Here is a 144,179-nt window from a genome sequence, read left to right as displayed (position 1 = left end):
AAAAAAAGAATAAAATTAAGTAACAGGCTAACCTGGAACAGCAATTCACTATGACAAAGGTTAATCATTCTAGTATTTAAAGAGTTTGTTAACTGAGGACAGTACTAAAAAAATCCTCACAAATAACCAAGTGAGCCACTAATATGTAATTAGGAAATAAAAAAGGGGAACAAACTTGTCAGCATGCAAATTAGAATGGAAGGTTTCATTTTTTACTTGTCAAATTAAGAGACTTTTTTTTTTTTTTTTTAAACAATACAAGAAGAATTACCATTGTATTACTAAATACTGATAAAAGGATCAAATAAAATAAGTTTTCATGCATTTCTGGAGGGAGCTAACATGAATCTAATCTTTGGGCATGTAATTATGTAAACTGAACTTGCAATTGCATATACTCAATGACTCAGAAATCCCTCATGTTTGAATGCAAGCTATGGAAATTATCTAAAATAAAGATCAAGGTAGACTTCCTAAGCAATTTTGTTGTTTAAGTGAAATAATTAACTTGAACCGGTATGTTTCCTGGAATATATAAACACAAAATAAATGTTATTATTTTTATTATTGTTATGGTACAAATATGGGACATAAAATATATTCAACTTTAGTAGCAATCATGTATAAACAAGTAGTAACTTTAGTAGCAATCATGTATAACTTTATGTTACAGAGAATGACAAGTTTAATTTAATTCATTATAGTATATTAAGAAACTTTGGGAAAATAGCTGGGCAATTCTAATGTTAAAATACACATCTTGGAATTTTTTTGTATAGAAGGATACTTTTATGATATCATGCTTAATATTGCACTTCACTACAAATGAGGAGTGAAAAAAGTTTGAAGAGAAATTTGAAATAAAAAAGTCAGTCTGGTATTTAACAAGAGAAAGGAGACTGGTATAGTAGACTCTTGAACAAATATGTGCTGTTATCTGAAATTATCTTAAAATGGAAGAATTAAGGTGGAACTTGAGGCAATTTTTCTCACGGTCAGAAGGTTGTAACCTAGCTGGAAGCAGGGGAGTAGAAACCAAAATTATAACTGAATGATGGATAATGGCTTAAATTGCACTTTTGTAACTGCATGTAGTTCAGAATTTGGGACAAGTCTTTCTTTTTTTTTCTTCTTTCTTTTTTTCTTTTCTTCTTCTTCTTTTTTTTTTTTTAGTTTGAAATAACTTTCTCAAGCTTAGAATTGCATAGTGAAACCAGACTAAAATTACCTAGCAAATGGCAATTGACATTTGGTAAAATATACACAATCCAAGTTTCAGTGTTCAAGACTAATTTTTTTTCAAAATGCATTTTTCCTAAAGAACTGTGATGTGCACAGCATGTTATATCCCATAAAGTGGAAGTGGGAAATTGAACTATTAGATTGGCTCCCACCTATGCACTTACCAGGAAAAAAAAAAAAAACACCTGCCTCATTTGTTAGAACATAATAGCTGCCACCTGGAGTTATTTTCAACTGGAAAAGCACCCATGGCGGAGTGTGGAGAAGAGAAGTGAAATGATTGACCTTTGGGTCCCCACCATCTCCTCCAGCTTTCTTTGTTCTGCTTTTCTTCCTTTTCCCCATCTCCACCTCCCTTTCTATAGAAGGATACACCTCCCCTTTCTGTATTTCTTTCATGGTTTTAATTTTGTTTCCTGTCTTAGTTGATATACTCTGAGTCTGCACAGAGAGATGGTTGAGAGGTTGACAGATGAGGAGGAATATGGGCATTCATCTGGATGGATGAAAGATAGCTTGATTGCTAGGTCACTGAGAGAGCTTTACTAAGACACCACTATCCTCTCTCTCTCTCTCTTTCCTTCCTTTCTTTCTTTTTCTTTCCTTTCCTTTCTTTTCTTTCCTTTCCTTTTCTTTTCTTTATTTTTCTTTCTTTCTTTCTTTCTTTCTCTTTCTTTCTTTCTTTCTTTCTTTCTTTCTTTCTTTCTTTCTTTCTTTCTTTCTTTCTTTCTTTCTTTCTTTCTTCCTTTCTTCCTTTCTTTCTTTCTTTCTTCCTATGAAGTGAAAAAAAAAATCCTTGTATTTTGTGATGCAGATTTAGGAACACAGCAATACTCCTATCCTACTCTCCCTCTGCCTGCATTTCTTACCAGCCCTCCTTCTCCCTTATTTCTCACCCCCTAACTTTTACAATGGCATATTTTCATGTAGAAATCACAAGTTTTACCACTTCATTAGGTAACTATATCAAAACATAGAAAGTAGAAAACATACATCTATATTCCTTAGGAGAATAGACAATGACTGCAAACAACAATCAAATCCCAGGATGTTAATCTCATGCATATAGCTTATACTTTTTCATATCTCTAGTTATCACAGATCAGAGAAAATATGTACTTGTCTGTTTGAGACTGACTTATTTCATTAAGCATGAGAGTTCTAATTGGATCCAATTAATTGCAAAATTAATGATTTCATCGTATTTTTTATGGCTGAGTAGTATTCTGTAGTGTATATAAACTACAGTATCTTCACATAGTCATCAGTTTACGAACATCTGCGTTGATTTAACATCTTAGCAATTGTAAATTCAGTGCTGTAAATAGGAGGGTATATGTAACTCTCTCTTATGCTGATTTCATTTCATTTGGATAAATTTTCCCATGACTACGATAGCTGGGTCATATGGTAGATATATTTTCAAATATATGAGGAATCTTTGTGCTGTCTCCCATACTTGTTGCACTACTTGCCCGTCATTTATTGCTTTCTGATTTCTTTGTGATAACTATTTAACCTGGATGAGGTGAAACCTCATTGTTGTTTTTATTTACACTTCCCTGATGGCTAGTGAACCTAAGAATAGATCCTTGATCCATTGTGAGTTGATTTTTGTACAAGGTGTAAGGTAGAGGTCCTGCTTCATATCATACTTTCCCATGCACAGATTTAGGTTTCTCAGCATCATTTGTTGAAAGGACTACCCTTCTCCTCCTCCCCCTCCTTCCTTTCTCCCTCCTTCTCTTTCTTCCTCCTTCCTCCCTCCTGCTTCTTTCCTCCCCCTCCTCTTTCTTCTTCTAAAACCAGTACCAGGCTGTTTTGAATGTAACTTCCCTGTAATGGTCTTAAAAAGTCTGGTATTGTGCTATCTCCTGCTTTGCATTGTTGCTTAAGATAGCTTTACCAATTTGGGATCTCTTAGGTTTCTATAAGGAATGTAGTATCATTTTTCTAGAGGGGAGAAGAATGTTGTAGGTATGCTGATTGAGAGTTCATTGAATCTGTAAATTTTGGTAGCATGGATATGTTGACTCTTCAACATATTAATTAGTTAATTAATTCCACAAATCTATACACATGGCATATTTTCCCATGTTTTGGTGTGTAGTCATTTTCATTATAGTGGTGCCTCATGTGCTTAGTTTAATGCATTTCAAGGTATTTAATTTTTGGCACCTATTATCAATAGGACATATTTCATAAGTTCTCTCTCAGTCATGGGAATTTTTATGTATACAAAGGTTATTGGTTTTTGTGTACTTCTTTGCTATCTTACAGCTTTCCCAGACTCTTTTGTGAGTTCGGTTGTCTTTTCATTCCCCGATATAGAGATTCCTATTATCTGACAACAGGGATAGCTCTACTTCCTCCTTTCCAATTCGTACATCTTTGATTTCTTTTTATTTCCTGATGACTCTGGCTAGAACTCCCAGGATGATATTAAGTAGCAATGGTGAAGATATATCCCTGTCTGGTTCTGGTTTTTCCATACATTGTCTTGATTGTGCTGACACATGTTTCTCCTATACCCAATTTATTTAAGGTTTTTGTCATGAAAGGATGTTGTATATTACCAAATGCTTTCTCTGCATACATAGGGATAATTATGTGGTTTTTATTCTTCAGCTTATTAATGTACTATATTACCTTTATTGATTTTGCATATGTATGTCATGTACAAATTGCACTTGATCCAGGTCAATGATCTTTAGGATGTGTCATTTTGCTGTGGATATTTGCTTCTAATTTGTCAGGGTTTTTGGTCTATAGTTCTCCTATCTTTTTATGATTTGGGGATTAATTGATGTTAGCCTTTTAGGAGGAATTTGGGAAGATTCCTTCTCTTTCAATTGTCTTGAGAAAAATTGGTTAGTTACAATTATACGATTGTCTTATCTGCAAGGTCCGTAGATATGTAATTTCTGACTGCTTCTGATTAGTTGTATTTAGCATCTGGTTTTCTTTAATATAGGTCCACAGTAGTTCACATTTCTCTCATGTTTGCTAACCAAGCAAGGCTGAGGTCCCTGAAGAGGCTTAACTGGGTGTGACTGCTTATGCATCCATTAGGCCTGTGTTTTATAAACAAAATTTTTGTAATTGATCTCTAAATATCAGCCATCCTTTTATCTTCCATTTCAGAACTGCTTGAAAGCTAGAAAATTATAGTTGTAGTGTATCACATATCATCTTGAATATGAACCAATTTATTTTTAAAATAATATCATTTTTTGTTTTTATAAAAATTGTTATGACACACCGCACAAATAAACACTAATCTGTTGAAACAAACATAGCAATTCAGAAGCTCTTGACTTGTAGACATCTCTACATTTCTGATCAAAATGGTTTTCCATAGGCGGTTATCCTGAGTACCTTAAGAGGAACACAAAATTTTTAAGAGGCAGATTTTTCTTGTTTTCTTCTTCCTTCCTTCCTTCCTTTCTTTCTTTCTTCCTTCCTTCCTTTCTTTCTTTCTTTCTTTCTTTCTTTCTTTCTTTCTTTCTTTCTTTCTTTCTTTCTTTCTTTCTTTCTTTCTGTTAGGAATTAATAGAATCAGGAAGGAGTTTTATAGTTTAAAACAATATATAAGGCATGAGTGGCAAAAGTGAGAGACTTGCAAAGTACTTCAAAATGGTGATTTTCCCAGAGTTTATCCCAAGGTTGTTAATATGATATAGAAAGGGATAGTGGGAATGAGTGGGAGTGAGATACAGAGAGCAGAAGACTTCATCTCGTTAAATAGAGTGTAATTAAAAAAGTCTTAAGAGTGAAGATCATTAAAACTGCCTTGCAATTTGTCATTTTTAAAACTGAATGTTTTTATTTTTGGTATAAATAAATCAATGGCATGTAATTAAAAGTTAGTCTCATCTTTAGCCCACACTAGGTATCTAACAGATAACTTCTTTGTAGCCTGCTTAATGTTGTCATGAATTGAAAAATTGGCCCAGAGTAAGTCCTGGTGTCTCCATTGTCCTATTTTCCTGTTGAAAAAATGAATCAGTAGTGGTGGTATCTTGGTTGCATTATCACGAGACATATAAACAAGTCTGTCGTCTCCTGTGAGGCAGTGGCTGGGTATGCTAGCCTGAAGTAGCAGTGGATTTGCTTTGTCATCTACTTATGGGAGTAAGTTACTTGCATGCTCAGTAATTACACTCTCTTTGTGTAGTTCACAGGCTGTTCCTGCTGAAAAAACTGGAGCTAAAAACACTTTCAAATCATACAATTGTATAATTGTGATCTAGTATCATTAGGTGAAATGGAGCAATGTGATAATTATGAATTCCAATAATTAATCAAATAAACAAGAATAGCATTACCAGTATTTTAACTGTCATCTAATTTTAACTTGCAGTAAGCTTATTGCTTCGTTATATAACTGGAAAGTTGATGCAAGCATTTGTATTGAGGATAGAAAAAATTCTGCCACTGAGGATTTTCCAATTATAATAGTCAGTTATGACAATAATAACGCTTACAAAGGTATTCATTTATTGGTTACACATGGGAGAGTTACATTGCTCCTTTGTTTAAAACATACTACTTATTCATACACTGTCTAGATGTTGTGCTGAGATAGACTGCTTGTGTTCTTCCTCTTACCCTCCTTTGGGGTCTCCTTTTCTCTCTCCTATATTCCCATCTTTCCCTCTGTCTTTCCTCCTTTCCCTGTCCACGTCCCTCCTTAGTTGCTGTGTTTCTCCAACTCACACATTACACAAAGCTTATTCATTGTCTTTTTTCTTGTCTCACCATAGCCTCTCTCTGGTCAAACAACCTTATTTAATATTATCACATCGCAACCAATGATGTGGAGATAATTCCCTCTTCTACCACTCTTCCAGGTTCCACTATCACATTTTCAGTTTCCTGCTGGATGTGCCTAACTGCACTGAGGACTGAATACTAGCTTTCACTGAATATGGGTGAATCATTTGCTTCCAGACTTGCCATTCTTTTCCTGGTCCTCATTTCAGTTAGTGATCACTAACCCTACACAGGCTCCAGATGTTTGTCATTTCTGAGGCTTGATCTCTTCATCTGATCAAACATTTTTTTTTCTCAAAATTTTCTCATTTATTTCCTCTTCCCATCCTTAGACATTTAGACTTTACCTCTTATCTAACATTGTTTGGAAGCATCCTCACTGGTTTCTGTATGTGCACAGTCTCTTGTAACTGATGTATCATTGTGAGACAAATTCAATAATCCTAGATCTTGTGTGTCATAGCAAGTTAAACTGCTGTGTCCCAATCAGAAGTGCCTGTTCACATCCTGGCAAGATGTTTCCAGTTTCACTTCCTGCTAATAAGGTTCAGAGGAGGAGGATGATGGTTCAAGTCCTAGGGCACCTGCGACCCATGTGGGAGATCCAGAGGGAATTCTAGCTTTCTGGTTTTGACCTGGCCCAGTCCTAGATATGGAAGCTTTGAACTAAGGAAGGAAGATCTCACTGTCTGTGTCCCTCTCTGTCTCCACCTTTCAGTTAACTAAACCAATCAACTAATTAAACAAATCAGAAACACAGCTTAAAACAGTTAGGCACAATACACTTGATGCTCTTTAATTCTGTCTATATCCCAAGCCAAGTCTAAGTTTACAGAACCCAGTTGCTGGATTTAGTCTTTAAAAATAACCTAGGCATTTTAAAATGTATTCTACTCCTTCTGTTTTTGAGTTGACATTCTTGCCTTTGTCCTAAGTCAATCTCCTGGGCCAGAGAAGAAGCCTAATCCCTCTTTCGTGAGTAAGATTCTAAGATTTACGGGTGGTTCCTTTGTGTCAAAGTATAGAAGCTCTTCTTTGAGTTAGGGTTTAGAAAATGTCAAGAGCAATGTTATTCTAATCATATTTGGTGCAGACGATAGTCAACTGTGACAATAATCTCTAAAGCCAAAGCTGTGCTGGCTGCTTAATACCTTTTTGTTGTTGTTTTGAAGAAAAGGGAGAACTTCCACTACATGTATTGTATGTGTCTAATGGGATTAAGAACCCAATATGAGAAATAGCTGATCATTTATTAGCTATATAAATATAACGATTGAAGTTATATAAAAATTACTCATACTATTATATTTCATAATTAGGACAATTTTCACTATTGTGGAAAAATACAGGTTTTGATCACATATATGCATATGCATGTACATACATAAGTGCACACAGAAATACAAATGTGTTAATTATAAGTCACCAAATGTATTTTGCACTGAAAGGTGAGAACCATAACAGAGAAATTTGTCTTTTAATATAGACAACAGATCATATCCATTTAATATTTTACAATTTAGTTTAACCTGACTGCTTAGCAAATACATCTTTGGTAGCTTCTTAGGTCATGAATATTCTAGCTCTCTTATTACCTTTCATTAGCTAACGGTAAAACAATTACAATATATAAGGTGATTAAGGAAAAGAACTCTCCCATCCAAGTGAGGCGCCTTTTAAGTCCCCTTCAGACAAGGTTAAGAGTTCTTAAGTGGAGACTGAATTTCTGATTTTCTTTTTTTTCCCCCTTCTTTCTAGGTGCCACATTGTTCATTCCTTAAACCTTTTTTTTTTCCCCAGGCTGTGTAATTTCAAGAGCCTTCAGTGGCTTGATCTTTTCTTCAGAAGAGGACTCATTGTCAGAGAACAACAGGTGCGAGACCTGTAGCAGGTACTGCTGGTGCCTACCACATGTCTGAGGAACAGCAAGTATCCTGTGGGAAACACAATTTCCAGCTAACATCTTTGATAACTTTGTAAGTCCTCTCCTGTGTCATCTACTTGCTCTCAGTCCTAGTCTCATGGCTTCCTTTTGGGGAAACCAAGCCTAAAATGTCCCTGTGTAATTTTCACCAGACATGTAAAATGTCCCTGTGTGATTTTCATCAGACATGGAATCTTGAATCCCAGGAAGTGTCAATATGAGTAAGCCATTAAAAATTGAAAAACTTGATTCTATTTAAAAAAATATTTATTTATATATTATTGGAAAGATGAATTTTATAGAGGGAAGAAGATACAAAGAGAAAGATTTTCTGTCTGCCGGTTTACTTCTCAAGTCACCTTAATGGCCAGAGCTGGGAGATCCGAAGCTAGCAGCCAGGAGCTTCTTCTGGGTCTCCCATATGGGTGCAGAGACTCAAGGTTTTGGACCTTCTTCTATTGCTTTCCCAGGCCAGAGAGCTGGGTGGGAAGTGGAGCAGCTAGGTTGTGAACTGGCTCCCATATGAAATCCCAGCGTGGGCAAGGTGAGGATTTAGCCACTGAACCATTGTACCAGGCCTGAAAAACTTGATTTTAAAAGAAAGAGTATATCTTTGAAGGAATTCCCTGCAGTGGAATGGCAAGGATTTTGATCATTGTGCTCTGTGCAGAAGGGATTTGAGAAGGGAGGATTGCAGGAGCGTAGCCACAGAGGACAACGTCCTGTGGCCCAGGCAAGACATCATGAAGATAAAAGGAATGCAGCTAAGTAATGGAAAATGAATTTATAAACAGGCTTATTTTTGGTGAAATGTTCATGAACTGCATACATTTGAAGGGTCTTCAGTGAGTTAATGCAAAATGTGTTTTGTGAAAAATTATGCACAGATTTAAAAGCTTGTTTCATAAAGTACAGTTACATCTTTGTTCCAGTTTTCTATGAAATTTTGAAGTACCCTTATAGGAAAACTTCCAAAAAAGGTATTGTTCATGGTATGTTTATGGAGTAGAACGTATCTACTGACTAATCAGATGTAGAAGATGACTAAATCTCAGGATAAATTTTGGTGTTTTTTTTTTTTTTTGTTAAAGAGAAATCTGGGGAATGAAAAGAGAATATTTTCCTCTGACATAACGTAGTGTTTAATATAAAAAAGCATTTGCTGATTTAGATGGGAGGTAAACCAAGCATATTTGTGAAGGCGATCTGTATATTTCAGATGTCTTCCACCTGCACTCTGTAACATCTGTCATTAATATTTTCACGCAAGCTATATTTTACCTTTTTTCCACCCAAAGAATTATTATGATGTAATGACTTGAACTTTGATTTTCATATCAAGTGGCGAGTTTTGGCATCAAGAAATATTCAGCTTGTAAATGTGAAAGATTTGAGAATGAATAAAGTAGTTACAATGTGTGTGAGTGTGTAAGAGCGGCATATACACAGAATCATGTAAAAATAACCCTAGAACTGAAGAACAACATCATTTTGGGAGATTTGAGAACTCTGATTGCCATTTTGTAAAACTCAGGTAATGTGGTACATCCTGGTGATGTAAATAAATACTGATTACTTTTTGAAACTCCTTCAGTTTTATCTGATAGAGTATGCATTCACCTGTATGCACAGTATTGCTTTATAAAGCCTATTACCTCGTGGAACTTACATTCTAGAGAAAATGTGGACAGAGGAGCAGCAGAAAAAAACAATGAAAACATTAAATACATAAGTTATTTGTTATGATTGGTACTGATGTATGTTATGGGGAAAAAAAACTCAAGAAACAGCAGAAGTGAAGTGTAGATGAGTTGGATGGACAATAGATAGCAGCATTAAAAAAGTAGGCCTCATGGGGCCTGGCGCGGTGGCGCAAGTGGTTAAAGGTCCTCGCCTTGCACGCCCGGGATCCCATATGGGCGCCGGTTCTATCCCAGCAGCCCCGCTTCCCTTCCAGCTCCCTGCCTGTGGCCCGGGAAAGCAGTCGAGGACGGCCCAAAGCTTTGGGACCCTGCACCCGCGTGGGAGACCCGGAAGAGGCTCCTGGCTTCGGATCGGCATAGTATCGGCCCGTTGCGCTCACTCGGGGAGTGAATCATCGGACGGAAGATCTTCCTCTCTGTCTCTCCTCTCTGTATATCCGCCTTTCCAATGAAGAAAAAAAAAAAGTAGGCCTCATGGAAAAAATGAGAATTGCATAAATAGTAATACACTCAAAACATATAGGGCTTGAATCCAGGACTCCACCAACACTACATCCTTGCATGCATAGCACCTTGTATTAAATTCTTGAATGCATAAGCACCTGGCATAGTAGCTGCATCAATTGGTACACATTTTCCATTATACTTTAAGCTGCTGATAGCTTACTTATAATAGCTAGTACATAATGCACTATGTACATCATTTGTTGCATTGTAATGTTTTTTTTATTATAGTTTTGACAATCCTTACATAGTTAATTAGGGTAAAAAGGTTCAAGGGCTACAGGAAAGTGAGTAAGACTGTTATTTCCATATTGTTTCCTTCATGTACCTGAGGTAAAGGGGGGATATAGAGGGAGAAGCCCCACCCAGTTTCCCACCCACCCCAAGTCCCGGATGTGGGCATGCTCTGAGATACTTGCTCAAGTGGTTTTGATAGGTCACCTTTTATGAATTGCTACCAATCTCGCTACTCCAAGCACGATGAGGTCATTGAAGAATCTACTGATTGACATATTCCCTCATGGAGTCTCCATTTGTCCAGTATTTCGCTTGTTGCATTGTAATGTTTAGGGAGTAAAAGAAAACAGTTTTACATGTTCACTGCAGATACAATTATTTTATTCATTGGAAAAATATTACTGAGCGTGTGGATGTAGAACTAATGGTTATGAAAGTTAAATGTAGAAGTATTTGTAAGTGGTGAAATAATTATCTCGAAGAATATTCTTTAAAAATGCATTTCAGGAAGTGGGGATCAACTAGGATAAAGGCTATAAGAGAAATCAAGAAACAGCAAGAATATCAGTGGGCAAAAACGAAGTGCGCAGGAAGGGGCCCAGGACATTGGATAATGTAGAATCTTGAAAAGTGTTCTAAAAACTTAAGCTTTTAGTATAAGATGGGAAGCAGTGAAAGCTTAAGGACAAGCAGAGACAGATTCTGATTTTTATTTTTAAAGGATTGTTAATGCTTCTGGATTGAAACAATCTATTGAGGGTCAAGTGTGGAAGCAGAGGGATCACTTAAGAAGCTTTAAAAACTACTCAGGAGTGTGGAACAGGCAAGAAGTGGTTGTGTTTTCAGTGTTTTGAGGTGCAGCCAAAAGCCTCTGGTGTTGGCTTGGATGTGACATGTGAGAAACTTGAAGGTTCTTGGCCTGAAAATCTTGTAAAGAGTTGAGGGATTTTTGTTGCTGTTTGTGTGTTTATTTTGTTTGTCTTTATTGCAGAAATTATTGCAGATCTCTTGAAGGTGAACTGAGCCAAAGGTGTTCATAGTTTACATTTAAAGAATTTAGTAAACACATTGAGCAAATATATATTTATGGAATACAGTATTTCATTTAATTAATGTATATGATTTGTAATGATAAGAGCAAGGAGGATGGTATCACTCTCAATCATTTACCATTTCTTTCTGTTAAAAAGACACAAATCCTTTATTGTAGTTATTAAAGACATATAATTTGATAAATAATCACTACCCTTCTGTTGTGTTTAGTAGGAGTTATTCCATCTATCACCTTCACTTGTGACCCAATAACCAATTTTTCCTCCATCCTCTCCTCGCCCCACCCTTCTCAGCCTCTGCAAGTCGCTGATTTTTGTCATATAAGATAGATATGGTGAATATCTAAATTCATTTTTCTCAACATTCTTTTTTTGATGGTGGTACAAAATAAATGACTGTTTATAGCAGGAGATTTAAGACAATTTATGTTTGAACATTCATTTATATTTTTATTAGAAAGACAGAAGGAAAGATAATTTTTTTAAAGATTTATTTGTATTTATTGCAAAGTCAGATCTACAGAGAGGAGGAGAGACAGAGATGGTAATTCATGTCCTAAGTGAGCACAATGGCTGGAGCTGAGCTGATCCGAAGCCAGGAGCCAGGAGCAAGGACGGTTTGGGCTGTCCTTGACTGCTTTTCCAGCCCACAAGCAGGGAGCTAGATGGGAAGTGCAGCAGGGCTGCTGGGATGAAAACTGGCTCCCATATGGGATCCTGGCACATTCGAGGCGAGAGCTTTGCTGCTAGGTTACTGCACCGGACCCAGGAAAGATCATGTAAGAGGCTTCCAACCACTATTTTTTCCCCAAATGGCTGCCAAACTCAGTTGATCTGAAGCCAAGAGCCAGGAGCCAGGAGCTTTTTCTGGATCTCCCACACAAATGCAGGGCTCCAAGGCTTTGGGCCATCTTCTAATGCTTTCCCAGACTAACAGCAGGGAGCAGGATGGGAAGTAGAATAGCAGGGAAATGAACCAGTGTCCTTTTTGGATCCTGGTGCTTGCAAGGTGACAATTTAACTATTAATCCATTGAGCTGGGCCCAAGGCAATTTCTTTTTAAAGTTGAACTGGTGTGGATATGAAAAGACAAATAATAATAATAAGCTTGACTCAATAACAGAAGTTCAACTTCCTTCTTTTAATAGTAATTAAAAATTATTTTAAAACAGAGGAGAGATCGGTAACAGATAGATAGTAAGATGATAGAGATTACAGGAGTTCATGCACTTTTCACTCTCCAAACACCTGCAATGACAGTGAGTTGGTACTCAATGGAGGTCTGCTAAGGGACAGCAGGAACCAAACTTACTGGGCCATCATCACAGTGTTCCCACGTGTACACGACCAGGAACCAGGAGCTGGAGCAAGAGTTTGAACGCAGGCACTTGCCTATGTCTTACGGTATTTTAGCTGGAATCCTTAACTAGTAGGCCACATACCTTCCCCTAAGACTTCAACTTTCAGACAAGGAGATCATTCCTAGTCTGAGTGGTGTCCATCTTTCAGGCTAGCTTCTTTTCTCCCAACATTCTCCCATGAGACTCATTTTTGAGTAGGATGAGAAATAGAAGTGCTGTGAGGGAAAAGTAAAACAAAACAAAGCAAAAAAACAAAGAAATCTTCTCTAAAGTATCTATGAGACATTAGGATATGATTACTTTGACTCATTCCTGGGAGTTTCTCACAGATGAAAGAATTCAGTAATTTTTTTTTTTCTGCACTGACATATACAGCAGTAAGCAGCATTGGTGCCTTAATAGTCAATGTTATCTGCAACATCCTAAAAATCATGATGCAGGAAAGTGAGCCGCATCTAGTGTGGGGGATCTGGGAATTGTGGTATGGCACTACTCAGTGGAATTGGTAACAGGGTCTAGAAAAATGGGTGATGGCCAGTCTTAGTGTAGGTGATACAGACAGAATGCTTTTGTTGCGTCTATCAATATGTTGTAATCCTAACCCAATATGATGATATGAGGTGGTAGTATTTGAGGTCTTTTTTCTTTTAAGATTTATTTGTTTTATTGGAAAGGTAGTTTACACACACACACACACACACACACACACACACACACACACACACACAGCGAGAGAGAGAAGAAGAGAAAAGCAAAAGTTCTTCTATCTACTGGTTCACTTCTCAAGTGGTTGTAACGGTTGGAAATGAGCCAGCAGCCAGGAACTTTTTCTAGGTCTCCCAGATCACTTCAGGGTCCCAAGGCTTTGGACCATCTTCCACTGCTTTTTCCAGGCCACAGGCAGAGAGCCGAATGGGAAGCAGAGCAGTAGGGGCATGAATCCACGTGCATATGGGATCTAGGTACTTAAAATATGGAGAATTAGCTAATAGAGCCATTGTGCCAGGCCTAGTATTTGGAATCCTAATGTAGTCATATGAGGACTATATCTGAAAGGGTAATGAGGTCATGGTATGAGTGAGATTATACTTAGAGACATAAAAGCAATGCTCATTCCCTGCTGTAAAACAAAAGAGAACATCCATCTTTAAGAAGCCCTTCACCCAGACCACATTGCCCATCTGATCTTGGAAATCTAACCTTTAAAGCTGTGAGAAAACAATAGTGTTTAAGTCAGTTAGTTTACAATATTCCATTATAGCAACCCCAAAATATTAGACTCCCATTGGATACTCAGAGTGGTACTTCATTTGCACCTTGTTTTATTTTTAAAATGATTCGATTGTTGCCTCACTATAAGGTGAAATAAAATAATAAGTTTAGGGGCCTGCTGCCTTTCTGTGCTTGTGTGGAGGGTGGCCCAGGGCCTGCCAACTTTTTGTGTTAATTCAGAAAGTGCAAGTGTGTTTGTGGCTTGGGGGATGGAGATGGTGGAGGCATGTGGATTCCTGGGGGTTCGTGTTTAGGCTGGCAGAGTGAGCCTGGGGAGTTCCCCAAGTGCTTCGTCACAGGTGAGTGGAGGGGAGGGGAGGGAAGAGAACTTGGTTAGCATGCTGGCCTTGTGTGCTGGTGGATTCAGGGCTTGGGGAACTTTCATGGAGCCTGGGTCTTGTGCGTGAGGAGGGGTAGGATCCTGGGCAAGCACATGTTCCAGGAGCTTGGGACCTAGGTGGGTGGGCAAGCTAGCACATTACTCCACTGGAAGATTGGGCTTTGAAAAGCTGGGCTGAGGAACTCAAGCACTCCTGGGTGCAGAGACGGTGGGTTGATCAGGGGAAGGGGTAAAGGGATATGTGGAAGGGAGGACCACTGTGGGAATGTGTTGCAAGTGAGGAGTGAATTCTGAGGATCTTCCATTGACAAGGCCACTGTAGTTGTAGGTAAGCAACGGGACTGACATCAAGTGGCTTGGAGGGGGTGAAGCTGGAAGATCTTTATGAGTCAAACCTGTGTACTAGCTCTTGCAGGAGACCTGAGCTGGGCTAATTAGTATCAGTCACTTTTGACCACCACTCACCATTGCATACTAAAGCTATGGCTGGGGGCTTACCTGGCAGGACTATATCACAGTACCCACTAGTGAGAGTTGGAACAAGGGACAGGTAATTTTAGGCTGGACTATGATACTGACCAACACATGAGAGAACCAGGTCTGAAGGCAGATTCTATGGAGGATATGTGGGCCCACACCTGTGAAACTGCGATTTCTGCTGGTTTGTTTAAGAACTAGGGGTAGTGATGGGGTGAGCTAGGCATGAACATGCACGTGGAACCCTCCATCACCCATAAGTACTGAAGTTGGGTACAGGCCGGGCTGGTCCAGGCTGTAGCACTCACAGGCATATCAAAGATTCAGGTGTGGGGTGGGTTTGGCTGCAACATCCACCAGCTCATATAAAGGCCAGTGCAGAGTGGGCAGACTATACTAGGTGGGGTTCTAGCACCTGCCAGTGCATGTCAGATCTGGTTCTGGTGGTGGGCCTGGTAGGAACTTGGGAAACTCCCCTGGTGGGCCATAACTCCTGCTGGTGAGCATGTGATTAGGCCTGGGGCAGGTCAGGCAAGGGAGTTACACTCATCAGCAAGTGTGTGTGCTGGATCTGGAGGGGGTGAGCCAGGCAGGGCCAGGCCAATGTTAGTTCACTAGCATATGCAGGAGCCAGACTGGAGTGCAGGTCATGCCAGGCTAGGCTATCACACCTAATGGTTTACACGAACCAGAAGTGGGAGCAGACTAGACAGGCCTAAGCTGCAGCACCTGCCAGCAAGAGTTGAAACTGGAAGCAGGCTGGGACAGGCCAGGCTGCAGCATCTCTGATGGCAAAAATCAAGATGGAGGATGGGTTATGCTGAGCTGGGTCAGAGCAACCACTAGTGTGCACAAGATCTGGGACTGGGGACAGGCCTGGTGAGGGAGCTAAGGGAATGCCCCAGCTGGATTGTCGTTCCCTCTGGTGAGCATGAGAGCCACAATGGGGGTGGCAATCTGGGCTGACTACAGTGTCCCCTTGGCATAGTTGTGGACAGGGTCTGCAGTGTGCCAGACTGGGCTTGACTCCAGAACCCATTGGTGCTTTTGAGAGCCAGGATGGGTATAGGCTGGGTTGGGCTGGGTCTTGGTTTCCATTGAACTATGTAAGAGCTATGTTTGGGCATGGACCAGGTGTGACTGGGCTTTAGCACCTATTGGTAAGAATAGGAATGATATGTGCCAGTTGAGTAAGGATTCTGTTCCTGCCAGGACAGCATATGGACCAAGTCAGTCTGGGCCAATACCCACCCATGTGCACAAGATCTGCCAGTGGGAGGAGATCTGATTATAAAAGCTCTGGGAACTCCTTTGTCAGGACAAAGTCCCTGCAGGTAAGCCAAGATCCAAGGCTGGAAGCAGCTCGTACCAGGCCAGGTTTTGCTACCTGCCGGCATATATGTGGGGCAGGATTGCAGGCACAGCAGGCTGGGCCAGTTCACAACACCCTCTGGCCAATGTGAGAACCAGGATGGGGTACAGGCCAGGCCAGGTTGGATTGCTGGAACTGGGGATTGGCTAGGCTATAGCACCCACTAGCATGAGCTGGAATGGGGAGCATACCGGGCTGGGTCAGGCTACACCACCTGCCTACAAATTCTAAGGTGAGGCAGGCCATGCCAGACTGGATTATTTTATGAAAAATCTTTTCTCCTCCTGAATTTCTGGAGGATAGTTTTGCTGAGGGTATCTTTCTAAGTTGACAGAAAGTCACCTTATGAATACTTGCTAAGAAAGCTATTACTTCAGTAATGCTAAATGCAAAAGTATCAGAGGCTTTTGATTATAAATATTTATTTTTCTCTCTTGATTCTGTGAGTGCTGGGGTGGTTCTATTTCAAGTCGTAAGTCAGTAGGGCTTTGGTTGGGTTTAGGTATGTTTTTATCTAATTTTTTATATGTCTCTTATGAAATGTTTTCTAGCCAAACAAAACCACATTAAAATATTTATTACTTATTTATTTGAAAGATAAAGGGATGGTTGGAAGAGAGAATTTGAAAGAGAGCGAGAAGGAGACAAAGGGATTTTTCCATGCATAGTTAACTCCCCAGATGGTTGTAATAACTGGCTTAAGTCAGGGTGAAGTCAGCAGCCAGCCAGTCAGCCTAGTTCTACCACATTCTTGGCAGAAACCCTGGTCTATAGGCTATCTTGCACTACTTTCCTAGGCAGATTAGCAGCAGCCTGGATTGGAAGTGGAGCAGCTCGAGCCTGAACTGGCCTTCTGATATTGAAATGTCCACCAAGCAGTGACTTAACGCACTGCACCACAGTACTGACCCTCCTCAAACACATCTTTTAAAATGTAAACATGTCAAAATAGCATCTATTTCAAAGAAATTAATGATGTCAAGGTAAAGACTAATGGAATGAAGAAGCATCCCCACAATCAGAAGAATCACAAATTTTCATGACTGAAGTGATAGATTTATGTTAAAATAGGAGAGGAATAAATCAGAACAAAAACTCAAATTACCACAATATTGTATCACATTACTTTCTTGGAAATCAATTTTATGATTGCTATGAAAGTGGTGTTCTAATTGTATTGTACATTATAGGTGTTTTGAAAGTGCTATGTTTCTAAATAAAGTTGGATGTGGACTTTTTTTAGATTTATTTATATTTATTGGAAAGTCAGACATACAGAGAGGAGAGACAGAAAGGAGGATTTTCTGTTGGCTGGTTCACTCCCCAAGTGGCTGCAATGGCTGGAGCTGAGCCGATCTGAAGCCAGGAGCCAGGAGCTTCTTCCATGTCTCCCATGCAGGTGCAGGGCCCCAAGACTTTGGGCTGTCTTCGACTGCTTTCCCGGGCCACAGGCAGGGAGCTGGATGATAAGTGGGGCCTCCGGGACATGAACAGGTACCTATATGGGCTCCCGACGCATGCAAGGCAGGGACTTCAGCCACAAGGCTACTGTGCCAAGTCTGGAGGTGGGCATTTTACCCAGCTGTTAGCATTCTGGTTAGAATGCCTATGTCTCCCATTGGAATATGAGGGTGTGTTATTGCTTTTAGCTTCTGACGCCATCTTTTGCAAATGCAGACTGCAAAGTGGATGTGATATTCAAGTAACTAGGTTCCTGCTGTTTCTGTGCTAGATTGAAGCCCCAGCTTCCACACCAGTGGGGCAATGCATGCATTTCATAAGTAAGCTACAAAATTAGAGTTTCTCTCTCTCATAAATATACAAACAAACAAATAAAATGCGGGGTGCATAAGTATTAGATTTCATTACACACTAAAGAAGGCTGCTAGTGACACTTTTCTAGTTAACTGGGAAGTTACATGCATTTCTCTTTAAATAAGATAAAATTAAATGGTACCAATTTTGCTTAAACTGTATCTCCCATAGTTTGTAGACTTTCCCTGTGCTCAAGCCTCATGCCTACTAATTCCTTGTACGTAAGGATTTTTTTATAATGCTGAGCTTTGCTTGTTTAACCTTTTATATATGATAAGCAATCGGTGGACTTACAAAACTTGGAAAATCTTCATGATGCAAGAACTTGTTTAGCCAAAAAATATCAACTTTATGTTTCACCTCAGTTTCACACAGACACCATGGCTCACCACACACACTTTTGTTGATAGTGATCCGCACAATCAGTGTTGTTTGCACATTATTTGGTCTCAAATTCTGTGATTTGACAGAATCAGAGTCAGACCCTGTCAGGTGGAGGGTACTTTGCCAGCATTTACCTGAGCTCTGCAAAGCCCCTCCACATAATCTTCCAGCTGAGTGTCTAAATGTGTGTAGAACTTTCAAAGTTAGCCTACATGCATGCAAAAGCACAGTTGTAAGATATATTGTAAGGTATATTTCTGTTCTTTATTATTTGTATTTTTAGCTTTCTAAGGAATCCTTTGTAGGAGTGTCCATGGTGAACCTGGGAGTAGCTACAAATAGAAGATAGTTTCTGCAGATAGAAAGCTGAGGTTAGATATTTCACTTCTTTAACATTTCTTTTCACCTCCCATCAAAAGCATCCATCAGGGATCTGTTAGAGCACATGGGGCATGTGCTGTGAAAAACTGCTCACCTTTGAGAGCCAAGAGCAAAAGTCAGTCAAAGGTGATCTTTTTTTCCATTATGTAGCTCAGCTAAAGCACTTGCTGTTTGAACTTTGGCAACTTAGCTTCTTTAGCCACACAGTTCTCTCCATAGCCAATATGTGACAGCCCAGCATGGACGTTAATTACTTTTCATTGTAAAAGGCCATAAAGTCCACTTTTCAAAACACTTCACAGTGACTGGTGTGGAAGATATCTTGTAGACCAGGTAACAGCAGCTTCCAATGATTCTTTCTGAGCCTGCTGACAACCCATTCTAATGGTGCATTTAGTGAGTGCTGGACCCTGAGCTAAAGGCACTGTTTAAGTGTTACAAAGTAGGTAGTAACTTACACCCACTTTATAAGTAAGGAATTTGAGACTTAAAATACAATTTGCTTAAGATCACATAGCTATTATGTGGAGTGAGCAGGCCTCTGTGTCTAAAATATGTTTGTAATCCTACCTCTCATTGTATCTTTCATTGGGATGCTTTACCTTTGGGAAGATAGGTCCACAACAGGCGATTATATGTAATTGTAACTCCTCCCTCTCTCTCCTTTCTCTCTATATGTCTTGTAAATTCTAGCAAAAATATTGTGATTTGGGGAAAAATTCTGCAGAAGAAACTCCCGGAAAAGCATGACTTAGATACAGTATATAAAAGAACAAATTTGCATTTGTAGCCTGAGTCTATCTTTCTACATGTATGACCCTGGAAAATCACTTCATATATCTGGAATTATTTTCCTTGTATGTACAATGGAGCTCATTTATTCCTTCTATGTGGCAATCCTGGTGAGGAGATATATATATCCATATATGTATGGACATACCCCAAATAATAATAGAACTGAGTTACTGATATATGACTTCTATTCCCCTAACAAAATGTGTACTTGTGTGCTTGTATGTTTATTTATGTGTATGCATATATGTAGAAGAAAGACAGTCGAGTATTTATATCCTTTTGGTTTAGTAACTATTTTATAACAAATAACCATAGTGAATTTGGCTAGTAGTTTGTATCAAAAGTAAGTAAAGGGTGGAGAAGAATGCTTAGCAACAATGGCTGTCATAATGTTGGTAAATTACACCAGATATACATTAATGCCTTAAGGATTCTAATGTGCACATGTAATTTTTAAAATTGTTTCAGTGATGGGGAGAAAGAGAGAAAGAGAAGGAAAGATTTTCTAACCGCTAGTTCTCTTCCCAAAGGCTCCAGCAGGAAAGTCTGGGCCAGCCCAAGCTGGGAGCCAGGAACACTCTGCCTGGACATCTTCCACAGCTGGCAGGGACTCAGGCAGTGGAAATGTCATCTGCATCCTTTCCATGCGTGTTAGCAGGAAGTACTGAAGCCAGGATTTAAACTGGTGCCCTGATATGAGATGCTGGTTTCACAAGAATTGGCTTAATCGATTGGGACACAGCACTCAGTGCCCAAACACAACTAAATTTAACTTTTTTGAAGTTTTGTCTTTAAAGGAATTATTGTTGCAAATGATTCTCCTCCCATTACCAACACAAAATAATCACTCTTTTCCTAGACATCTTTTTATTGAGAAAGAGTAAATATAATAGCAATAAAATAAATTAAAAAATGTGTATGGCCTTTCCTATGTATTTACCTCTTTTAAATTATGTAACTTTTATATTTAGCAAAAGAAAAGCATCTCTTTTTAAAGATTTATTTTACTTTTATGGGTAAGGCTCATCAGATTTTATGGAGAGAAGGAGATATAAAGATGTATCTACTGTTTACTCTCCAAATGGCTGCTGGAGTTGAGAGCTGCGCAGATCCAAAGTCAGGAGCCAGGAGCTTCTTTCAAGTATCCCACCAAGTTCAGAGCCCAAGGCTCTGGGTTATCCTCCACTCCTTTTCTAGGCCACAAGCAGGGAGGTCGATGGGAAGTGGAGCAGCCTGGAAACTAACAAGTCCCCATATGGAATCCTAGTGCTTACAATGCAGAGGGTTTAGCCATTGAGCCATTGCCCAGGGTGCCCCGCCTCCAGCATCTTAATTCTAGTTTAAATATGCAGATATTATGCATATGTAAATAGAGCTGGTTTAACATCCTGAAAACTAAATTTTGGTATTCTTAATTTGTTTGGACACGTGTTAAGTTGGCATTCCCTGCAAAGTATGCTTCTTGTGGCTATGTGACTATAGAGTTCAGGTTTAATGTTTCTGGAATACTGAACACCATGTTGAGTCACTGGAAATGCTAGAGGTGTCCTAGGACCAGTAACCTCATACTCTTGGACATCTAAATTTCTTACCAGCCAGTTTCAAATGACTTCAGATTTTAAAACAAAAAAATGTGAGATGTTTCTCGTTCTAAGCCCTTGGAACTGAAAGCCATAGTACTCTTTGATTGCTCTCATAGTACAACCATATCAGTATTCACATATTTTCTTCTTTATTTAATTAGGAAACTGATATTAGATATTCTCTCTGAATAAAAGTATGTATGTTGTTTATATTTTTAACTTCATCTTAATAATATCAAAGTCCAACTTCCTGATAAAATAATAGGAATTAACATCTAGCTGTGAGTTTGATTAATCTAAAAAAATCTTATTTGTGTCCCAAGACGTTTCTTTCTAGAAAAATTCACAAAGATAATTTGTATACTGGAGAGATAATTTAATTTGACATATTTCTCCAATTTTGACAAGACAGATCTTCAAATACAGCTAAAAATCCTCAACATGGGGCAATTCTGTAGTGATTCCGAATTTAGCCACTTATTCAATTTTTGGTAAGAGTTTTATTGTATCAGCTGAACAGATTTTTCATTCTGCTACTGATCCCATAAAATCAGATGCCTATCCTTCTATCTCTGGGCCCATAATTTCTTTACATATATAGTGGATCCCTGGCCAGGTTTGGGTAACTGTCTGCAGTTGATTCAAGATCACTCTGGCTGGTTTCAGAAAGGCTTCAGACATTTCAGAGAGCACTTTGACTTGTCTCTTATCACTGACTTTGGACATAAATTATTTGTTAGGAACAGAAAGTACAGAAAGAGGAGAGACTGTAAGAGAATGAATCAAGAAATGTTATTAGGTGTGGAAAACTGGTGAAAGATTTAGGATGCCACAGGATTTGTTGAGGTGATCTGATGGCAGAGCAAGGCCTTGAGTGTGGCTGTAGTACAGTGAAACTGTAGCTTAGAATGAGACCTTGAAGTTAACCTAAGGAAAAGCTAACATGGGGAAAAAGCAAGAGGAAATAACAAGCAATTAACAATATACATAAATAAGGTATAAACTGGTAAAAAGAGGCCACAGGGAATTGGAGTGCCTTCGGAAGCTGAGAACTCTGAGGTCACCCACTCCTGCTTGGATCCACCACATGAGATGAAAGAAATCCAAATGCTTCCTCGCAGGATCCAAGGTCATCAGAACAACAGCCAGGAGCCTTGAGCAGTCCGCAGAAACAGAACAGAAAAGTTCCTTTGGGACTAGGGAGGGGAGCTTTCTCTGGTCCTCGCTTGGTTCCAGCTTTGAGTCCCCACCCTCTCTCGCAATGACCATCAGGATTGCTCCAGAAACCCCTCAAAACAAAGAAACAAACAAACAAAACTCTAGAGTAGATAGAGAACAAGGAAAGCTTGGAATCAGACAGGAAACAGTCAGAGTGGATACACATATATCTTACTAGGTGGGACGCAAAGATTGGTTACTCCTCACTAGGATATTGAAGATTTCTCTGCACACCCCTCCTAAAAAATGTTCTGTACCTCAATTGTTGACATATGTCCTGTTAGAGTTATAAGCCAGTCAGACTACCTGAAAAAAAAAAAAACCAAGTCCAGCAAAATTATGCTTTACCGCTATAAAATGCTAAATACTATAATGTAAATAGACACGAGACAGCTGAATAGTAATCTACAGCCATTTTAAGGTGTATAGAACCCGGTCGTGTATAAACTAAAATTGAAATGTCAATGAAGGAGTCACAGGATGTGGTAAAGAACTTGCATTTTTTTTTCTTAACATGTTGGCTACTCAATACTATGTCAGTTAATTCCATAACATTATAAATTGTTGCTGATGCTATATCAGGGCTTTTAATTGATAGGGTGATACTCTGCTGGCTCTACCTTCAGACCAGAGATGGTCTCCCCAAGAAACCGTTGAACTTATCTGGACAGTTAGATGCTGGACTCTATTCTTGGTATATGCTCACAATGAAAGAATCTCAACTGATCTTGAACTGTGGTAATGCAACAAGGTGGATGAATCCACCATGGGGGGGGGCGGTTTGGAGAGGATGGGGGGAATCCCAGTGCCTATAACACTCTGTCACATAATGCAATGTAATCAATTAAATTTTAAAAAAGGGAGATTTTGATAATCTTTAAAACATTTTTAATTCATCTTATGAGAAAGAGAGAGAGAAAGAAACCTCATCTACCAATTTAGTCTGGACATGCATACAATAGCTGAGCAAAGCTGGGAGTCAACCCTGAGCACAGCCATAGGAGAATGTGGGAGTCCGAGGCAATATCTTCATTACTATGTCAAATGTCCACATCCAGGGATTCTTGTAAGACTTCCTACTGTGCAAAATTAATGTTTTTTTTTAACCTGCTACATGCAGAATATTTTATTTTGTAAAGAGGTAAACTTGTGATTATAAAATGAAAAATTACTGTAAAAAATGAAGAAAAAAATATAAGAGGTTAGAGGGAAAGTATGGGAGCTTGGCGTGGTAGCCTAGTGGTTAAAGTCCTCATCTTGAATGTGCTGGGATCTGATATGGGTGCCAGTTCATATCCCGGCTGCTCCATTTGCCTTCCAGCTCCCTGCTTGTGGTCTGGGAAAGCAGTAGAGGACGGCTCCCTGCACCCACAAGGGACAAGCTCCTGGCCACCTGGGGAGTGAACTAGCTGATGAAAGATCTTTCTCTCTTCTCCTTCTTTCTATAAATATCTTTCTCCTTCTTTCTAGAAATCTGATTTTCCAATTAAAATAAATAAATCTTTAAGAATTTTATGTATGAAGCACATGGATTTGGTTCGCCTTATAGAAACAGAAAATTAAAAAAATCAAACAGGAACATTAAGTAAAACCTGTTAAATGTAGAAAAAACATGTCTGACCTTTCATCAACTAGCTAAAGAAGAAGAGAAAGTGCTTACTATGAAATCTTGAAGAATCTAACTTTTATACAAATAAAATAAGTTCCTCATTAGTAATGTACAGAACAGTATTATTTCCATACTGGACAGCCATCAGAGAATAGCACATACACAGTATATGATAGAATTGAATTTGGTTCAGATCATCATAATATATTTATTGTCACTAACAGTTTCTACTTTAAAACCAAGTAAATTCTCCTATACTCTTTTTATTTTTTTTATTATTAGTTTTTGTGATACAGTTTTGTAGGTATAGGAATTCCTCCCTCCCTCCTTCTCCATATCATTACAGTAATATAGTCCACATTAGCACAAGAGAGGCTAATGTAAAAATTTCCCATTGAATACATATTGAAAAGCCATTTTCAACAATCAGCTAGATAAAATCTATTATTAATATTACGCGATTTTTAAAATTTTGAAATGAAACTACTAGGAAATCTAAAATTAAACGTGCATCTCCCATATTCTCATAGGACAGAGCAATTCTAGAGTCGACATTCTTGCAAATAGCTTCCTGCATGAGGAGGCTTATGAAAACGCCATTTGCCAGATTTTCTTCGGCTCTGAGCTCCTTAAAAGCCATATTTCACAGAGTCCACATCTGTCCTCCCACACTCTTAGCTACCCGTAACACCAAAGAGACTAAAGCAGGAAAAGAAACATGTTTTTACTGCTACAAAAGATGGATTTGTCTTTAATTGGCTTGGGCCGACTTGCTGGAACGGTCTCAGTTCAATGCATTTGAAGTCCGTGATAATCCCTGAGGACGATGCAGTAGGCTAAAGGTCTGAACATATTTCCGAACTCTGTCTTGAGCAGATTCCACTGATCTATATAAACTTTGCTATAAAATAAAAACAAAAACAAAACAACAACAGAACACATCATTTCGTTAAGCAGAAGCTCTTCCTGTTTTTTTTTTCTTGTTTTGGTTTTTTTTTTTTGGGGTGGCTAAAATTTTGCTTATGATTTTTAATGTTACTGTTTGCTTCAAATATGCATTCTGGGCAAAGGTCAAGACAGGTGAGGGGCTATGCCAAGCTGGGTCAGAGCAACCACTAGCATGCGCACGATCTGTGGCTGGGAACAGGCCCGACTGGGGAGCTAAGAAGACACCCTAACAGGGCTGGGGTTCCCACTGATGAGTGTGAGAGCTGGAATGGGGGCTGCATTCTAGTCTGGACAGGGCTCCCTTGGCACAAGTGTGGACTGGGACTGGACACACCAGGTCAGGCTAGACTTCAGCTGGGATTGGATGCCTGCTGGGCTGGGATAGGATATAACCCTCACCAATGTCAGCTGGAATTGGGGGTGAGCCAGGCTGGGCCAGGCTACAACACCCATGTGCAATTGCCAAGGTGAGGTGGGCCATACCAGACTTGGCCACAGTACTCAACCAGCACATGTGAGAACCAGGGAGGGAGGGGGCAAAGCCGGTGGGGGGAAAGTGGAGGACTCCCCTGATGGACAGCTACTCCCACTGGAGAGTGTGAGCTGGGATGGGGGCAGACTAGACCAGGGAGGGCTACAACACCTGTGGGTGTCATGTGAGCTAGTCAGGTGAAAGCCAGGCTGGGATGATTGTTCCTTTGGGTGCAAGCATAAATAAAAGGGGGTGAGGGTTGGTTGGGCTTTGCCTCAGCATCAGCTGGCAAAGGCTGGCACTGGGGGCTAATTCTGTCAAGTTAAACTCCAGAACCACCTGGAGAGTGCATAATCCAGGAGTGGGAGAGGCCTAGGAGAGAGGTAGTGGGCACATCCCTCTTGGGTTGCCACTCCCACTGGAAAGCATTAAAACTAGGATTGGGGGTAGGATCCGCCACTATGTGTGGGCTGGAGAATAGGGCAGGTTGGGTTGCATTAGGCTTCAATGCCCATTGACATGTACGAGAGCTAATTGGGATATGGGACAGACTGAACAGATCTGTGGTACATACTGGCAAGTATGGAAACCAGGGTAGGGGGCAGGCCTGGTGGGGGTTATGGGGAGTCACTCCAACTAGGCTGTAGCTCCTACTGGTTTGCTTGAGGGCTGATATTGAAGTGGGCAGGATCGGGCTGGACTGCAACACCCACTGGATCACGTAGAAGACAGGGCTGGAAACAACTGAATTAGCAATTGCAATGATCAGCATGTGCATAAACTGATTAGGCTGACAGACCCTGCACTGGCAAACACACACAAGAATCAGGTCTGGGATCATCTTAGACGAAGTTTCTCTGGCAATCCCTCCAACTGAACTGCTGATCTCAGAACCCTAACCATGAAGAGACTATGTCAGCTAGTGGATTCTGAAAAGATTTCATTGTGCTTGAAATGACAAGATTGGCAGCAATTCAGACCTGTTGTACTATCAAAATTGCATGAGCAGGACCCTTGAAGCACACCTCACATTGGGGATCTGGGATGGGTGGGAGGCTGGGTGGGGCTTTTCCCTTTTTTTTCTCCATTATGCCAGATATAGAAAAAAAAATATGAATGTGGAAACAATGATCTTATCCACTTTCCTGTAGCCCTTGACCCTTTGTGCCCTAATCAACTATGTAAAGATTACCAAAATATAATAATTAAAAAGAAAAAAATATGCCTTCTGTCTCTAATGGCTTACTATTTTTATTACTTTCCCAGTTACATTTAGAACAAAAAAATGACTAATTAAAGTCCTTTATCAGCTTAACATTTACCGATGTTTCCTAAAATTTAGGGGTTTTTTTTTTTGATGTTCCAGAATGCTTGCCAAAATTTCTTTTTTTTTTTTTTTAATATTTTGACAACCTTTACATAATTAATTAGGGTAAAAAAGTTCAAGGGCTACAGGTAAGTGGGTAAAACTATTATTTTTTCCATATTGTTTCCTTCATGTTCAAACGGGGGTATTAAGGGAGAAGGCACACCCAATTTCCCATCCTCCCCAGGTCCCGGATGTAGGGTATACTCTGAGGTTCTTGCTCAAGTGGTTTTGATATTCCAACAGTTATGAATTGCTGCCAATCTTGCCACTCCCAGCACTGTGAGGTCCTTGAAGAATTCAATGATTGACATAGTCCATCATAGAGTCTCTGTTTGCCCTGTATTACTCTGCCAACATATAACTGAGATGGTTGGTTGATTGACCTGTTCTGTCTTCTCCCTTTTCTTGGTTAGGGAACTGAGTCCAGCATTTTGATTGGGGAGATCTCCAAAGAAACTTTGTCTGAGGTGTGCGCAAACCAGATTCTTGTATGTGCTAGCAAGTACAGGGCCCGGCACAGTCCATGGCCCTGATGAGCTGGTGGTTGCAATTGCTGGGTTGGTTCTGTTTTCAGCCCCGACTTCCACTGGAACCAATGGGTGTTGCAGTCCAGCCTTGTTCTGCCCAGCACATACTTGGCCCTTGCATAAACCAGTGGGAGCTGCAGCCTAGTTGGAGCAACCCACACTAACCCCCACCAGGTCCGCCCCCTACCCTGGATGGCCAGTATGTGTAGCAGTAGTCCAGTCTGTCCCACACCCCATTCCCATGGAAGTGGTAACCCAAGAGGGAGGAGCCCACTATTTCCCTCCCAGGCCTCTCCCACTCCCAGATTATGCACACTCCAGATAGTTCTGTGGTTTGCCTATTTTGAATCCAGTTGAGTAACTCCCAGTCATTTGTAAAGTGTTTCATCTTTGACTAATGACTAATAGGTATACCTGTTATGTAATTGTCCACCAAAGTTGCACATAAGGATACAGTTGCTACATTTAATAAACAAAGATGTCCAGTGGGACGGCTCAGTAGCTACAAAAGTAAACAACAGAATCAAGCTCTAGTGACCTGCCTTCACAGTGCATATGCTAAACTTCTATACTGCCTGTACTCTTCCTAATTAATGGGTCATTCACTCTTCATTATTCTCTCATCAGGGATATATTGATTCAATACTGACTTCTATTTCTCAGACAAATAATGAAATCTATCATAGAAGCACTGTGAAAGAGTAAGTGAATTGAAGTATTGGGGTTTTGTAGCAGAAGCAAATCTTTATATTATCTTTAATGTTTGCTTCATTTGCATCTTTAGTTTCAGAAATACATACTATTTATTAATATATTGTTAATAAAGTATAAATATTCTAGCATAAGTGTTCACCAAAATACCAATTCAGTTCCAGTATGTCTAGTTTTGACAAAAATGTGTGGTAAAACTTAATTGTGGGATTCTTGGGCATTGGCAGTGGTTGGTATTCGCATCTTTCTTTGGGTCTTTGATCTTTTCAGACCAAAAGGCAGAGGAGAATACAGTAGTGAAAGGACAAAATCAACAAGCCCCATCCCTGCCAAGCTTGAACACATCAGTGGCAGTGAGGTGATAAGCATCTCCTCTAAACCTCCTAAAATCTTTGGTTTTTTTTAACCTGAAAAGACTCAAAGGGAAGAATGATGGCAGGATATTTTGAATGTAACCAGTATGTCGAGGCATCTCAAAGAGAATCACGTTGGCTGAATTTTCAACTCTTTTGAAGACTCCTTCTGGAACTGTTTTGAAAGCGATATTTCACATGTTGTTCATTCAAAAGACCAGGTCTTGGGAGGGTGTTTGGCTCAGGGCTTAAGATGCCAGTTAATATGCTCACATCTCATACCAGAGAGCCTGATTTTGATTTCTAGCTCTGTCTCCCAATGCCAGCTTTCTCAGGTGAACTTGGGTTGCAGCAGGCTTATGTAGTTGGGTCTCTGTCTTCCATGTGGGAGACTTGGATTGAGTTCCAGGCTTTTGACTTCAGCTCTTCAGCTGACAGCCCAGCCCTGGTTATTGTGAGCCTTTGGTGAGTAAAGCAGCGATGAGAGCTGTCTTTCGTCTCTGCATCCCAAATAATGATGATAATGATGATGGAATCAGTTCTGTTTATCATTCAGTCTAATTTCACACAGCCAAGTGTCAACTATATCTTCTGATTTAATTATGAAAATTTCATGTACATCTATCCCAGGTTTTTTTTTTTTTTTTAGAACAGCTGGAAAACAGTACAGTATTTAGCAGATGAAAGGCCTTAATGTGCAGGCTTCTTTGTAAATAATGTTTTTGGACTACCTTACATTATATCTCTTCCAATTTTGAAAGAATACTTTAAAATTTTAATTCAGATGAAACAGTTATGTTATTTGACTTGTTTTCTGTGGAATATAAATTTGAAGAAAAGTGAGGCAGTTTAAAATAGTTACATAGCTCTGAACTTTGGTTGTCATATTGACGCTGAAGATCAATAGAAATAGGCTTCTGTAATTGCCAGAGACAGGAAGGTCTAGCCACCAAATGAATTTCCCTTGTGCTTCAGTCCTTTACTTTTTGTAAAATTTGAATGCTGTACTGTTTCCAAGGAATAGGTGCTTAGTTCAGATATCCCTTTTATTCAGTATTAGTCCCTATGAAGCACATTTGCGAGCATATGTATTACCAAATACACATGTTCACTCCATTTTCAAAACAAGATTATACAGCAAATTGCTCATCAAAAAACACTTAGAAAACAATCTATAGAATGGATGATATGATTTCATTATGTTAAATTCTGAAACTTTAAAAATACAAACCCAAATACAAAGTTCAATAAAATTATTGAATTCTCTTTTTATCATTCCTGAATTCTTGCATGTCATCTCTTTATGTAAACTCTGCTGTCCACTCATTGCTCCTTGAAATGAGCTAATCTATGCTAACAACCTCCAATCCTCTGCCTGTTTTGGTTCTTTAGGTCTCAGCTCAGTCACTCTCTTTTGCTTCCTACAACCCAAACACAAAGAATCAGTTTCCATTTTCTTAACACATTGAGCTCTTTTCATGACATAGATTCTTGGCATTTGTTATTCCTTTTATCCCCCCGAAATTGTTCCTGGGTGTTTTCTTGCTTGAATCCTTCAAACCATCTAGTTTTAGCCCAAATATTACTTTCTATGAAACTTTATTATTCCACCACCTTTAACATTGCTGTCATTCTTATCCCATTTTACCCACTTAACATCATCTTTTGAAAAATTTCTCTCCATTCACTCTGCTTTCCTAATTATATTTTTAGTTCCAGGAGATAGAGATACCATAATTTATATTAATGTTTTTATTTCCAGCATCTTAAATACTTCTAGCATAAAGTAAATGCTGAATAAGCATTTGAGAGGACAATAGATAAAATAGTCACAGCAAAAATTTTATTTCACATATTGGCTACTTGAATCAGTTTTGTATCTGAGAACAATGTGTGCAACCATTATAAAATAGCTCCTATCAAAGGAGACAAATGAGCAAAAATGGCTTCTGAAAAGACTACATTCATTTTAGGAATGAGTAGCTGACAAGAGTATAGTTGAAAAAATAAAAAAAAAAACCCCACAAAACAATTCAGAGAACAGAAAAGAAATAGCATATTTTGTATAGTAGCACTTCTAAAATTAAAGATGAAATGAAATTGGACCAATTAAAAGAGGGAGCTCCTTTGTTTGACTTGAATACTATTTGTAATCAGCTGTGTCCTAAATCTATCTTATTAGATTGAGGAAGAGAAAGACAATTACGTGGACCCCAAAGCATTTTCTTCTCTAACTACAAAGCTCTAGTGCTTTTTGGTTTGATAAATTGCTTAAACAACCTGGCTGGCTTGAAGGGAAGGTTATGTTTTTACATTTATATTAAACAAAAATCTTGTGCTTTAAAAATAAATCATCACATCTGATGGTATTGCCTCTCTTTCATTTGTCTGCTATCAAGTATGAGTTAAAGGTTACCTGCAGAACAATCTCAGAGGTGCAATTTACACTCCCAGGTAGCAGTAAAGCCCTGTAACCAGTAACCAGCACAATTGGAGGAGCTGTCAGAGACCAAATTCATTGCTCCCATTCCTGGAGTCCTTTTGTTTTTAGAAGACACTGAAATATGTTTTCTTTTCTTAGCCCAGGAGAATTTTAAGATGTCCTCTGACCTACCTTTTGGCACTATACAATAAAAGAAAAACTCAACCTCTTTTAAGATCATGTTTTGGGAGAAAGGGGGTAGAAATGCAGGGATTACACTGATGATGAATATGACAATGACTTATTATCTTAGAGCCTATAGCATTTGATACAGGGCAAGGATTGAGGCCCATGGAGGACTCAGGATAATTTTTGTTGAGCAAGATTTTCTCACTCCAAGCATTCTCTAGTGTAGGAGTATAAGCTGTGATAGCTGTTAATTTTGTCTTTATTCTGCCTAACTCACACTAGGCTTGTTATTAATGTGTCCCAGGGACTTGATGTTCATGGTAAGCTTTTCATAGCCTATTCTGCATATTTTCCCCCTTGTTTTACAAGTAAGTAAGATTTGAGTAATGCTCATTTGTGCAACTTCCATTTTTGTGATTCATTCCAATAAAAAGCAGATTGTGTTTCATTAATTTTTGTAAATGATCTTTACTAAATGATGAAAGGTATTCAGGATAAGATGTTTGTAAAGTTAACAAGGATTCTGACATCATGAAGGTTAGCATGTCATTATGACAAACAGCAACTGAGGGAGGCATCAGATTATGTCAATCGAGAAAGTGAAGTGGTCCTGGAAAAGAACTAGCCACATGGAAATGTACTTTCCTAAGAACAAAACTGTGGCTATTAGAAGAGTGATCTTATTCTGAACCAACTGTGTGTTGTGTTAAGAATAAAATGCATATGTACACTAATGCATATGTAAATGCCCAAGACCGTACACTTTGTTCTTACTGACAAAGTACAACAAAAAGGTGGCATTACTCCCACAATTTTATTCTGTAGGAATATATTAGGAGGGATCCCTATTCTGGTTGTATTTTGTAGCAAGAAATGTCAGAACACAATTAACACCAAATGGCAAAGAATTTCCTTTTGAAAATGTGGAAAACAACCCAAAAAAAATTCTCAAGCGTTTGCATGTGATGAGGCCAGCTGTTCCATCTAGACAGGTCTTGGAACGAATAATTTATAGTTAATCAGACCTTACTAGAATATTGTGGCTGCTCAGACTGCTGATATATACAGATAGTCCACTTGGTCAGAAGTCTGGAGCTATAAACTTAATGCCATTGTTTATGTTTCTTCAAAGTTTAGCAATACACAGAAGTCTGAAGAAAAAAATTCAAATTGGGGTGATACTGGTCTAGTGCTGAAAACGCCTGCCTTGTTTGAAGTGCTTCGATGTGATGACCATTTTCAACACTTGACTGCAGTTTCCTTCTGATGCAGATTTGGGAGGCAGCAGCAAGGCCTAACATAATTAGTGGTGTCTCAGTGTAAGAAACTTGATTTGACTTCTGAACTCCTACCTCTGGACCTGGCCCGAAGATGATTTAAGGAAGGAATCAATGGATGGGAGCTTCTCAAATAAATTAATAAAAAAATTTACATTATTTAAATATTAAACATTCAGGCAGTGTTAACTGCTATTCTATCATTTCAACAGTAATTCCAGAAACAATTGCCTATGGTGGCATAAGATCTAAAATATTTGAAGATCACTTATAAAATGGACATTAGAGCAGATGGTTATGAGAGGAGCCAATTAAACGGAATAACAAACAATACAAATTAAGAAATTGGTTAATTAAAGAAGATTAAGGGTATTTAAAGGGGACATAAAGATCCAGGGACCTTCAAAAACAAAGGATTAGCATGTTGGTGTAATGCCATGCCCTTTTCTCCAATGTGTAGCTAATAAAAGGACAGTGATGAGCAAAACAGATGAAAAGACTTCATTAGAATGCTATCTCCAGTAACCCAAATCCCTTGATTCACACACAGGGACATAGTGTCATAAATTCTTGCGTAATTTCGTCTGGGTATTCCTTTCTTTCTATTCTGCTGTATGCATTCAGATCCCATTAACTTTTAAAAGGACTTTCATGCAAAGCCGATAATAGGCACATTTAGTGGGCACAGTGACTTGGTGTATTTTATAGTCTTCAACTCTGGGAAGCTCTGCTTTACAGAATGTTAATCCTCAAGGGCTTTGACATTAGCAGATACTTGTCCACCAATACTTGAAGAATGAATGGAGGATTTTTTAAAATAAGGAGAACAACCTCTTCCATCTTGGATTTGAAAATATTTTACACTTCTATTTCAAGGGTCATTTACTGAATTCTGCTGACTTTTTCAAAGTTCACCTCAAATTAGCATTTATATTTATAATCGACATGTTCATTCATTTATTTACATATTCAGTAGTCAGCATTTGTTGTGTATCTATGGGTTGCAAGCTGCTTTGTTAGATAATGATTAATAAAACATGTCACTATCCTCCATGGGTTGCCTGTAGAAGGAAAACCGTACATGTAAATAAATTTATACAATATGGTAAAAGAAATAGTGTAAGAGAAGTATGAACAAATTACAATAGTGTACCAAAGAATTAATTCTATTTACTTAGTGGATGTAAAAGAAAAAAAATTTCATGAATGCAGCCAAAGAAGATATGTTCTTAAGAATTTCAAAAACAGAGATTAGAAAATAAAGCTAGCACTTATGTTTCTATAATTATAGTATTTTTTCTTTCTATTTTATTTTTAAATTTTATGATACAATTCCATAGACTCTGGGATTTCCCTTACTTCCTCCCCTAATTCCCTCCATTATTGATTTCCACTATGTTTTTACAATAGTATAGTCCTGCATAAGCAGCCATAAGCCTGTCATTCTACTATTTAAGTATATCCTGACATTGTGGGGTACAGACACTGGCAAAGAGTCCAGCATCCTACTATCAAGATATATTTAACAGTTTCATTGGGAGTCTATCTTCGATTTGTAAATAGAGATGCATACTGCATTGTATCCTCACATCTGAATATGATACTCTCTATATGTAGTTACTATACATTGCCTTAAATGGAAAGCCATAAAGCAAAATCAACAAGAGTAAAGTTAAAAATTTTACAGCACCATGAAGTTAACATGCTACTGAATGACCATCGTGTCATTGAATGTAATCATAGCTTAATAAGAATTTAATCATGACCATTTTTAATAAAGCATTTAATGCTATATTCTTGTTATAAAAAAGCAGAATTAAAGTATTTGTGGTACTGACACTATGGCTGGAGAAAATATTCTCTTGTAGTTCATAGGAAAATTTAATACCTGTTCTTAAAGATGTTTTTTTCCGGTAGCAAAGTTAGGAAAACCATGTCCAGTCTTGGAGAAATGAATGTAAAATATGGGTGGTTAAAACAAAGAGTTTATGTTCAAGAGCACTTAAGCAGGTCACTTTTGTTAAAGTAAAGGGTTCACAAATGAATTAGAGGGATAAAGGTATAAACGGTATTTTAAATCAAAATTGTAAGTTACTTTAAACCATTTGATACTCTAAGTTCTCTGGAGGGAACTTAGCTCTGATTTCAGAGAAAGGCTTAAAGTTCTCAAAGGAGATGTCCCACGTGAGTGCAGCTTCAAGGGAAGCATTCCCCATTCAAGCAAATTGAGTAACTTCTATCATCTTTGTCATAATGCTTACCTCCAACATGTATGTAAAAGACAGGTCTGGGGTTAGCTGCCAACATGGCAGAAGTGGGAAGAGGAGCTTTCTGATTAAGGAGAATTTATGGCTAAGAAAGTCATCTATGGGATTCGCTCCCAAAAGCCCTATCTTCAGACCAGAGAAGGTCTCCCCAAGAGGCCACTGAACTTATCTGGACAATAAGACGCTGGACTTTATGCTAGGTATGTGTTTGCAAGGAAGGAATCTCAACTGAACTTAAACTGTGGTTATGCAACAAGGTGGAGGAATCCACCATGGGGGGAGGGGTATGGGTGGGGTGGGGAGAATCCCCAGTGCCTATAAAACTGTATCACATAATACAATGTTAACAACAATAAAAAAAAAAAAAGGAAGTCATCTATGACCAAGTCTAGCTCTTGGTAAAGGAGACATCATTTAAGTCACCTAGATTGGTATAGTCTGGGCAAAGTTCATGATTGTAATATGAAAGTGACCAGTTCGTGGCATAAAACCTTGAGGCTAAAGCTTTGAATACTAAACCAGGGAGAGTGGGCTGGGAGATGGGTGTTTCTAGCTTCCCAGACAAATGATGTCTGAATCTAGAAGAGGATTCAAAACCAAACAGTACAACAGCATCAACTGAAAGACATCTGAACAGTATACATTCTTGGGTTGTGCTCCAGTCTCTATTCCGGCACAAATCTCTTAAGCAGTTACATTGTTTAAAAATCGACATGCATTATTATTATTATCATTTGACACAATTTCAGGAACCATCATTCTTGGCAGTGACTGTTCAGAATCAGAAAGTGGCATTTGTCTTTCTCACGTAACACAAGACACACAACATGTCAAATATGTGATTACTCAGTGATACGACTCATGGGCAGTGAAAAGAAAAGGTAGTTTGACAAGTAAAAATCATTAAAAATTTTAATGGGGATATATGATCTAGACAGGGATTGTTTAAAGCTACTATTAATATGGTAAATTTTTTAGTTGCTATTGTGAGAACCAGTTATACCAAATTCAGTTCATAAAATTTGGAATTAACTTAGACATCACTGTAATTCAAGTTTTTAACTATGTAAGATTTCTTCACAAATTCTGTTTGAGGAAATACCACTTTCTTACTTAAGGAAAATTTGCATTACCTTAGAATCCAGATTTCTACTTGTGGAAGACAGAAATTCTGGGTCATAATGATAGGAAGAGCTTTTAATTACCAAAGCAAAGCATACTCTGTGTTTTCCACTTGGCGACCATAATTTATATAGCATTGAAGTAATATAGAAAAGCATCAATGTTTTTAATTTAAATTCACTGATCATGATCCCTCTGTTTTCGCTTTTTTAATCTAATATGCCTGTTTTTTCCCTAAAAATCTCAAGAGTATTTTTTATTTTATGTTTTTAAGATAACATTTTCAGTTCACATTTTTACTCAAAGGCTTACTACTTTAGATTTACCACATATTAAGTTTATATATCTGAAAATAGGGACAGTCTAAATTCTTATGTTGAAATTTGGCTGCCTTTTTTTTTATTTCTCTTGCCCAATTCCTCTGGCTAGGATTTCACATACTATGCTAGTTAGAAGCAGGGGAGATTCGGCATACCTGTTGTGTTTTTCATCTTAAAGAAAAAACTTTTAGATTGCTGTTCTGAATATATTGGATATAGGTTTGTCATGTTTGGTTTTCCTGTGTTGATGGGCAATACATCTCTAGTTTGTTTTCTGAGAAGTTTGACTTGAACATTATAGAATTCTGTTAAGTGCTCAAACAAGAGAAATTGTTGCCTGGAGAAAGATCAATCTTTTTCACAAATGATGTTGGAAAAATTGGGTCTTTGCCTGAAGAAGACCCTTGTACACTATATAAAAACCAACTCAGAATGGGTCATGGATCTAAAAATAAGAGCTGAAGCCATGAAGTTACTAAAGAGAAACATAGGAGAAACACTGCGAGACATTGGCATAGGCAAAAACTTCTTGGATGATAGACCCCAGAAGCAGAGGCAGTAAAATCATAAGTAGGCAATTGAAATTGCATCAAGCTAAGAAGCTTCTAGACAAAGAAACATTCAGCAAAGTGAAAAGGCAACAGACAGAATGGGAGAAAGTATTTATAAACTATTCAACTTATAGAGGATTAATACTTAGGTTCTAGATAAGAGGTCAAGTAACTGAACAACAACAAAACAATCTATTCAAGAAATGGCCAAAGGCTATGAACTAGCCAGGTTCTTCCTTTCTTTCTTCCTTTCTTCCTTCCTTCCTTCCTTCCTTCCTTCCTTCCTTCCTTCCTTCCTTCCTTCCTTCCTTCCTTCCTTTCTTTTATTTCTTTCTGTCTCTCTTTCTCTCTCCCTTCCTTCCTTTTTTTTTTTCAGATTTATTCATTTTTATTGGGAAGGTGAACATACAGAGAGGAGGAGAGACAGAGAGGAACATCTGCCATCCGATGGTTCACTCCCCAAGCGGCTGCAACAGTTGGAGCTGAGTCAATCCGAGGCCAGGAGTCTCTTTCTGGTCTCTGACAGGAGTGCAGGGTCCCAAAACTTTGGGCTGTTCTCAACTGCATTCCCAGGCCACAGGCAGGGAGCTGGATGGGAAGCAGGACAGCTGGGATTAGAACCGACGCTCATATAGGATCCCAGCATGTGCAAGGTAAGGACTTTAGTCACTAGGGTACTGCTCTGGGCCCAAGTAATGTAACTTTTATTTTAAAATATTATTATTTATAATTCTCTGGAAATTAATCCCTACAACTATAAATAGCAGTTTTTGCCCATATGGGATCCCAGTGATTTCAAAGTGAGGACTTTAACTGCTATGTTATTGCACCGGGTAAACTGGCCGTTTTCAGAGGATGAAGTTCAAATAGCCAAGAAACACTTGAAAAAATAATTAGGGTCACTAGCCACCAGGGAAATGTAAACAAAACCACAATGAGGTGATGCTCACTTCAGTTAGAATGATTGTCATCCAAGAAAAAAAATTAACAGATGTTGGCAAGGATGGGGGGGGGAGGTACACTAATACATTGTTTGTGGGAATGTGGCCTAACACAACTATTATGGAAAAGAGGAGATTCCTCAGCAATCTGAAGATAGATTCACCATATGATCTAGTCACTGCATTCCTGGGAATTTGCCCAAAGGAAATGAAATCAGCCTAGGAACGAGTTATCTGTTCCACTGTATTTATAGCAGCTCAACTTACAATAACTGAGGTATGGAGTCAGCTGATGACTATATAAAGACATTGTACTGTATTTAAATTACAAAAAGTTATTCAGCCACAAAAAGAATGAAATCCTGCCTTTTGCAATAAAATGGATGTAATTGGAGCCACTATGCTTAGTGAAATAAGCCAGTTGCAAAAAGATAAATATATTTTCTTTGATTTGTGGTAAATAATCCATAGGATTAAGAATCTGAGCCGGCCTGTGAGTTCTGGGGGCAGGGGTCCGGTGGTCTCGTGGGCCCAGGTTGTCTGACTTGGGTCCTTTGGTCCACCTACATGGAAGAAGCCAAGTGGATTTGCTTTGAAGGGTGCCTGGTGTGGCTCTAGTTGGGTGGCCCTGGGTACCATTGGCACTGGTGTTGCCTATTTGGCCAGCCAGTGGCATACTTGTGGGGCCTTGGAGATGTGGGCTTGCAGAAGGACTGGTGGATGGCGCAGGTTGGGGCATGTGGGGACCTAAGAGCTCATGTCCAGGATTGTAGGACTGATTGTAGAGTGTCAGAACTGGGCCTCAGTGGCTTATATGGAGCAGTGGACGGGATGCTCAGAAGCACATGGTGAATATATCAGTGCATTTGGGGCCTACAAAGGACATCTGGTACCATAGCAGAGAAAGGAGGCCAGAACAAATTGGTCAACTACCCCCAGCCAAGCACTGATTCAAATATCTGGGCCAATGGAAACTCTAAGGTGGACTAGTTCAGTCAATGAACCTTGGAAGGATTTCCTCATGTTGGAATCATTGGGATCAACAGCATTTCCAAACTATCAAAACTACTTAAGTAGAACCCTTGGAACAATACTGCACAAAGGGAATCTTGGGATAGCATTGGGTGGCCGTTTGCCATCCATGGGTACTGAGGCAGTTGGGAGGCTGGGTGCTGCTTCTCCTCCACTTGTCTGCTCCATTCCCCCAGATACGAGAGAAAGAAAAAGAAAATTTGCAAAGAATGGTCTCATTCACTTTCCCCTAATTCTTGACTCTTCCCACCCTGATCAGCTGTGTAGACATCAGCAAAAAAAAAAAAAAAAAAAAAAAAAAGCAAAATAAAGTAGCATTTTACTTACTAAATAAAATAACTATTGATATACCATAATAAGCATAAATGTTGTTCATTTGGTTGCCATTACTGAAAACACAATTGCATTTATCATCTCATTGTTAATGAACCCTCACTTGCTTCCTATGGAACTGTAAGACACAATGTGGATTCTGGTTTTGTTTGTGGTCTTGAACTTCACTGCTTGTTTCTTGTTTGCTGTTGCATACAAGCAAAATTATCACCAAGATTCTAGTCCTCATTCTGAAGAAGAACAAGGAGGTCCCAGAAAGCTTATATCTTGCTTCACAAAAATAAGCAACTTCTTCCTCAGCCAGCACCAGTGGCAGAAACCAGATCGCTGGCCTCACCCCCCACACTGTCCTCTATCCAGGACTATTCCACCATCTAGTTCTGATTCTGTCGCCACAGTCAGTGTCGCAGTCAGCGAAGCTCCAGTTGAGGTTCCCAGCACTGCTCAATCTGACACCACCCCAACTGCTGTGGCGGACACCACCGCTGCGGCTGTAGCAGACACCATCCCAGCTGTTCTGGTGGACATCACCCCAGCTGTTGTCCAGGACACCACCCGATGTTGTTGAGGACATCACCGCTTAGGCACAAGATGGTAAATTCGAAAACCAAGGTTACAAATAGGCCCAAAATGCTGAAGACAAAATTTGAAAAATTAAAAATTGTATATTTCTGCAACTCCTTTCTTTTCTTTTTTTATTTTTTAAGATTTAAAAATTTATTTTTATCGGAAAGATAGATGTAGAGAGAAGGAGAGACAGAGAGGAAGATCTTCCATCTGATGGTTCACTCCCCAAGCAGCTGCAACAGCTGGAGCTAAGCCAATTCGAAGCCAGGAGCCTCTTTTGGGTCTCCCATGTAGGTGCAGGGTCCCAAAACTTTGTGCTGTCCTTGACTGCATTTTCTAGCTGGATGGGAAGTGCAGCTGCTGGGATTAGAACCAGCGCTCATATGGGATTCCGGGGCGTTCAAGGCGAACTTTTAGCTGCTAGTCCACAGTACCGAGCCCATCTTTGCATAATTTTCTAAAAGGAGAAACTAGACACACTTTTTAACCTTTTTTTTTCCTGATAGAAGTCCTTAGGCTCACGGATTTTTCCCTTTACCCTCAATATTCCATCTTCCCCACCCCCATTGTCTTTCCCTAAATATGTACTTTTTAAAACTTCATTGATTCCATCTTAAAATTTCATTTTTAGAAAGCAATTTAAAATCTTGATTTGGTTCATTATTCTTTTCAGATGTATTTTGTTTGAAAATTTGATAAACATGATAGTGTTCAAAATATTCATGGAGAATATAAAAAGTTTATTTGGTAAAAAATTGCTAACATTCATACATAGTGATTTCAAAATATTTGTCATGACATTTTTTGGAAACTCCTTCAAAAATAATTTTGATAATCGAGATGGTGGAGTAGGGTAAGGACAAGTTTAAGCAGAGAAATAGTCAGTGTGAAGCAGAGAGGGCACATTCCAGGAAATAGGAGAGGACAGAACAACAGCAGAGGGGTACCTGGAGATGGACAGACCCAGGAAAGCAGTGAAAACAACAGTGTGGTGTTGCAATGACTGATATGCCAGTGGCATTCAGTGAACAGTGATCTGGACTGCACTGGCAGTTGGAACTGGTTTTACAGATACATTTAATGAAATGATAAGGAAAGATTTCCCGAATCTAGAGAAAGAATTGGGAAATAGCATCCAGGAGGGGAACAGAACCCCCAACAAGGTTGACCAAAAGTGGTCTTCACCAGGACACATGATAATCAATCCCTCTTCAATTGAACATAAAGAAAAGATCTTTAAATGTCCATGTGAAAAAAATCAACTGACAAGGAGAGGAATACCACTCAGACTAGCAGGAAACTGCAGGTCAGAAGAGAATGGAGCAATATATTTCAGACTCTAAAAGCAAAAATTGTAGGCCAAGCAAAACTTTCATCTGTCTTGGAAAACTAAATAAAATTCTTCCACAATAAAGAAAAGAAAATTAAAAGAATATGCCTCTTCCAAACCTGCCCTCCAAATGATAAAGATATTCTCTTCACAGAGTAGAGAAATAGCATCCACCAAAACCAAAGGCAAATGTGAGGAACATCGCAGTAAAATGACAACAGAAAAATAAATCAATGAACAACCCATTGCTAAAATGATAGGACCAAATTACCATCCATTCATATCAACTCTGAATGTAAATGTCTTAAACTCGTCAGTCAAACACAGAGTAGTAGGTTGGATTAAATAAAACAAAACCTGTCTATTTGTTGCCTGCAAGAGATATATTCTTGAGAAAGAACTTGTCCATTTATCAGCTTAAACTGCAAGCCATGTAAAAGATGGAAAGGCTCTTAAGGACTTTGAAAGTTGTCCTCTCAAATCAATCTTTTCATTAATTCTGTCCTACCATAATTAACAAATTTTCTCTTTGAAAGTGTAGAATTTTCTAAATTGAATATTACTTTGAGAATCCAATTGTATCCATGTGTTACTAAGTATTATATGCCAAATATATGAAGAATACAAATATCTACTGTTGGAAGAAACGAATGCCATTCTATTGAATATGGCAATTTTTTAAATAGAATTCTAGTGAGTTTGCAGCATTGGTTTAGTTTTAAATTATTTATTTTTATTTGAAGGGCAGGTTTTTATCTATTTAGATGGATATTTTTTATCCACCAGTTCACTTCACAACTGGCCACAATGTCCAGGACTGGACTTAGTTGAAGCTAGTAGCTGCTTATGGGTTTCTCACGTGGGTGGCAAGTTGAGTCATCTGCTGCTCTCTCAGGTGCATGAAAAAGGAAGGGAATCTGAAGGGGGTAGCCAGGCTTGGCAGGATAGGCTGCAGCTTTACCTGCTATCCTGCAATGCCAGCTCCTCAAGAGAGGTTTCTGGGGTGACTTGCCAACATGGGTAATTAGGTGCTAACAGGAGAACCTCTTTAAAGAGGTAGGGAGATAACGACTGTTGGTTCATGTTGTATATGTGGGAGTATGTCTTCACATGTAAGCAGTTACAAATGAAAATGCTGAACACGGCATTTTCCCCACAGTGGGTCTGACATATTTCATCTGGAGGATACGTAAATCTGTCTTGTTTATACCTAAACTCTCTCCATGAAGGACAAGGCACATAAATTAAGAATAGTTTCTGAGATTGTCACATAGCATTACTGAAACTCTATCAGAAGGCCAAATTCATCAGTTTTGATGAAAACAGATCCAGTGATTATCATCATTCCATCCAATTTCTACTTCAGAGGAGTATGTTTATGGTAACTGAGATGTTATAATAAGCACAGGCATTGCTTTGATCCTAAGATTTCGTTAGTGATTATCCTGACACTGACTCACAGATGACCCATGTCAAACAGTGAGGATGGCTTTTCATGAAGTTGAAATGTGAAGTAGGTCAAGCTAAAATGTAATCATAATTATCAGCAAGGAGGATCTAAATGTAATATGCTGGACAAATGTCAATTTGAATGATTAATCTTTTAGAGATTAAAGACAGATCACATTATTGGTTAGACACAAAATAAGAGCAAAAAGGAAGTTTGTCATAAATTGCAAAGGTGATAATATAAAATGGGGAAAGGGAGGATCTGTTCTGTGTCATTGAACTATGATCTTAAATTGGAGGTAGTTCTTAAATGACAGTTGGAAGGAATATTAAGGTCGATGTTCAATGAAATAAAGGGAATCTTAGAAGTGATAGAGGGCACTGTGTGAAGTTGCTTTAAAGCACTTTGCAGAAGACAAGGTTCTCTCTGCTTAGTTTTTGGAAACTTTTCCATTCTTCATTTAGATATATTCAAATTTAAGTTAATTTTATTTGTTACCATCTTTCACAAAAGAAAATTTTACCATATGCAATTGTGGCATTAAAAATGGCTTGGGAAGAAAATGTATGGATTTCAGAGAACAGTTATTGTCATTTAATTTTATAATGTATATTTGAATGAAATAAAGGAGACTATTAGTACAAATGAAAATAACTGAATACTTACTTTTCCAAAATAAACATTGCATTGTTAACCCTCAAATTATCAGAAGACGGCACCTGGGAGGTGATTTAGCTTATCAAATCATGGCCCTTAAGGATATGATTAGTGCTTTAATGGAAAACATCCATTGGACACATATTTGTTCCAGTGGTTAAACTATCACTTGGGATGCTTGCATCCTAACTGGAGTATCTGGGTTTGATTCTTGTTTATGATTCTAACTTCCTGCTGAGGAAGACCCTGTGGGGATAGCAAGTGATGACTAAAGGTATTGGGTACTTGCTACCCACGTGGGAGACCTGGCCTGAGTTCCAGGTTCCTTCTTCCATCTGGGCCCAATTGTGGACATTTGGGTAGTGAACCAGCAGATATGCAATCTGTGTTTGTCTACCTGTCCCTCTGTCTCTTCACGTCTCAAATAAATAAAAAAAAAAAAACACGTGTCAAAAGATCTGAAGCTTCGTCATCCTTGAGGAAGAAAGGAAAAATTTAGCTCTGTTAAATATGAAGATAAAAGACTTGATGGATTTTGGCTCTTGTGCCATGTGAGGGAAGACTGAATAAGCATGCTGTATTAAGCAGGTGTGAGCCCTTATTAGACAGTGGACTTGCCAGTGCCACACTCTTGGGTTTCTTATTCTCCAGAGCTTTGAAAACTAAATTTTTGCAGTTTACCCGCTACTTACATCATGATATTGTGCTAGGGCAAGCATGAACTGAAACTGTAAATAAATTAACTTTGATAGTATTGTTTTGATTCAGGGGTTGTCTCTAATAACTTTTCCATTCAACTAGGCATGTTAAGATCTGTGCTTTATAAAATAATTGTGTTTTTCAAAATTTGTAGCATAGATTCTAAGGACTACTTACAAGACAAAGGCTTAATATCCAGTAAACATTTTTTTATGGATTGATTAAAGATGAGTAGTAGAATGCCTCCTTAGCATTAGTATTATGTTAGTTTGTGTTTCTCTACTTGAAAGTGATGAATTGATGTTGTTATTATGCTTTAAAAGGTGCGATTTTCCCATCTTGAATTCACATTGGCTTTCTCCACATTTTTATTAGACTCAAGTTTGTTTTCTTATATGCTTGGAAGAGAAGCAATATGAGTACAAGTTAGAAATCTTAATAGTTACAATCTTTCTTTTAGTTCTTGCAGGATCCCTCCCCCTTTTTTTGACTTGAGCATAGTCTGTACAGATCTTATGTATCTGTGCAGTTTCCTATAATATATCTAAACTGGTCATTCACTTAGTTATCTACTAGTATTTATATGTACCAGAGATGCAGTCGTATGAGGCTCTTTAAGTAATGGGTGAATTTAGAGTTACTGAAGAAAAAATCTATGGTATCCAGAGCATTGATGAAAAAAAAGTGTTAAGAAAACCAAAATCACATAGATAAGTCCACAGTTTCAGCCAGGAGTGGGAGGTGAAGGAATTGTGTTAAGGTAATGAACTTGGCAGTTCCGTGTTTCTATTTTAGTCACTGCATCTCTTTACTTTTAGACCTTCACAGAAGTTTTTCACTTAGAGTTCTCACTTTTACTCTTTTCCTAATATTCCATATCGTTAGTTAAGGTCTCTTCTTGGTGGCCTCTTTAAGCTCCTATCCAAGCTAATGTTACATTATCTACTTTGATTCAAGAGGAGGATACCTCTTATTTCCCTTTATTTTCAATTTTCACAAAATAGACATTCCTAAATAATTGATGCCAATCTTCTTATCTTACTCTTTTGTACGAATAAGGATAGGCTAGCTTATGTTCTAGTAGCTATGGATTCTGAAAACACTGAAGGTTTGCTCATGCTTTGCTCTTAGTGCAGGTCAGCAGTGTGCACACTGCCATGGAGTCATGCAAGGACTGGGGAAACTGAGGAAGGCTTTGCCATATTGCAGATGCAGCTACAAGGACAGCTACGAGGGTTTTCAAATGTGCATTTTTTGGGTATGTGTATATAATTTATTTTATTATTTTAATTTTTTAGCTAGTTGGTAAGATGAATGATTTCTAGAGATTTGTGATTCTGTCTTTAGTTCTACTTGTCTAGAATGGCAAGAAGTAATTTTCTATGTTTATTGAAGGGAGAAGAATCAGTGTTTTAGTTTGTATTCTGTTGCTATAGTAGAATATTCATAACTGGCAATTTATGTAAAAGAGAGATTTAATTTATTATGCTTTTAGAAACTGGGAAATCTGACACCAATTATAAGCATTTGGTGAACTTTTCATTGCTGTATCATTCCAAGTGGCAAGGTAGAACAGCAAGAAAATTTTTTTCAATATTTATTTATTTGTATTGGAAAGTCAGATTTACAGAGAGAAGGAGAGACAGAGAGGAAGATCTTCCTTCTACTGGTTTACTACCAAAGTGGCTGCAACAGCCAGAACTGAGCTGATCTGAAGCTAGGAGCCAGGAGCTTCTTTCAGGTCTTCAATGCAGGTGCAGGGTCCCAAGGTTTGGGGATATCCTCTATTACTTTCCCAGGTTACAGGCAGGGAGCTGGATGGGAAGTGGAGTACCAGAATACGGACCGACCTCCATATGGGATCCCAGAGCATGCAAGGCGAGTTTAGCCACAAGGCATCTGTGCCAGACCCAGCAAGAGAATTTGATTTCTTTCTTTTTTTTTTTTTAAGATTTTATTTATTTATTGGAAAGTCAGATGTACAGAGAGGAGGAGAGACAGAGAGGAAGATCTTCCATTCAATGATTCACTCCCCAAGTGACCGCAACGGCCAATGCTTTGCCAATTCGAAGCCAAGATTCAGGAACTTCTTCCAGGTCTCCCATGCGGGTGCAGGGTCCCAAGGCTTTGGGCCATCCTAGACTGCATTCCCAACTAGGCCACAAGCAGGGAGCTGGAAGGGAAGTGGAGCTGTCAGGATTAGAACCGGCACCCATATGGGATCCTGGGGTGTTCAAGGCGAGGACTTTAGCCGCTAGGCCATGCCGCCGGGCCCAGCAAGAGAATTTGAGATAGCTAGGGAGAAAGAGAGAATCAAACTTACTTCCATAAAAACACATGCTCATAATTCAAATGGCTAACAAAGACATGAGAAAATGCTCAAGCTGTCTGGCAATAAGGGAAATTCAAATAAAAACAACACTGAGGTTCTACCTAACACCTGAAATAATCGCCCATATGCAGAAAATACCAACACCACCTGCCGGCGAGGTTGCGGAGAAAAGGGAACCCTACTCCACTGCTGGTGGGAATGCAGGCTGGTGCAGCCACTATGAAAGTCAGTATGGAGAGCACTTACTAATTAAAAATTCACCTGCCATATGACCCAGCAATACCACTTCTAGGAATATATCCAAAAGAGTTGTTACATGAAAAAGCAACATGCACCCCAATGTTTACTGCAGCACAATCAACAATCGCAAGAACTTGGAAGCAACCTAGATGCCCATCAACAGAGCACTGATAAAGAAACTGTGGTTCATCCACACTGTGGAATACTACTCAACGATTAAAAAAAAATTAAATGCATTACTTTGTGTCTAAATGGGCCAAACTAAAGACAATAATGCTGAGGGAAATGAGCCAGTCCCAAAGGTCAGATATCATGTTTGCTCTAATATAATATAATGTGATGTCAAATCTAGAGGTATCATATGTGAATCTTAATCTGTTAATGTTACTTCATATTTACTTGTACCTAATATAACAAGAACTTGTGATTTAACTCATTAATTAACAATCCACAAGAGGTGGAGTGTTTATAACCACCTGATTGTTAATAACCAGAAATAACTGTTATTGGTACGGCACATGAACAATGAAGGCTTAATCCTTACTGTACCTACATTAGGGTCCCAGGATACAAGAATTAACCCACAATGAAAAGTTATTCTCCTACGTGGCTGGGAGACACTCCAGTGCGAGCATGATGGACTTGGGAAGATTCACGATGGACACACATTATGAACTTAGAGGGGAGAATATAGGGGGGAGAGGGAGTTTGGGGCAGAGCCCACCACCAACTAAATTGTATCAAAAAACAATTTAAAAAAACATGCTCATGATAAGTAACTTACTCAGTCCCATGATATTATTTTGTTAATCACCTCTTCCTAGACCTTACTTTCCAGCAGCTTTGGATTGGAGATTAAATTTTCAACACAAAAACGTTGAGAGAACAATTCCAACCACAGCATCTTATGTGGGTGAAAAATGGTAATCATCTTCGAATGAAAACATTAGAAACAATGGTAAGGTAGAAAGAAAGCCCTCTTTTTTCTTTTTTTTTTTTTTGAGCAAATGCTTTTCACAGTTCTAATTAGCTTTGCTCTAATTATACCAAATAATTGGTAAAAGGATTTGCCACTGGGATTGCTAATCCATTTTCTGTGATTATTGAGTAATTGTGCGCAGTAGAAAAAGGTGAAGAGAAATTGAGAGAGGTAAGTGTAATCTATTTTCTAAAGATTTATAGGGAATGGAGTCTAAAAACTGTAATAAATCAGTGCAATACTGGAAAGATTATTTATGGAAAGATGCTGTAATTGTAGTCCACAGACAGGTGCTTCGAGCCAGACTGCTTATTGCTCTTGCATGTAAGTGCAGAGAGGAAGCACTAAGAATTCTTGTTTAGATGCCTGTTAGCAGGTTTCGTCTCTATTGCATCGAATGAAATTTGAAATTACACAAAATAATATTATTTAACTTGCACTTTATGCAGTTTGTATGTTTTTGGATTGCTTTTCTAGAAAATTATTTCCAATGTCCTCATGGCTGAGATTGGAGGTCAGACTCTGCAAGCTTGCAGGACTTCTCTGAGCATGGCTGGAGTCCTCACCTGTTGTCTGCTAACATCTACATCAGCAGGTAGGTGGCGTCGGGAGCCAGAGCTGGCGACTTCAGGCACTCTAGTGTGGGATATAGGCACACGGCATTAGACAACATATCCACTCCTCTGGCAAGTCATTGTTAATGTGTTTTATAAACATTCTCAGTCCTGGATAGAATGGAAATTAAAAAAAAAAGTTAGTTAATACAGATGGTTTGTGAAGTACTGGTTTAAGCTTTCACTGCTGGTAGCAAAGGAAAGTATTCACTAGACATTAACATGGGTTGATACAAAATCAACAAATAACATTGGAACACATTTAGTCTGCTTTTTAATGACCTATCTAGTTATATCATGGAAACATGCTGCGTCTATTGTATGAATCTTGGGACATGACAGCTTTACTTGTGACATGCTTTTGGAGAAAGCGCTAAGATATTGTCATTACCACATAGATTATTGATGAAATGATTGTATACCAACAACTGGCTTGTGAGTTCATGTTCTCTTCTCCACTTGCTCTTCCACTGTTTCCTGACAATCTTTTGCATCTTTCTTGTCTAACACTTTCTACATTGTCATCTCTGCTTCTAGAGTAGTGACTTTATGCCAGTTATGAAATGTGAGGAAAAGAAAAAAGTCAAGTTGAGTAATTTTTAGTAATGTACAGGAATGAATGGGGGAAGTGTACATGAAGCACAAGTAATAAAACATTTTTGGTACTAATGACTGAACTAATTTTGGGATTTGACAACCAAAATAATAAAACCTAGCTTTGACTGCATTACAAATTGAATCACCAATCTATCGATTTTTGTTGGATTTTTTTACAACACCATTGTCAGTGTTTGTTTTACACTGTTGCTTCAACATTTTGTTTTTCACATATCACAAAACTGTAAGAGGTAAGTTTATGATTTGCCTCTGATCTACCTAATTGCCAAAATAAAGCAAAAAAAAAAAAATAAGAATCATGATACAAGCAAAGCTGTTTTCTGGGAAAGCCACAAATCATTCCTGAAAGCCATAGAAAGCAAATTAAGTGGTCCATATTAACTAATAAATATATGATTTTCATGTCTTCTGCTTTGGATAATCTAGCTTGATCAGAATATAATATAAGAAAGTACATGTAAACCATTTTCTCTCTCTCTTTTTTTTTTTTCAAGTTATGCCAGAGATATCTGGGAGACTGTGATCTAGTGGAAGAAGGGTGCTGGCAAGGGACCGAAGTCTTGAGGAAGTACTGCTCTGATTTCTGATGTTCATGGCCTGGAAAAAACAGATCCCGATCTGAGAAACATAGGTCTGTCTGGAGCAGTGACTGGAAGCTGCCATTTGGATATTCACCATCCATGACCCTTATGTAAGAATGATGAACGTGTGTGATTCTGTGATGGGGCAACAATTTAAATTTCAGAAACAGTAATTTCTCTTACTAACTCAAGAGACATAGAATCTGAACCAAAATGTTCTCAATTAAATATGTTTTTTAAAATAAAAAAATTAGTTCTATATAACAATGTATTTATTGTTGGTTTTCTGCTAATAGGACAAATGTAAGAAATGGTTTATCCTTATAAAAAGGGGAGAGCTTATTTAGAAAAATTCCCATGGACAGCACTAAAAGAGATTTCCTAAGTATTTCACAGATAATGTAACAACTGTTTAAAGTGACAACAGCCTACTACTCAAAAAGTTAATATATTGATACTATACAAAGTTGGTGAATTGGGATATTCAATGTTCTTTCATTTGTTTGCTAACATGGTTATATTGTGCGAAAAGCAAATGGTTGGTGTCATTTTTAAACTGTGGTTCAAAGTAGTGTCTTTGATAATAGAAAAATAAGTACGGCCTTTTTGAAGATTTGAGGTCCCTTTGCTGACCTGGCAATTCAGGTGGGGGGTGACTGCTAAATTTCTTAGAATTTATGTTATTGATCCCTTGAGAGTATGTTTGAACCAATCTCAAAAGAAAATATCAGTCATCTTCTTACAACTCAGGCAGTATTAAGAATCAGAGAATAACATGAAAAGGGTATGCTTTGTGCAAAAGAAAATCTTTTGAAAGAGATTCTGAAAAGAATCATACAAAAAAAATTGAATAGATTTTCTAGACAGCATTTTCCAAGTTTTGTACATGAATATGAAATCAAATAATCCTGGATCCAAGTTAATTTAAGTTTTGAAGGTTTCTACATTTGGACCTATTAATTAAAACCTTAAAAAAGTTGCTATTTTATGAAACACATTGAGCTCAGCACATTTAGTGTGCTAAGCATAAAGAATTAATTCCTTACCCTTAGGATGATTCTGTCTTTAACACAAGTGTGCTATTCAAATTATGATGCTGATGCATTCCAAATTTTTGATGTAGAATCTAAAATAAAAACCTGATTTTATGAAAATGGAGACTGACAGATTTTGGACATTGCAATAAAAGTTATGGAAGCTGAGCCAATACTTTTACTTTCTTCTCTGCTCCCCATTGAACATCTCTTCACACACTGCCACTTTTATATCATCAGCAATAGCAACAGCCATACCTTAAGTGCAGAATGACGGAAATTCTTAAGATATTTATTCTAGATTTCTTCTACTTTTAACCAGTTGTTTCTCAAAATAAGTTTACCACATTGTGATTAAATCTCTTATGACTTATTTCTTAGAGTTGAAAAGTTTTTGGGTCAGAGTTTTCCATTCTGTAATTATGCTATCATAAGACAACTGAACACATGCAAATAGGCATCTAACGGATCCTTTAGACTGTTGTCAGACATTGATCATAGTCCTCTAGGTCTTGCCTCCAAGTAGAAGCATTCCAGTAACCTCAAATGTTTTTTACATTACTAAATGAGGTTATTCTGTTTTAAGTTGCCAGCTTTTTCCAAGCAGCCCTCGATTTAGGAGATATCACCATTTTTTTGGGAAATTAAATACTGCTGTTTGTGTAGTTGATAGCTCATGCATTTTTGTATTTTTAAAATGTGTTTTACTTCTATCATGACTCTTTTCAATTTGTAGATGAAAAGATGTGTCTACACATTTAGTACCAAATTATCTCCAAAAATAGCTTAAAACAATGAGCATTGTCTGAGACAGTTACTGGGAATCAATAATCTGAGGGCGTTTTAGCTAGGCAGTTCTGGATTAAGTTCTCTCAACAGGTTATAACAGCATGAAGTTTTGTTCAAAGTCAATGCAAGGCTCTGGGAATCTTGGTTCTTTATTGCGCATTAGAGTCTTTAATGAGACAGAAAGGGAAAGAGAAAGAGACTCTAAGGAAGAAATAGTATTTGCAAACTAATTTCAGAAGTCGCATGCCATTATTCCTGTAATATGCTATGGGGCTATATAACCCATCCCTGGTAGGAAGTAGAAGGGAATTTCCAAGAAGAGTGAAGGTGAAAAATCACTAGAGCCATGCTAAAGACTGCTACTGGGCTCTCGGCTTCATAGCCAAGCTTTCAGATGGCCACATTTTAGGCTTACTCCAATGGAATTGGCAACTGTCATGGAAACCAATTATGTAGTGAGAGTGGACTAGGACTCTGAGCCTTTTGTAGGCTCTCTGGCTAATTTCAGATACATTGCTACTAAATTAGCAAAATCTCTCTAGCCTTATCATGTTTCAGAAGATGATCTAAATTGCATCATAGTATGCAAATTAATTATTTTCAAACATTTCCGAATCAGAATTGAAAAAAATAATTGCTTTTGTTAAACATAGGGGATATCCACTTGAGTGATGATTCTTAGGTGCCGTGGAAATAAACAAAATTACATTTTGTTCTATTTCTGAATTTTAACTGTGAGCGAGCAAGTGCCCGGATGGGTCTCCGCCTACTTAGCCTATCTAAGGGGCAGAGGGATTGAGGCCTCAACAGATGTCTAGAGATTTGAGAGCTGTCCTTTGGGTTTGACCTATGCCTAGAGACCCTTATCTTGTCTAGACAGCACCTAGAAACCCCAGCCCACCCATGCAGTTGGCAGGAGGTCGGAACCCTCTGGATATTAACCTCCCCCTCAACTTCTGGTTTGTGTACTTTCCAGTATCTTGGTTGCCTCCTTCCTCTGCCTACCCCTATCCATCCCATACTGTGGTAAATGTGTGATAGTCTTACTTTTTTTTTTTAATTTTAGAATATTTTAATGCAATTATAAGTTGATTAAGCTTTTTTTTTCCCCCTGAGGATAGCTTTTGTTGTTGTTGTTGTTGTTGTTGTTGTTCAGATAAATTCAACAGTTTCTTTGGCTGTGTGATAGTCTTGTAATAAACAACTCCAGGATGCAGGCGAGTTACGTAAGTTGTGTGGGCTACACAGTGCCGCCTGGCAATGGACATGGCGTTTATACTAATTAGCTAGGCTTATAATATGTAATAGATGCTTATACTCAATAGAAATATTGTTACTACTCTGAGTCTTATTTTCCCTGGCCCTGCCTTGTGGTTGATTGTTAATAAATAGACAAAGTTCACTGTAACTTTGCTGATGCTTCTCTATTGAGAATGCCTTAGCCATACCATGTTACCTGGGTGGGTAGTCCACGGCCAAGATCCCTGCATTTAACTAGATGTAAATATGTAATAATGTGTTGTCTAACGGTGGAATTAGGTGTTACTGTGTGCTGAAAAATGGAGCATGGTGGCGCAAAGCCATGAATGAAATGAGGTTTCTAAATAATGCAAAGTAATGTCATCAGTGGGTGAGATTGTCAGATATTATGCTTACTTTCATGGAGCTTATAGTAAATATTAACCTTAGTAGAGACCTACCCTTTAGCCACCTTATCCCTTCTCCAAAGCAATTAGGTTTGGCTTGGCTATCCTGTCTATTAGAAATGAGGTGAAAGCTAGTAAGATGATTCTTTTAGAGCTGTTATCTGCTAAAATGCTATATGTGTATATGTATATGCTATATATGTGTAAAATTAAAATATAGAAAGCTGTGTATCACTAAAGAGTATTACTATTCTGGAAATATATAAAAAATTCAGATTTTGAGGTATGAGTTCCATTGTATTGATTTAGCTTTGCACTATTGTGAAGTCAAACAAATCAGTCAGTCAGCGATCACCCATTATTCAACACCCCTTCCCAAATAGCCTTTAAAATGCATATAAAGCTGTCACAGACTCCAGCAGCATCAGATGTCATAAAATGTACATTTTCATTCTTTACTGTGTCAATAGTTATAATACAATCACAATTTTATAAGTCTTTTGAATCTAAGTGGTAAACTGGACATGAGTTTCAATAACTGGAAAAAAAAAAAGCCAAATCCTCCTCCTCCCCCAGTTTTGATAGCATTTTAGGTAAAAGTAATTTTTAGTTTAGAGGCTCTTACATATATTACCTTTAAATATTGTGCATAATTTGGAGTAAAACACCATTGTTCTTTTGATAAATACACTAGAGAAGTTTTAATCTCTCCTAAAGTTTATACAGTAATAGTGTGAATTAATAATGAATCCAGGTTAGCATTGTTCTGCATTGTATTCCTATGCAAAATGTTTATTTTAAAACAAAAATTTGAAATTATTTGGAAAAATTCTATCTCCAAAATGGTCTTTCAATCAGAAGCTTCTGAATGAGGTCTTTATTCTGAGTGAGGGAATCTTTCAGATGATTTGTGGTTAGATGCCAAAGGCAAGGCACATAAATATATACATACATATATAATAATATACATATATAATACATATAAAATATAATATAAATTAATATAATATATTATTATAATATAGTATGTAATATTAAAAAATCCAAAATGACCACATTTTGCTTATTTGCAGAAGAAAATCAAATACATTGAGAGATTATAAAGCTTATCAATCTAGAAAGCATTGATACGCTATATCCTCTCAGTTTGGGTAGCAAGTTAAGTGTATTCTATAAGGTGAATCATTGAATTTTTAAAAATTTTTATTATTCTTTAAAAGATTTATTTTTAAATTTTTATTGGAAAGGTGGATATACAGAGAGGAGAGACAGAGAGGAACATCTTCTGTCCAATGATTCACTCCCCAAGTGAGCACAACGGCTGATGCTATGCCGATCCGAAGCCAGGAGCCTCTTCCGGGTCTCCCACGTGGGTGCAGGGTCCCAAAGCCTTGGGCCGTCCTCGACTGCTTTCCCGGGCCACAGGCAGGGAGCTGGATGGGAAGCAGGGCGGCTGGGATTAGAACCGGTGCCCATATGGGATCCCGGGCGTGCAAGGTGAGGACCTTAACCTTAACCACTGCACCACCGCGCCGGGCCCGAATCATTGAACTTTTTTAAAATTTATTTTGTTTTATGACACAGTTTAATAGGCACTGGGAATTCCTATCCCTCTCTTCAACTCCCTCCGCTTCCCACTGATTTCCCCTCTAGTTTTACAATGGGTGTCTTTCATGAGCATTCGTAAGTCCATCATGCTGCCATTGAAATGCTTCCCAACAATGTAGGCATGGAAAATGTTGGGGAGTCCAACATCCTACTGTGAGGACAGCATCAACCATTTCACTGGGAGTCCATCCTTGTTCTGTATGCATAGAGATATACTGCTCTCTGTCTCCACCTCTGAACATATTAGGTCTGTTACACTTCCATTAGGCATCCCCTTAAATACAGAGCCAGTGCCGCCATCCTGCGGTTACACTAAAATGACGAGGAATCTCGAGGGCCTGGAAAAACAGGAACTGCCACCGCAACTGGTACACACACACCGAACGAAAACACATGAACACACACAGAAACGAATGAGCCAATGAAAAGGGAGAGACGAACGAAAAGCAGGCAAACGAAAAAGGGAAGTAGAACGAATAAATTTATTGCTGAAAGCAGGCTGCTTATATAAAACTTCCTACTTGCAGTATTGTATCTTTGAATTTTGCACTCTTGAAGAGTAATTTTAAAAATAAGTCTCTTGGGATTTTGTTATTTATAAATTATGGCAATATTGCTTTAGGAAAATTGAATATCAGAGGGTCATTATTTACCAGACACACAGACGAGAAAATTGTTATTATTTGAAAAAAGCATCTGTTTTATGAATGATGCGCTGCATGATTCCTCTGAACAGGGAAATTCTCCAGTGAACTGAAGAATGAATTGAGTCACAGCAAGGTGATACTTGCAGAGCTTCTCAGTCCTGCATTCCGGCAGAACAAAAAAGAAGGCGATTTCAATATCGAGTAGTTTTTGTTACTGTGTGTTCAGGGAGAATGTAAACTACTTAACAAATATTGCAATCTATTTGAGGAATAACTTGATTATTTTCACCAGTAATCTTATTGTAGCATTCACCAATCAGTGTAATCAGATTTTTTTTTATCACTTCATCTGCAGTCTACTGAGTTTCTGTGAACTATATCAGTCAAGGTGCTAAATGACGATGTAGAACATTTACGATTTCCTAATGCATTGGTTGCCATGGAAGCTGCTCTTTTGGCCCAGTTTGATCATATTTTTTTTCTTAAAGCAAGTAATTTGATAATTCTTTTCAAAGAGAAAATGTCATAATGTTCTTGAAATCAAATCGAAAGAATCAAATTGTTTTTTTTTTTTTTGATCACCATGGGTTCCTCTTTATAATCATAATGTGTTGGGTTATTTTATTTAGTCCACAGACTGCATTTAAGACTTGAGGTTATTAATGTTGGGGTTACTAAATCAATGTTTAACTTCCTTTTTACATCGTTCTTGAAAAGCTTATTTTAAGAAGTCTGAATCCTTCAAAGTAGAAGCAATGCTAGTGGAGCATTTTTTGGGGAAAATGGTGTCTAATTGCATCACTGTTAATGAAACACGTGGCCAACCACTCTCATCATTAAAAGCATTCATTCACTGCTGCATGTGAACATTTGATTTATCACCGTTAGAAGAACTGGCATTCTTATTCGGAATCTTTTGGCCACCTAATCCTGATAATCTGCTTTCTGAAATGAAATGGAACAGGGGTGAAAATGTGCCATGCTTTGAAATGTCATGTGCACACAGGGACTTGCTCAGCTTCCCCAAACTCATTCCAAACTCTAGTCAGCATTCTTATTTTATGATTATAGACATAAGACCTAGCGTGAACTTGCATGCTTAACTTTAATGCTGCATGAAAAATAAGGGCATCAAGAAATTAATTAGGACATTTATTTTCAGCCATGAGAAAGAAAACAAGTTATCATCTAGCGCATTTTTACTACCCTTTAGGTGGCAGTATGTAGCAAGGAGAAGGCTGCCTGTAATTGCTGCGTGGGATTTAGCAACAAAAGGAAAAAAAAAAAAAAAAAGAAGAAGAAGAAAAAGAAAGTTTTCTGTTACAGATGTCTTCTCCCATCTTTTACATTTTATTTTTTTGTGTCTAATGTCAGTTTCTGGTTTAAAATGCTGAACCTGTGTCCCTTATATCATTGAAATCAGTATTATATGCTTGCTTTAGTTAAAGGATGCTATGCGTTCTTTATTATGCTCCTCCAAGCAACCACTTGTGTGTTAGAGGCCTTGTGGATGCTAAAGAATATTTTTTTGACTGTCAGTAATGATCTGGAAGTAAACATCTCAACTGCTCTGTCGTTTTGTTTTTCAAAATTGGAGTGCAGAAGTTATCTGGAGAGTGTTGGCCAAGTATGAAGAATAAATATATAGACAGGCTATCTAAAAAAACATACCGAAGTGCCATATTTCTTGTCAAATCCTGTGTTTCTCTGTGCGGTATGTCATTCTGCCTGGTTTTGTTGGGGATGTGACACTGCCAGACTTGTCCAAAATGCTTTGTCATAATTTCTATTATGAAACCATATGAATCACCTTTCATTGTAGCCCTGTATCCTATAGTCATGGTCGATCTGCTTTCTTCTATGTGAATATGATTTTCATATAAAGAATATTAACAGAGAAACATTTCTTTTTAAATTTTATTTATTTATTTTTTAATAATATTACTTAGTTGATTAGGGTACAAAGGGTCAAGGGTTACAGGATGAAAGTGAGTAAAACCATTGTTTCCACACTAATATCATTTTTTCCCCTGTATATAGGGTCAGGGGAGAAACAAAGGGAAAAGCCCCACCCAGCCTCCCACCCATCTCAGATCCCCAGTGTGAGGTGTGCTCCAAGGGTCCTGCTCATGCAATTTTGATAGTGCAACAGGTCTGAATTGCTGCCAATCTCGTCATTTCAAGCACAATGAAATCTCTTCAGAATCCACTAGCTGACATAGTCTCTTCATGGTTGGGGTTCTGAGATCAGCAGTTCAGTTGGAGGGATTGCCAAAGAAACTTCCTCTGAGGTGATCCCAGATCTGATTCTTGTGTGAGTTTGCCAGTGCAGGGTCTGTCAGCCTAATCGGTTTATGCACATGCTGGTCATTGCTATTGTGAGGTCAGTTCTGTTTCCAGCCCTGTCTTCCATGTGAACCAATGGGTGTTGTAGTCCAGCTCAATCCTATCCACCTCATACTCAGCCCTAACGCAAGCCAGTGGGAGCTGCAGCCCAGTTGGGGCGACTCCCCATAATCCCCACCAGGCCTACTCCCTACCCTGGTTCCCATGCATGCCAGTATGTTCTGCTGACTTGTTCAGTCTGTCCCACATACCATTTAGCTCTCGTACATGTCAATGGGCATTGAAGCCTAGTTCAACCCAACCAAACTACTGTTCAGCCTATGCACATACTGGCAGGTACCTTTCTGTGTAGTCACTCCTGCCCCTGTCCTGGTTTTCATGCTCTCCAGTGAGAGTGGTAACCCCAAGGGAGGTGCCCACTGTCTCCCTACTAGGAGATAGGCCACTCCCAGATTATGTACTCTCCAGGTGGTTCTTGCATTTGACTTGACAGAATTAGCTCCCAGTGCCAACCTCTGCCAGCTGATGCTGCAGCTAAGCCCAACCATCCCTCACCCACTCTAATTGTTGCTTGCACCAGTCGAAACAGTTAGCCCACCCTGGCCCTTCCCTTATCCAGCTCGTATGAGGCCCACAGGTGCTGCAACCCTGCCTAGTCTGTTCTGCCCCCATCCTGACTCACGCTTTCCAATGGGAGTGGTTGTCCAGCAGGGGAGCCCACATTCCCCTGTGGGCTTTGTCTCCTCCCCCCGATTTTCACATGTGCTGTTTGGGTGCTGCAACCACATCTGGTATGGCTCATCTCATCTTGGCATTCCTTAATGTGCATTGGTATGTGTCACAACCGAACCTGGCCTGATCCACACTCTATTCAGATGCTCGAATTTGTCAGTGGGTCATGGGAACGGATTCAGCCTCGTCTGCCCCCAACCCATGCCAAATGTATGTCAGTGGGAAACTTTCCATGGCCTGTTCTGGGCTGTCTCCTATTGTGTTTCTTGCATCTAATTGACGGGTCTGTGACCTGCCAAAGGGGTTGCCCAGGCTCCTCCATCAGAACCTCTCCCAATGCCAGCAGAGAAAAATTTTGTAAGAAATTTTTCTGATCTTTTCTCCAAGACTAAACAAGGAGTTTTGGAAATCAGTGTATCTGTAATTACCGATGTCTCGGAAAAGAGACAGTGAAGGAATGAGAGCAGTCCAAACATTACATCTCCAGATCCAGATCTTACACATTGTTCTTCTTCTTCTTTTCAAACACAATTCTGTTCTGTCTGTGTCTGATTCAATTAGAAGTCCGCAACATGATCTGCTTTAAGCTTGTGATGTAATAAGGCAGAATGGTCATTTCAAAACAGAGAGCACAAACCCTCGAAGCCTATCACCCCAATTTCAAGTGATACTTTTAACCTTCAATATTTCTGGCAGCTGTTACCCTAAGTCAACAGCTGGATTTAGCCGCAGGCTGCAACTCAAGTCTTGCAGAACCTATTAGGAATCTCTTAATGCTGTGTTTGTCAACAATGGCTTATTTCTTCTGTCTAAGTCTTCAAAGGACACTGGAATGTAGCTCATTAATTTAGCTTATTATGAAAACAAAGCAAAACAAAACTCTTGCTGAGGAATGACTTATAATGACCTTCCTGGCTTATCTGATGTTTATTGCTCTGCAACCTTGCAAGGGATTTTCTGTCTCAGTATTCCCAGTATTTTCAGATTCATAAAAACAAGTTTGTTTTCTTTGACCTTAATTTGCTTCTTTCCATGTTCAAGTTGTAACTCCTTTCTCTTGAGTCCCTTCTGTTTCATCAATGTCGTTTGTCTCCATGCTGTTGATGGGTTTTGTGGTTTTTGTGTCCTTTTCCGAATACTGTGAGTGATGGGTCTCAACTCCCTGATACAACTGCCCTACTCCCCTGTAAACTTCCTCTTGTGTGTGGAACATAGATCAGGTGTGGTTTTATAAGGCAGGAGTCTCATTTCACTCTTTTCACATCCATCAAAATGTCTTTTCCTTGCACTGGCATTCCTGCACTACCATTGGGTTAACTTGCCATAGAGTAGTGATTTTTCATTTCTTGATTGGAAAAGAGGCTCTCAACGGTAATGTTGTTCTTGTCCAAGCGGAGAAGGCCAGCTTCCCTCTCATTAACAAGGAGTTTGCAGCTCTGCATTTTTGATACTGACCTAGTCCCTTGCACCTGCGAGTGACTGCCTTTTATGAAAATTAGTGATATTTGGAGAAAAATGTCACATACTAAACCCATTATAAATTAAAGAACAAAAGAAAAATGAAATCACCTAAATTGATGAAATGTTAATTATGGTAGTCACAATTTTGAATGTATATATATTTCCTTCTCAGATTATGAAACTATAGCATCCATGTATAAACTCCTATTTATTCTCTTCCTCTTATGGTTGAGAAAAAGCAAGGGTTCTTTTTCTCATTTTGTGCATGGGTAAAATGAAGCGAGGCTAAGTGAGTGGAAATATAGTGACAGAGGAGGGAATAAATGTCGCCTGATTCCAAGCCCGCTGCCTCTAGCACTTTGAAGCTGCTAACTTCTATGAAAGCAAGTGATGTTTGTAGGAAAATGTCACCATTAGAGTATAGTACAGGTTCTACTGGTCCAAAGGAATTCCATTGTCTACCATCAGTACTTATTGTAGTCCTGTGCTTTTGAAAAACCATGTACATATGGAACTGCTAAAAGAAGGCAATTTTCTTTGATTATTCCAAGAGTCTGTTAACTGATTTAAAAAGGTTCTTAATAATATACGAGCCTCAAGACTTCCTGCAAGCTTCCCCCTAACTGTGCAGTCTCTTTAGGGGCTCAATAAAGTGCTATTAAATACTTATAACATGAATATTGAACACTTTTCTCAAAATATTTATTGTAAGGACTTGCAAATACTCAATTTTATTTTTTCTGATGAAATAAGCATTTTAATTAAAAGCATGCATGTGTGTGCATGTATTCATGTAATATAAACATATGTGTACTCAACTTTTTCCTAATAGTAATGCATAGCTGGAAAGTAAAACTTCAGAATATTGGTTATATATTTTCCAGTTTTTTTAAAAAAGCACGCATATATGCAGAGTTTTAAACAAATGGGTTCATGAGTAAGTATCTCAAAGAATATCAATAAGCAGCACCTCTTTTAGCATTTGGACCATCTAGAAATAGAATAACCAAAATCAAAGACACATGGAAGTAAAAAATATCAGCCTTACTACTATTGCCAGATGGGCAGAGGAAGTGGTTCTCAAGCTGTTGGACAATTGTGTTGCTGTGAGAAGATACAGAATCACACATGCTTTCTCACCTGTTTCTAGGCGGCTCTAAACTGGAGCTCGCTTTGCCAAGCTTGCTCAAGCAACAGCAGGAAAGGGAAGAGCATGAGTGTCCTCAGCAGGAACGTTTCCCGTGAAGAGGAAATGAAGCCGCTAAGCAGAGCGTGGCTGCCGTGCTTTCTGCATTTACCAAGGAGTAACACACAGGGAAGCATTTGGCTTAGGGGACTCAATTGGTGATTTTGAGAATTGTGAAGATGCCAAGAATCTTGCTGTTATACCTTTGTCTCATCCTTAGTAACCAATACAAATATTTTGTTTTTCTTCCTTGAGCTACGTATTTATTTAGTGATCTCATTATCATGAAATTGAGTTACATGTTCTCACCACGTCAACCATCTCTGATTGATGTTCACCAGTTGGGTAAGGAAGTTGTAGTGTGTTTAATTAATAAACATACTGTTTAGCAGACAAAATGCATGTTATTATCAAATAATAGTGTGTTATTGCTTACAAAGGAAGTAATGAACATATCAGAGAATACATAATTCTATGCTAAATTAGGTTAATAGATTATTCAAAGTTGAAATCCATATTAGGTATTATAAGTAGGAATATGTTAGTAGGCTTAAATAGCCAAAAAAGATCTTAATGGAGGAAATTAGGTGTTCCTTAACCCATGAAAGATGAATGCAGTTTGACGGACTGGTTTGAGATGACAATAACAGTGATGAATATATAACAGTACCTTGGATCATTGAACTTGACTTTGTGTGTTCTCAGAGACAGTGACACATTGCAGACAGGAACACCAGTCTGATCCTTGGGACTTATTCTTGAGATGTCTTTAGATGTCTTTAGAAAGTATATGTTGAACCTCAGAGCCGTAATGGAAAGATCCAGTTCATTACCTTTGCCAGTAAAACAATTCTGCCTTACTCTGTTTCTATTCTTTGCATCTTACTGGTTTTTATCTGCACTTTGCATCAAATTGGTGACAATTGTAAAAATTGGAAAGTTGAGTCTGGGTAATATTTGGAATTGCTACCTCTAAGGAAACCTACCTTGAAGTTTGATGCTGTAATTATGAATAACACACTTATTGGAACACAATAGCCTGTACAGAACATGAGTCTAAAGATTAGAACAAAGACCTATCTGCATTGGAAGACAAGAGGTGGAATGAGTTATGAAGATACTGAGGATCTGTAGCCAGGCTTTTTGGCTTAGGCTAAATACGTAAATAATGCTACCAATCTCATGCAGTGAGCAGTGAGTTGAAATGGTGGCTGAATTTATGTCTTCTTGAGATGTAGGATATATTGGCTTTTTTGGTATGGAGAAGAAAGGATGTGAGTCATACAGCCTTCAAGGTTGTGGTGGATTTCTCCAATATGATCCATAGAGTTGCTGCAAGGGAAGAAACTTGGGCTCTGGAAATGCCTGAGTCCCACCTTCTAGTGAATCAGAATCTTTGGAGTCCTCAGAATCTTCTAATGAGCTCTCCAGGTGGTTCTGGTGCCTACTGAGTGTGAGCATTACAGCGTGAAAAGCAAAACAAAAGCAAAACAAAATTCAAGTATATACTTCAAATCCATGGTCATTATGCAACTATCATTTTGTACACAATGAAATAATGTCTGGTCATCAACAATGAGATGGCAAATATCAGAGTATATGCTTCTTGTTTTCATGATTTTATTTCCCTTTCCCATTTTATTCTACTTTTCTTGCGGCTCCTGCTACAACAATAGTGATGAATGTTGATGAGGCAATAGTTAATCCAACCCCAGGCAGTCATTTCAGGTAATTATTTGAAACCAGAATAGCACTTAGCAGCAGTGACTTAACTGTTTGGTAGATGAACTAATTAAAAGCACAAATAAGTTGTTTTTTTTTTAATTTAATTTTTTTTTTTGTTTTTTACTTTTCCTAAGCTGGCAGTTGAAGAGAGGAAAAAGAAATTACATTTTTTTTCCCTCTCTGATGCTTTCTGCCATTATTTCTCATAATTGAAACATAGAACACAAACTAAATGATGCCTTTGTATAAAGCTGGAGTAGGCCCACTTAAAATGAATTGACTGTGTTCAGTCATAGTTTAAAAATTTTATTATTATTTATTTAATATTAATTACATTGCATTATGTGACGCAGTTTCATAGGCCCTGGGATTCCCCTCCCCTCTCCCCATACCCTCCCCCCCATGGTGGATTCTTCCAATTTGGTGCAATATTATAGTTCAAATTCAGTCAAGATTCTTTCATTGCAAGCATATACTAAGCATAGAGTCAAACATCTTATTGTCCAGATAAGTTCAATGGTTTCTTAGGGAGACCATCTCTGGTCTAAAGGCAAAGCTGGCAGAATATCATTGTGATCAATTAAAGCTACAACAAAACATCAGCAATAATTTACATTATGGAATTATTTGACATGGTATTGAGTAACCAATATGTTTTAAAAAATGCAGGTTCTTAACCACATCCTGTGATGACTTCATTGACATTTCAATTTTAGTTTATACACAGAACCGGCTTCTATACATCTTAAATGGCTATAGGGTACTATTCATCTGTCTCATGTCTATTTTCATTTTAGTATTTAGCAGTTTGTAGTGTTGAAGTTTAATTTTACTGAACCTGGCAAATTTTAGGATAGTCTAAACTGGCTTGTAACTCTAACAAAGCATATATCAACAGATGAAGTGTAGAACAGTTTTAGGAGGGGCATGCAGAGAAATCTTCAATACCTTAGTGAGGAGTAACTAACCTTTGTGTCCTACCTAGTAAGGTATGTGTGTGTTCACGCTGACCATTTCCTGTCTGGTTCTAGGCTTTCCTTATCGTTCTCTGTCTATCTATTCTTACGTGTGTGTGTTGGGGTGGCGGGCTCCGGAGCGATCCTGATGGTCATTGTAAGAGAGGGTGAGATCCAAAGTTGGAGCTAAGTAAAGACCAGAGAAAGCTCCTCTCCCTAGTCCCGAAGGAAGTTTACTGTTCTTCTGTTTGTGCAGACCACTCAGGGCTCCCGGCTGTTGTTCCAATGACCTTGGATCTTGTGAACAAGGGTTTGGGCTCCTTCTATCCCATGTGGTGGATCCAAGCAGGAGTGGGTGACCTCAGAGTACTTGGCCTCCAAAGGCACTCCAATTCCCCATGGTCTCCTTGGCCTTTGGGATGTAGTCCTTGGTGCCCATACTGACAGTCGTTGGTGAGGATCCTGGAGTCCCCAGGGTTGGGATACAAGCTTCCTCCTATCTACCTGCTCCACTCTGGGGTGCCCCCCTGCTCTGTGCACATGACCTCCTGTTAAGAGGTTGTCAGGATCGCTCTTGCTTCCCCCTACATGTCTTTGTAGTTTTTCAGTCATATTTATTTAAAAAGATATAGTTGAAAAGAACAACTATCCAAATGGTTAGTGAAAAGCAAATGAAAATTTTGACTTTTACTTACTAGATTTTTGCTGCTTTTTTTTTTTATTTTGTACTCTCTCAAATTGCTGTACTTTGTACTCTGTGTATTTTAGTCCAGATTGCCATTGGGCTAATTAAGGCAGATTTATGAAGATATGATGCTATATAAGTAATCATTCTATTGATCATGGAGAAACAAATGCTACTGTCTTGCTGATAGAATCAGTAAGGATTTATTTTTGTTTGTTTTCTGGAGACAACCTTCAAATCAAATCTCTGTGTGTTCCACAGCTTGCATTTGGCCAGGTCAGTACTGGAATGGATTGTCCTGAGAATCCTTGCTGCACTTGGTGCCCATTTGCTTTTGAAGCTGTGAACTGATAGATCAAAACAAAACTTTTTTTTTTTTAACCAGAATCCATTTCAGATGACACTATCCTGTCTTTAAAAGTTTCCGATCATCTTGACCAAGTTTGACACTAATCTTACAATGTCCACTCTTAAGTTCTGGGCAATTTGGTTGCATTTTCCCTTTTTATATGCAGTTTTAAACTGTGCACTGTTGCTCTGATTCCTCCTCGGAGGTGTGTGTGAAATGATTCTGTTTATGGTGTGAGGTCAGCTTGTTAAATCTGAGACTGAATGAGGAGGTTCTGTGGTTTGAGGAGCAAGCTAAGGCATTGTGACTTCAACCATTCATGAATTCACATGCTTCCACACAGGTTGCATCCTGTCCTCCCTCCCGTTTTCTTTCGATATGAAGAGATGCTGTGTGTTCATTTCAAATTTGAAATGTAGGTCTAATAAATATTCATCTCATCGGCGGGACTTGTGCACAGAGTTTATCACGACTTCAATTTCAAGCTTTATTATGCGCCTCTAGCAGTGTCACTCTGAACTGGCTCGTTTCCCACCCCTCAGCCCCTTTTGATAGTGACAACAAAAGATCTAGAGCTTTTTTGTATTTCATGGCTGAGTTTAGATTTAGTAAAAAAAAATCTTACAATATTCATTCACACGTGTTTGTCTCTTGGGATAAGGTAACCATATTATCTGCTTCAGTTCTTTTCTGTTAAAATTCCGAAGCTCCTCCTTTTTTTTTTCTTTTATTTCTGAATTCCTTTTCTTTAGTACATTCATTCTCCTCGCACTCCTCCGAACAGCTGTGGGTGGTGATGGGTGATGTATTGAGATAGGGTTTCAGCAAGCTGCCTGTCCCATCTGAGCAGCTTTAGAGAACACAGGAAAGTACGGAACAGCTCTGTGGCAGATGGACTTTGAAGCAGCTTCCACTGAGATCTTCCCCTTTCATATCAAGAAACACCAAGCTCTATACCCTGCTTAGTATGCTGACATTTCACAGTTGATATCCTCATATATTTTCCCTTTCACGTGGTGGGTAGGGATGGGAATTGAGGTGCCCTTTTCAAACAAAACAAGCTCTCTTTCTTAGCGTCTGTGAATGTGGACTACAACAAATTTATTTCGCTGAATTATGCTTGTTTTGGAAATTTTAATGCTGTGTATGAATACAGTGGCTACAGAGTTGGGAAAATGCTAAATAAATCTCTTAACAGTTCATGGCTTCTGTGGCTAAAGAATTGCTGTATTTGAATGTATAGTTAAGAATTGAAAATCAATCTTTATTCCAATTTTCATTTCTTTTTTCTGTCAGCAGCTAGAGTACTTGTTTTTTTTTTATATTGATTTAAAAATACCACAGAAATTTGTGCTAAAAGAACTCTTCTTGCATATTTTAATGAAATTGAATATAATGTTTACAAATAGTTGACAGTTAAAGGTTTAATTTAGATCCTGTGTTTTGAATATGTCTTCACTTTGGAACAATTAGATGCCCAAGCAGTTTTCACAAATGAAAAATGAGTTTTGCCAAAGTGACAGTGAATTGCACTTATGCTTTGAGCATCTTTTTAAGAGAGGTACTTTTAAATATCAAAAACTTTCTGCAGAAACATCTCATGCTTGTTCTCAGCCCTGCAGTAAATTTGGTTATGGAAAATTTAATACAGTCTGTGCGGAGAGTCTGGAGATAAGTAAGTGTGTTGTTTCCTCTTGGGTAACTTCAAATTGTTTTCCTTAAACTTGTGATTTAGCAGGTAATCCTCCAGGTGAACCTTGACAATCTGGCAATATTGCAGCGCCAGGACCTTTGAAAGCAGTAAGTGATTGGCTAGCTGCTTCACCACCTCAAGCCCAGGGCCTCTAGAAAGAGACAGGAGTGTTGATGTTGATTTTTTAATATGAGGTTTATTCAGAATCAAAAGTAAGTAGGAATGATGGTAAAGGAACTTTAGCAATAATTTAGGGTCCATTGGTTTTGAAAATGTTATTTGTGTAGATCTGCCTTTTGGTATCTCGTCTCCTGCTTTATTTTATGGGCATACAGACGCTCATGAAAAATGTAAGGTTAACCCACACAATCAGGAGAGGTCATCTTCTGAGAACTGTGGAGAGCAGTCTGGATGTTTTTAACCAATTAGCTGCTGTAGAACACAGACTTTCCTTGGAGTAAGTGCAGCAGGAACAGTTTATTTGTGACACTCACCAACGTTTTTTGGGCCACTGTCATGCCAGCTGCTAAGTTAACCACTTTGTATGTTACTTACGTATTATCCTCACTGCTCTATAAGGTAGGAGCTATTTGTTTATTAGTTATACTGATGGGAGAATTGCAGCGGGTATAATAGTGGCCTTCCCCAGAGGTGTTCATGTTTTAATTCTTGACACTTGTGAATGTGTTTGATAAGCCGGCAAAGGGATTTTGTATATGTAGTCAAGGTGAAGGACTGTAAGATGTGGAAGCCATTTGACTTATCTGGGTGGGTTCAAGAAGATCACATGGGTCATTAAAAGGAGGGGGAGCTTTGCTGTGGCCAACATCATGGATGTGTAGTGGTTATGGAGGAGTTAAGAAGGATGTGATGTTGTTGACTTTGACAATAGATACGTGAGACATGAACTAAGGAATGAAAACAACTGGAAATGCCTTGGGAAGGGAATATAGTGAGACCAGATCAGAATTCTAACCTGTAAAACTGTAAGGTAATGTATATTTGCTTTGAATTCATAGTAATTTGTTGTATATTACCACAACAACAGAAAATTAATATAGTAATGATCTTTCTTATTCAAGTTACCAATAAAAATTTATAAATTAAATGTAGATTAAATGTAGCTTGAATAAAAATGCAATTAAAGCTCAGAATCATCTTATCCAGAGCTCAAACCTATAATCTCTGTGAAATTGATTTCTTGTAAAAACTGAAATGACTATTCGTACTTCCAATCCTAGTTTAGAACCTCAATTGGCAGTGAAGGTCACAGGTTCCTCCAACCATCATCCATCATGTTCAAGACTTGCTCTGGAAAGTTATGCAAGTAATCTAAACAGGTGCTATTGACATGTCTATTCAGCAAGACTTAACAATAAAATAAACCAGGAAACCAACCATAAGAAATAATAAAACCAACAAGAAATAATTCCAAGCAACAAAGACACTGAAGTTTCTTTATAACTGAAAATAAAATAACTCACTGGACTTGGAAGATAGAGAATTTTGTGTACATCTTGTTTTTAGCTCTCACTGGCTATTTTATTTTGGATAAATCATTTACCCTATTTGAGTGTCTCCTGTACAGACGTGAAGTGAATGGTATAGATGTTACCTTTGAACTTTCTGTAATAAATATGATGTGACATGGGGGCGGCACATAACAACACATGTTTTTCCTTCACCAGTTTTCCAGTTTTTGATATATATAGATATCAAATATATATAGATGTCAAATATATATATTTGGAGAAAACAAGTAGATAATCAACTAAGTACTAAGATCACTCTTGTGATGAGAGTAATGGGATTCATGAATTGTGATAGAATTGTGGTAGAGACAGTGGGGAGTGAATTCCTACAGTTAGGGAAGGCTTCCTTATGAAGGTAATTTTTACCTTGCGACTACATTTAAATTGGGATGCATTGACAGATGTCCTCTGGGAAAGTGGATGGAATGTTAGATGCAGTATATGCCAAAATATCACATAAAAGGCAATGGCTTGTTGGTATGGCAACAAAACCCCAAACAGGCCTGGTATGTGATGGAGGGTGGGAGGAGGGGAAGGAGGAATTGAGGGAAAGAGAAGGAGGGAGAAAGAGGCAGGGAGGAAAGAGAGGGAGGGAGGGAAGGAAGAAGGGAGAGGGAGAGAGAACCAGTAAGCTGGGGAGAAGACCGAATTTGAAGTTGACATCAAGAGCCAGGTCAGGCAGGGCTTTGACAGATCATGCATAGGTTGTTGGGATTTTATTCTACAGAAAATTAGAAGTCATAAAGGTGTTTGTAAAGCAAAGGAAAGACATAAGGTGATTTATGACTTAGGAACACTTGTTCTTCAGAAGACAGATTGTAGAGGCAGAGAAACTATGAGTGTTCATCCAGAAATGTCCTTCCCCCCAAGACTGAACAATTGAGAGTTTTCCTATGAAACAGAATCTATCAGATCACCATCTCTAGAAAAATCAGCAAGGGCATCACATCTAAGTTATTGTTTAGTCAAGATTCCAAATGAAATAGGGGAACTCCTCAAATGGTCAGACATAATCAACAAAGCTTTCTGCAGCTTTGATGTCGTACTAATATTTATCCTCTCTGCGTAGACATTTTTGATATTTCATTAATTATTTATTGATTATTAATTCAGTCTGGGATTTGGTAAGCGAAAGTAAGAATAATTTCAGTATCACAGTTTATAGCTGAGTCCTTTCAAACATTTATCACTTGCAGTATAATTTATAAATCTCAGGAAAATTGGCCAGGTTTGTTAGAATGAAATTGTGCTATGGATCCAATTACTTTGCATATTCTTTATACCTTCGATGATAAGCTCACCTTCATGTGAGAACTTCTATTTGCTTTGGAAACATTGCACGGCATTTAAAAGATGCCAAACATATGCATATGAAGCTTGTAATTCCATTTTGAGTGAAGAACCATGAGTAGTAAAAATTTTGACAGTAATGACAAGTTAGTTCTTTACACATATGGAAAAATATTCTGCGGAGTTAAAAGCTAATCATCTTGCAACAATAAACACTACATTGTTTATATGTAGTGTGGTGCTTCTTCAAGAGGGTTTCAGAATCTGCAGTAGTTGCAGAGTTAGTGCCATGTTGGCAAGTTGAAGTGGCTAACTACTTGAACTGTCAACTGTGCATTTTGTAGATTTTTTGCCTTGAATGCTAATGTGGTGTTAAAGTATCATTTTGGTGGATTTTCTTGTTACATTAGATACAGTTTACTTTTTTCAATCAGTCATGTCCAGTTGATCACTGTCAATGTGCCACCACCAACATCAGATATGACCAGAGGTAAACATTGTTGAAAGTTGTGCCATTACTGCTGTTTTACAATAACGTAATTTTGTTTTTATTTCCTTTGATTTTATGCTGATATGGGTTTCAGCAGTATTTGCCTGCAGCTTCTCTCAACTTTCCTTTTTAATTAAAAAGCCTAATTGGGAGTAATAAAAACTTCCAATTAAGGCCTTTAAATAAAAACTGAAAGCTGAAAGTGGCTGTAGCTGCAGAGGCTGGCACTGAGACGTTCATCAGGGAAGATCCTGAGACTGTGGCAAGCTGTAGTTTGCAGGGTTAACCTGAGATCTGTGGCTTAGGAGAAGCAGAGACACCAAAACAGGTGACACAGCTACACAACTTTTTTTTTTTTTTTGAGGCAGGAGAGATTCTGAAGAACTTAAACCAACTCTCACCATCTTAGCCTAATGGCAGATTCACTAGATAAATTTCAGTAATGTCGCAACTTAACAAAATATAAGACTCCAGTATTTAGACAAAAGCAGATAACACTCCAGCTTGTTACACATCATCTAGGCACTAGGCAATAGATAATCTATTTTTCTTATTTGCTTTATGTTCTTCATTTCTTGTGCTAGGGAAATGGGCTAAATGTCTATGGAGTTTAGGACTACATAAAATACAGGTGCACAATGGTGCACAGTTTTTTGATCCTGCATTCTACATGAACAATTACTGATGAAAGAAAACTTTTCAGAACATTTGTAAATTTATGACCCCCTGGGGTGTTCTTGTAAATATAATTTTTATATCTGTCTTTCATCCTTATTACTCTGTTGTATGATCTGGCACAATGGGGGAAGATTATGAAGCTTTGTATTGGTAAAAGAGATTTTAGCTTTCTATAGTAATTGGTTCTTGGTTGATTTCATGCATTTTGGAAAGATTAAAGGTAGGAAAATTTCTATCTCAATAAAATAAAGAATCATTTTAAACAACTTTGTTTTCAAGATTTTTTTTTATGATTTATGTAAAGATAGTTACAAACAAAGAGGAGTTTGATCTTCCATCTGCTGGTTAATCCAAACAGCCGAGCTTTGTCCAGGCTGAGTCTTTAGTGGGTGATACTTGGGTCACCTCCTGTGGCTTAACCCACTGAGCCACAGCGCCAGTCCAGTAAGACTTCCTAAACTACCGGTCACTAATTTGATTCATGCTTATTTTAAAATCAGCTTTATTGTATTCCTAAGTGTAAATCTGTTGCTTGCAGAAAACTTAGAACGTATAAAGCTCAAAATCCTACCTAATCTTACCATAAATATGAAACCAAAATTAATATTTCCACAATATTTCGATACATTTAAATGAACTATGAACATACACATATGTGCTCATATAGATAGGAATAATAAAATTGGGCTTATGTTTTCTGCAATGCTTTATTCTCCTTTTAATTTAGCACTATATATCTAAGCGTTTTCAGAAACATAGCGAGTTCACTTGCTGAGTCGTAAAAGTTAGGATATTTGGATTGGGAGACTGCCTGGCACAGCTGCTGAGAACTGGCTGCTTTTTTTTTTTTTAAATCTTATTTTTGACATCTACTAGCTTCATAATCCTAGACAATTTACTTTTCTGAGCTTTTTTTTACTCCTACATAAAATGCAGGAATGTATAGTGTGTATCTTATGAGTGGGATATGAGGATTATATGGACGATAATTTATTATTTTTATTTTCAAAAATTAGTGGATATCATTTAAATTCTCAGCTAGTTAAATTTGACAAAGCTCCTATTCCCCATTGTTCTTCATTCCACCGGATGTCCCCAGGGTGATTTATTTATACTTTTGTTTTCATATTTAAAGTAACTCTATGTTTAAATGGAATTAATGAATACACTTGATTCTCAGGGTCACAGCAAATGCATAATAAGTATTACAATGCAATTCCTATCAGTTCCCATGTTAAGATAATTTCGATGTGCTTCTTAGACATAATTCTGAGAACGCAGGATTTCTCTTCCTCCTTGTATTTCTCTCTTCCTGCTCCCTCTTCCTTCTTTCTTTGATCAGGTTTCAGAACCATTTGGAAATTTACTTTCTCTAGGGTTACATATTTATTTCTTACTCTGAATTGTTTTATATTGCTTCTGGTAGTTATCATGAATGGTTTCTTCACTACATTTTCTGAGTGGTTATTAGTTATGTGTCAACTGTTTATTTTGGATATTCATGGTATCCAGAAATTTGCTAAAATTGTAATTCAAGTTAATTATTAATTTAAACATACAAAGGCATCTTGATAAAATTATCTGTTTTCAATTCTTTTTTTTAAAGATTTATTTATTTTTATTCAAAGGCAGATATACAGAGAGGAGGAGAGACAGAGAGGAAGATCTGTCTGATGATTCACTCCCCAAGTGAGTGCAACGGTTGATGCTATGCCGATCCGAAGCCAGGAGCCAGGAACTTCTTCCGGATCTCCCACATGGGTGCAGGGTCCCAAAGCTTTGAGCCATCCTTGACTGCTTTCCCATGTCACAAGCAGGGAGCTGGATGGAGGGGGGGATGCTGGGATTAGAACCGACGCCCATATGGGATCCTGGCATGTTTAAGGCTAGTTCTTTAGCCATTAGGCTGCGGCACCAGGCCCCATTTTTCAAACATCCTAATATCTGCTTAACTCACTCATAATTGAAACATTATCATGATTTTTAAATTTAACTCTCATATTTAAATTCACTTATTAAGCAATCAGCCTGTGTTATTTTTTCCCTGGTTTTCTAGAGGCTTACTAATGCTATTATTTTTAAAACACAAATTCTTAGATTTATCTTGGTTTTCCTTTAGCTTCAAATTAATTTTTATTATTGTTTCTAGAATTTAAGTATTTTCGGATTTCTCTGGATAATTTATTTAATGGTTTATTTATTTTTATTGGAAAGTCAAATATCCAGAGAGGAGGAGAGACAGAGAGGAAGATCTTCTGTCCGATGATTCACTCTCCAAGTGGCGGCAACAGCGGGAGCTGAGCTGATCCAAAGCTGAAGACAGGAACTTCCTCCCGGTCTCCCACGTGGGTGCAGGGTCCTAAGGCTTTGGACCGTCCTCGACTGCTTTCCCAGGCCACAAGCAGGGAGCTGGATGGGAATCAGGGCTGTCGGGATTAGCACTAGCGTTCTTATGTGATCCCACACAGCATATGCAAGGTGAGGATTTTAGCCACTAGGCTACCATGTCGGGCCCTGATCAGTTTATCTAAAATGGCAGTATTTGATGTTAACGTTGCCTCTGTAAATTGTCTCATTACATTAAGTACATTTTGTCACACAGTAAATTTTCTTTTTCTCACCCATTTTCTTGTATGATGAGAAAAGTATCTATTTTCCCATAAATTTTCACAAATTATTGCTTAGAAATTTGTCATTACGTTTTCAACAGTACCTATTATCTGAGAGAATAAAGAGAGAGCAAGCATTCTCCAAATGTCTGAATCCAGTGAGGCAGGACCAGGCTAATGCAGCAGCAGCAATATAATCAGAACTCTGATGAGCCTGGCAGGGCCCCAAGCCCCTGAGCCATCACTGCCACCCTGTACCTGCATCGGCTGGAAGCTCGAGTTGGGAGATACTGTGGGGCATCCTACACCTGCCCTTCTCTTCACTTCTTTTCTTGGCTGCTGGACATTGTGCCAGTTTCCTTTATCTACGACTACCCTTATCGCGTCATATGGAGAGTGCTTCTAAATGTGAGTTTTAAAAAAATTCTACAGGTGTTTTTTTAAAAGCAAAATAAATCTCAAATTAAGTCCATTTTCCTGACTAAATGGATTCCCCCGATTTTCTATTTAGATGGTGTAGAATCAGAGCCCTGAGAAGACATGTGTAACTCTGTAATTTAGCCGCAGTTTTTCCTTTTAAATGTTTTTTTTTTTTTATTGGAAAGTCAGATATAAAAAGAGGAGGAGAGAAAGAGAAGAAATTCTTCCATCATATGAGTCAAGTGGCTGCAATGGACGGAACTGAGCTGATCCAAAACCAGGAGCCAGGAGCTTCTTTGGGGTCTCCCACGTGGCTGTAGGGTCCTAAGGTTTTGGGCCATCCTTGACTGCTTTTCCAGGCCACAAGCAGGGAGCTGGATGGGAAGTGGGGCCTCCGGGATAAGAACTGGCGCTCATATAGGATCCTGGCATGTGGAAGATAAGGATTTTAACCACTAGGCTACCCAGCTGGGCCCAATCCTAATCTTTATCTGTAATCATATGGGTTATTTTGCCTTTAACAACTACTTACTATTCACATTGTGTGAGTTACTAACTTTGGTTTTTTTATCATTTATTTCTGCGCCTTTTACTTTGTTACGTGTGAATCTTTTTCCCCTCAGTAATAATTTGTCTGTCTTTCTTTGGTATCCATTTTTGATGATGGGGAACTTGAGATTCGAAGAATTAGTATTTCTTTTCTGTTTCTTGTTAAAATGTAGTATTTAGGGCCTAAGGTGCATGGAAGTATAAAAGTCACTGAAATAAAATATGTTATAAAAGCTTTCCTGGAAGAATTATGTAATTATCAAACAATGAAAATGTAGAAAATCAAATCAACATTAAGACATATAGTAACATTTCTAAACTGAGCACTTGGTTTACACAGGTAGCAGTGAGAGCCAGATCTGCTTTCAAAACCAAGCTGTTAACTAATACAAAGCTTTCCTGAAAAATCATATTTAAAGTTTCATTCCTTTAGCTTATTGATTCTTACTATCAATGAAATAGTACTGGTTTCAGGCACTGGTACCATGTGGCAACCAAGTGTTGTATGCGTGTGAGTATATGCATGTGTGTGAGTGCATGCATGTGTGTGAGTGTATGTACGTGTGAGCTATGCATGTGTGAACGTATGCATGTGTGTGAGCGTATGTATGTGTGAGCGTATGCATGTGTGTGAGTGTATGCATGTGTGAGTGTATGCATGTGTGAACGTATGCATGTGTGTGAGTGTATGTATGTGTGAGCGTATGCATGTGTGTGAGCGTATGCATGTTGGAGTGTATGCATGTATGTGAGTGTATGCATGTTGGAGTGTATGCATGTGTGTGAGTGTATGCATGTGTGTGAGTGTATGCATGTGTGAGTGTATGCATGTGTGAGTGTATGCATGTCGGAGTGTATGCATGTGTGATCGTATGCATGTGTGAGTGTATGCATGTCGGAGTGTATGCATGTGTGAGTGTATGCATGTCGGAGTGTATGCATGTGTGAGTGTATGCATGTGTGAGTGTATGCATGTCGGAGTGTATGCATGTGTGAGTGTATGCATGTCGGAGTGTATGCATGTGTGAGTGTATGCATGTCGGAGTGTATGCATGTGTGAGTTTATGCATGTGTGAGTGTATGCATGTCGGAGTGTATGCATGTGTGAGTGTATGCATGTGTGAGTGTATGCATGTGTGAGTGTATGCATGTGTGAGTGTATGCATGTCGGAGTGTATGCATGTCGGAGTGTATGCATGTCGGAGTGTATGCATGTGTGATCGTATGCATGTGTGAGTGTATGCATGTCGGAGTGTATGCATGTGTGAGTGTATGCATGTCGGAGTGTATGCATGCGTGTGAGTGTATGCATGTGTGAGTGTATGTATGTGTGAGTATATGCATGTGTGATCGTATGCATGTGTGAGTGTATGCATGTGTGAGTGTATGTATGTGTGAGTGTATGCATGTGTGAGGGTATGCATGTCGGAGTGTATGCATGCGTGTGAGTGTATGCATGCGTGTGAGTATATGCATGTGTGTGAGTGTACGTATGTGTGAGTGTATGTATGTGTGTGAGCATATGCATGAGTGAGTGTATGCATGTGTGGTCGTAAGCATGTGTGAGTGTATGCATGTGTGATTGCATGCATGTGTGATTGCATGCATGTGTGTGAGCGTATGCATGTATGTGAGTATATGCATGTATGATCATATGCATGGGTGTGAGTGTATGCATGCATGTGTGAGTATATGCATGTATGTGATTTTATGCATGTGTGATCATATGCATGTGTATGGGTGCACGCATGTGTGAGTGTATGCATGCGTGTGATTGTATGCATGTGTGTGAGTATATGCATGTGTGTGAGTGTATGCATGTGTGAGGGTATGCATGTGTGAGTGTATGCATGTGTGTGAGTGTATGCATGTGTGAGTGTATGCATGTGTGATCGTATGCATGGGTGTGAGGGTATGCATTTATGTGTGAGTGTATGCATGCGTGTGATTTTATGCATGTGTTGAGTGTATGCATGTTTGTGAGGGTATGCATGTGTGTGAGTGTATGCATGTGTGTGAGTGTATGCATGTGTGATCGTATGCATGTGTGAGTGTATGCATGTGTGAGTGTATGCATGTGTGATTGCATGCATGTGTGTGAGTGTATGCATGTATGTGAGTATATGCATGTGTGAGCATATGCATGGGTGTGAGTGTATGCATGCATGTGTGAGTATATGCATGTGTGAGTGTATGCATGTGTGTGAGTGTATGCATGTGTGAGTGTATGTATGTGTGAGCTATGCATGTGTGAGCATATGCATGTGTGTGAGTGTATGCATGTGTAAGCATATGCAAGTGAGTGTATGCATGTGTGAGTGTATGTATGTGTGTGAGCGTATGCATGTGTGAGTGTATGCTGTGTGTGAGCGTATGCGTATGGCTCTGAGCAATAGTTATCCAAGGGGGAACGGAATGAGACATTCCAGTAGAAAGATGAGAGGGATAAATCACAAATCACGAGTTCTGGGAATGGAAGGCAGTCTTGCCCTACTTTAATATGTCTCTTAAAGGCGAAGTTGTGCAGCCAGAGGAAAGGCTTGAATTTGGCAGTGGGAGAGGGCACTTCCTCCTCTTTCAGCTGACTCTCCACATGTTTTGTCCCTAGCCCCAATAAACTCAAATGGCTGGATGAGCTAGTGAGCAGAAATAAAAATGGTGATTCTTTTTTATTTCTTCTTTTTCTATGCAGCCTTAATAGGTAGATTTTCATTAAACATGTGAAGATAAAGAATGGGAAATGCACTTTGCCTGAACTCTCTCAGTAATCTATAAAATGTTCAATTAACTCTACTTGCCACTGTCCATATTTCTCTTTCCACACTCACTAGATTGTTTAAGATCTCTCCAGTGGCTTGGTTAACATTAAAAAAAAAGTCAATTAGTTATTTTTTATTGAACTCAGGCTACCTAGTGAATAAACACTGCTACTAATCATTTCATTTGCTTCATGACCAGTTGTTTAAACTTTGTAGAATTAATAACACAGTGGGAACTAAACCTATCTTAAAAGAAAATCCAGTAATAGATAGTGGGAATAAAAATGGATTTTATTCCATGATTTTGCATACCACATTCAGCCACTCTTGAGTGGGTCATCAAATCATGTAACAACTGAGCAAGTGATTCCATTTCATGTACCACACGCAGAATTAATAATAATAATAATAGCCATAATATAGGATGAAAATTTGCTTAAGAGTTCGAGGCATTAAACATGGAGAAATTTCAAGATGAATCATGGCTTTGTATCCTAATCACAGTGTGACATGGAACAAGTTATTTATTTGGTTTAAGCATTAGTTTCTTTATTTGGAAAATGAGGACAAAAATTTTTACTTACAGTTTACTAAGGATTAGGTAAGACCCTGAATAGAAAGATCAAAGATACTATATGCTACCTTGGTAATGGCTCAGCAGTCTGCTAATGCTGGTATCAGTGAAAACTAAACAAGGATTTGTTCAGCTGTCACTGTTATCAAGGGATTATGGCTTCTCAGGAGGGTGATATCTCCTGTTATTTCAGTAAATGTGGGCTCTTGCTTCGTCAGTTTATATTAAGGCCAGGTGCTGAGAGGGAGAATGAGAGAGAGAAGCAATTGATTGTTGTAATATATTATTTAGTGGTGATTGAGGAGAAGCAGCAATGGATTTGGAACAAGCCAACAACCTTATCTGTCAGCAATGCAATATCATATTAGTTGTGTGTTAAGTAGATATCTGAAAATGTTAGGTTTAAAGAGAAATGAGCTGTTAGCACATGAATAGTGGGATTGGACATAATTTGAGCTTGCAGTAATGTTTACTTCTTTTAAAGAACTTGGAAGAATCACGAGATCTTGAAAACAGACTTGAGCATCCATGAATAAGGAGCAGACTGCGTCCAGTAGAAATGTCACATCCTCTAAAATATGTTCCTCACTGACTTGGACCCACTCATAGGGACTTTGCAATTGCTAATGGACTTATCAAGTTCTAGAGCTTTTTAGTCTCAAAATCTTTCACTGTTGTTGTTTTTTTTTTTTTAAACTCTGGATCTCAAAAATTGCTTGTTTATTTGAGTTGTATCTAATGGTACTGCTGTTTTGAATTTTTAGACTGAGAAATTCAAGATGATAATTACTTAGTAAGATGAATAACTTTTTCTTGAAAAAGAACTGTATTTTAAAAAACTAAAAAAAGAAAAAGAAGAAGAAGAATAGCATTTCCTTCCCAACATTCTCAAGCCAGATTAATGCTTGGCTTCTAGGAGACAGCCAGATTCTTCCATCTGCTTCTGCATTCAGTGTGTTGAGATATTACCTGTCATGTAGCTTCTGAAAAACTCCACTACATACTTGGAACAGGCCACAAGTGAAAAATTCGACTCACGTCTTAAATTTCTTATGGAATAAATATTTACCTCAGTGGTCCTCTGAAAAGATCTGAGGGAAGCTTTCTCAAGCTCCTGAGCCCATACTTTGAGAATTGCTGACATAGACGAGTCATTCTTTAAAGCTGTATTCTTTAAATTCAAAGCTTCTTGGAAAAGAAACTACTTTGACTTGACATTTAGGGTGAATGTGCTAAATTCTTGAATTCTTCCAGTCGTGAATGAGGGAAAGATGGAGAGCAATGTAGACTTGATGGGACTTTCCCAAGGGAAAAAAAAGATAAATGGGGACAATGGATTAATATCAATTATGTTTTGCAGTTTATAAACTGTTTCTGTGGCTTCATGAGGGTTTACATATGAAAAAGCTACTCAATCTGTCTTGGCTGCCCCATTTGTGAAGAAGGAATGATATTTAATTCCTGATTTAATGCTGCCATGATTAATACTTAATAGTTGTGAAATCCTTAAGGTCTGACACATGTGACATATGTAGTCCATTATTCAACGTGACATGTTTAGAATCACATGTAAACTCTCTTCAGAATGATACTTTTCTGCAGCAATAAATATCTTTGTGTAAAATATTTTCATATTTAGAAAAATGTCCTTAGGTTGAAATCTCACTGGTATTACTGGCATAATGAACATTTGTAAAGCTTTGAATTTTTGTTATGAAAGTACTTTTCAAACGGATAGCTCTATAAACACTCTTATCAGGAATATATAAAAGAGTTTGATAAGCTTATGTAGATTCTGGGCCTTGGGATACACTGGCACTGCATCTGAGCTATATAAAGCCATATAATTTGTTTAACTTATCACAAATTTGATAAGAAATGGAATGTATACTGCATAAAAGTACCAACACGAGTGCTTTGTAAACATAGATGCGATATATATATATGAAAACTTTTCAGTGACTCATCTAGCATTTTAATAAAAGAGAATTTATTATATTTTCATGGGCAACTAGGACTCAATGTTTTGTGTTGGCTGGTGGACCTTTTAAAGCTTTCATAGCATACTTTATCATAGTATGTATTTTGTGGGCTCAAGGTTACCCTCACACAATGTATTCTGAGAGCTTTAACTTGTGTCCTGCTTTAAAATCTTGATAGAGTGAGGCAGAAAAGATGACATTGAGGACGACATGGTGGAGGTAGTACATTAGGGACTTTAATTTCAGGACTAAAGAAGCAGAGAGATTCAAATTTCATGGTATTAGGAGCTGAAATGTGTCCCTACTCCAATTCATTTATTAAAATAGAACTCCTAGTCAGAGTATTTGGAAACAAATTTTTTAAAGGGACAATAAAGGTTAAATGAGGACATGTAAATGGATCTTGATCCAGCATGCATGATATTTTATAAAAACACTTTAAGCAAGGACAACCCAGCTGTAGGCAACTGTCTAGATTGCCTTATACCTGGGCAAGTGTTACACACTGGGAGAAAAACAGCTTCTATCCGGTGGCTATTCTGGACTTGGCTAATGCCAAGTTTGTGCTAACTATACCAATATGCCATCATAGTTGCTTCTTTTTCCTCTTCATTTTTTTTAAAATATATGTGTGGAAGGCAGGGAACGCATGGTCAGGACATGCCACCCTGTGCCACAGGTGATGGGAGGCCATGAATTGTCTAGGGAAGGGGATGTGGAGATGTATTGGAGTGGGAGTGGCTGAGGGCATGTTTGACAAGGAGGGAAAGACCTCTGTGGGCTTCCACAGATCAAGCCACTGCAGTTGCAGGCTTTGAGATTGGGTGGTTTAGAGGGAGGAATTGGAGGGCATGTCTGGGTTAGGCTAAGGCATCTAACCACATGGGAGACCTGGGCTAAATTGCATCATCTGGTGCATACAAAAGTTGTAGCTGAGGGGTGTGTTGGCTGGACTAGACCACAGTACCTACCATGAGTGTCGGAGCACAGAGTGGGCCAGGTCAGGCTGGGCCAGGCTGCAGCACCCACCAGAACATAAGAGAGTTGGACCTGGGGCAGATTCTGTAGACTTGTGGGTTCACTTCTTGGGATTATAGTACCCATTAGTTTACATGGAGAGTTGGGAGTGTTGACAGGCCAAGCCAGGCTGGACCACAGAACTCACCAGATAGGAACCCACTTGACACTAGTAGGGGGCTCAGGCTGAGGTACCCACCAGCACATGCAAAGACTGTGACTGAGGACAGACCAAGCCAAACAGGGCTGCTGCACCTGCTGGCATGTGAGGGATCCAAGGCTGGGAGCAGGCCTGGTAGGAGAAGTTGGGGAACTCAACTACTATGCCACAGCTCCTGCTGTAGCACAAAAGAGCAGGTGCTGTATGCAGGCCAGGCTGGGCAAGTCTCCAGCATTCATCAACATTTGTGTGGACCGAAACTTGGGAGAACCTGGGCCAGGTCACAATACTTGCTGGAACACACGAGAGCCAGAACAGGGTGCATACTATGCCCTACTGAGCTAGGCTGCAACACCCACCATTGAGAGCTGTAACTGTGGGCAGACAGAGCCAGGCTGGGTCAATATATGTGCCAGTACATGCAAGACTCAGTGCTAGGAATGGGCCTGGTAGGGAACTCTGGAGACTCCCTTGGTGGGTTGGTATGGGCAAGAGCCAGGGTTGTGGGTGGGTCAGACTGGACTAGCCTCTAGCACTCACTTGCACTTGGGAGAACCAGAATGGGTGTGGGACAGACTAGGCCATGGCACCTGAAGGATCACATGGGTGTTTAGTCTAGAGGTGAACCAGGCTGGGCTAGGCTGTAACCTTCACTGATGTGAGCCAGAATTAGTGTGGGCAAGTCGACTAGGGCGTGGTACCTGCTGGTGAGAGTCAGGATTAGGAATTGACTATGTGAATCTGAGTCAAGCGCATGCACATGCAAGATGAAGGGCTGGGAGTGGGCCTTATAGGGAAACTTGGGGAATTCCCTTGCTAGGCCCCAGCTCTTGCTGGTGAGCTCAAGAGCTGGAGCTGAGATCGGTCCAGGTTGGGCTGCAGCCATTGGCATACAAGTGAACCAGGTTTGTTGGCAGGTGAAGCAGGGTCCAGGCACAGTACACATTGGCATGGCTTGGTAAGAGACAAGCTGGGGTGGAATTCAGGCAGGGTTGAACTGCAATACCTGCAAATTCACCTGAGGACTGGGGCTGGGAGTGGGCCAGGCTGGGCGAGACTGCTGCACCTGCTGGTAAGAGTTGGAGGAGCCCTGGAGGAGGGCAGGGCTGAGCCAAGTTGCAGCAGCTGCTTCCAAATGTTGAGACTGGGGGAGGGTCTTCTCAGACTAGACTAGACTATGGTACCTGCTGGCACATACAAGACCCAAAGCTGGGTGTGGGCTGGGTAGGGAAACATCGGGGGGTCCCGCTGATGAGTCACTACTTCCATGGGTGAGTGTGAGAGCTGGATCTTGGAACAGACCAGGCTGGACAAGGTGGAGACACCTGTCAGCATAAGTGTGGCCTATGTCTGAGGGCTGAGCTAAACTACAGCACCCATGGGTGTGCTTGAGAGCCAGCTGAGAATGCGGGCTGGGCCAGGCTAGGCTCATGCAGAGGCTGGGACATACAAAAACTGGAGTTGGAGGTGGGCCTGGAGAAGGTTATTGGAGATTGCTCCAACTATGATGCTCTACCCTTGGGTATGTATGAGGACTGAGACTGTGGTAGGCTGGCTAGGCTGGGCCACAGCACCCATCAGTTCACATGGGATATGGGGCAGGGTCATAACTGACCAGGCAGCTTGCATCCACCATTGTGCATAGTCTGGTGCAGGTGAAAGACTGAACCTGACCCAGATACACATGGGACACATGATGGCCAGCTCATCTAGACCAGCAGATGTCTAGTGCCTAATTAGAGGATGGAAAGCAGAGCAGGTCAGATAATTCTGGCCAAGCTTTGCATGTTCCTGGGTCTGTGGCCAAACTACGGTAGACTTTATCAACCAGCAGATCTTGGAAAGATTTTCTCAGTCCTGGAGCAATGAAGCTGATGAATACCTTAGAACTATCAAAACCACACAAGTAATACCTTTGGAACATTCTAAGGGTCCATAAGTGGTCTCTAAGGCATCATATCAAATGACGGTTCACCATTGCCAGGTGCTGATGTAGTTCGGCAGCAATGAGTGCCCCCTCCCCATTTATCCCTGCAGATGCGAAAGACCAAAAAAGAAAAGAGAGAAAAAACCCTGAAACATTTCTTTCTGGGTACCTAACTCTGCTCACCCTACTCAGAGGCTCACATGAGCTTGCATCCCTCTCAACTATGTAAAACAATATTAAAAGAAAAATTCAAAAACAATTAGAAACAGACACAGACACAAATGGAAGTGGCCATATGAAGAAACTTGGAGAAGATGGCCATCTACAGGCCAGGAGAAGACTCAGAACACAACCGAGCAGCTCATTGGACACTTTGATTCTGGACTTCTAGGCCTCTGAACTTTGCAGAAATAAATCCCTGATGTTTAAGCCACTCGTCCTACTATTGGCCTTAGCAATTTTAATGCAGATTAGATCTGAAGTCAAGTGGAAGTTAGCCTAAATTTCACGAACTTCTATAGACTAGGGTTCCCAACTGTTTATCTTGGTAAACTACCCTAGTATAGTTCTTGGTGTCTACTCATTGTTCTATTGAGTAAACTGTGACTTGTATTTATGGCTGATTGGGCAGGTTAAAATGCAGTTTAAAGTATGAGTAGTAAGGCCTTTCATTGAGCATGTAGTCAATAGTGCAAAATATGAACTAAATCCATTGCAGTTATGTAGCACCAGTCAGCTATTTGTAAGACTCATTCTCATAGGCATCATAAAGTGATTTGTATAACAGACTGTCATATGTAGATGTGAAAATACAATGCAACACACATCTCTACTGCCAAATCAAAGATGGACTCCCAACGAAACTGTTAAATATACCTTGACAATAAGATGCTGATCTTCCTGCTATTGTCTATACCTACAACGTCAGGATACACATAGCAGAATGATGGACTTATGACTGTTTTTGAAGGACTACTCTACTGTAATAATATAGGAGAAATCCTTTGGGGGAGGGAAGTTGTGTGTGTCAGGGGATACTGGAGCCTATGGAAAAAAGTCATCTTTTAAGGAGAAGCCCTGGGCCATGCAAACAAAGTAATTCACTCAGCCCCTAGGAGAGAGCACAGTGCCTGAGCCCTACTTAGCCACGAGGACTGGCATAATTTCCTGGCCCAGTATAGAGTGGTCCTGGAGGAGAAGGAACCACCCTAAGAGGTACTAGCTATGCATAAAAGGCAAGCTCACCTACAGGCTGAAGACCTCAACCTCCTCTTCCAAACGCAAAATGAGAAGTATAACCTCTGCTTTTTCCACTGTAAGCATGCGATGCATTAAGACAGACATGGTTTACCCACCTTTCTTTAAGCTTCTATTAGATCTTGGTATGCCACATGAAGCTAATCTCTAAAACTGGACTATTCCTTCAGGTCATTTAGCTTACATTTCAGGCTAACTTCTGCAGTAAATTTCTAAGTCTGTAGCCATTCTGTTTAAAGTAGTCAGGGAATTGCAGGTCAGGGACTGGAAGCTGGGGTTTCAGGCAAGCCACACTTGTGGTGTATCACCACACTGATCTGTGCAAGGCTGACTCAGGTCCTGATGCTGAGGTTCTAGACAGTCCACACCCACAGTGCCCTAATGCGTCACTTTGTGAGCAGGCAGGCCTGGAGCTGGAGGACAGGTTTTGGTTGTCCACACCTATGGCATGCCAACAGCCAATCTGGGAGTGGGCAGGCCAAGGGCCTCGTGGGTCCTAAGCAGGCAATCCCCCGGCATATCACTGTGCTAGGCCTGGTAGGGGTCCAGAGGAGGAAGTCCATTGATGGCCTTCGGTAGGCCAGACATCTTGATGTTGGGACCCTTAGCTGGCTGCACCAATGGGGGCCACTGTGCCAATTCAGTGGTAGCAAGCTTGGAGACTGATGCTGGGATCCTGGGCAGGGAACACCTGTAGTCACTGCTGTGCTTAGGCTAGGGCTTCAGGCTGGCTTCTGGAGCAGGCAGGGGATTGATGGTGTGTGGCAGGCCAGGTGTCTGATGTGTTCTGGGTAGGGTGCATCACCTGCTGGACACTGTGCCAGTCTGGGTGCAGCAGGCCAGGGACCTGACCAGATCTGGGTGGTCCCAGATGTGACAGGATGCCCAATCTGAGGCATCAAAACACACAATGTTATGTGATTCCACCTGCTATGCTGTCTCTTGTGCAGCGGAAACCACCATCTGCAAGTGCACATCAATGGTGACTTGTCAGCCTGCTCCTGGGGATCAGTTGAAGCTCTCAGATGTTGCTTCAAAAAAAAAAAAAAAAAAAAAAAAAAAAAAAGGGCTAGTGACAGTGACTTCTCAGAGTAGTGATGATGAGGGAGGGAGCTGGCCAGGGGCACTGGCTGGAATTTCCCCATCTCATGAGATGTACCCATTTGATGAGACAGAGATTTCTCAGTTTCTCCACTCATGACATGCAAAGCCTAGTCCCCTAATCAGGAGGAAGAGGTGGCTGCAGAAGATGAGGTGATTCTGTATCCTTCAGTAACCCCGAAGATTGGGAGATAGCAATCTTTTAGAAGTAGTTGGCTTAGAGTCATGAAATGGAAGCCATACCTCCCAGGTCCTATGTAACACAGTCTGCCTACTTGTCCACCCTCCCCCAGGATATACCCTCCTCACCTGGGACTCACAGTGTTTTTTCTGTGATCACGCCCCCATTTCAGCATCGTATGAGACCAGGCAATGGGGAGTGGTGCTATTTCTCTCCCCACAAACACAGGAAGAAAGTGGAGGCATCACTCTCCCACTTTCCCCTTCTGCTCACTCTACTTCTGAATGTGTGCCCATGATTTCCTCACCTTTTGAATAAACTTATACAAGCAAAACGAAGCAAAAGGTCTTTATTGTTTGTTTATTGAGTTTTTGTTCAGTGGAGCATTAAACCTTTGATTATAAGGTTACATATTTTGTGATTACAAAGTAAATTAAAAATATGTTGTCTCAAAAATAAAGCAAGAAACAGATTGAAATAGGCAGGAAGGGAACTGTTATTTTGCTCTTGGAGTTGTATCTGTTCTCTTTATATCAATACAAAATAAATGAAAATTACTTAGTCGTTTATTTTACAAATGACATTTGATGTGTCTCTCTTAAAATTTTAAATGAATAACTGGAAGGTCTTCTTACAGGATAACTTTTACTCTATTAGCTTTCTTTCATACTGAACTCTATTACAAGTTTTGCAAACTGATTTTGAGTATATTTAAGCTTCCTTAACTGATTTAGGTTTTATTAATGTTTCAGAGTTATGGACAATTAAGCCATGAACAATAAACTGCATAAGATCCTAGTGCGAGAGAATCAGTGTATGTAATCCTGATTATTGTCTTTCCTATAATTGGTAGGTTAGTGACTGCAAAAAACTACATTATACAGACTAAAAATCTGGACCCTCTATATTAGCTTATCTACATTTTTGACTATCATAAATAAAACTAAATGATGACTTCCTCTGCATTTTGACTTTCTGTACACTGATGCCAACTCTCAAGTATTTTTAAAAAGGGAGACTGTTCATAACATCATGTTTTTTTCTTTGTGAAATTAAGCTGAATAAAAATATATGGCAATTTATAATTAAGCATAGACTTATTAATAGCTACTCCTCTTTTTGAAGAAAAAAAACCTTTAGATTTTTTTCTTGAAATATTTTGTGTTAAATAACATGTCACTGATCTTATAATTATGCACTTAATTTTTATTTCACTTTGGAAATACAACAAAAAGCAATTCAATTTTAGATTTTAAGGTGGTTGAGCATAGATCTTAGTTGTCTTTATTTCTACACAAATGTAGAAGTCATTTATTTAACAAGTGGTATGAGTTCTTATGTAAGTAGAGTGTTTTTGTCTCTGTATTTCCATGATTTCAGTCAGGTATTCTAGGATATTATTTGTGGAAAGATGAACAGAGAAATTTAAATGAAAATCTGGAGAACAGAATCCCAAGACAATACAACATTAGGAAATGCTACCAGGCCACAGCAAGTGCACACCAAAATCTCTTTGTATCTAAAACTGATAGGCATTTTATGATATAAATAAATATTAATTTTAGTCCTTTATTCCTTTCTTCCCTCTATTTCATCTCTTCATAATCTCAGACAAGTTAGTTTCATTGTATCATTTCAGGTGTATTACTCATGCTGCAGTCTATATGACTGGGGCCAGATAAAGTTAGGCTGAACTCAACCATTGCAACTTCTTTGGCAGTGCCATGAATCTATGATTTATTTGACCACTGTCTGCTTAATTTCTGTAAATAATTTGATAGCTACCGTTTATACATTCCCTTTATTTAGTATTCAAGTTTGAATCTAAGTAAAGAAAACAAAACCTTAAATTATAGCAAGGCGCTTGTTGAGGTAGGATTCCTCTAGTTTTTAAATAATATTATTTTATTTGAAAGGCAGAATGACTGAGAGAATAAGATAAAGGGAGAGAGAGAGAGAGAGAGAGAGACAGAGAGAGAGAGAGAGGTATCTTCCATCTGCTAGTTCATTCCTAAATTACTCATATATTCAACGCTGAACCAACAGTCAGGAACTCCATGCAGATCTTCTACATGGATGACAACGGCCCGAGCACTGATTTCATGCAAGGGAGGCAGCACTTTGATGTGGACTGCAGGTATCCCAATTAGTGACTTGACTTGATGTACTGAAAACTAAAGAGAAAGGGTGCTTTTGGGCAATGAAATACCCTTTGTGAAATAGGTCAGACTGATATGATCGGCTTTCTTATATAGAGCTTGTTTCAACTATGAAGTGTTAAAAACTCTGTGTAAAACAGTTTATGGACATTGGGTTAAACATTAAAGAACTTTAATGAACTTTTGCTTCTTTCTAAAATGAAAACATTAAGCTGCAGGTTTTAAAACTCAACTTGTTCAATGACAATGAGAGTGGCAGCCTCGGGGTTATCTCTGTTTTACAGATAGGAAATTGAGGCTTTGGACACCATGAGAAAGTTGTTGAAAATATGCATTCTGGATCTCCCTGCTAGTCCTTTGAAGCTTCAGAGTCTTGGACATGGGGCTGTGAATTTCTAAAATGAATTCCAAGGAATTATGATTTGGATACCATTGGACCAGATTTTGATGTATTTTTTGCATCTCAACTATCCAAAGTTTATAATTCATATTTTTACCTTTAGTTAAGGTTTATTCATGGAAGTAGCAATATTTTTACTGCCTTTACTCCTCATTTTACTACTTAGCAATTGACATGATATCAATTCTGTTTGCTGATTTATTTTCAATCAAGAATGTAATATCACTGTAATGATGTCTATGTTATACCTAGAGCCGTTTCACCATATTCCCACATTTGGCTTTCCACATTCACAACTTGGCTGTTTGAAGTTATTCTTATTAGTTTGTGAACCTAAGTTATTGGAAAAATCATTGTGCTCACAAATTACTATTATTCATCAATTACACATGACTTTTTGCTAACAAAAAATTGATTTTCTAAATATACACTGGAAAGGAGTAGAACAGTTGTAGTTTGGTGACTTTAGCAATAGTAGACTCTGTGATAGATAAAATAGTAGAAATCAGAAAGAACAAACACGCATTTCTGATATTTTAAGTGGGTTGTGGGATGAGAAAACAGAAGACGTTACTGCTGAAAGGCCATAGGGGTCATTAATTGTCTCAATCATGTATGGGCATATCAGATTGACCTAATGATGCAGCAGTGAAAAAGACAGACACAATTCTTGCCCCGATGGATTAAATTCATACGGATGGAGAGACAGGAAGTTTATCAGTAATCAATTGATAATTCATTAAATAAATGCCAATATAAGATAGATAATGGTCGCTATTAAAAAGAATAATGGCTTGTGATAGAAGGTGACTCTGGGCTATTTTTGCTTCAGAAAGCTAGGATAAGCCATTTAAGGTGACATTGAAGAATAGAACTGGATGATCAGTAAAAGTAAGAAAAAGCTGGAGTGGAAAACATTCCAAGAGAAATGAGCAGCTTAGTCAAAAAGCCCAAGGGACGAAGACGAGCTTATAATATTTCAGGAGACAAGATAGGCGGCAACAGGAGAGTGTTAAGAAAGGATGTCAGCAGAAGATAAATCCTACAGAGCTTTGCAGTCATTATTTATCAGCCTAAACAGGAAGTTGGTAGCCTGCTACTTCCCCAGTTGTCCTCTATAATTCTTTCAGGCATTTTGATAGGGGAATCCCACAATCAACCCTCTGTGTGGAAAGGATTGTTGAAGCATCTATGTTCGGTCTTTAATCAGGTTTTATCTTTTGGAAAACCTGTGTGTATTTTATTAGCTCCAGTTTCTAATTTGTGATGTAAGTATAGATGAGATCATGAATATGCAAAGCACTATTCTTTCTACCTATTTCCAACCTATCTTCATCTTACTGTCTCCTATCATGACAGAACGCAGTTCTTATTATTTGGTGCTGCTAATCAAGGTTGTAACTTTGTCTCATTTTAGTACCTTTCATTTGCAATGATGAAGGGTTCTGAAGATTTTCCTATTGCTTTTTGAAGATGATTCTATCTTAAATTGTATTGGATATCTGAATGTCCTTGTTAAGAACAAGTGTTTCTTGATTTATTCATATACAGATGCGTTATCCTATTGCAGAAATTATTCTTTTCTTGTGCCCTTGGAAGATCATGTGTCTTAATTGCTCAATAACAAATTAGGGCACCTAGAGGCTAGAGTAACATCTAATAAGCTCAGTGAACAATTAAACAGTTAGTTGGGTGAACTGATGAGAATTCCGCTGTGACTCACAACTGACTTTTCATTTATATTTGCATATATGTATCAGAATCATAATGATTAATAAGTAATTTGGGAGTTATATAAAATCTAAATGGTGCTAGAAATGTCACTTTTATGTTTGTCATGTTAAAATATGCATAAGCTTTGCCGTCTTAAGCAACTTTAAGCATTCAGTTCAATAGCATTAAGTACACCCATAACCATCCATCAGCATCCATCTCTGTGACACAATAGCATATCTACTGTTTCACATAGCTGCACATTTTTTGCTTTTTATGGCAAAACAAGTATAGATCATTTAGGAAAACAATTCTGGATATGGATGGTCTCTGGGTATGTTCTCTGTGCATTTGTGCTATTTTGTGTGTTCTGATCTGTTTCTTCCCACTGCCGCCAAACCTACTGTTCTCTGTGCAGGGAGTAACAGCTCCTGTTTCATTCCTACTTCCCGGTTATTTGACTTACAAAAATTCCACATACTCCTGAGAGCATTCAGTATTTTTCTTTCCATGTCTGTCTTATTTCATATACCTTAATGTCCCTCAGGCCCCTCTAAAATGTGGTAAATGGTGAAATGTTCATTTCTTTTAGAGGATTAAATAATATCCATTGGTATGTATATACCACATATTCTTTATCCAATTGCCCCTAGATAGACACTTTGATTATTTTCAGTATCTTAGCCATTATGAATAAATCCATAAAGAACAGGACTACAAATATCATTACAAGATACTGATTTTATTTCCCTTGTTAATCTATCCAGAAAATGGATCGTTGAGTCATATACAAGTTCTGTTTTCAATTTCTTTTCTTAAAGATTCATTTATTTTTATTAGAAAGTCAGATGTATATAGAGGAGGAGATATAGAAAGGAAGGGCTTTCATCTGCTATCTGCGGGTTCACTCCCAAAGTGGCCACAATGGCCAGAGCTGAGCCAATCTGAAGTCAGGAGCCAGGAGCTTCTTCCAGGCCTCCCATGTGGGTGCAGGGTCCCAAAGCCTTGGGATGTCCTTGACTGCTTTCCCAGGCCACAAGCAGGGAGCTGGAAAGAAAATGGGGCCACAGGGACATGAACTGATGCCCATACAAAGTCCTTATGCAAGGCAAGGACTTTAGCTGATAAGCTACTCTGCCAGGTCCATGTTTTCAATTTCTGCAGAAATTTCTGTTGTGATATTTTCCCCAATGACTGCACTGATCTATGTCAATATAACCAATGCATTGGTGTTTTTCAACCCTACTCCTTAACCAACACTTATCCCTTGCCACACTCCCCTTTTTTGTGGCAGGTGTGAGATGATATATAATTGTCCCTTTATTTTTGAAGGGAAAGTAAAGAGAAAGTTTAATCCAGTGATATATGAGGATGGCAACAGATATTCCTTTACTTGTGATTTGCATTTCCCTGTTGGCTCATGCTATTGATGTTTCTTGTATCTGTTGTACATTGGAGCCTCTTACATTGAGGAAAATTCCATCAGATCCCTTTGAGCAAAACTTCTTTTTCTGCTGTTGAATTATATTAATTTTCATAAACATTTAAATATTAGCCACTTATCAGATGTTACATTTGTAAATATTTCTGAAAATTTATAGCTTGACCTTTCATTTTAAAAATCATTTCCTTTACTGTGTAGAACTTTTGAGTTAGTCCAACTTTTATCTTCCTTTTGTTGCCTGAGCTTTTGATATGATATCCTAGGTTGTCATGCATATCATACTAATGGAACATTCTGTATTTTCTTCTAATAGTTATAATTTCAGGTTACATTTATATCTTTTACTCATTTTTATCGATTTTTTGTTCATGGTATTAACCAAGTATCTGGTTTCATTCTTTTGTATAAAGAAATACAATTTTCCATTTAGTTTTATTGAAGAGACTATCCATTGTGTGCTCTGGATATCCCTGTCAAAAATAAGTTGATTTTTGGGGGTAGTATTATGACTCAGTGTATAAGACTGCTGCTGGCAATGTGGGCATTCCACATAAGAGTTGATTTGAGGATTTGAGTGCCTGATTTTCCACTATCCAGCTCTCTGCTTACACAACTGGGAGGACAGCAAAAGATAGACCAAGTACTACAGTCAGTACTGCCACTACATGGGGCATCTGGAGGGAGTTCCAGGAGCCTGGTTTATTTTGTCCAACCCTGGCCACTGTGGCATTTCAGAGAGTCAGCCAGTAGATGGAAGATCACTTGCCTTATTTCTTTCTTTCTCTATACCTTCTTCTCTGTTATTCTATTTCTCCCTATAACTTTGCCTTTCAAATAAATAAAAACAACCTTTAAAAATATTTCATTGTATATATTTGGGATTATAATTTTCTAATATGTTTATCCTTTAGTAATGGAGTAAGCATTTTTCTACCTTTACATATATATAAGAATTTGATTTGTAATATTTAGGTTGCATGACTTCATATGCATGAGTCGTGCTTTATTTACTAAGTTCTATTACTACTAGAGTCTGATACACTACTGGTACTGCAATTTTCTGATACACAATAAAATAAATTGGGACATTTAGTAAGAAGTCTTGAGACACTTGCCTGTGAATTTATTTTGTTTTTGACTGCTAATGTAAATTTGTGTTGAGCTAAATCCCAGTGAAGGGACTCTGCATTTTGAGTGTATACACTTTTGGATATAAGGTTTTACGATACTGACTCATATAGCTTTGGACTCCTGAGTGTTTTCATGAATAATAGACAAATTGAATTATTTTAGAAAAGGGAGAAACTGGTATGCCTTACAAAGTGCATAACTTACCTTTAGCCCCTTTCTATATTTAAACATTATAGAGGAAAAATACAGTATATAATAGTTCTAAAGCCTGAATTAAAGTGCATCAAGTGTTTCAAGAATCTTGTTATCTGTCATTCTAATCCTCTTGAAGTTAGGTATAAAGAATAATGGATATGTATTCAGTCAGGATACCAAACATTTTTCCCCTGGCTTTTGGATGAGAAGATTTTCAACTATCGGTATTTAAGCCTTAACTTTCTGACAGTTAGTCTTGACAAGGCCAAAATAAGATTTTAATAGTTGTGATTGTAGAGAGGGTGGTTTTTCATTAGGTGAGGCAAAGTGTCAATTAGAAGGGTATTGAGATAAAGAAATAGAAACTAGATTAAGTTTATACTTTTTCATGGATGATAAGAAAATCCATTTTCAAGTTACATTTCATTGAGGATATACTATCAGAGGCAAAGCTGGAAAGTCTTACTCACTTAAAAGACTGACTCTGGTCCCCCAAAGACTTATTAACTGTCTAATAATCATTTCAAAAGAGTGTTGTGTATGTGAACCGGCATATTTTAAATAAAATGAAATGCCAAGTTCGAAGAATTGCAGTAACTTTCAAAAAAGCTGTAATCAGCTCTTATTTTTTTCTTGTTTTTTGCTCATAGCTCTCTACTATTTAAATGCTGAACGTTTGTAATCTTTCCAGGGGGTTTCTAATCTTATAAGGATGCCTACGAGCTATACTTGTTGAATATTCACACAAGTGCATCCCATGTACACTTCTCTGGGACTGTCCTGTATTAGAAGCAATGTACAACAAGCCCAAACCTAACATTTAATTCAACAATGACACCGCAAATGCATCTGTATAATATACTGTAACTTGCTAAATTGACTGCACATAAACTAAAATTATTCCATATGAAATTAAAATAAAGAAATCATAAGCCAATATATGTAATATATGAAATCAAATGTGTGTGATGGCTGTGGCATGCAGTTAAATGACAGATTAGATGTAATCAATGTTAAGTAGGACTTTGTAGGATCCTTTGACTGCAAGTGTAGGCTACATATTAAACAAGAAATTTGCTTAGAGAAAATCTAGGAAATCTGTCCAAGAAACCGTGTCAGTGAAACTGAAGGCACTGATTTGCCCAGAGCAGCTTCTCACACTGTGGCTGCATCAAGATTGCTTCCAGCACTTGCATATTTCTATAGCATTGATTAATTATTCTTCCTAGATTTTTCTGAGAAACTCTCATCATATTGAATTTTAGATACTTTCTTCTGGTCTCTATGATTTCGTATGGGAAACCACTGCCAGAGTGGGTGTTTTTATAAATTAGGTATCAGTTCTATTTGATAGGTTTCCTGTTTTTTCATTTCCTTGGTTTTCAGAAATCTGATAGTGATGAATCTTAGCAAAAACCTATTTGGGTTTATCCTGTTATAATGGCACCCTTAACCCAAATCTCTAGGTCTGTATATCTTTTATCAAATTTGTGACTTTTTCAGCCATTAATCCAAGGAAGACTCTGAGCTTCATTTCTCCTTATCTTCTCCAAAAATATGAATTTAAATATTTTTTAATTTTAAACTATAGATTTCTGAGTCTGTGTTTATTTTATTTAGTAAATTCTTTATTTTTTAAAGTTTTTTTTAATTGAAAAGTCAGATTTACAGAGTGAAGAAGAGACAGAGAGAAAAATCTTCCATTCCATGGTTTACTCCCCAAGTGGCCACAACATCCAGAGGTGAGCTGATCTTATGGAAGGAGCCAGGAGCTTTTCCTGGGTCTCCCATGTGGGTGCATGGTCCTAAGGCTTTGGGCTATCCTCTATTGCTTTCCCAGGCAATAAGGTGGGAACTGGATAGAAAGTGGAGCAGCCAGGATATGAACCGGCACCCATATGTGATCCTGGTGCATGCTAGGCGAGGACTTTAGTCACTAGGCTATTGTGCCAGACCCAATTATCTATTTTTCAAAAATAGATCTTTTCTTGAATTCACTGATTCAGTCATCTGTTACAAATGCCACTGTTGAAACCATGCAACAAATTCATTATTTTGTTATTGTACTTTCTATGATTTCCTTTTATCTATTTTTATGTTTGTATGTGTATATATATATTTAAAATTATTTTTGAAAAACTAGCTTTCATTTTTTGAAAAATTAGCTTATTTTTATTATTCTACGATAGAATTCCATAGGTTCTGGAATTTCCATCCTCCCTCCCCAAATTTCCCCCCCCCCATTAATGTCCCCTATATTATTACAATAGTATAGTCCTTCATAAACAGTCATCAGTCCATCATCCTGCTATTTAAGTGCATCCTGACATTGTAGGTATAGACAGTGGCAAAGAGCCCAGCACCCTATTGTCAAGATATATTTAACAATTTCATTGGGAATCCATTTATTTTTATAAGACACATTTCTTTGAAGAGATTTTCTGCTTTGTTTGTTTCAAGGGAAATTTCAATTGTTATGGTGTATTTATGATGGCTATTTTAATTAGATAATTTGAACATCTGTTTCAATGTGTTAACATAGTGATATCTTTTCTCACTTGGATCTTAGTGGATTTTTAAAAAATATTCATTTATTTTTATTGGAAAGGCAAATATACAGAAAGAAGAGACAGAGCGAAAGATCTTCCTTCTGGCGAGTCACTCCCCAGTGGCTACAATGGATGGAGCTGAGCCAATCTGAAGCTAGGGTCTCCCACATGGATGCCGGATCCTAAGGCTTTGAGCCATTCTCTACTGCTTTCTTAGGCCACAGGCAAGGTGCTGGATGGGAAGAGGAGCTGGTGTTTGGAGGTGGAGAATTAGGAAATTGAGCCATCGTGGTGGGCCTAGTAGGTTTCTTTTGATTGTATCTGAGACATTTCATCTATTATGCTTATGGTCTCTGGATTCTGTTTAATTCTCATTTTGGCAGGAGGTTATTGTGTTTAGATTTTGTCCACAGATCCTGGCCTGCTGTTTTGAGTGGTAGTACCAAGAAATGTTAATTTTTCATTATATTTGGAATGTTATTCAGATGTCCAATGACGCGGGTGTTATCAGTCCCTGCTGGTGTTTCCTTAATGCCCCAAGAGGTTTTTTGAAACTAGAGACTGGATGTCCCAGAGTGCAGGGTAAGCACACATTTAAACAGATGGAGAAATATTAACCAGCGTGAAGCAGAGAGGGCACATTTCAGGAAATAGGAGAGGACAGAACAACAGCAGAGGGGTACCTGGAGATGGACAGACCCAGGAAAGCAGTGAAAACAATAGTGTGGTGTTGCAGTGACTGATATGCCAGTGGCATTCAGTGAACAGTGATCTGAACTCTACTGGCAGCAAGGTGGGAAGGGATGTTTATTGGGTCTCGGGAGGTGAACCCAGACAAAGAACTGCTCATTTGGCTGTCTTTTTGATTTGACCAGGAGCAGAGACAGAGTGGCAGGTCCAAGATGGGCAATGTGGGAACAGGTGGATTTAACAGGCCTGTCAACCTCCTAGAGTCGAATTGGGCACAATTTGTTTAAGGAGGCAAAGGCTGTGGGGTAGGACTGAGCATACACTGAGCTGGCTCAGTGAACTCATTTCTGGCTCAGTGAACTGCAACAACGTGGCATCCTACAGGTTCCAACCAAGACAGGTCTGGGTAGCCTCAGACCTGACGGCCAGCAGATCAAGAACTGCAGTAGTGGCACATCAGGCTCCATTTTGTACAGTGTGGCAAAGAATTTAAGGCTGCAGGGGACAACAGTGAGTTGTGCATGTGCTAAGCTTGACACAAACTCATCAAGCTCATTGCATTGCATGGATCCCACAGGAAAATAAAACCGACTATGGCATTGTATGGGTCAAAATAGGTCTGTGTGACTCTCAGACCTAATGGGCCACAGGTTTTGGCAAGATCAGAACCAACAACAACCTAGCTATATAGGGCACCTGGTATCTTCCTAATCCTGGGACCTGCTCCAACCAGAAGTAGGAGAAAGGTTATACAGCTAATGGTACAGCCTCAGCACGATATCACAGGAGGTGAAGACTGGTGAGCCAGAAACTGGGGCTACGGAGACCATGGTGGAAATCTAACATAAGAACGCAGAACTGGAATTTGCTGGAGGGAGTGGCACAAGTGACTGCAAACAAAAAGCCGTGCACCAACCAGACTAATTAAAATTAAATTGTAGACCTGTGGTTGACAGAGCTTAGAAATCTGCCTCAAGGAGAAAAATCTGCTAGCCAGAGGTACAATGACCAAGAGCAAAAGAAGAGTCAGAAGCACAATGAATATTACTGAAGACTCCCCTTCAAAGGAGCTGAGCCCTTTGCCAACCTCAGAATTAACTAAGGAAGATATCGAGAACTTGTGGGATTGGGATATTCAAAACACCTGTTATAAAGCTTCTTATCAACAAGGGGACACACATAAAGCAGGCGTTCAAGGAATTTAAGGAGTATGTCACACAGAAAATAAATGAAAATTGACATATTAGAAATGAAGAATATAGTGAAGCAATTCAAAGTACAGTGGAGAGTCTCCAAAATAGAATGAAGCAAGCAGAAGAAAGAATCTCAAATTAGAAGATATTTCCTGTCACCATGGGGAAAGAAACAAACAGCTGGAAGCAGAGCTGGGTCAAGCTTAAAAAGTATTCAAGAACTCAAAGACAGTATTAAAAGGCCAAATATAAGAGTTATAAGTGTCTCAGAAGGTGCAGAAAGAGAAACTGGGACTAAAGGTGTATTCCATGAAATAATAAGGAAAATTTTCCCTAATCTAGAGAAAGAATTGGGAAATAGCATCCAGGAGGGGAACAGAACCCCCAACAGTGTTGACCAAAAGTGGTCTTTACCAAGACACATGATAATCAGTCTCTCTTCAGTTGAACATAAGGAAAAAATCCTTAAATGTGCTTGTTTAAAAAAATCAAGTGACATATAAAGGATGCCAATTAAACTCACAGGACACCTCTCACAGGAAACTCTACAGGCCAGAAGAGAATGGAGCAACACATTTCAAATTATAAAAGCAAAAAATTGTCAGCTCAGGATAATGTACCCAGCAAAACTTTCCTTTATCTTGAAAATTGAAATAAAATTCTTGCATATTAAAAAAATTAAAAGAATATGCCTCTTTCAAACCTGCCCTACAAATGATACTTAAAGATGTTCTCTTGACAGAGAAAACGAATAGTGCCCATCAAAGCCAAAGGCAAATGCTAAGAACATCTCAGTAAAATGACAACAGATGACTAAATCAATGAACAACCCATTGCTAGAATGAAAGAACCAAATTATCATCCACTTATTTGTATTTAAATGTAAATGGATTAAACTCATCAATCAAACATCACAGATTAGTAGGTTGGATTAAATAGAATGAAACCCATCTATTTGTTGCCTATAGGAGACACATTTCACCAACAAATATAGCAGAAACCATATTAATGAATTTTAATGTTTTTAGTTGGTTTCATCTCTTCAAAACAGTTTCTTGTGATTAAATACTTCAATGACTCATAGATTATACTGTACCATCATTTTCTCCAAAAAGATTCTTTATTTTCTTTTTTATTTCTTCAGCAACACATTAGTCGTTTAGTAGCATGTTATTTAACTTCATGATGTGTTTAATTTCTTTTTTTCTTTCTGTTGTTGATTATGCATTGTGGCTTTTCATTTTAGGGGATGTACAGTAACTGTGTAATGAAGACTATCATATCCAGATGTGAGAATACAATGCAGTATGCATCTCTACCTCCAAACACGGACTTCCAATGAAACTGTTTACTATATCTTGACAAAAGGATGCTGGACTTTCTGCCATTGCCCATTTCCATAATAATGGACATATGACGGTGTATTAAGGACTGTACTATAGTGATGATTTAGAGTAACGCAGTAAGGGGTAAAATTGGGGAGGGGTAAGAGAAATCCCAGGGCATTTGGAACTGTATTATATAATGATAATCATAAAAAGAAGTAAAATAATAATAAAAAAGAAGATGTATGAGCCCATGAGTTTTGTCTGATCCCTTTTGCAAACATCACCCAGCAACTCTGAGTTTCTAACTGGTGGAGAGGAGTGTCATTTTCCTTAGAAACTTTGCTAGTAGATTTCACTTCTCACCTTCATTTCCATTGGTGCTGGGGTTCCCTTGGTGCTGTCAGAAGGCCAGTCACTCCATCTAGAAGTGGCGGCCTCCTTTGTCTCTAATTGTTAGGAGGACAAGAAAAGCCCTTTGACTTCCAATTGTGCTTTCTTTGTGAATCCTTCAGTTTCAAACCACTCATCTTTTTGTTATAATTTTTTCTGTTTTTCCTTTTGTGTATTTTCGGAGTTTGTATCTATGTTCAGTGGAGAAGAGCGAAGAGAAATGAGTTTATGCTGTACTATCTGAACCTGAAGTTGAAGAAACAATGACATTTTGGTTAAGCAGCTTCAGCTTGGAATTGAGGTTCCGCCACCAATCTGTTTGACTGATATAATAGGAAGCTTATTTTCCCTGGGATTCATTTTCCTCATCTGTAAAAATGGGACCTTTTCTTTCTTTCTTTTTAAACTAGTTCATTAGTTGACTAAACAACATGTGATTTTATGTCTTACTCTAAAATGGACAGTGTTCCATGCCCTGGGAACACAGTGTAGAGGATGGAATGATCACTGGTCTCATAGCGACCTACACTTGTAGCATACATAAACAACTGCCAGATAATTTAATAAGAAATAATTCCAGAGAATGGTAAGCTCTTTATGCAATATCAGCCACACAGTAATAATACAGCAGTGCTTACACATGATGCTCAGGTGGAATTGCTCAGGGGAGATGCTCTGAAGATTGACATCCCATTCACTAATTTCATTGATTTAGCTCACATTTATTGAGCTTTTACTGAATTCTCTGTTTACTTTGGAGCAAAATTCTGAATGATGAGAGTATTTTAGCTGTTTGAAAATTGGGGATCATAGTATTCCAGAAATGACCAAACAAAATACACAAAAAACAGCAACAACGACAAAACACAAAACCCTGTGATGGGATGAATCCAGAGAACAACAAGGAACAGAGAAGGGTGTGTGATGGTGTGGTGTGGTTGAGGCTTCATAAATAATAAAGAATACCTGCTTTAAAAAAGAGATAGAAACTGATTATGAAGGATACATAGGCCATGGCAATGAGTTCGATTTTGTGCTAGCAATAATGAAAATCTTTTACAGAGTCTAAGAACATAACTTATGCAATCTATATTTGCTTTACAAATATCATTCTAAGTGTTTTATAGAGAAGTATAAAAGAAGAAAAGATCCTGAAGCTTGAACTAGAGAGACAGCTACTGAAAAAAGAAGAAACTGCAGCTTGTAGATATAAAATGGTACCTCAAAAGGTTTGCAGAGGGTTGGGATCTCCTATCATACTGGGGTACTTAGACTTGAGTCCTGGTCCTTCCAATTCTAGTTTCTTGCTAATGTGCATGCTGGAAGGGGGCAGGTGATGGCTCAGTTACTAAGGATCCTGCTACTGATATGTCCTGGGCTGAGCTCCCAACCATTGGCTGTCGATACAGCTCAGCAAGAGACTTTACATGAAGTTGGTTATTATCCAGAAGTTTAATGCTCTGCTTCTGTCTCATTGTCTCTTGGTTTCCACCTTTCCAAAAGTTTGTGGTAAACACAATTAAAAGATAAATTTATCTTGATGCAAAGTGTTTTGAAACTCATCCATAGCTTTTTTATAATATGTATTTTCTGTAAAATTTTTAAAGATCCCATATTTCACAATTAAAGAAGGCGAATTTTTTTAGAGAAAGATTGGAAAAACATAGTGTGTTAGAGTTGAAGTCATAAGTAATATATTTATTTTGGATAGCTTAAATCTTTACTTGTCCGTGGTGATAATGAGCATTTTAAAGGTATTTCTTCAGTGTTGGCATTGTGGCATGCATGTGAAGCTTCTGCCTGTGGCATTGGCATCCTGCAGAGGTGCCAGCTCAAATCCCAGTAGCTTTATTTTCAATCCAACTGCCTAATGATGGACTGGGAAAGCCACAGAGGATGGACCAAGTCCTTGAGTCCTGCTCTCATGTGAGAGGTCTGGCAGAAGTCATGGCCATTGTGACCATTTCAGAAGTTTATTAGTGGATGGGAGATCTCTCTCTCTCTCTCTCTCCTTCTTTCTCTATAATTCTTCCTTTCAAATAAAAACATATTTTTAAAAGAACAATACTTTTAAAGTTTACTTTCCGGGATAACTTTTTTTCTTATCATAACTGCTAGCAAAAACATTGCTATTTATATCATTCCAGTTAAAATTGCAGCAAAACTATTTTTTAGACACAAATATGTATCAGGCACTTGACCTATGAATGTTATCTGGCCTAGAATGTGAAGAGGTAAAGCAATTGAGTTCAGGGGTTCTGGACCGATTGCTTTGCATATGAAAGGTGTATTCGCTCAGTGGCAAGTAGTTTGCTATCTACCAGTAGGTATAGGCCAACCCTGAGAAGGAGAGTCCTCCAGGCTCAGCAAAGTTCCAGATGCCAAAGTATCAAAACATAGAAGACATAAGAAGACATGGTTAATGGCACAGGAGGCATTTCTATATAAGTAGAATATGTAAACTGAACTATAAGTTTCATGACAATCCTTAATTTGCAAATTGGGCTTCAATTGTATGATGAGGGAATTTATTCTGATTGTTGGGATAAAATTCTGCATGTGTCACATTATCGCATTGGACTATGTCATTCTACAGTCACAGAAAGGTGTCCGCAGGTGATAAAAATTGAAAAACTATGATTTCCACAGAATTTCAGGTGAGGAGGGCTTTGAGGACATTTATTTGAACCATGTGTCAAGTGTGCAGTTAATATGGTGCCAGGGAGCTCACCAAGAGAACACTGTGGCAAAGGCCATCACAGAGATGTCACTGTCAGCGCCCACATACTCATTCTTTGCTTCTCCGTTGCCGGGTACCAGTGAGTAGCTTCCTGAATAAGGATTAAGGATAATTTCAAAGAGCTCATGGACTCAAAGCAAGGGTGGAAATTTTGATAGTGATGAAATAGAAATGGGAAATCATGGCATGTGGACTGCTGGGCTGCTCACAATTACCACTGTCACCTGCCCAGCCATGCATGGGTGGGATGCATACCCCTGAGTACCAGACTAGGAACTTAGGGCTTATTTGAGATAAATAAAATAATTGCTAAGGATTCCCACGGATCACACCACTGTAGCTGGCATTGTGTGGGTCAGAAAATATAGAAGTCCTCTAAAGGCTAGGTTATAATACCTGTCAATACCCGCAAGAGCCAGAGCACAGGGCTGGTCTGCTGAGGGCTCTGAAGGATTTCCATGATCACACCACTGCATTCACTGATGAGTGTGGAAGCCAGGGCTCGTTTGGGCCTGGTAAGTTTTCTTAGGGATCTTCTTGACTAAGCCAAGCATCAGTCAGTGTGTGTGAGAGAGCGGGTATGAAACAGGCCAGATTAGGCTGTAGCACTTGTTGGGCTGAGCAAGAGCCAAGCCTGGGCATGCTTAGCAGAGGTTTTTAGTAGTTTCCATGACTAACCTGCTACATCCACAGATATGCATGGGAACCTGGCTGGGGGCAGGCCAGACCAGGTAACATTACGCACACATGTGTGTGAGGACTGGGGCAGGTGGTGGATTGAGCCAGGCCACTATACCCACTGCTGCACACAAGAGCTGTTCCTGAGGATGGCACAGCAGAAATTTTTAGATTTATTTATTTTTAATTTAAAGGTAGGCTCTCCTCTCCTCTCCTCTCCTCTCCTCTCCTCTCCTCTCCTCTCCTCTCCTCTCCTCTCCTCTCCTCTCCTCTCCTCTCCTCTCCTCTCCTCTCCTCTCCTCTCCTCTCCTCTCCTCTCCTCTTTTTATAGAGAAAGGAGAGAGAGAGAGAGAGAGAGAGAGAGAGAGAGAGAGAGAGAGAAAAGAGATCTTTTATTCACTGATTCATTCCCGAAATGGTCACAATGGTCAGAGACGAACCAATCCAAAAGCAGGAGCCAGAATTTTTTTGGGGTCTCCCATGTGAGAGGCCACTGCTTTCCCAGGCTGTAATTAGAGAACCGCGTCAAAACTGGAGCAGCCGGAACATAAACCACAACTCATGCGATGCTGGTGTCACAGGAGGAAGCTTAGTCGGCTGCACCATCACACAAGCCCCTCTGGCCAAGTTTTACAGCAAGCACCTAAGTGTGTGACACAGTGAGATAGACATGGGCAGCCAACTGGCCTTTGAAATAATTTCTCGCCTCTGGTACAATGAAGGCAGCAACATCTCAGAACGATCAGCCACTCAAGTAACACCCTCAGGACATTCTTTCTCCTCCATCTCCCCAATCAGGGTACCTAAGATGACATCAAAAGGCCATCTCCATTCCCTGGTGCTCATGTAGACACACCATCTGTTTCACCTTCCTCTCCCCCTTTCCCATCACCTCACCGCAGACACAGGCAGGAAGGCAGAAACTTTCTCTCACTCACCTTCCCATCCTCCCCTTTCTTCTCCATCCTGATCTGTAGCCCACGTGTGTCTGCAGTCTCCTCACCTTGGTAATAAACAATTAAAAATTAAATAAACTTAAAAAACCATAGGAGATTGTTTTTGTGATCTCAGGTTAGGCAAAGCAAAAAATGAGAAATGGAAAGTCACATTGTGAAATAAGTTGTCAGTTGACTAAGTAGAAAATGCAAAACAGTATATTCTCAGTTGGGTATAATTTCATTGGGAGGTAGGTTTTATAGAGAAAACAAATTGTAGTTGATCTGAGGAGAACTTGGATAATCTTATTGAAATTAAACCCAGAGAAAGCTCTGCTTTATCTGTCCCCATTCTTAGTTCTTGCAACATTGATCGACTGCCACACATACCCGGACTATGACCTGGTAATTGTTTTCTAAGTGTTTAAAATCATACTCTAAATATTGTTTCCTAAAAAAATTTGATATAAGCTATTAAGTTCTGAACTGATGTCAAAATCCCTTGCAGTATCTAGGGGTCCTGGACAGACATTGATGAACACAAAGGAATTACATGCTTGTTGTTTGAAAGCATCCTGTGAAGCCTTTACTGTAGTTGTCTAGTCTTTGTGATAAAGAGACAGTCTTGGGAAGGATGAGGTGTTCGTCCCAGGTCCAAGGTGAGGCGGTGATGCTGTCTTGACTCCATCCTGTGTCTTGGTCCTCCCTCCATGTCTGCTAACAGACAGATTCCATATTCAGTACTTACTTAAGATTTATAAGGAGTTTGCTGGTTTTAAAAGAAAAACCGAATTCTTTTAAATGCTTTACAAATCCTAACTACTCATAATTACATAATTCTACAAAATTTCTCAGATGATACAATTTCTACCTAAGCCTTTATTCTGTCATCTATTATTGCTATAGATAACAATAATAGAATATGTATTAAACTGTCAAGCATGCCAGCATGAGCACATTTCATCCAAGTACATAATTGATTCACATTGTGGAGGAATTGATTATCCAAAGGAAGTAGATTACATTAGAGAACACTTTCTTGAAGTGTCTCCAATTGACATTCCATAACTTAACACCAACCAGGTTTCTATATCAACCCAGAGCTGCCAAAGAAATAGACAAGATGAGAATCTGCATGACAGTATGGAGAGGATGATATAACACACACAGATGTAAATGGTTCCCAGGGCCCAGTGGAAGATGCACGTTTTATTTCCACCAGTGTTTCTCTGGGACCAAAAACAAGCTGTTCGCTCTCATTGCAAATATTGCTTGAGGAATTATCAAACATGGGAAGCTGAAAAATGTTTGTGTAATAGAAAATAATAGTACTCAAAGGAATGCAGGTGTTATTAACAAAAAAATGCTGTTTCACAGCACTGTTTGTCCACACTTGTTAAGGTAATTCTCCAATTGTGAAACTCTCCAATTAATCCCTTGTCAGAAGGTAAGGGCAAAATAATGTTTAAAAACTTAATACAGAGTGATTTTATTTATTTATTTATTTATTAGAAAAAAATCTGTTTTGGAAAGGCAGAGTTAAAAAGAGAGTGTATGTGTCTTGCATTCACTGGTTAATTCCCCAAATGGCGGCAATTGTTCCTCATCTACTCTCTTAAGATCTGGTTGTCCTGGTCTATTCGGGTCTGGTCTGGTCTGCTCTGTGCTGTCCTGGTCTGCCCTTATCTGCTCTGATCTGCCCTGGGCTGCTTTGCTCTGGTCTGGCCGACTGTGGTCTAGAGTGGTCTGACATGTTCTGTTCTAATCTCAACCGATCTGTTCTGTTCTGGTCTGGTCAGCTCTGCTCTGCCCTGCTGTCGTCTGCCGCACTGTGCTCTGCTGTGGTCTGGTGTCGTCTGCACTGGACTGGTCTGGTTTAGTAGGGTCTGCTGTGATCTGGCTTAACCTAAAGCATGATTTTAATTTTCTAATTATTTGAGCAGAATTTTATACTGAGGAGTACTAATAAAATGAAACAAGTAATACATAAGTTCATTAACTTCCCTTTTTATGCTTACATGTATGTGCACATTTGCATTTGAATATTTGGACAATAATTAAGTAAGCAGTATTGCAGAATTATGTTACTAATTAGATTCTGATTAGTCATTTCAATTTTTTATTCAAATTTTAATTTTGTATTCTATATATTTCTGTTGTGGTCACCTGCCATATGTTTTTGTAGCTTTTTCTGGTATTTTATTTTTTCATTTTGCATGATATAAAGCAAACAGATTCAGTGTAGTATACATATAGTCTAAAGAATATTACTTTCCCTTCCCTGTTTCCACCTTTTGCCTCACCCTTCTTTCCTTACTCCTTCCTTCTATTGTAGTTTTTGAAGTAACATGTTAAAGTACCATTACAGTTGAGGTGTTACTGCCCTACTAAATAAATAGATCATCAAGTAAGAAGTAAAAAAGATCCCAGTTCAGTTGTAATATGGGCAAGGTCTATAAAAAAAGAATCAAATGAGAATATGACCCTTTTCACCCCATGCAGTAAATTTTAAAATAATCACAGATTGTTAAACCTACACCAGCATAACATTTTAAAACTATTGGCTTGACTAAGAGATAAAACAAATGCTGACAAAAATCTATTAGCCACTCTACAGATTGACACAGGTGTCACTTTTTTTTAATTGTTTTAAATTTCAGCTTCCGCACATAAGGAAGAATGTGTTGTATTCCAGCACAACAAATCTATAAAGGAAGAGGCTGGGAGTCTGAGAGATGGATGCGGAAAGGATGAGAGACAGTGGCAGAAGTCAACCCAGCAGTGACTGTGGGCCTCATGGCTTAGTGAAGTGCAAGAGCCAAGAGCTAGCACGAGGTCTCATATTTACTGCTAACTTTCAGGACTTCTCCATGTAGGTTCAGGTAATGATTAGAGTTTGTGTGGTTAACATCAGACAATAATCTCATACATGTCATGGACTTAGCCTGAAGAATCTCAGGCAATAATCTCATGATCATGTCAAGGAAGGAGGGATAATTTCAGATTTACATGCTTACTTTTATAGTTTTGTTTTTTGGACCCCAGGCCTTTTGCTCATATTCCTGGAGGTATGGGTTCCCAAGTGGGCCTATTTTGACCATTTAGACCAACCTACTTTTTGAACTATAAACTGGCCTACTATTCTGGGGAGACAAAGGGCTCTAGTGCTGGTTTGCCTAGCATCCGTCGTGATGGGGCTTGCCTGCAAGTCTGTGTAAATGTGCCATGCATGTGTGCAAACTGTCTTTCTTGAGTTTCTCAGAAGAAAGTTGCCAACATGAAACAGGCTTGAGGCAAAAGACAGGGTAGTTACACCTCTGTCAGAGCTACTTGTCAATTTTTATGCTATGTCTTAATTACTATTGGTTTATAGTATGTTTTGAAGTCAAGTATTATAATGCCTCTAGCTTGATATTTTTCATTTTCTTTTCCTTTTTTCTCAGGAAGGCTCTGTGATTCCTTATGAATTCTAGGGTGTTTTTTCTAATTCTGTAAGAATGTAACTCAATAGTGACTACTGTGAAATTATACATTACTGCCAGTAAAATAGAAATTTTAAAGATGGTGTTTCTTTCAAATCATAAATAAAGGACTTCTTTCTGTTTTTTTTAAATGTCTTTGCTGTTTTTTAATCAACATTTTATAATTTTCTTTTTTCATTTTTTAAAAAACATTTTGTAATTTTCATTGTAGAGGCTTCGCTATTTCTTGGTTACATTTTTTTTTTAAGATGTATTTCGTTTTTTATTGGAAAGGCGGATATACAGAGAGGAGGAAAGAGAGAGAGGAAGATCTTCCCTCTGATGGTTCACTCCCCAACCAGCTGCAATGGCTGGAGCTGAGCCAATCCGAAGCCAGGAGCAAGGAGCCTCTTCCAGGTCTCCCACGGGTGTGTAGGATTCCAAAGCTTTGGGACGTCATCCACTGCTTTCCCAGGCCACAAGCAGGAAGCTGGATGGGAGGCAGGGCCGCTGGGATTAGAACCGGTGCCCATATGGGATCCCAGCGTGTTCAAGATGATGACTTTAGCTGCTATGCTATTGTACCGGGCCCTAAATTTATTTCTAAATGTTTGATTATTTTTGCAGCTATGGTGAATGGGACTTGTTTCTTCATCTTTTTTTTCAGTGAGGTAGGCTTTAGCCCATAAGAAGCTCCTGTTGTTTGTGTGTTTATTTTGTAATCTGAAATTTTCCTGAATTGTTTTATTACTTCTAACGCTTTTTTGGTGGCATTAGATTTTCCATGTATGAATCATGTCATCTGTAAACAGAAATATTTTGATTTTCTCCTTTCAAATTTTGATGTTCTTTATTTCTTTCTCAACTCTAATTACTCTTACTAATGAAAAAATTTTTTTAAATGTTTATTTAGTTTAAAGGTAGGGTTGTGGAAGAGGATGGTAGCAGCAAGACTGTTGAAGGAGGAGTGACGTGAGCTCTTCCATCTGCTGACTCACTAAATTCCTCACAACAGTCAGGCTGGAGCCAGCAGAGCTCTCCAGGTATTCCACACAGGAGGCCCAGGCCCAAGTGCACCAGTGATGACTTACTGCCTCCCAGCTTGCAAGTTAGCAGGAAGACGGGTCAGAAGTGGAGGCCGAGCTCGAACCCAGACACTCTGATATGGGATGTGTGTGCCTCAAGTGGCAGTTTAGCCCGATGCCCAATGATCCCCTCTTACCATGTGGTTTTATATTTTTATGTTTCATATTATTATATACTAATGAGGCTGCAAATCTTTTAAGCGGAACTTAATATTTATTTAAATGTGTCAAAATTTATGTTCTTGAGGTGTTGAATTTTTCTGTTTTGCTCTTCAGTAACATATAAGAAATCACTGAAAGTTACACATCTTTGAATATTATACATTTTTGAGAAGGATAAAGCAATTGAGATATTTTAATTAATTGTTTGAGCAAGTCTTAGCTCTTCTACTCTCATCCCAAACTGAATACATACAATGAAGGAGGAACTTTTTTTTTGGCATGAGGAAAATATTTTGTTGTAAATAGTGAATGATTTTGAAATACAGTCATTGAGGAACAAGAAGGAAATAGAGCAAGGAAATGTGAGTAGGCGATTTAGATTTAGATTTGTTATTGTTTTTATGAGTTAGTGATATAAGAGTGATAATTTAATTCTTTTCTTTTTATTTGTTTATTATCCCTCTCAAGGGATAACACATAACTATTTTTTAGAGAAAAGAAAATATTTGTCAACTATATACCTAGCATCTATCTATGTATCTTTATCAATATTGTCTTTTGATCATGTACTTTTCCATTATTTATCAATCGTGCTCTGGCCCCATTGATTATCTTTCTGTTTACCTCTCTATGTAGGATCAAAATTTAGTTAGGAAAACAGATACAGGTACAGTTTCAAAGAAAGAGAATTTAGCCTAGGAATTGTGTAATCTCTTGTAGGTTTCAAAAAATAGAGAGTGCTATTTGTGATTTCAGGAGGGCAACAAGACCCTTAGAAAAAAGGTCCATTCCTAGAAACACGGAAGTTGAAGGATGGGTACCTGAAGGGCCGATGCTCAGTCTCAGAGACGAAGGTACGTCCTCATTGCATTCTAGAAACTCTGAGGGCATCAATCCAACAGCATCTCAGCATCATATCGTGTCATATCCATTGATACAGGCATGGACTTTTGGGTACTTGGGCTGCCAGAGACGGAGGGAGAGTGGAGAGACTGGTGCTCAGCCTTTGAAGGGAGGAGGCCTGGCTGCATGTGATACTTCTCGACTTGTCAGAATGATGCTTCCCTGTGGAACCTGAGCCTGGAGGTCACTGCTGATGTTGGAATAATTTTGGTAGCAACTACAAAACAGGAAAAAGTGGTTTCTCTCTTTTGCTTTCTTTCCAATACCCTTAAAGGGATACACAATAAAAAAACCCCCAAACAAACAAATCAACAAACAAAAATGGCACCTAACTTGGAAGCCAGCAAGTTATGAGAGTTTGACAAAGGTAGTTTATAGAAAAACAGCTGCAGATTCACACAGCTAAGAACAGAACGGGGACTCAGAGATAATGCTCCTCTTATGCTTGACTTTCTTATTAGACCAGATTTGTTTTCTTAACAGCCTCCGCTCAGATATCTGTCAGACATCTTAAATAAAACTGGTTTAAAACCAGCCATTTATTTTTGTCCTTCACTCTCCAATATATTTCTCTCATGTCAGTAAACGGCATCACCATCCATCCACCACAAAATCTCATTGTCTTTCTTGATGCCTTCATTCCCTCACATCTCATTTTTAACTACCTTTAGGGAAAAAAGGAAAAGAACACCTCAAAGCTAATTACTTCCTACCATCTCCACAGCTGTGCCCAGTTTTATTTCTTATGGGATGTTTCAGTCGGTATCCTTGCTCCCCTATTCCACAGCGTTCAACGGTTTCTTTCTGCTTGCAGTATGCGTCAGGTCCTGCAACTGGAAAAACTCATTTCCTCATTCAGAGCTTCCCTCTGTTTTGAGGGCTATTACAGGTTTCCACTGTTTTGTCTTTCACACTGAAGCTCCAGCTTCAAGGTTAGTTCCTAAAACACTTCTTCCCTCACCAGCCACATTAAACTTTGTGTCCCCCTCCTTCAGTGCCATTGTTACTTTCAATTTAATTCTGTTAATTTTGTTGGTTCATTCAACACACCTGACATCACCTGTGTAATTATTTCTTTATGCTTTGTCAATACTTCCGGCTTGGAATAGCAATATTATAAAGTTCAGTGGAGAGGCACAAGATACAGCTACTGAGAGGAAAATGACTGGCAAAATCACATGCAACCACAGGGTCCTGCAGATAGTGACATTATGTTAAAACTTAGGAAAGAGCTAGGACTCCCGGTGAGTAAAAGTATATACATTAGCTTATATATTTTGTTAACATTGAAAGATATATGTATATAAGTTAAAAAATAGGAAAATAATTAAATGTTGATTGATGTGACTTAAACATTTTTATGTTTAACTTGTTTTTCAACTGTTCAAGGAACTCTCACTAAAAAGCTTCAAATTATAAGGCAATATTTTGAGAGATGACTAAACCACTTGAGGGTTGAATGTACAAATATAAACTAAGCTCTCATGTCTTCTTAAATTTAATTAGCAAGACATTTATGTTAACGGGCATGCTAAGGCTGGAGACAAATATGGGTCAATTAAGGAAGGAGAGTTAGAGAGAGAGAGAGAGAGAGAGAGAGAGAGAGAGAGAGAGAGAACTGCATAGGAGAGAAGAGGTTAAGCACTACTTTGTCATCCAAAGTGCATAAAGTTCAACTTTAGCATTTTTCAAATCAGCTTTTTTTTTTTCCCTAGTGAAAATCTTGAGATTTCAAGGAGCTATAACAGCGGGACAAGGGAGCAGCATAGCTTAATGTGATAATGGAGCTCTAAATCAAGGAAAATTAACCCAAGATGGTGTGAAAGCTGGAATTGGACAGTAAATTGGCTTTCTAAGTTAGCAGAAACACAGGGCGACTGGGCCATTAGGATGTTTGGCTGGGTTCTTGCAGTCGAAGAAACAGTGAATCTTTGGATATCAAAGAAGCATATAAAACTCATATTTGCACTTTACATCTAAAACATTTGAATTTTAATTCAATAATTTCTGCCAATAACTGTCAATTTATTGGCAGAGGAGAAAAAAATCCAATTTTTTACTTGTCAGCTTTATACCTTGCATTAGTTTTTCTTTTTCTTATTTTTTATTGTTATTAACATTGTATTATGTGATACAGTTTTATAGGCACTGGGGATTCCCCCCACCCCTCCCACACCCCTCCTCCCATAGTGGATTCCTCCACCTTGCTGCATAACCACAGTTCAAGTTCAGTTGAGATTCCTTCATTGCAAGCATATACCTAGCATAAAGTCCAGCATCTTATTGTCCAGATAAGTTCAGTGGCCTCTTGGGGACACCTTCTCTGGTCTGAAGGTAGAGCTAACAGAGTAAAGTTCCGGGCTTGCATTAGTTTTTCATCATCAAACTGCCACTAATTTCTAAAGTTGAAGAGTTTTTGAAGAAATCACTATTCAGTTAAGAAGATTCAATTGATGGTTCTGTAGGAAAGGCCAGGCTAATAGAATCATATAGGAACACATTTACATATGATTTTATCCACACCCAAACAAAATCACAATTTGCTGCACAATTAAATGGCACGGTAGTGTCATACAAACTGAGAAAGCAACTCCTATAAAAAGAACAAATAAAATGGAGGTTCCTTTGATCTGAACCACTGACAATTTTCATGTTTATTTTTACCTTCTTTGTATTGGCACAATCTAACACATTTATTCTTCCCCCAGGAGTTACTCTGATCTGCCTTGTACATTAATATGCACATGTGAATGAGGAGTTAGCTTCCAGGTTGTAATAAAAACTGCTAGTAAAGAATTTCATCCCAATTTAAAATCTTTAAAACAGCTACAGCAGATGAAGTTATTTCTCAAGGAATGTAGGTTTTGCTTTACTCATTCTTTTTAAATGTTCAGAATTTACTTTATTAGTTATTTTATAGGTGTCCTTAATGAATGCATTCCTATCGAACCAAGAGGAATGAAATTCACCACTAAAAAGGCTCTCTAATGAGCCATAGAGAACTAAAATAACTACATATACATGCCACAAATGGGCCATTAATTGGAAAAGGAACCAAAGTGTGAAGATATAACCCTATAGGATGGAACTTAAAATGGTGATCTAGCTGAAGACTTTAGAATGTTTGATTCACTTGTAAGAAAGAAAGGGTGACTGTGAGACAGACTTCCTCGTTCTAAAGTGAAACCTTTCCTTCAAACTGTTGTGATAATCTAATATAAAAAGAGAGGAATCGTTTTTGATATTTTTAGCAGTTTAACAGAACTCCAAGCTTCAGCAAAAGTTTTTTTTCTTTGCAGTTGTTGGGGTATGATCTATCCATCACAATATTGGCACTTGTCACTGGTCCTGTAAGGACTGGTCCAGATATAAAATTTGACCTTCAACAAAACAAGGACATCTCAATATTGCTATACTCACCAAAAACCTGATAAAAACAAGGGATGTATTTGGTTGAATGTATACCTTGTCTTCCACACTCGGGGTTCTTTTAAGAGTCGAAAGGGGAGTGGTGTTTGTTTATTTTTGTAACTGCAGTTGAACCATAAGCATAAGCCTATTCAGTCCTGGACACACCGGTGTTACTTGACAATCCACTTCATTTTGAAATAGCAGGTAACAAAACTATCACACTTAGTGAAATAAACAGTGTCAAAAAGACAGGTATCACATGTTTTCTTGGATGCGTGGCAGCTAATGTAATCTACACACGTAGGGATGTTCACTTTGGGATATGATAGTTGTTTTTAGCCCATGTTTATTTACCAAGGTTTGTGACCTTGTGCTCTTTTTATCTTTTACTTATTGAATACTACGAATAGTGGCAAATTAGACCCATCAATATAGAGTGTATTAAAATTAACCTGTACAAATATTATCGAAGGGAGACTTTGCATTGGGCATGGTGGCAGAGAGAAAAAGGGACCAAGGGAAGTGGGATGGTCTTCTTGGAACTGTATCAATGAACACATCAACTGTGTTCTCTTTCTACTGAAAACAGAAATTTGAAAACACAAAAAGAAGATAAATTTCCATGTCAGGTTGAATATCTCCCTGTCCATCAAACTTCATTCACTACAGTCTTGTTCTTTTAATGTATTCAGTATCTCCCGGTGCTTTACACTTCCATGGTTTGAATCAGAACTTCTGTAACTATGGCTCCATTGCTTTTCTTTACAATTGCAGCACCGTTCTCAGCATTTTACTGTATCATTTTATTGCTGCTTCTTCTTTTTTTTAAAGTGATTTATTTATTTTTATTTGAAAGGCAGACTTACAGAGAGGAGAAGAGAATGAAAGAGATCTTCCTTCAGGTGGTTTACTCCCAAGTGGTTCCCGCTGCCAGAGCCACACCAATCTCAAACCAAAAGCCAGGAGTTTCCACCTGGTCTCCCATGTGGGTGCAGGGACCAAGCTGCAGCATCCTCAGCTGCTTTCCCAGGCCATTAAGCTGGGAGCTGGATTAAAGTTGGAGCAGCCTGAATCTGAACTGCCCTCCATATGGGAGAGATCTTTTTTTGCTGGTTTATTCCTCAACTGGCAATATTGGTGGCGCTGGGTTAGGATGAAACCAGAAGCCTGAAGCCTGGAACCATTTATCTCCTACATGAGTTCAGGGTCACAAGTCCTTGGACCATTTTCTGCTTCCTTCATGGGTGCAGCAACAGGGAGATGGATTGGAAGCAAAAGCAGCCAAATCTCAGCTGTTGTTCTGACATGAAACGCTGGTGTCACAGACCAAGGCTTAATCTACTACACCACCGTGACAACCCCATGATCTTTGTTTTTACCAGGGTAAATCTATTTGTTGTTATTGTTTTTTTTTAATTGCATTTCATTTTATGACATCGTTTCATAGACTCTGATGTTTCCCCATCCTCTCCCCATGCCCTACCCCTATGGTGGATTACTCTACCTTATTGCAGTATTATAGTTCAAATCCAGTCTTGTTTCTTTCATTGCAAGCATGTACCATGTTGTTATTGTTGTTTTGTTTGTTTTTCTTCTAAGTGATCTCTTCTCTGAGGACAGAATAGTTAACTAAAGTAGATCTGAAAATCACTAGGCCTTTTTTCAGGGAACCTTTGGATTTTCTTAAGATGATCGATAGCCAACTGACATTGTATTGTGATAATTTGTTTCTTCATGCAGGCACATTTTATCAAGGAAAGGGCACATAGAGTTCTCAGTTATTTAAAAACATTTGTAACTTACAGGGAATTCATCATCATTGATCAAAGGTTATGCATGACATTTTGAGTTTTTAAAGAGAGATGTAATTCAGAACCTACATACACTAATTTTGATCTGTTGATATATGATAAATCACCCACTCACCTTCTACTGGGTCTCTAACAAAATAATGTTGAAATGATAAAAGGATTCATCATTTCTGGGTAATAATGAGAAATAAATTGCTATTTGAATCCACATTTGCTTGTCACAATTCCTGCCTTCTTGCTGGGGAGGCATATTTGATATACGAGGAATAAATGTCCTCTTGCAATAGTTTTTGCTGAGACTTACCTAAACAGAAAAATCACTGATTCAGACCTCATATCAACCAATCTGAAGAAAAAAATTTTTTTTTCTTGCCTAACAACTTTTTAAAAACCACAGAATTTGTGATTTCTTATGCTTTTGTAGGGTTGTTTTTTGGATGGTTCCTTCTGCGTGTTACAATATCTGGGGTCACACAAGGGCTTCTTCAGACTGGGGAGTGGACCAGGACAACTTGGTTCTCTTTGTGGAATTTGGTCCTCCAGCATCTTTCCATGGACGCTTCCTTTGCAAGAGACCAGCAAGAATTACGGAGTTCATTCCAAGAGGATAAACTTCCATGTTCAAGTGCTTACCAATCTTTTATTTACATCATGTCAGTTAGTACACATCCAAGGTAAGTTCCATGCCCAAGTTCAGAATAGACATGGACGAATATGTATACATCTAAGCAATCTTCATTGAGAGCCACCCATGTAATGTCTAGTATGGAAAAGGACATGTTGAAGCTTTTTCTACCAACCAGGTTGGTGGTCTGTAGTCATAACCTAAATGTATTATTTTAAATTTAAAAATATGTCACTTTGCACATGCAAGTTTAGGAAACAAACATATCTTCAGATAAAACCTTATAATGTTTATAAAGCATTATGAAACTTTCTTGGACAAATGGGAAAAAGAAAGTTAAATAATGAAATTTTGTGTTAAAATACCTTAAAAGTATTCAGAAAATGGAAATTGAAATGAATAGTAAAAAATAAATAGTAAGCTAAAGCACAAATACTGCGACATTTTCATATAAAATATAGATTACTATTAAATGTTGCTTTCTTGAAAACTGTAGCAAAATAGAAAAGCTCCATAACTATATTTCAACCAGAGAAAAAACACAAAATGGGGAGTGAAACTGAGTTTTATTGATAAAATAATAATAATTATGATTATTTTCAAACTGTGAAGTATATGCATCCTTATACTATTTTGGATTTGAAATAAAGTATTGAAAAGAAATTGATTTGAATAAAAATACTGAAAAAGTTGCACAATATTCTTCTCCCTCTTGCCTCTTCCTACCTCCTATTAGTTGGCAGCTGCAATAGCTGTGGTTGTCTGAAAGTGATCAGTTTTCCTTGCTTGTACTCTTGAGTTTAGAATTTCTTGGAGGAATTTTTTGCACATAAAAGAAAATTGGTTATTAAGGCATTTGGTGTGTGTGTGGAGAGGTGTGGAATTGGTCATGTAGTAAAGAAATTAATATGTTGCCAGAGGCATCTGAATTCTATAATAAAACGTGAAATTAAAAAAAAATGTGCAAAAACGCATTGTAGGAGCTTATTTACATATTTTCCTCGAACATTTATTTCAGTTGTCAAGAATTAAATGTTCAATGGAAGCGTGGAGATTTGTCTACTTTCTAATAACCCAATCATACTGGAGTAAAATCTCTTTGTATTAAGATCAGTTTGGAAACCGTGCTAGCAAATTAGTTCTTTTTCCCCTCCAAATATTCTCTGAAAGTGTTTTTCAATGCATCTTGCCCACAAATAACCTTTCCTTCACCCTTTTCACTATAAATATGTGAACATCTCTGAATCCCAAATGCCGACATTGCAACCCTTCATTGTGTTCTCAGCTGTTAACCTAAACAAGCATTTGTTTTTCCAGGATGGTTGTAAAACACTCAAGCTTTGTCCTCTTTTCTCTCTTTCTTATTGTGAATTTATTTATTCTCTTAATTTTTCAAGATCATCTGGGGAGTTGGCATGACAATGGTTGGAATATTTTAATTTGCTCATGGCCAGTTTCCCTTAGAAATTATTTTTAGACAGTGTCAAGGCCGTGCTACTGTTCCAAGTTCAAATAGTACATAAGCTCATGAATTAAATATAACCTGATACAGATAGACAGAATTAAGACAGAATAATGCTCTGTTTCATTAAGCTTTTTACTCTCTATTAGTTAAAATAGATGATCTAATAGACAAATCTCCTCCCTTTGAGTCTCAGAAGGAAACAATTGTGATATGATAGACTCAGAAAGGGCAGAACTACAACAACTAACCCCAACCTGACATACAGACATTGGTAAAGGAATGATACAATTTTGTACAATGCCCAAAGCTAAGACAAATACTGTAAATTGCTTCCTTGCCTCCACTCAAGGTGATGTCCTGAGACTCAATATTATTTCTCTGAATCTTCTGCAAGCATTCATAAGATGAATTACGGATCCGGCTTTGGGTGTTCACTGTGGTCGTCTTAACACCTAGCGCAGTTAAAGTTAGAAAATCAGAGAAAGGAAAAGTTGTGGAGATTGTTCCTGTTACTTTTACTATGCATTGTATGCTGTTTGCTGTTATGAAGTGTTTTATTTCAATTATGCAGAATTGCGAAGAAGAGTTGACACCCAATACAGTGTATTTTTTTTTAAAGAAGTCCTCTTTTTGACTGTTTGAGCCTTCTTTTATTGCTGTCCAGCTACTCATCCTTGCACCTGGGACAGTGTTCCAGGTTTTGGGATTCAAATGGAGGGTTTGTGTTTCTGTGATTTGGTGTTGTGAGCCAGGCTACTGTTCAGTGATTGTAAACAGTATTTCTATTTAATTGTGGGAGAATTCACTTTTTTTTTTTAAAAAAAAGATTTATTTATTTTCATTACAAAGTCAGATATACAGAGAGGAAGAGAGACAGAGAGAAAGATCTTCTGTCCGATGATTCACTCCCCAAGTGACTGCAACGGTCATTGCTGTACTGATCCAAAGCCAGGAGCCAGGAACTTCCTCCAGGTCTCCCACATGGGTGCTTGGGCCATCCTCCACTGCTTTCCCAGACCACAAGCAGGGAGCTGAATGGGAACTAGAGTTGCCGGGATTAGAACCGGTGCCCATATGGGATCCCGGACATTTAAGGTGAGGACTTTAGCCACTAGGCCACACCGCCAGGCCCCAGGAGAATTCACTTTTAAATATTGGCAAAGTAGAGAGGTAGAGAAGAAAGTATAAAATTTTCCCCTTTCTAATCTTGAGGGACTAGACTATGGGAAGGAGAAAGATGAGATAGACAAAATGGTGTGTAAAATACTCAAATGCAGGGTTCTTGCTTTCTATTATTTAAAATTCATCCTGAATAGGGAATGTCAAATAAACAAGGGTCTCACGAAGTACAGTCTTCCCTACTACCTCAGAGGAGTTGTGTTTGTATCATGCGGCCACGCATATCTGCTTATAACATGACCATATTACTAAAAATACTGCAGCGAAGATTTTATAGAAATCTCTCAGCAGCATGGCACTTTATCAGTGGTCAAAAACTGAGGGACCATACCATGAATTAGTAGGATCAAAGTTAAATCCTAGAACTACTTCTAGTACCACAACAGAACATAGTAAATTATTCTGGCCAGGACTGTGAACAGACAAATATATCCAATCAAAGAAAAATGGACCATAAGTAGTGCCTATTGACTTGCGTGTGAATTTTGGAGGACTGAGGAGTCCAACACCAGAGTGAGAATGTTTTTATATCCAAGAACCCTAAATTGTACCCCTCTGCTTCTAGGATCGGTACAACAGTTTCCACCTTAAAAGAAGAAGCTACTGAAAGGAAGTTACATGTGAGACTACAGGAAGATTCGTTCTTGGCATCACACTAAACTTTAGATTAGTTTGCATATTCATTTATGCAAGCAATAGAAAATATAGTAGGAGGAATAGGAATAGACTAAACAACAAACTGCACACACACACAGACACACACACACATTTCAGGCTTTGGGTTAGAATATGAGTGAAAACTGGTAAAAGCTCTTTGAAAATAAATGACTGAAGGTAGCCCTCAGACATCATCTAGCAAAATTCTACATCAGTTAATTTTTTTTTTTAAATAAATTCTGGTTAAAGAGAGCCAGTCCTGTCTTCCTCATTTTCCATTTATCCTTCATGCTGACTCACAACTTTCATGCACATATTCTTTCCATGGTTTGAGCCCAGGATTAAGGGAAAACAGGTTTCCAAGATCATAACATTTTTGTACTTGCTGAAATTTTATTTAAACCATGTAAGCTGTTACGAATTATCTGTGATCATATCTTGTAATTGTGACTGCATAGATGCCGGCCTTCACATCTATATCTGAATCTGCAACTTACCTTTAAAAAAAACCTTTTAAGACATGTGTTTAGAAATGTTATTTCCTACCCCAATCTGAAATTGTTAGTATTTTCCCATTTTTAAAGTTGCTTGTAGCAATTATAATTAAAAGAAGAAAGTTTTTCATACTGTCTTCTGCATTTGGGTAATGTTCTAGTTTTTTTTGTGTTGAATTCTGCATGGTTCTGAATTCCTTTTTCCCATCAAAATTATGTGAGTTGTTGTTATTCTGAGATATGGAGAAGAGTTTTGCTTGATCAAAACGTAAGTCAATCTCTGAATCTTGTCCTAGGCCAATGTTCCTTATCAATTTTAGCTTTAGCAAAATTTTGGTTAAGGCCGTTTAGTAAGAACCACTCATCCTCAAAATATGATGAGGGCCAACATCCCCCACCATCCCGGGGTAATGTTTGATGACCCTAACCTGTCTTCAGCAAAGTAATCTGTTAAACTGCTTTAGTCAGAATCCTGAACTAACCAAAGTTGTATTCATATTCAGTGTTAATTTATATTTTTCTTTAGTGGTGAAGATTATATATTTCATTTTGTTTTCAGAGGAATTGGAATAAATCTGGGAACCCCTATAATGTCTTTATATGTTATCCTTATTTTTCACCTTATCATTTTTGTTTTCCCCTTTCTCTTCATTTCTTCTTTCACTCCACTATTTGGGTAGGAAGATATAGACATGTAAATAAAAACGAGGTAAACACATTTATATCCTTCAAAAAACCAGAGGTAAGACATCAGCAAAGAGTTGGGAACTCAATATTTCTTGGCACATGTCTGTGGTGTTCTAATTGACTACTTAAAATTAATTTCCAGGGTCTGGTGCAGTGGCCTAGTAGCTAAAGTCCTCGCCTTGCATGCACTGAGTTCCCATACAGGCATTGGTCCATGTCCTGGTTGCTCCACTCCACTTCTCTTTCAGCTCCCTGCTCGTGTCCTGGGAAAGCAGTAGAGGACGGCCCAAGGCCTTGGACCCTGCACCTGTCTGGGAGACCTGGAAGAAGCTCCTGGGTTCAGATGGACTCAGCTCTAGCTGTTGTGGCCACTTAGAGAGTGAACCAGTGGATGGAAGATCTTCCTCTCTGTCTCTCCTCTGTGAAAATCTGCCTTTCCAATAAAAATAAATAAATCTTTAAAAAGAAAGAGTGGTTTTTCAGAAACTAGATTTATAGATCAAAAGAGTAATGAAATCATGATTCTGAATATGTATCATTTGTTTTTATTTGTTTACTCAATAATTATTAATTTCTCACTGTTGATTGCTGGGGAATGTGCCAAAGCCAGGAATGGAGAGAGAGGACAAATATTCTTTTACTTAAAGAAAAATCTTTTTCTTTTAAAGGTAATACAATCTCCAGTCAAGTATTGTGCAACAGCATGCAAAGTAATGAAAATTAGAGTAAATAAATAAATAAGAGTAAATAAAAATAAGCACAGCCGTAACACATAGAAAGTTGTACTTACTGGGGTTGTCATGAAGATAAAAATGAGATTTAGGATTAGTCAAGAAGAATATGAACACGAAAAACTTCAAGAGCATAGCAGCATTTGCAAAGGCCTGAAGTTGAAGAGCGGCTCTCCCTGGGGAGATGCTCAGCATGGGATGAGGAAAAGGAGCTCCAGGAGAGAGCAGTGAGGGATGGAGCATTAAAGCAGTGCAATTGGATTGAAGGAACAGAAAGAGCAGCGGTAACATGAGCTAAAAAATGATTTTTGTTACTAATATGAATATGAACAGAATAGGAAGAAGACACCATGCTTCCTTCCTTACTCCCTGCGATCTCCCCATCTCCTTCTTTATCAGATTTTGCAAAGACTTAATCATAATTGGGGGCCCAGCGGCTTGGCCTAGTGGCTAAAGTCCTTGCCTTGAATGCCCGGGATTCCTTATGGGCGCCGGTTCTAATCCCGGCAGCTCCACTTCCCATCCAGCTCCCTGCTTGTGGCCTGGGAAAGCAGTGGAGGACGGCCCAAAGCCTTGGGACTCTTCAACTATGTGGGAGATCTGGAAGAAATTCCTGGCTCCTGGCTTTGGATCGGCATAGCACTGCCCGTTGCACTCACTTGGGGAGTGACTCATCGGACAGAAGATCTTTCTCTCTATCTCTCCTCCTCTGTATATCTGACTTTGCAATAAAAATAAAATAAATCTTAAAAAAAGACTTAATCATAATCTCTATTTCTCACTAACTATAATGTTCACCAGTAAATGCAGGAAGCCCATAATTCCACAGTAGTAACAAGGGCTAAAAGCAACAACCATGCCACAAAATATCCATGTGATTTCCATACATTTTTTTATACTCAATATGCGAAGTAGTGATTTACCTGCTAGAAGGCAGAAAATGAAACATTGTAGAACAGATTGAGAATACTAGAAAATTATTAAATTACTTGGAATAGCTTCCCTTCTCTAATTGTCATTTCTTCTTAAATAATAAAGATTTCCTGTTGAAACAGCGTAATAAAAAGGCCTTCATTATAAGCCCGCAATGGCCAGGTCTGGGCCAGGATGAAGCCAGCAGCTTCATCCAGATTTTTCATGTGGGTGGCAGTGGCTCAGATTCTTGGTTCTGCTACTTTTTTTCTAGGCCATTATCAGAGAGCTGGATCAGAAATAAAATGCTTGGCACCCATAGGGGATACTGGCAGTGCAGGTAGCAGCTTTACTGCTCTGTTCACGGCCAGCTCCCCCAAATCATTCCTTTGTATTGAATTGTATCTGTGGGTTGCTGAGAAGTGTGTACACTTCCCATTAATAGCCATCACTTCTGGCAGTGTCTGCGAGAAGATGATCTCAGGTGCTTGGTTCTTTCTGACTGGGTATTTTCTCTCTTCAGTTGGACTCCATAGATACCAGAATGTGGTGATATAAAGCTCGGGAATAGGAAAATTGTAAAGGTATCACCCCACTCAAATCAGCCCATTTACATCAAACCCCCAAAAATGAATTGTCATGCAATAGGAAGTTACTCAAGTTGTAGGCAATTCTGTTTCAGGTTTTATCTGAAGGAATCATCCTTCCCAGGACAAATTCTGTGTTATATTTATAGCAATTTAGGTTAAGGCGTTTGACCACCAGGGAAGATAGGGAAAATGAGAGTGTGTTCCAAATGATCTTCCCTAATAGCACACTCGTGCTATCTTCGTTTGACCTTTGATTGCCTGGATGGGATGAGTTGCAGTATACTGCAGCCGTGTGCAGGGCTCTGGACCGGCTGAGTCTTAGCATCTGTTTGAGGCTTAATGACTCACATCACTCTTGGCAACGGTGCTCTGACTTCCGGCAGTAATGCTGCTTCATGTGGATAATGGAAGCCGTTTTCTGCTTCTGTGGTAGTAAATGGTTTTAAAAGACCTTTTCCTTATAGAACCATTCACACCATTTTGACCTTGTGTAGAACTCATTATAAAAAATGGTCATTGCTGGTTAGAGAGGTAGAATTTCATCACTATCATACATGGCTGGCATAATTTGCATCAGGAAAATTAAAGAAAGGGAGTTAAAGAGACCATGTCCTTGTTCTATAGTATTAATGTTTCTTTCATTTTTATGTTTCAAACTCTATTTTTTAATTTAAACTATGTTTCTCAACATTCGTTTGTAGTAGGGACATACACAACTCAAGTGAATGGCTTTCAAATTTCATGTGAGAATTAAAATTCCTAAAAGAATAGATGGTTTAGAAGAATAGTTCAACAATGTTCTGTGATTTAGCTGTAAAGCATTTAAATTTTTAAGATTTATTATATTATTATTATTATTTGAGATCTTCCATCCACTGGTTCACTCCATAAATGGCCACAATGACTGGAGCTGGGCTGACTGGAAACCTGGAGATAAGGGCTTCATCAAGTTATCCCACATGACTACAGAAACCAAAGCTTTGGGCCAGCTTCTGCTGCTTTTCCTAGACCGCAGGCAGCTGGATCCGAAGTGGAGTAGCTGTGATTTGAACCGTCTCCCATATGGAATACCAGCACCTTAGATGCAAGCTTAGCTTACTATGCCTGGTGCCAGCCTGGAGTATTTAAGGGGAAAATTGAGTCGTTTTGATTTCAGTTACCCCCAAAACAAGTAAATACGCTATAGAAACTTCCAGTCTGTGACTCTTAGGCAATAAATATCTTAAGTAACATCTCCTAGTGAACATAGAGATTTGCTTTTATATGTTAAGAATTAATTCACTTGTTAAAGGGTATGTGTGTATGAACTTACATGTATATACTTTTTTTTATTTAATAAGGATTGTAGTAATGACAAACTTCAAATATTAATAAAAAGACCAAGAGTTTGGAAGAAATATTTGAATCTGAGGAAGACTTCACTTTGTGAAAATGTAGCTTAAACAAACCATGACATCATTGAAAATGATCAAATTAGAACTCAAGTTGCTAAAAATACTAGTGTAAGGCCATAAAAGCATTGCTGAAACCTTGTTCTGATAGATTTTGGGAACTGACTCTGATTGTTGTTTTGAGAATAATATATTCGCATCTCTCGGCATTCAGACTTGTTCTTCTAAGATGTGTTAAAAATTGATTTGAAAATTTACTCCAATTGAGTTTCTTACATGTGTTAAGTGTCACAGTGAATATTGTAAAGAATATTTATAATATAGTAATAAAGAAATATTGAGCATTTTCTATTGGGACTCACCAGAAGCCTTGAAGCAAGGCAAACACTAAGTCTCTTCTATGATTAGGAAGGCAAATTTAATTGTGGAAAACTGGGATAATTAAGAGGGAATGAAAAGGAATGAAGTCAGGGATACTTGTTTGAGGATAAATCAATAGAAAAAGAATAGAGTATAAATCACTTAGATTAGAATAGTGGCTATAGAAATTAGGAAAGAAGATGAATTGAAAAAGATATTTAAGAAGTCAGCTGAAGATATGTTAAGGAAACAATAAAGTACTAATTGTCTTGCCCATCTTCCTGTAGAGCTTGAATCTTTTTACCCTAATTATGTCAAGATTGTAAAAAAAAAAATTAAAAAAAGAAGTCAGCTGAAAGTTTTTTTTATCAGATAAGCAAAACAGAGGCATAAAAAATTTCAAGAACTTTAGCTTGTCTCATTAAATAAACAATGCACAAGCTAGAACTTTTCAAAAAATTCAGGGACAGACTGTCACTTTGAAAATCTTAGATGTTGAATTTTAAAATAGACATAGATTTTAAAAATGGATTTTTAAAAATATCATTTAAATATCAGTTAAATAGCAATGCTTTTAAAATAGATATAAATATTTAAGATAGATTTAAAAATGATATAGATTCTGACATTTTTAAAGTTCTCAAGTGAGGGCATTGACGGCACATGGGATTCTGCAGGTGCAAAGGCAGATGCGGTTAATTGCCAGGAGATTGCGTCGTAGGCTGCAACAAGACAAAAGGCAGGAGAATTGACTGCTTTCTCTTCAACTCCAGTTGTTAACACTGCCCAAAATAAGTTAATTTGGAGTGCAATATTGGATATTCACTAACTGTTACATTGTAACAATTATGGCATGGTGATAATTATCAGAATTTAGAGAATCAGGGTTTGAAACTTTATTGATCCACACAAGTTTGTGAACACACGATTATGTGGACTGAGTGTCCATGATATGCTTTTTATCTTAGTTTTAATGATTTATTTTGGTAGCTAATGGCTTATGTCCCTGGTCAAGTGTGATTCATTTGCAAGTGTGCAAAGATTTGTATCCTTCAAGACAGAACACTCAGAGCTTCCCTCTTTTTGAACACCTAGAATTTTTGTAGTAAAAATAGGTGCATAAGAGAAGAAAAAAGATACAATTCATTATTATGTCAGGTCCTTCCCTTCCCTTCCATTTTATTGACAGTGTGGCAGATGGAATTGATCATCGAAGTTGATACAACGTTCTGACTGAAAGTAGGAGGATTTGGAGGAAAAGGGATAGGGAATATGCATTCCTGTATTAATTTCTTCTGAGGTGCAAGGGAAACATTCTCCAGCACATTTCAGTTTATGGAGAGGGGACTCTTACTGTCCAAAGTCGTTTTATGTAGACCAGTGAACTGCAGCTGTGAAATTACCTGTAGTCAGGGGATAATCTGTTTATGCACATCTCCCTGATGGGTCATCAGTTTGCTTCATTGTCAGATTTACTCAGTTTTGCCATCACCACATTAAGATTCAGTACTTAGAGGCTCATCCTCACTCTGTGACGTTACAGCTCTTCATATTTCATGGTCCCAATTGAATTCGATGAATAAAGTGCTTGGAAATTTTCTGTATAAGATGTAACAGGAACAATGACTTTGGGGTAAACCATTGGTAAATGAAATAGAAAGGGGGATGAAATGAATAAGAGATAATCCCTTGAGGGGCAGTGTTAATTTTGAAAATGAAAATCCTGCAAAATCAATATAGAAAAATTTCTTCAACAGCCATAAAAATTTTATAAACTGGATACTAAAGTCTTTAAACATTGACTCAGCATTGAGAAAAATACCTTTATTTTAGCAGATGATTGAGACATGGAGATAATAACCAGAACAGTTGATATCAGAAACAGTAACCCAGTTATCAAAACACATAGAACAAGGGCAGTGGTATAGCACAGCACATTAAATTGCTGTCTGTAATGCCGGTATCCCATATGAGTACTGATTAAATTCTCTGTTGTACTACTTCCAATATAACTTCTTGCTAGTGCAACTGGGGAGGCAGCGGAAGATGGCCCTAGTGCTTGGGCCCCTGGCACCCATGTGGAAGGCCCAAATGGAGCTCCAGGTCTGGCCTGGACATCGTTATTACAGCCTTTTGGGTAGGATCCAGATGATGGAAGTAGCTTAACACACTGTGCTGTAATTCAGGCTCTGTTAGCCTTTCTCATTCTAACATAATAACTGGGCATCTAAGGCAAAATAAACAAGCAAACAAAACTCTTCCTTTTTATAAAGCGTACTGTCTCATGCCTGTGTTGTCTTGCATGTCTTTATTTTGGTAGGTGCTGCTGGAATTGAATAGTGCTTGCCCCCTTTGAATGCTATTGACATTTATTACCCACTGGAGAGGGGGAGACTTTGTCTAATTACAAAATTGACAGGAGGGAAATTGAGAGGGTGATTAGGATTAGATAATTATCAGGGTAGAGGCCCTGTGACTACATACTGGCAGCTTGATAGAAAGGAGAGAAAGACAGCCGTGCATGCTTGCCTTCTGCTGTTGGTCTGTGCCCTGACTTGACACAGGACCCTGCCCGCAAGAAGGCCATCACCACCTGATGTTCTTTAATCATGACCATGAACTGTGAAAGAAAATAAACCTCTTTTTCTTTTTAATTTACTTGATCTGTGATATTGTGTTAATAGCAAAAAAAAAAAAAAAAACCAAACAAAAAAAACAAACCCCTCATTCCTACAGACACCTATCAAGTCAACAGTGATGAATTAGATCCAAATTGTTAGCATCAAAGTTGAATACTATTATTAGCATTTAGCTTTAAAATACATTCTGATAAATTGACTTCTGCTGGTTTAAAGATCTTTTCATTTTGACAAAAGCAATGTCTTCAGCACAGCTTTGAGAAAACCACCCAAGCCTTCTCCCTATTGTCTCCTTGCCCTAAGTCAGCTACTGAATGTTCACACAGCTTTCCACAAGTACACCTGTGGTGTGTAACCTTTCTGGACCTGCTTTATTCCACTCAGCATGATGAGGTGACACTCCTGTTGTGGCCATATGGCTAGCACTTTCCTTCTCATTCCTGATGAGGGTCTCACAGGTTTTTCATTTGCAACTTGCTGGAAAGCGGGGCAGAAGGTGGGAAGGATTCGGATCTACTCTGCTCTTTGACACTGTGGCAAATGCATTTTTTCAACAATTTATTGAGGTATGATTGAAATAGAAAAGGCTGCATTTATTTATTGTGTAAAAACAAATGAATGGAGAAAAAATATGTACCCTTGAAATAAATGCCTTAAGTGCCACCACCTCCTCAAAAATTTCTCCTTCACTCCCTGTCATTATTGGTACTATTTGTAAGAATACTGAATATTAGAGCTATCATCCGAGCAATTTTTAATTATTATTTAATGCCAGTTGTTAACTGTGGGTACTATGTTGCATGGTTGATCCTTAGGTTTTATTCCAGTGTAATAGAAATACTGTACCCTTTGATTAATTCTTCCCCATAAATAACCTAAGTTAGTCAGGTTTTGATCAGTTATAAACACTACTTTCTTTTTCATCAAGTCAAAAAAGTGACAAAGATGTAAGTTAGAATTGTTGGAGAAATAACTGTTGATCCATAAATACATGTTTCACTTTGCCTTCTGCGAACAAAGTGAGAATTCATTTCATAGCCTTCCCTGACTGTACTGGTGCTGAACCCAGTTTTGAAAGCAGAGCAGCTAGAGGGATCCTTTCTCCAGGGGAGTGAATCAACCCAGTGCAGCTTTTGTTTTGGCAGCTTTTGTTCACTTGGGAAAGCATACTTGATGTTAATTTGATTCATTTGTGGGTCTTTTGTTTACTGACTTATCACTGTCCCAGCCAGGAGATCCTTAGGTGGATCATCACATGCTCAGAGAGAGGGAAAGCAGGACGTGCAGGCCCGTTACCTTGGCAATGTGTGTTACCTGAGGTTTGGGCCTTGCCAACCACCATGCACCTTGACAAGGCAATGTTACCTTTATAGCTTCCCATCTCAGACACCTGGCACTGGTTTGTCTCTGTCCTTGTCTGTCCAATGACCTCCAACTTATCTTAAGAATAATCTTGCATCTGAGGGCTTCAGCTTTTGACTAACTGCTGCTTTGCTGCAGAATGCCTTAGCAGAGTTTGTTCTCAAAACATGTAGCCCCTGCCCATGGCATATGGGCATGTGGCTGAATTCCAACCAAGGTAACACAAAAAGAAATATTGAATACTGCATCCAGGCTTGTTTGCTAACAGCTCCTTGAATACAGACTTCCATATTTCCTGCTTCTCTGGACCAGCTGGGTTGGAGGCAGTGTGACCCTAAAGATTACAGAGACTCTATAAATGTGGATCCCTACATTACTGCATGCATGATAGCAGTCCTGCCAATGCCCTCATTTGTCTGGTAATGTTGTGTCAAAAATAATGTGTTCTTATCAAATGGAAGTACATCTATTAACAATGCTGATGTTACTCCTGTTCAAACAATTAAATGAGCTTTTGGTTAACATTTTGCTTAACACTTCTATAGTTTTCTTATGAGGATAAATGATTGTTCAAATTTTAGAAATCTTAAAGGGAGAACAAAATTTATCATCCTGCAAGCCTATAAATCAGAGGTAAAAATCATTAAAATAATATTTAAGTGTGTGTTAATCAGGTGGAAAATTCCAGGAAGGATATTCGTGAATATTTTGGGCTCTGATTTGATTTAATGCTACACATAGCAATCTATGTAAGGTACCAGAAGATGCATTCTAAACAGAATTGATATTTAGTTTATGAAACTAGAAACTTCATCCTCACTTGAAACTGTGCAACATAGTGATTTAGGCCCTGCTAAATGATTAGAAAGAGAGCAAAGCAGATTTATCAGTGTTTATGAGCAACAACAAATTAGCAAATTATGAGTCTCTAAGAACTTCCATAGTTCTACCACAATGCTAAAGGATCTTGGCTTACGTTTAAACAGAGTCATGGTACTTTACAAACTAGCAGTTAAGACGCATAGAACTAGGTTCATGTGCTTCTGTGTGAAGGAAGATTGCTTCGATTTCGAGGCTTATTTTGTTCTTCAACAGAATCTTGCATCATTTTTTCCATTTACTTTCATTGTGGCGATATTGCATTTATGTTTTCTATAAATTCCAAAAATTACAACATGTGGAGGGCTTCTTTGCCTCACTCTGTTAGCTTTAACATATCCTAATGAGTAACGATAAGCTAATTTTTAATTTTGTGTTGTCTTATTTAAAAAACCGATTTTCAGATTACAGATTTGCTCACTTGATTGAAAGATCATATAGAAATATGTTTTTATGTGAGGTTTCTTTCACGAGCTTTGTGATTTCACCCTCAGTAACTGGAACTGGGCTAATTCAATAAGCAGCAGACCATAAAACAATGTATGGATACACCATTAACTTTTACTGCGTGAGCTTCTAATGCACTATCGTATCTAAAGACATAGTCAGGTTTTTCTGATGATACAGATACAAAAAATGTAACTGTAATTCTTATTGATAAGACCTGTATATTTTTAACTTAGTAACAAAAGGATTGTCAACAATTCAAATAATACAGACCAGTTTATTAAATCAAGAGTCTGCTGTGTGAAAAAGAAAGCAAACAGATAGCTCCTCGTTAATTTGTTCAATTGGTAGAACATAATTGGGAAAGTTTAACTGTGCTGCTAGTCCACTCCAGGAAGTTGATGGAACATTTATTCATTTTTTTTGCTCACCTTGACAGAAAGACTGAATTCTTCTTTGATTCTGTGTTTGTGCAGAATTGGAGCTGATGCATCTGGCCATTAAAACACCACGCTAAAACTAGAAAGGAAAGGAGGGATAGAAGGATTGCTTCCTGTCCAGATGGACTAGCGAGCAGCAGGCAGGCCCTGACTGCAGAGACTACTTCGCTAGTAGCATCAGAGTCGCGATGACTGGTAAAATATCTTGGGATTTCCCATCCCAATTCCATAAAAATTCAATTGTCTCAATTCAAATTCCGCCATCTTTGGAAATTATTTGTATTCTATAGTGACACAAAGCAAAAAAGGACTGGAATAAACAGAAACAGAATTAGAATGGTATCTAACTTCAAGGTTTATATACATGCATTTGGAAGGTGTTTTGAAATAATTTCAGTTCAATGGAATCCACATGCTATGAAAGTCATCTATTTAGAGAGGAAATTTAATGAATTTGAGTATATTTACAGTTGCAAAACCATTGCCAGGATTTAAGAACACTTTCGGTAACACACACACACACACACACACACACACACACACAAAGTTCAATACCCTTAAGAACATCCCTTAACTCACTTACCTCCAGCATTAATATATTTCTGTCTCTAAAATTTGTCCATAATATGACTTTTATATAAACGAGACTATACAACACATAGGTGATTATGACTGTTTTCACCAATGGTAACAGTTTTGAATTTCTTTCTTACATTGGAATATTTTGACATTTTGTTACTTTATAATGTTTAGTAATGTTCTGTTGTTAAATAGATAATGTATTTATGCCTATTAATCTGTTGAAGGACATTGGGGTCTGTTATACAGTTTATCTATTATGAATAAGGTTACTATGAATATTCTTACACAAGTAGCTTTGTTTTTGGTTACTGTATGCTTTCAGTTCTCTTGGCTAGCTGCTCAATTGATAGATAACATATTAATATTAATTATTTAGCAACACTTCAGTTATTAAAACTTAAACATTATAATCAGTTACTAGTTTCCGATGGTTCAAAATGGCCAAACTAGTTTCCAAATGATCTGCAGCTCTCTATCTACCACCAGTAATAAATGAGGTTCCCATTTTCCCTAATCTATTTTTTTCTTTATCATACCCATTGTTAGAAATGTGAGGGAATCTCACTGACCTACTCTGATGACTGGTGGTGATGAAGAATCTCTTCATGTGCTTATTGGCCATTTTGTTTCTGATCTCTTGGGAGCTGTCTGATCAGATCCTTTGCCAAAGTATATTTGCATGTTTTATCTTTTGTTTTGAGTTGTGAAAGTTGGTTATGTGGTTTGGATACACGTGTCTAATCAGGAACGTAATTTGCAAATATTTGATCCCATATTGTGTATGCTTTTTTATATTCTTTTTAAAAAGATTTATTTGTTTTTATTGGAAAGCCGGATATACAGAGAGGAGAGACAGAGAGGAAGATCTTCCATTTGATGGTTCACTTCCCAAGTGACCACAGTGGCTGGTGCTGTGACGATCCAAAGCCGGGATCTCTTCTGGGTCTCCCAATCAGGTGTAGGGTCCCAAGGCTTTGGGTCATCCTCAACTGCTTTCCCAGGCCACAAGCAGGGAGCTGGATGGGAAACAGGCCTTTGGGATTAGAACTGGCGCCCATATGGGATCCCGACAAGTACAAGGCTAGGACTTTAACCACTATGCTATTGCTCCGGGCCCCATTTTTTAACATTCTTGATGATTTTCCTTAAAGGAGCAACATTTTAAAATTTTGGTGAGGTTTAATTAATTTATTTTTTTATGTTGTTGTTTAGTCACATAAAAATCTATTTTCAAATCTAAATGTATGAAGATTTACTGCAATACTTTCTTCTGAGAGTTTTAGTTTTCAAATTCAGTTTTGAAATATATATTGAATTAAGTTTAGTGTATGATATAGAAAGCTATCCAAATTCATTTTTTGGCATGTGGATACCCAGTTTCCCGTGCATCTATTTAAAAGATCCTTCTTTTCTCTTATTTAATTACCTTAGTAGTTTTCTCAAAAATGAATTGATTATAAAATGAGAGTTTGTTCCCAGAGACAAAAATCATTTCTGTTTATCTGTCTACCATATGAAGGTGCCACCATGTCTCAAAAAGTTTAGTATTTAATACATTGTGAAATCTGAGCATGTGAGTCCTTTAACCTTGTTCTTCTTATTCTAGTTGTTTTGTTTATTTTGGGTCGTTTGAATTCCCATATGAATTTTAGAAACAACTTGTCAATTTCTGCACAAGCCAGGAGGAGGCATGCTGGTAGCTCCTCAGGGTTTTCTAGCTCCTACTTAAAAAAAGAAAAAAAACAGCAAATGTGAAAAATAACTCATAGGTAAGGCTTTGGGATGACTAACCTATGAAACGCAATGAAATCTGACAAATTATCCGCAAAGTGCAAGTTTGAGCATAACATTTCAAACTTGTTAACTGGTCAGGTTCAGTAGTCTCAGAATACCAACTACCCACAAAAAAATGTGAAATAATGAAAAAAAAAGCTCATATACTACTGGTGAGCTGAGCAAGTTTACAGCATTTAATAAAATCGAAGCTGTGCACAAGTAATCACACTGGGGGGTTCACAAAGAGTTACAAATTTGATAGCAAAGTGTTAGAATATTCTATGCACTGTTAAAATATTTTTTCCACATCAGCAAGCCTCTCAACAGCCATTTGAGGGAGGTACTAAGATTTTCTACTGTTTATGTTAGAAGAAATTGAAGAGTACAGATGTTGAATAATAGTCCCAAGGTCACACAGCTAGTGTCTGATCAGACCGTGTTTAAATCCATGAAATCTGGACTTGGTATTCATACACTCAGCCGTTTGTTACTATGCTATACAATGTGAATTACAATAACATTATTTGTAATAGTAGTTCATAGCTGTTGAATAAAGCCTGGTAGATTTACATATGCTGATATGGAAAAAAATTTTACATGTGCATAGATGTATCATACACTTGCAAAAATTCATGGTATGTATTTAAATACATGTGATGTGGCCAACAAAGCTTCTTATTGGAGAATGTGTTTAATATAGTCTGATTTTAGTACAGACACCAAGGACTACATCCCAACTGCCAAGGAGACTATGGGGAATAGGAGTGCCTGCAGTGGCTGAGAACTCTGAGGTCACCCACCCCCATCTGGAGCATCCACAGGGGATGGAAGAAGTCTAAACTCTGCCGTGCAGAAACCAGCGCCATCGGAACGACAACGACCTGAGTGGTCTGCAGAAACAGAAGAATAATAAACTTCCTTCGGGACTAGGGAGGTGAGCTTTCTCTGGCCCTTGCCTGGCTCCGGCTCTGGGCCCCCACCCTCTCTCGCGATGATCATTAGGATCACTCCAGAATTCCCTCAAAACAAACGAACAAACACTATAAACACTATAAACAGCTAAATACTAAAATGAAAATAGACATGAGACAGCTGAATAGTAATCTATAGCCATTTTGACGTGTATAGAACCCGGTTGAATATAAACCAAAATTGAAATGTCTATGAAAAAGTCATAGGATGTAGTTAAGAACCTGCATTTTCCTATTAACATATTGTTTAATCAATACCATGTCAATTAATGCCATAATGTTGTATATTGTTGTTGATGTTATGTTGGGGTTTTTAATTGATTGGGATGATACTTTGCTGGCTTTGCCTTCAGACCAGAGATGGTCTCACCAAGAAATCATTGAACTTACTAGGATAATAAGATGCTGGACTTCATGCTAGGTAAATACTTCCAATGAAAGAACCTCAACTGAATTTGAACTGTGGTAATGCAACAAGGTGGAGAAATCCACCATGGGGAGAGGGTTCCGGGAGGGGGGGGGAAATCCCAGTGCCTATAATACTGTGTCACATAATGCAATGCAATTAATTAAAAGAAAAAGAGTTTTGGGAATTCCAGAAGGCACAGAAAGAGAAGCTGGGATTAAAGTGTGTTCAATGAAATAATAAATGAAAACTTTCCTAATCTGCAGGGAAAAAAATATGTATATAGTCTGATTTTGTTAAAATAAAATGTATTATTTATGGTTGCACTATGTTTTTATTAATATTTATTTTATATGAAAGAGAGAAGGAGAGACACAGAGAGATATTTTCCATCTTCCATGGTTGTAATGGCATGGAGGTGGACCACTCTGAAGCCAGAAATCTGAAGCTTTGCACATAGTTGCAGGGTCCCAAGGCTTCGGGCCATCTTCTGCGTCTTTTGCAGGCCATTAAGTAGAGAACTGGATTGTGAGTGGAGCAGCTAGGACATGACTCTGCACCCATATGGGATGTCAGCAACTCTGGCAGAGTATTAGGTTACTGGGTCAGTACACCTTAGACTTTTACGACATCGAATAATTTTGATAATTATCAGTAAAATTTAGTCTGAATTAAAACACTCACAAAAATATTACAGGAGTTGGATCAGGGTCGAGTCGGCCAAAAGCAATGAGGCCCTGTGAGACTCAGTGAAGACCCGTTTGTTAGAGGGACAATAGAAGCAAGAAGTTTCCACAGCAGAGATTCCATGCTGAGACAGGATGCTCCAAATCCAGGACTCCGTGATTATATATTGAATATCTAGCAAGGCTTTTATTTATTTATTCATTTTAGCAAAACAGTTAACTAAAGTGTGAGGAACTGCTTTTGGCTGGATAGTTTAAGTCAACTGTGCTTGACATATGTTTACTGCTTGGCATCACATGCTGGAGACAATAGATTACCAGGTCATTGCATACACCCTGTGTACCTTCATGTGGTCCCTAATGTATCTTTTTGTTTTCTTTAATCAACACAGCGATAAATTGGTGTTTAGGGAGCGTCTACTCTGACAAATAAGGAAACTGTTAGCTGAAAGTAAGAATTTGATTTACTAACGTATAGTTGTCAGTCTGCTGCTACTGACAAGCAGAAATTTTAGTAGCATTCTTGAAGGATTTTTCTTGCAATAAACTGAAACAAGAGGAAAAACTTTGGCTTAAAGTTTATTAGACTTGCTTGAACAACTTAAAATTAATTTTATTTAAGTGAGATATCAGTTAATAAATTAATGATTATTTTGGTGGACCAAGAACTAGAACTCTCAGATTTTCCTGGTCAAAAAAAAAATGTCTACCATCTCATTTCTTAAAAAAATAAAAGGGTGTGATGGAGGATGTATGTGTGTGTGTGTGTGTGAAATCTCCCTTTCATTAAGTTCCTTGGTTTATCAGATTCAGTTTAGATCTATATTATAATGTAATATATGGTAGTTGTTCTATCATATTCAAAGTTTATTTTGAAGAGAACATAACCTCAAAACACTTGCTGAGAACAGTGTTAATAATTGTCAACTTGAGTCAGTAAAATGGGTCTTCCTTATACCATTTTCTCTGCAATTGTCTCTGAAAATTTCCATAGTAAAAAAAAAAATGGATGGTACAAAGACTGCATGTGTTGGCATTCACAAGGCAACACTGTCAGAGGCACAGCAAATTCTGTCAGTTTAAAATATTGAAATTATCCAAAAGGCGTTACAAAATGTGATTGATTTTATAATATTGCGTTCTTTTATACCTTTGCGTGTGTATGTGCAGGTGTGTGTAGGGGGGTATGTGTGTGTATAGGGGTGTCAGTGTTTAAGTATGTGTGTGTTAGGGTGTGTGTAAGTATGTGTATAGGTGTGTGTGTGTAGGGGAATGTGTGTAAGTGTGTGTGTAGGTGTGTGTGGATGTGTGTATGGGGTGTGTATATAGATGTGTATAGGGGTGTGTGTGTAAGTGTGTGTAGGGATGTGTGTGTAGGTGTGTGCTCCATGTCGTCGGGTCAAAGCCACACCATCAAGAAATCGTTTCTACAACAGAATGAAACTCCAGACACTGAATGAGCTATTAGAGAACACACAAAGCTTTAAAACAAGGAGCACCGTTGTGAATATCAATTCATCATATAACATATATACAGATCGAGCTATTTTCAAATGTAGATTGTCATGGCTATTTAAATTCTGTTCCTTATTTTAGATGGTATTCTTTGTGCATCTTCAAAATAAAGCTGTAATAATCTTTAAAAATTAGTGTCTTACTTTTTGCATTTAAAAATCCTTTCATATGTGTGAAGAATAGAAATTTAAGGGTAACTAAGTAGTACTTTATTTCTTGAAAATACATACATACACCTTCCTGTCTTACTTTTTAAAAGACATATTTATTTATTTTCAAAGTTAGATTAACACAGAGAGAGAGAGAGTGAGAGAGAGAGAGAGAGAGAGAGCGCGCAAGAGGCTTCTCTCTGCTGTTTCACTCCCAATTGGCCACAACAGCATGTCCCAGGAGCTTCATTCCAGTGGCAGAGCTCCAAGCCCTTAAGCCATCTCCCACTGCCTTTCTGAGGCCAGTAGCAGGGAATCGCATTGGAAGTGCTGGAGCCCAGCCAAACATGCCTGTCATATAGGATGTTGGCATCACAAGCAGCGGTTATACACTGCAACAATACCAGTCCCAACTCTTACAGCTTTGAGGAAACTGAATGGAATAGTGCACGGTTAGTTTAATGTTGTCACTATTAAAAACCTCACTTTGTCAATGAGATGTATATGCGATAGTGAATGTGATGTTCCTATTTGCTGTCAAGTCATTGGGAAGAACCAGCTGGTCCTGTGTTTGCCATTTTCCTTCAGCACTTCACTGCAGCTATAACTGTATGGGAGTTAAGCAAAATTTATTATCTTATACCATAATTTGTCACTTTTCAGGCCTTTAATTTTTTTTTTGAGATTTATTTTTATTACAAAGTCAGATATACAGAGAGGAGGAGAGACACAGATGAAGATCTTCCGTCCGATGATTCACTCCCCAAGTGAGCACAATGGCTGCGCTGATCTGAAGCCAGGAACCAGGAATCTCTTCCGGGTCTCCCACGCGGGTGCAGGGTCCCAAGGCTTTGGGCTAACCTTGACTGCTTTCCCAGGCCACCACCAGGGAACTGGATGGGAAGTGGAGCTGCTGGGATTAGAACCGGTGCCCATATGGGATCCCGGCTCCTTCAAGGCAAGAACTTTAGCTGCTAGGCCACGTGGCCAGGCCCCAGGCCTTTAAAATTAAATCTGGCTTTTTGCTAGTATTTTTTATTTTGGGCAAAACAAACAAAACACTTCAGTAAGTTATTTCTTTTAAAAATAGATTTACTTATTTTTTTGAAAGACAGATTTATACAGAAAAAGAGAAACAGAGAGCTTTTCCATCTGCTGATTCACTCCCCAAATTTTCACAACACCCAACCTGAGCTGATCTGAAGCTGGGAGTCTGGAACGTCTTCCAGGCCACCCGCACAGATGCAGGGGCCCAAGGACTTGAGCTATCCTCCAGTACTTTCCCGAGCTGAGAGCAGAAAGCTGGACTGGAGGTAGAGCAGCCAGAGCATGGACTGATGCACACACAGGATGCTGGCACTTGCGGGTGGAGACAATCTGTTGAGCCACTGCACTGCCCCAATAATTTATTTCTTCATTGAAACTAATGCTAAGCCTGTTTACATGTGATTTCTAAAACTAAAATAGGTAGAAGATTTTGTTGAAAGATCCAATTTTCCTTAAAATTTCCCATATTTTACTCTGATAGGGGGGGCTCACTAGGAATATGTCTGCAAGGTTCTTTGCTTTTTGGAGACCTGGTTGCATCAAAACAGTTCGCGTCCCATGTCAATCATGTGAGAACATTTGTTCTCTTTTTCAGAAGAATAGCTCATTTCTTGTTTCTAAACACTCATTCTCAGCTTTTTAAATCTATTCACTGCATCAACGAATGCCGTTTTTGATTCTCTTTACTAAGATATCAGCTCTGGAATATTAGTCCTGTTTCTTTTTTTTTTTTTTAATTCAAAAAGTTTCTTTTGGTTACTTGAAGTTCTGTTAGTCTGTTAGGGCCATTGGCTCTCTTATTCCCATGAGGCTCCAAGACATTGGTAAAAGCAGCATAACTTAAGGATGTATGAGAATTTGCTAACCAAATAGCTCTGTTTGAATGCTATGTTTCGTTCTGTCTAAATGTTTCACTGGACAAAGTCGTTAAACGTAAATGCAGCAATCCCATTGCAATGGCTCAACGGCTAAATACTGATCTTGCGAGCCAGGGATCCCATATGAGCATCAGTCCATGTTCTTGCTTCTCCACTGCCCATCCAGCTCCCTGTTTGTGGCCTGGGAAAGCAGTCGAGGACGGCCCAAAGCCTTGGGACCCTGCACCCGTGTGGGAGACCCAGAAGAGTTTCCTGGTTCCTGGCTTCAGATTGGCGCAGCATCGGCCATTGTGCTCACTTGGGGAGTGAATCATCGGATGGAAGATCTTCATCTGTGTCTCTCCTCCTCTCTGTATATCTTTGTAATAAAAATAAATAAATCTAAAAAAAAAATAAAAAGAGGTGGAGCCTTTGAGAGAAGTGATTAGACCGGGAGGACACCACCTGCACCAAAAAAATAAATTTTTTTTTTTTGTGCAAGAGTGGGTTGGTTATTCAGAGAGAGAGAGAGAGAGAGAGAGAGAGAGAGAGAGAGAGCGCTTGATTACCAAAGTGAATTCTCTCATACGTTATTCCCCCTGTCCACCTCCACTCTTTGTGTGCTGTCTTGTCGTGTTATATTCTCCTCAACGTTGGGACAGCCAGAAGATTCTTCAGATGTGGCCCTTTGATTGTGAACTTCTCATCCTTCAAAAATGTAGAAACACATTGATTTTCTTTCTGAAATTCCTACACTGTTGTATTCTGCTGTGGGAGAAGAAAATGGCACAGAGGTTAAAGTTAACGTTCATATCTGCTTCCTGCTGCATTTTCTAGCTCCATAGCTCTAACCCTACTCTCAGATCCATTCAGGATTCCTTTCTGGGAAGAGTTTATGCACACTTAACATTTTTTCTCTCATTTCTTGCTAGAGACATTTCTCTTTTTATCATTCACCCCTTGTCATATTTATGATTCTCGATATACATAGAGCCAACAGAATTTGTGACTATGCATGCAAATAGTCTTGCTATAAGATATTGGCTTGTAACAATTATGGGGGTATAGAAATTTCAAGATTTGTAGTAGGTGCTGACAGTGCTACTGATATACTTCTAATCCAAGCCCAAAGATCTGAAGCTTGACAACCAGTGGTAGAGGCTTAACTAGTGAATCCAACCTCAAAAGCAGGAGAAACTTTGTCCCAGTTAGAAGATAGAGAGCAAATTCTCTTTTTTTTGCCACCTTTTGCCCTATTAAGGCCTTCAGTGAGCTGAAGGGTCTCTCCTGCCCCACTCCACACATGTTGGAGAGGATAACCTAAAGCACAGAATCTGTTTTCCTAGTCTACAGATCCAGATGTTCATCTCATCCAAAATGTCACCAGACACTCATCTATACCTGATATGTCACCAAATCTATGGATAACCTGTGATCTGGTCAAGTTGGCACGTTAAGCCAACAGTCACACCTTTCTCTTTTCAGTATGACCATCCCTTTCTCTGGAGAAATTATCATGACCTGCTGTGCTGGGAAGATTATATTATTATAATTTTATCAATTAAACAAATACACTTGCTTCCATCATATAACCTACCAAAGTATGTTTTCATTGCCCAATTTTTTTGAGTTAAACATGAAACCCTACACCCAAGTTCTATATTTGTCCTTCCTAGTCTTACCTTTGTAAAATCTAATTTAAGGGTTATACTTCTGCTCTTAGGAGGTATTCAATAAATGTTTATTGGATGCAAGAGATATTCAATTAACCTTTAACTTGATTCCCTACTAACATTAAAACAATACAATTATTTTAGCTTGATTGCTTCTGTAACATTTACACCTGGCCAATTACGGCTGAATATATATGTAACAATATTCAACATCTTGGTTTCATTAACTTTCCTCTGGGATTTATACACCAAACCTGCCCAGACTGTGGTCTGGATATTTTATGCTGATTAAAACAGTGGCTCCCTGGTTAGAATTTTCTTTCTTGCACCCCACAAGGGAAAAGGGCATTCAATTTAGCTGTTTCAAATTAGAATGTAGTGCAAAAGAAAGATCTGTAACAAAAAATATCCTAGATTAGATGAACAGAACCAATTTTATTCATTGCATTTTAGTTAATGACTTCTTTGTATTCAGCATTTAGAATACTACCTGGCACAAAACAGATTCTAAAGATCGTGCAGTGAGTGAATTTTGAGAAGTTGCAAAACTTATTTTAGTCATAGTCTTCTCATTTAGCATGTGATGGTAATTGTCTTTCCAAAGTTTTTGAGATTATAGATGAGTTACGTATTTGAATTGAGTATAGAGTAGTTGTAAAATGTGTCTTTAGTGAATTTCTTATTTTCATAGCATTAAAGTATATGGAAATGTGTTTGTAAGTGCAAAATTCATATTCCTTCCTGAAGCTCCCAGTGACACACTCAGCCCTTCATTTGAAAACACATTCTATATGTCTGACACAATGCTAAGTGACTTATATGTGTAATTTCATTTTATTTTAATAAGTCATTGCTCCACTCAGTTGACAAGGGAAATGTAGTCTCATGAAGTTTCAATAATTTGTCCAAGCTCACTAAGGTACGGAATTGCAAACCCTAAACCAGCATCTGGGGTTTCCTGATACAAGAATTCAATGGCCATCACGTCATGCAATTTTAAAATGCCTGGAAAAAGACACTGTATCCATTAAAAGTTAATTTCTTTCTCCTTGTGCAATTTTAAGATGCCTGGAAAGTAGTCTGTGTCCATTAAAAGTTAATTTCTTTTTCCTTTTTATCCAACTGAGTAAGTGTTCTTCTGGCTGTATATCCCTTAGATTTGTACCTGCACAGAGGATATGGTGTTGGGGAAGCAGGGGACAGGCATGACTTAACAAGAATGTGTAAAGATGCTTGCTGATTGAAACAGAAACTTGCTCCTCCTGCCCTGGGCTGGTTCCGGCAGAGCTGGAATCTGGTCACAGTTGCCACAGATGAGGTCTTCTCTGGACAGACTTTGGGCTTCCTTGAATTGCACCAAAGAATTGGTGTAACTTATTTTCTCATCTTTGAAAAGATTTTGGAGACACACAGCTGTCCGTATGCAGTTAAAAGGAAAGCGGAAGATGACATGTACCTTCTATGTTTATCCCTAGGCTCCCCGAAGGTTCACTGCCAAATATAAAGTGAATCACTGTGGCATCATTCAGTTTTTAATCCCAGCACTGGGAGAAGTCCTTCTACTTGTATTTTAGGGCCATTCCCTTTCCTCTACTTTTCTGAATGATTTCCACACCCTCCCAAGCTAACATTAGCGGTTTTTTCTTCATTGCTTTATTGCTTTTTTTCCCCCATCCTTTCTGCTCTTAAGGGTATCTTCTTTCTTTGCTTATGATATGAATAACAGCTGATGTTCTGATTTGGCTGTGATTTTTCTTTTAGCTAATATACTTTGTTTTTTCTGTGAAGTGAGACTCTTAGAGGATAACTGCTTTGGTTTTTTCCCTGTTATCTTCCAGGTCTGAGTTAAAAATTAACATTTACAAACCAGATAGAATAATGAAGTGATGCATCACATAGTCAAAAACATTTACAATTAACTCTGTTACACTTTTAATTTTTCAGGAGCAAATTGTCTATTTAACTAGTAGGGGCAATCTCTCAATAACCAAATATTTGGACTACTTCCAATTTAGATTTCTCTCCCAATGTTTAATAAACTGATTTAAAAAATATTAAATGCACTCAAAAACTCAAAATAAGGAAAATATCTTTAATGACTTTTTTTGCCAATTAAAAATTTGGGTACATGAATTCTCCATTTTGGACTTTTTATTTGAAAAGCAGGGAACTAGAGATGAGGGAAAGACAAATGCCTACAATAGCTAAAATTCTATCAGGTTGAAGCCAGGTGCCTGAAACTCCGGCTGGGTCTCCCATGTGTGTGGTAGGGACCTGAATTCTTGATCCATCACCCAGTTCTTCTTACATGCATCAGTAAGAAGCTGGATAGAAATAGGTAGACCTGGATTCTAGGTTCTCCCACAGAGTGAGAGGGCAGCATCCTAATCAGTAGCTTAGCATACTGTGCCACAGTACCTGTCACTAGGTTGGTTCTTAATGACCAGGCACACAAATACAGAAACACACCCATCCACACTCACTTGCACATTGTGTATCTACTTCAACTCATTTTGAATTTATTAATTTTCTCAGAAAATTATTCATTTACAATTAATAAAATTATTTTGTAACAACACTCAGTTTTTTAAAAGCAAAATCAACATTTTAAAAAGACATTGTTATTACTGGAACAAAGCATTTGATTACGTTTTAGTCTCAAGAAGTGCGACACTTTATTTAGGTAAATGTCACTATTTATAACACAGTTTTTCTTTTCTTTGTCTTTTATTTCTCATTTGTGAAAGCTTACATAATGTATGCAGTAAATATGTTCTTTTGGCAGTGTAATTATTTTCAGCAGATACAATCCTTAATTTTATTTCTCCACATTTACATTAAAGATTAACATGTTTGCATGAGAGCTTGGCAGATTAACAGCTCATTGTTTAGTTTTATGATTTTTATGTTAAGCATTAAATAAATCTGTCATTGACAAATCTGAGTTAATGTCAATGATCTTATTTTTTAGATTATTTCATGACATTGCAATTTTGGCAAAATACGCATGTATATATGTTAACTCATAAAAGTAAAAAATGAAATTTAATTTCAAATGTTCAGTATACATAATATTTTTGAGCCAATCACATGAAAAAATTCAAGCTCTTATTCCTTGTCCTGTAATTTATTATTAACAACTCTACGTCTTTTAATTATGAAATTGATCTCTTTTAATTGCTTATTGTTAAAACTATATTCCATTTCATTAATCTTTTTTTTTCTGGGAATAATACACATTTGTAAGTGTTTAATTAACTCAGTTGTATGGGGGTTAACAGGCAGATACATATCGAGGTCATCCAAGACACACGATTGTCAGACGGTTGCTAGGCAACAGATAGCAGGTTTGGCTGATATGTGTTTCTAGGCAAAGCCTGTGGTGTGAAAAGAACAAATTATGTCACACCTGCATTTTTGTTGTTGCGATTTTTGAAAATAAACTTGTATTTGAAAAAACAGCTTTGACATTTATGATGCACGTCACATTTCTTCTAAATGTCAGAGGTATCAATACACTAAAATGACAGATGACATTTTATTTCTTATGTGATCTTAAACATGGACCTTTCACATAATCCCATTTTTGTATCTTGTCATCAAGTCAATTAGTGCTCCAAATTCATTGTGATTGAAAGGACACCACAAATCAAAATTAATTGAAAGAATTAATTTAAAATTAATATGTTTCAGTCCTACTGAACTAGAAACAAAATGACTTAGATGACATGACAGGCATGACACCAGAGTTTGTCATTAGCACCGGAAATGATGCTGGAAGATTGCATTTCATTTATTCAGGGTAGAATTCTTTTGTTATTTCGATTTATTAGAAATGCTATTGCTATGCATCATTAGATTTATTTCATTTTTCAATTATTTATAAAGCTATAGCATTTATATAATAATAAATACAGTGTCTAGAATAATGTTAATAGCATTTTTATGAATTTGAATAAAGTTTGCTTTTTCTATCCTTTTGATAATTCTGGATATTCACCTTTAGGGCACATTTCAGAGTTTTGATCTCCATCAAACATAGAGCAAGTCATACAAATTCAAAAGGAGATGGTTAACTATTAACTATTAGACAACCAGAAGATAGAAATATCTATTGGTTCATTTTTCAAGCATATTACACTGTTTTAATGGAGACATTTAGAGATCAAGTTTTTATTCTCCACTAGAAAAGCTGTGGCAATATCATTTTTTTAAAAACTTTTTATCAGTTTTGTTTTTCATAGGTAGCATTAATTTAAAAATTCAGTGAAGTATTGTTTTATCTTTGGATTTTTGTTGGATTATAAATTGAATGAGTTCCTGGCAAATATTAGGAATAAAATTTCTTTTTTTTTTAAAGATTTATTTATTTATTTATTTTTGAAAGTCAAATTTATAGAGAGAAAGAGAGCAGAGAGGAGAATCTACTCCGCTGGTTCACTCCCCAATTTGCCTTAATGGCTGGAGCAGAGCCCATCTGAAGCTAGGGATCAGGAGCTTCTTCTGGGTCTCCCAAGAGGGTGCAGGGTTCCAAGGCGTTGGGCCGTCCTCTATTGCTTTCCCAGACTATAAGCAGAGAGCTGGATGGAAAGCGGAGCAGCTGGGACATGAACCAGTACCCATAAAGAATCCTGCACATGTAAGGCAAAATATTTAGCCACTAGGCTATCACACAGGCCCAAGAATAAAGTTTAAAATGTGGAAGAAGAATATATGCAACATTTTTATAAAGGAGGACTTGATATTTTTCTTTCTTGAATTGCCACTCTGGCCTCTTTCCAAGTTCTATTTCACAGATAAGCTAAGAGAACTCACTGGTAACAAAATATGTAAGGAAAATAAGTTGGATATGGATGCACAGTGAAAATTATTTAGAAAGAGAACTAAAAATTAACAAACTTTTTTTTCTTAATTCAAAGTATATGGTTACGTAGCTGGCACCTGTTAAATTTGTGTAGACTTAAAAACTGAAACTCAGATTTTATTCCTTGGCAAAGTCATCCAAGTAATTGTGTTTTGTAGTTCAAGGGAAAATGCCAGATGCTACATTGTTACTGTTAATATAATATAATAATATTGATAAAATTACAGTACTTCATTATAAAACACTGTCTTAAGGATATGTTGAACTTTAAGAGAAATGGTGGCTTTATTCACTATGATTTTTCTAGAAAGCACATTTTAAAATATTTATACTAGGTCAAGGGCAAACTATTTGCCTAACACATTTGAAAATAGCAAACATGTTCAAATAAATATTGATACTAGATTTTAAAAATATTTCAACACATTCTGAAATTAGCACATTTAGAAAATTAGGGCTGTTACAAATTGTGTACTAGATTGCTCAAAAGGTGATACTGCTTTCAACATTATGTCTTTTAAAGCTATTATGTTCAATTTTCATTTTTTCCTTTTGACATCCAGAAATACACACATGTCTGGATCAAAAAAATTTTCTTTAAAGGATAAGAAAAAAGCATTAACATGTTAGTATAGACACTTTCCTTTGAAACAAATTTCTGAGGATGTCTGAGCTATTAGTTGTGATTAATTGACTTTTTTGCTGTTTTAAAAATTATTGGCATATAGCAGTTCCATGTATTTATTGACACAATGCCATATTTTGATGCTAGAATAGATTGTGTTATGACCAAATTTGGGTAACTAGCATTTTTCTTTGTCCTGAATACTTCAGAATTTTCTCTTCTAAGTGTTTAAAATGTGCAATGCATTATCAAGAAGTCTGGAATAAATTCATATTAAGTGGCTGAATTGAGAAAGAAAATGAAATTGTCTCCATACAGAGAAAATGGGTGTCAAGGCCCAGAATTGGAAAGGAGTTTACTGAATTCTGGGAACCAAAAACGGTTTCACGAAGATAAAATATATAGTGTCTGTGTGTATATGAAAGGAATATTAATAATTTCTTTCAATGACACCATTGGAGGGGAGGCAATGTTGTGATTCAACTGTCTACAAAGAAGCAAGACGAAGAAAGATTTGAGGAGGGAAAGTGGAAATCAAACTATGAGGCCGACAAAGTGAGCTGAGTGGAACAGATGATGATTTAAAATAGGCTACTGTAAGAGGCTAGGGAAAAGTAAGTGTTCTAAAGCTACAAAAGGATGCTTCAAAAAGTTTGTAGTGAATGTAATTGAAAGACAAGTGTATTTTGGTGCCAAAGAACCCATTTAAATCCAAACAATTCCCATACAAAATGGTTAACTGGAGAGGGAAAGAACTGGGAAAGGAGCTGCATGGAGTGGCTTGAGACAAATGATAATACATAATCATGAACAATCGACTACATCAAACACCACTGCAAATTCAACTAATATGGAAACAATAATACACATTGTGAGTGGGAGAGAATGTCTGAGTGGAATATGTTTGTTGGTAAAGGCTGAAATTCTCTCTAATCTTTAGGTGACATTCACAAGCAAACATCTTTGTAGGATAATATGGTTCTTTTGGATAGCTAAAGGAATGTAAGGTTGGTGCTCTGTCAAAGTGGGAAGACTTATATCACTCTGAGGATTCTGCCAGAAAAATTGTAACAAAACAAACAGTTAAGCTAATGTTGAGAAGATTGTGAGTATGTTAAGTGGGAAGTGAAGAAGGGCAATCTACTTTAGTACAATCTACAGGAACAATATCCCACGTAAGGACATGCTTTGCAGGCTTTAGGGTTTCCTTTTAAGGATGTGACAAACATTTAAAAAATAAAGCACAAATTGATACTTTCCTCAGTTGTAAATCTGGTTCCCAAAGTTCAGGAATACAAGGAAGTTGTTTCTTGCATGAAAGGAAAGATTTTTAGGTTGGATCAGATTTAAGAGACAAAGATATGAAGATGATCACTCTTAGGATAGAGCTTATGAAGTCTGTGAAGATAGGCAGAAGATCACCAGTACTTTGGGTGATTTCTTTGGAGTTAAAGGAATGTCTG

Source organism: Ochotona curzoniae, unplaced genomic scaffold, assembly GCF_017591425.1.
Source record: "Ochotona curzoniae isolate NIBS_2020 unplaced genomic scaffold, NIBS_Ocur_1.0 contig_1071, whole genome shotgun sequence".
Taxonomy (NCBI): domain Eukaryota; kingdom Metazoa; phylum Chordata; class Mammalia; order Lagomorpha; family Ochotonidae; genus Ochotona; species Ochotona curzoniae.
The sequence above is the reverse complement of the archived record's forward strand: the minus strand, read 5'-3'. Positions refer to the sequence as shown.